Source organism: Sitophilus oryzae, unplaced genomic scaffold (assembly GCF_002938485.1).
Source record: "Sitophilus oryzae breed Bouriz unplaced genomic scaffold, Soryzae_2.0 scaffold_360_pilon_pilon, whole genome shotgun sequence".
NCBI classification, from domain to species: Eukaryota; Metazoa; Arthropoda; class Insecta; order Coleoptera; family Curculionidae; genus Sitophilus; species Sitophilus oryzae.
The window spans coordinates 772985-880479 of NW_022146930.1; the positions used below are offsets into that span (position 1 = coordinate 772985).

At 32.8% G+C, this 107495-nt stretch overlaps 1 protein-coding gene and 1 long non-coding RNA gene across 3 annotated transcripts; both read right to left on the minus strand.

Annotated features, from left to right (window-relative positions):
• Window positions 1-1710: 1710 nt before the first annotated feature.
• On the minus strand, window positions 1711-106596 carry LOC115885086 (Ig-like and fibronectin type-III domain-containing protein 1; the record flags this gene model as incomplete). Of its 2 annotated transcripts, none has more annotated exon segments than XM_030903870.1 (23): window positions 1711-3178; window positions 6275-6437; window positions 6514-6821; window positions 9116-9318; window positions 9377-9552; window positions 12722-12927; window positions 12982-13206; window positions 13279-13525; window positions 15901-16093; window positions 20444-20712; window positions 20799-20974; window positions 21033-21212; window positions 21434-21578; window positions 24015-24152; window positions 24241-24457; window positions 24525-24747; window positions 24807-25014; window positions 25179-25372; window positions 25432-25659; window positions 27288-27452; window positions 27515-27661; window positions 37247-37453; window positions 106502-106596. In XM_030903870.1, coding segments are annotated over 23 exon segments (4302 nt in total). In that variant the 3' UTR covers window positions 1711-3140.
• On the minus strand, window positions 31605-32540 carry LOC115885087. The gene is made up of 3 exons (XR_004050679.1): window positions 32256-32540; window positions 32101-32201; window positions 31605-32004 (listed from the first exon to the last, which is right to left on the minus strand). It is a non-coding gene; the product is annotated as an uncharacterized LOC115885087 (long non-coding RNA).
• Window positions 106597-107495: the final 899 nt, after the last annotated feature.

Consider the following 107495-nt stretch of genomic DNA (forward strand, 5'->3'; position numbering starts at 1 on the left):
AAGACAATAAATCGATAAATCAATATACCACTAAACCAAAGAATAAAGTAAAGTAATAAGTGAATAAGTGGACAAGTGAACAAGTGAATAAGTAGATCGATAAATCGATAAAACAAATCAATAAGTCGATAAATCGATATACCAATAAACCAAAGAATAAAGTAAATAAGTGAACAAGTGAATAAGTAAATCGATATATCAATATACCAATAAACCATAGAATAAAGTAAATAAGTGAACAAGTAAACAATAATAAGTAAATCGATAAATCAATATACCAATAAACCAAAGAATAAAGTAAATAAGTTAACAAGTGAATAAGTAAATCGATAGATCGATAAATCAATAAATCATAAATAAATAAAAATAATAGTAATAAATGAATAAGTGAACAAGTGAACAAGTGAATAAGTAGATCGATAAATCGATAAATCCATAAATCGATGAATCAATAAGACAATAAATCGATAAATCAATATACCAATAAACAAAAGAATAAAGTAAATAAGAGAACAAGTGAATAAGTAAATCGATAAATCCATAGATCGAAAAATCCATAAATCGATAAAACAATAAATCAATAAGTCGATAAATCTATATACCTTTAACCAAAGAATAAAGTTAATAAGTGAACAAGTGAATAAGTAAATCGATAAATCAATATACCATTAAACCAAAGAATAAAGTAAATAAGTGAACAAGTGAACAATAATAAGTAAATCGATAAATCAATATACCAATAAACCAAAGAATAATGTAAATAAGTGAACAAGTGAATAAATAAATCGATAAATCAATAAATCCATAAATGGATAAATCGATAAAACAATAAGTCAATAAGTCGATAAGTCGATATACCAATAAACCAAAGAATAAAGTGAACAAGTGAATAAGTAAATTGATAAATCAATAAATCAATAAATCGATAAATCAATAAGACAATAAATCGATAAATCAATATACCAATAAACCAAAGAATAAAGTAAATAAGTGAACAAGTGAATAAGTAAATCGATAAATCGATAAATCAATAAATCGATAAGAAAATAAATCGATAAATCAATATACCAATAAACCAAGGAATAAAGTAAATAAGTGAATAAGTAAATCGATAAATCAATAAATCGATAAATCCATAAATCGATAAAACAATAAATCGATAAATCGATATACCAATAAACCAAAAATAAAGTTAATAAGTGAACAAGTGAATAAGTAAATCGATAAATCAATATACCATTAAACCAAACAATATAGTAAATAAGTGAACAAGTGAACAATAATAAGTAAATCGTTAAATCAATATACCAATAAACCAAAGAATAAAGTAAATAAGTGAACAAGTGAATAAATAAATCGATAAATCAATAAATCGATAAATCAATAAATCAATAAATCGATAAATCAATAAATCGATAAGACAATAAATCGATAAATCAATATACCAATAAACCAAAGAATAAAGTAAATAAGTGAACAAGTGAATAAGTAAATCGATAAATCGATAAATCAATAATCGATAAATCAATAAATCAATAAATCGATAAATCAATAAATCGATAAATCAATAATCGATAAAACAATAAATCGATAAGTCGATAAATCGATATACCAATAAACCAAAGAATAAAGTAAATAAGTGAATAAGTGAACAAGTAAGTGAATAAGTGAACAAATCGATAAATCAATAAGGTAAAAATAAAACACGTGTTGTTGTCTCGAATATAATTTATTTAATTCTATATATTTTCTACTCCATTTATTTCTCGATATATCTTACAACTTCTGTTCGTTTAAAAAGTTATATACAAAGAGGTTACGTCTAACAGTAAGAAGGTTCCTTAATAATAACGAAATTTGACATAAAGGCACATTAAATATGTCGTACTGTACACCAATACGACGCATGTCTATGTTTAATTCTGTTTTATTTGTTCGATACAAGTTTTTTATTATTAATTTCAATATTAGTCCAATGTTGATATTTTACTGATGATAGCTCTTTATTTTTATTTCGCTAAATCTTTTACCTCAACACTCAGTCAATGATTTTTTCTAATAGTCTAACATTTGAGTACTACCTTTACAAATACTTAAAAATAGCTCTATGAGTACTTTATACAAAAATTTCCTTTATTTTAGTTCATATTCTAGGCCTTGAATTCAATTCAATTCTAATGCCTTTTACTTAATTATAACAAATAAAAAAGTCATCACTGTATGTAGAAACAAATCACAAAAAAACGTACGATCGAAAAAAAAACGGTGTCTAGTTAGCTTGGAAATGACGACCGACGACATTAAATTCCATATAATTTTACATACAAAATGACATCGATCTTCATTTCCAAGCCAACTCCGACGCCGTTTTTTTTTGTATTAGATTTACATTCATGAAACTTGTTTCTTACACACTATGATGTATTTGATACTGTTATATTTTCTCTATATTAAATCACATTTAAGAAATTAAAACAATTCCATTAAAACTAATTGTACAGGGTGTCCCAACATCGAGAACACCATGTACAGGGTGATCAAGAAATATGGACAATTATGGGAAAATAGTTAAAAAAAGTTTTTTTTTATAAAAAATAGTTTCATTTTCATTGTTTTAATTTTTTTTCTGTATATGAAATATGACATACTTAAATTTTGACCCTTTTTTTCCCAAGAATTAAAAATTCTGAAAAACTTAAAAATAATATTTTCCCCCCATATGTGTCCCAATTTCTTAAACACCCTGTATTAAATTAAGCTAAGTTGACTTATTATCGGGTAAATATAATAATAATTGAGGTATTGCCAACAAATAAAATAACATAACATAATATATGTACAATACCCTGGTACTAACCATTATTAATATTTTTTTATACAGAAATAAAAATATCATTTTTCATTCTGTTTTCACATATTTATCTTTTCACCTTTTTTTTTGTTCATTCTTTGTTCCTTTTTCTTGTTTTTTTTGTAGTCCTTTAGATCTTTTACTAAAGTTTATATAAGGGGTGTAAAAAAAGTGATGTGTACAGGGGGCACTACACTCTAGGTCTAGAACCATTCTAGGGCTATCACAAAAAAAGGCCTGGGCTTCAAAACTTTGATTCCTGACCTGCCTTGGATTTGGCGCCCTCATACTAGGGCTTTAGTCGTTTGAAACCTGCTCCATCTTGACCTAGAACAAAGACCGTAAACAATGGGTAAACAATTACTAGTTTGTCAGGGAATTAAAAAAGCCATATTTCTTACTGATTTAATATACAGGGTGGGCCACTGAAAACTTACAATGGCTATAAATTTTAAACCAAAAAAGATATCAAAAGAAATAAAAAATACCGTTTCTACACGAAAAATTAGGTGGACATTAATGAAAAAAGTTATTTTTTCAGCATAAGTTACAAATTGGGACCCAGCTAAATGAGGCAAATGAGGAATTTTTCAAACCACCCCGACTCACCCCTAGGTACCACCCCCTCACTTCTAATCTCAAGATAGCGATACCCCACTTGTAACACTCCTTTGGAAAGCTAATTGAAATTGCTTAACGATGGTCATACAGACTTCAACTTAATTACTGGTAAGTAGTGATAAGAAATGTAGGTGTGACAATTTGAAAGAAATTTCTTCTTCTTCTTCTTTTAGAAGGCGTATCGCCTGTTTAGTTCCGGTTTCCTCCTCGTCTAAGCAACTCTTGCGAGGTTGACTGCCAACTGTCTTGCCAACGTTTAGGTGGTCGTCCAGTAGGTCTTCTGCCATGGGGTACGTTGTTGCGAATTATTATGGCCATTCTGTCGGGGCCCATTCTATTGACATGCTGGTTCCATTCTCTTCTTCTCTGCCTTATCCATCTGACAACGTCGTTTGTTTGGCACTTTTCTCTTATGTCTACATTTCTCTGTCTGTCCCTCAATGTGTATCCAGTTATCATTCTTAAGGTCTTCATTTCAGTAGTTCGTAGGATTCTCTTTGTTACTGATGTTTCAGCTCTGGTTTCCGCACCATATGTCATCACTGGTCGTATGCAGGTTTTGTATATTCTTGACTTACATTCTGTACTCAAATGTTTGTTTTTCCATATGGGATATTTAAGATGTCCTGATATTGCGGCAGCTTTATTGGCTTGTTTCCTTACTTCTTCTTCCAGGAATCCTGAGCTTGTAATTTTGCATCCGAGGTATTCGAATGACATTATCTGATCAATAGTTTTGTTTTTTATTACCAATTTGCACCGTAGAGGCTCCTTTGTAATGGTCATGCATTTGGTCTTATTTGTGGAAATTTGCATGTTAAGTTTTTCTGCCTGTCTGTTAAAAGCTTGTAGCATTCTTTGGAGGTCGTCCTCTGACTCTGCAATAAGTACTGCGTCATCGGCATAGCATAATATGCATTCCCATTCGATATCCTAATCCAGTATTCTTGACGGTTTTTATTACTTGATCCATGATTGTGTTGAATAACAGAGGGCTGAGACTGTCGCCTTGGCGAATACCAGTTGTAGTTCGAAGATGCTGCGTTAAGGTAAAGTTTGTTCTTATTTGGGTTGTTGTGTTTGTGTTTAAGTCCTTGATAAGTTCTGTGAGTTTTTTCGAGACATTACTGCTTTCCAAGATGGTGATGATGTCTTTTAGTTGGACTCTATCAAAGGCCTTTGTTAAATCTATAAAACATAGATAGAAAGAAATTTAAAATGATAATTTATTTTAACAATTGCTCAAAATGACAGCCGTTTTGTTCCATACAAAAATACAAACGATTTTCAAATTCTTCTTTGACGTGCTTCCGTTTTCCTGTGCCGGAATTCTTGCAACGAACCTGGTTTTGTCTTGTAGACTATGGATTTAGTGTAACCCCAAGAAAACAAGAAAAAGTCTAAAGGAGTGAGATCAGGTGACCTTGGCGGCTACTCAATTGGACCCCTTCTGCCAATCCATTGCCTTGGATAATATCTATCCGACCACCGCCTTGTAGCAATAGAATATAATGTGGAGAGGCTCCATCTTGCTGAAAGTGTATGAGGTCTTCATTAAGAGTTAAATTTCCTTCCAAATCTCTTTGATTTTCAACCTCATTTAATGGCTGGCTCTATCAAATTGTTCAGCATTTCCACATAAGCTTGATTTTCATGCATCCGTTGTCCGACGATACGATGATACGATATTAATATTATTGGTTGAATTTAAAGGCTTCGATTGGTTAACCGTTTCTAACCGGTTTCTAACAGAATCTTCATTTTGTAGGGATGGAATTTGTGCATTTTCAATACTCTTCTGACAGATGTTCGAGGTATACCTGTGATTAATGCCAACTGGCGTGTTGATGCTTCTGGATTGACCAATACCTGACCAATAACTTCCATCTGCATTTCTTCATTCAGTACCCTGGGCCCCGTCCTTTTTTTTTATTTTTGACCGATCCAGTTTCTTGAATCAACTTGAGCTGACTTTAGAATCAAATCTCTAACATAAACGTGACTTACGTTTTTGCCCGGATTTCTCTCATTGAAAGCACGGGCCGTTCTCAAATAGCACATACCTTCAACACCGTAAAGAAAAACTATTTGAATTCTTTCTTCCGCAGTATAAACCATTTTTCTTTCAAATAAGCGAATCAAATAAAGGTTTAAAATACCACCAAATTTGCAAACGATTGAAAATCGAAAGAAGAAAAAAATAGATGATATATTGCAAAATTAGGCTGAACGATTAGTAAAACATCTTTGTGTCGCCTTTTTTATTATCTACCTACATTTTTTATTTTTAGCTTCAAAATGGCAATGGTTTCAAAATGTCATTGATGAGATTAGAATTGAGGGGGTGGCACCTAGGGGTGGGTCGGGGTGGTTTGAAAAATACCTCATTGGCCTCATTTAGCTGGGTACCAATTTGTAACTTTTGCTGAAAAAATCACTTTTTTCATTAATGTCCACCTAATTTTTCGTGTAAGGGGCAGTTTTTCAATTTCACCCTAAAAACTTTATGATAATCGTTTAGCATTTTTCATGGGCTTTCCAAAAAGGCGCCACAAGTGACGCCATTGTTGGCGCCACGGTGTTGCCATTTAAGATTTTCAAGTGAGTAGGGTTGTCGCCTAAGGGGTAGGTCGGGGTGGTTCAAAAAATACGTCATATGTATTCCCCCTCGATATTATAGAAACGGTATTTTTATATCTTTTTTGGTTTAAACATTATAGCCATTTTTTTCATAACTTTGCCCTCCGCCTGCATTGTTACATAAATAACAATTACTTACGATACAATCAAGGATAAACTAACCTAACTTTAGCTCTTCGTACAATGTGGGGTTTACTTCCTGAGTTGCTGGAACATGCAGCTGTTCATTTTTCCATCCTTGACCTCCTGATGTACTGGAAACTGAGATACTACCATTTGCTGAACCGTTTAATGAACTAGTAGTACTTTCCTGACCATTAGAAATCTAAAAAAAATGATACTAGTAGGAAAAGCAAATCATTTTTGAAAGATAATGAAGATTATTGGTGTAAAACTCTTACCTGAACATGGTCCATGTTGACCTCCCTCAAATAACTAGGATTCTCAAAGGCTATTCCCCCTGAACCTTTAACTCCCAACATTTTCTTGGTTCTTATAAACCAGACTGCTGCAGCTACCAGTGCAGCTACAACAACCAGAGCAAGCACCACAGCTACCGCAACACCCACATTGCTGCTTTCTTCACTTTGACTTGCTGCGGGCGTGATGTACAACGACTTCTCACCCATGGTGAATTTGATGGAGGTTCCTAGAGTTGAGGTACCCTTGCTGTTGCCAGCTTTGACCACCGCTTCATAAGTAGTACCATCTAGTAATTAAAGAACGTTTAAAAGCATTCAATGCTGCTAGATATTTTTTTCCAAAGCAGCTGTTAAAATTGCCTTATATCTATCAAAAATAGTAGATAAAATAGTACTTTAACCGCAAGCGTAGATTAAATGATACTTTTTAACAGCGAGGATAGGTTAAAAACTTTATTTCTTCTCGCACGTTTTTTAAGTGCTTCCATTTTTGAAAATTGTTGTATTCCTTTTCATAAGTTATTCGGCATTTAAATGAAAGTAGTATGGATATGGCGTTTGTCGCCTCAGCCTGAATATCTGTAGGTAATTTACTTATTTCGATTTGAGCCATTTCTAGCTCCAATTCAATCAGCAATCGACATGAAAGAGAATTAAAAAATATTGACTCAAAACCATAGACAAACAAATAAAAAGAGACTGGCAAATTAAATGGCAAAGAGTGGGACAACGTTCCCGTAGCGCAACTCAGAACGCAAAATTTCGTTCTATTTACGTTGATCTGCGCATTGTGTCTATTGGGCCCACTATCTCATTCTAATATAACAAGAGAGAAAGAAGCAGCCATATAAAACGTAATTTCTAAATAGAAATTAGAACAATCGCCTTTCGTTTTCGTCATCATGACAACCAAGATGATAACATCATGACAATTCGTCATGTTTGTTAATTTTTCTTTTGGTGATTTACTTCTTTTCTAAACTCTCCATTTTATTGACTTATGAATATGGATAGGGAACAAATTCCTTTGTTCCATATAGGTATTTATATTTTGTTACTTATAATTTTAGGTTATACTATTTGTTATTTTATTTGCTGCAGGAGCCAGTATCATCTATTTTCTATATGTATTGATGCCCCCTTTTTCTGATAGATATGTTAAAGACCCCCGGTAAAATAAAAGTAAGTATATAGTTATATTTATCATCTTATTAAGAAAAAAGTAGAAGTAGTAGTGTAAAAAATATTTCGAACCTCTCTTAACATAACAAATTAATACAATTAATTTTTTTCATTTTTTGGGTAGGTAGTTTATAGCTGGTTTATAGTAACCAGAAACTTTATTAATATACCTATTTTACTTTTGTTTTAGGATTAAAACTGGACTTGAAAATGGTTCAGGATCATGATTCTCGTAAAGTCTTCTTTGCTTGGATATTCACTTTGTTATTGCAATTGGGCAGTTTTTTCGAAAATGAGATTTTTAATGCCCTTTAAAAAAATTGGCCGATCGTTTCCTGCAACAGTTTTCTTCTGCATTTAAAATTGGTAGGTGGGTGGAATAAACACTGCTATTTTTTGTTATTATATTATAAAAAGTTTATTTATTTTTATGTATAAATAAATATATTTATAAAACAGTACAATTTTTGCTTTTTTTTATAATTTCCCTTATAATAGTAGTATTCTTTCGTTCTGAAAGAAACTGCAAATTTTCACTTGAACTGATTTATTCCCTACACCACGTTCTCTTTACGTGGTATAGGGAATAAATCAGTTTAAGTGAAAATTTTCAGTTTCAGAATGAAAGAATACTACTAATAATGGCTAATTTAAATTTTCCGCCAGCCAGAATGTGCGATAATGTCTTACGATACGTTTTACACATAATAAAGAAAGATAGCAATAAAGACGTACGTCCTGCCATGGTCCTGCTAATTGGTTTCAAAATTGTTATTCTGAGTTGCGCTATGGGAACGCGGTCCCACTCTTTACCATGAGATTTGTCGGTCTCTTTTTATTTGTTTGCCTATGCTCAAAACTGACAACTAAAGAGACCGCTTTATTTATTTGTCAAATTACATAGAAACCAACGCCAACCCAGCACAATATTTTTTCTATTCGTAATAAATTCCTTGAAATAATCATTTCTGAATATTTTTTAAAACGTAACTCGCTTTGGAAAAAGATTTTGTTTTATACACGACGATAAAATTGCATTATCGACCCCCAAAATTAATCTTCTCGGTCGACGATAAAATACAATTTTAACATCTTATATAAAAATAGTTATTTTTTATACAAAGTAGCGCAAATGTTTTTTTTTTTTTGAAAAATATTCCAGTAATGACCCATATGTACGTCCCTGATAAATTTATCGCCACTTTTTTAGTATTAGTATATGTAGCACTCATAGTAACTTTTACCACACAATAAACCCTACAGGTCGCAGTGTTTAGTCGCCCTTTGCAGTATCCTAATAAGTAAGCAATATTGACATTTTTGGAAAAGTTACCAACTCAATGTACAACTTCAAAAAACGAAACCAAACAATAATTATGTACAAGACTTAATTTTTTACCTTTTAATTCACTTATCCTTAATTTGGTATCGGGGGTATCTCCCTTTTGACTAGATTTGTTCTTTGAATCTACCGGTCTCCAGAACACTCTGTACATTTCGACAGTATGAGGGTTCTTTAGTGGAGGATCCCATAGGATGTATACAGAGTGAGCATCAATGAATTCCACTCTGATGTTCTGTGGTGGACCTGGTAACTTATCTCTGAAAAAAATAATGTTCGTTAATCTTTGGTTTATTGCAAAATTGATTAATATACTACCTTAATTCATGGAAGCAACTTGTGATGTGTTTTGTATAAGATAGGACGCATACTAGATTGTTCAGAAGCGGTTCTCCTCTACACCAGTCCAGACATTTTCGTGGTACATTTGCTTGTGCACAGCAGTTTCTATGATCGGAACCGTCTGATCCACATTTCATCAGTTTGTCGAAATCCTTTAAACCAAGTTATAAAAAACAATTCATTAGCAGTAAGAAATAATGGGTAAAATCATCAAGAGCACACAAAATCGTTTCAACCTTAAATATGTACAGGGTAAGTCTTAAATAGGTGCACATATTTTCAGGGCTCAAAATAGCCAAACAAGTGTAGCAAAAAAAGGTAATATCCTTGTATATGAATTTTTAAAGTAGCTCAACCTAAGACGTTTATGGATGTAAAGCACCAGATGGCGGGGCGTATTTCAAGTTCTTTTACTAGAGAAAAATATTTTTTGTTACTCTGAATTTTGAAGCGGCCAATAAAAACAGAGAAAATAAAAATCGATAATTTTTGGACTGTGCCAATTGGTTACTAATCGACCAGATACTTTTTATCTATTAGATATGCTATAAAAGCTGGTAATTATACAATTCGACCATTGTAAATACCCGACAAATTCCGCAAGGCCGACGAGGTTGATGTTTTTCACTGATAAGAAAAAAAAATGTTTGTTTAGATAATTTTCGAGATATTTTTTCTTTCTGAATGCACATTTTAAAGTATTTTATATTCTTTGTCCGCTTGATCTATTATACTGGTCGCACGTATCGAAGTTTTATTTCTTGTAGTTTTAAAATATTTTCTTGTTTCTTTGTAGTTGTAATGTAAAATTAGATTAATTTATTAAGTTTGATTATAATGTTTAGTGTAGACTACCAGAAGAAATTTAGTAGTGTTTTTATATTTTATTTTGAAGTTAAGTAGTAGGTGAAGGGGTAATTTGGTTAATTTTTCTTTATGTTTGATTAATTAATAAGTTTGATAATTTGTTTAGTGTAGAATACAAGAAGTAGTTTGTGTAGTGTTCTTGTAAGAGATTATATTCATTTATTTTGTAGTTGAGTAGAAGGTGAAGGTATTTGGGTATTTTTTTCTTTTTGTTTTTCTTCTAATAATTATTGTAGTAGTTCTTTTAAATATTGTGATAGATACATTATAATCTTCCTTCTACTTTTCTGGTAGTTGAATATACGAAAAAAATCTGATCAAATTTATTTTAAATGAAATTAATCTAGTCTTATTAATTAATCAAATTAAACTAGTCAAATAATATTAATTGCAATCAATTATTAAAAAATATTAATTATTTTGGAAAATAACTTTTGAAATGGAGTATTATTGATAAAATTTAGCCAATTTTTTTTACCCAGTAGCGTATTTCAATATGATCTTATCATTTATCACTGTATAATAACTTTGTTGTGGCAGAAAAATATACCAGTTAGTTTCAAAATATTATTTTTTTTTCAAACGTCACAAAAGTATTAATTTTTGCGACGTGATTGACAATATAAAAAAGTCATTTTAACGCCTAGGCATAAAAGTAAAGCACTTTACGCCTAAGCATAAAAGTATGAAAATATATTATTAAAATGACATAAGTCTCAAATTCAACGAGCCGTAACCATAGTTTCTCGATATATAATTACTCATGGTACAAAGAAAACTTGAAAACAAGGTATGGTCGATAGCGTCTCCAATTTCGTTCAGTTTGCGCATATCGCCTGTGACGTCATATGCCATACAACAAAATATCCGTATTGTTCAATTGCCACTAATAAAAAAAGACCTAAAATAGGGAAGAATTAAATAACCCCTAAAGTTATGTAAAATCATCGAGCTGGACATTTGAAAAGTTATGACACATTATACACATTTATTATGTGTCATCTGTTTGAAAATTTGAAATTGGCGCGTGGAGCTTGCCGACCAATATTGCCGTTTATCACCTGTGACGTGGTGACCACCTGCGCAATATCATACCTGTTTTTTTGTATCATGATAATTACTTACAAGGTATGAGTTTTAAATATTTTTATATTATTTGGAACGTTTGAAATTGTTTAAAACATTATTTGTGGCTTTTGAAAAAAATAGCATGTTCTATTCGGAGTAAAAATGACTTTTGTGCTTCAGCTGTATGTCAAACGTACAGTCTCGCCACGAAAAGTGTCATTTTTACTCCTAATAAAACAATATCCTAGAAAGTTTTATGGTTTAACGGGCTTTGTGAGTTAAAACATAATGATATTTTCAGTTTTTATAATTCTTGATCGAAAATAAACGGCTTCAGCGATGGCTATGAAATGAAGATCGCTGTCATTTTATATGTAAATTTATATGGGAAATGTCATCGATCGTCATTTCCCTGCCAACTGGACGCCGGTTTTTTTTTCATATGGTACAAAGTTAAAGCAAACTTGACTCTGACCATGTTTTACGCCAAGAAAGATTTATTTCGTGTAATAAAGATTTAAATGGTGTGTTAAGTACATAATATTTATTTAAATGTCAAATAATATTATTGACACAAGTGCCAATTTTTAATTTTTAATTAAGAAAAAATTTAATCAAGAATGTATAAACGTTTTGTTTTCAAAAAAAATTATCGTAAATTCGTAAAACCTCAATTTAGAATAAAATGATCGAAGAATGAAATAAAATTTTATAGCCCTGGGTCAAATCGAAATAAAGTAAGCATATATAACTTTTTTTAAATATTAATAATTACTAGTAATTAGCATTAATGTACCAACATATTGAAAATTGTTATTTCTTTGTTAAATACGGTTTAGAATCCTTAAAATAACAGCAAAAATAATCGAAAATCAACAATGAAATAATAGTTTTGTTTAAATTTCTTAATCAGCTGAGCCCTATTATAGTTCGCAAAAATCCGAGCTATATTATTACATTACTCTGAGGGAAATACCGCAAATAATCGATATTTTTGACTCCGCCCCTAATCACATGCTTCATTCCTTTAAAGCTTCAAGATTTGTTCACCAGAGGCAGCACATTTTGTCGAGAGGTTGACCAACTTTAAGAATATATAAACAAGGGTAATATCTTCGTTTTATACAGGGTGTTTCAAAAAACATGTGCCATCTCTCATCTGATGTTGATATGAAAAACAAGTCTTCTTTTTACGTGAGGAATCACCCCACGAGAGATGGCATATGTTTTTTGAAATACCCTTAGTTTCCCTATTCATAGTACTCATATTCTTAATCTGAGGTTCCACTCAAGACTGTCTCTAGGTACTACTATTAAATACAGTAGTATAAAAAATGCTTCCTAGAGAATGATAAAGTCTAAGTTAAAATCACTCTTAAAATTTACCTTAATGCATTCAGGTTTATCAATAACTGCATCAATGTCCAGATGGAATGAGCACGCATCCATGCAAGTTGATGTAACGTTTTGTTCCAGACAACACTGAGTAACATTACTGACTGGGGCCATTTTCCTGATTCTCACTGACACTGGTTGAGTCGCGGTACCGAAAGCATTCTCCGCATGACAGTAGTACTCTCCCACATCAACCTCTACAAGAATATATGTATCTAAAGATAATATTTTAGAGGCTTTTGTGATAATACCTGTTATTTGTTTGATGGTGAGGTGCATGTAGTACTTGTCATCTTCGCCTTTAGCATTCACGATGTTGATATCGTACTTTCCGCCTTGTATCACAGGAGTTCTGTCCTCGTGATTCCTCCAGAAGATCATCTTGGGTTCCGGAGTTGCCTCCACCTTGCATTCTAGAGTTACCGAATCGCCTATGGTCGCCATAGTGATTCCACTGGCCTGAATTGTTGGTTTGTCTAGCAAAAAAAACATTTTAATTTAATTAAAAATAACCTATAAGTACTCTACAAAAAATAAAATTTCCTTACGACTAATGGTGATTCTTCTTGAAGCTTGCATTGGTGTACCATATCCATTGTCAGCATAACAAGATATTTGGTCCATGTCCCTTGTAACGTTATGAATCACTGTCACCATATGTCTCGTTGTGTCCTGTCTAACTAACCGTCCAGAAATGTAGAGGGATATTGTTGGCATTGGATTGCCCATTGCTATGCACAAGATGGTCATGCTGCTTCCTTCAATGACCAGGTTGATGGGATGCACAGTTGGAGGCTAAAAATTATAATTTATAATATAGAGAATTTTACTTTATTTTCCATAGGAAAGGTAGTGATTTATGCACCAAATAAATTAATAGAAGAGTAATTGTCATACCACATCATTTTACCTTCTATTATTTTTTCTAGCTATCATTACTTTTGTAATATTAGTTTATATTTTGAGAAAATTACTTAAAATTAACTCTAATCCAAGTCTTGGCACAATATAGTTTCTAATTTCTACAATTTGTATAAAACCAACAACAAATAATAATCAAGTAAAGATTACAAAAAAAAATATTTTTTTTTCTTCAAGTAGTGTTTTTTACTATCATATATACAGAGTTAGTCTTAAATAAGTGCAAATATTTTCGGAGATATTCAAGTTTAAAAATTAAAAAAAAAAACTGAGAGCCACCGGATTTTTTCTGTATTTGCATCCCTTTTAGTTCCATAACCACGGTAATATCCAAAGATATTTAAACTCGGGAGATACAACGATCCATTCATAAAACGCTCTAAACCTTCATCACACATTTGTTTTGCGAAAATCAACGAGTTCGAGAGAGAATGGACAAAGAAGGGAATAGGGTATCGGCTAAGTGGAGGGAGGATAGCGAAATAAATAAAAACCGGCATAATTTTTTATTATAAGATGGCTTTTCACATAAGAATAACGATTAAAAAAATTAATAAGCGTTTTTTATTTTATTTTATTAAATAAAATATCAAATTTTGGGTGTATTAGTAAATGCAGTTTCAATATCTTGTTCCAAACCTTGTCCATCTCCGGTGAATGCGACTCCCTCTATTAGCAATAACAAAATAAAATAGTTATTTTAACCTAGTAACACAATATTTTACCAAAAACTAATATTTGTAGACACATATTTTTGATAAAAACTTTATTATTATATGTATATTTATTATATACATACGAGTATATGAATTTTACAACTTCTAAAATGTGTGTCTAAAGGGATCGCACCGCGATTAAAAAACCGATACAATGACACAAAGTACCAGAGTGGTGCGACCCCAAAAACAAAATAGCAATAAATTAAATTATAAAAATAAACAGAATTAAAAAAAATAACACTAGATAAAAAAAGTGAAAATATAATTTTATCAGGGATGAGCGGAGATAAGCAGAGAGGCATAACGAAACAGTGTAACCGGAACAGCAACCAATGACGGGCATATCAGAAGAACAAGAACCTCACAAATCAGTCGAAGAAATTATAATTTTTTAAACGATTTATTGTTATGAATTGAGTAAATTTTTTTAATTTGTTTTTTATAATCTGTAAAGGATTGAAATTTAAAGTTATTAGAAATATTATTCCACAAATGTGGCGCTATGAAACTGAAAGATTTTTGGAAGTTAGCTGTACGGTGTTGAGGAATTTTAAAATAATGCACTTGCCTAGTCGAATGATCATGGTCAAGGTAGTGAAACAATGAGAACAAATAGAGAGTCTGCTCTGTAGTTAAAATTCGATAAATGAATGTCATTAAATGAAATTATTACAAATCTAAACAAAATTATTTGATATTATAAATCATAAATAAAATAAAATGGCGAGAACAGAGAGCGGGGGGGAAAGAATACGGAGCTTGATCGGCGGCATAGCAACATCGCAACAGGAAAATCTAGGAATTTTCATTCATCCTCGAAATCCGTTGTACTACGCTGGCATATTTCTAAAACTGACGTTGCCAAACTGCTTTTTATTATTAAAAGAAACACGATTATGATATTTTTATTCCATTATAAAATTTAAAATAGTTAAGCTGTTAAGCATTAAATGAAAAAATTGACGTTAGCAAATTAATGTACTTGATATATTATAGAAATGTAACGAAATTATTTATTACTTACTAATTGGTTGTGGTATTTAATCGAATACTAATACCAATATACAGGTAAATCTGGCAAATGTTTTCGGTGTAAGAGAGATGCGAAAATAAGGATAGAATAATGGCCGATGAAGGAAAAAGGTAAACAATTGTATCTCTTGAGTTTAAATATCTTTGGTAATATCAGAGATTAAAAAATTATACCTTGGGAAAATTTGCGGATTCTAAAAGGTTTTCTAAAATATACAAGAAGATTTAAAAGAAAATTCACGATTTTCAACATCGTTTTTATTTGGGAAAAAAACCTCATAGACGTGTTCCTGGGGTCGAAATACCGTATGATCGAAAAAAAATGGCGTCCAGTTGGCTATGAAATGACGATCGATGACATTTCCCATATAATTTTACATATAAAATGACAGCGATCTTCATCTCATAGCCATCGCTGACGCCGTTTTTATTCGATCATACGGTATATTACCCCTAAAAATATTTGCACTTACTTAAGACTCATCCTGTATATCTTACCTCTACGAATGCTGGATACGCAGGATCTGTCCATGCGATCAGAGTTTCTGAGGGCATACTGACACCTTTATCGCTCACAGCTTCTACGTAAATGATATACTGAGTGTTGGGCTTCAAGTTTTGGATCATGTAAGATGTTATAGAGCTGTTCTTGATCTGGTACGTCTCATCAGAGTTTGATTTATAATACAATCTGTAAAATAGTAAATGATAAAAACATTTAAGTATTTTAAGTTCATGTCTAATTTCTGCTGCCAGGGCTAATCTGAACAGGGCTTAGTTTGTTTACGCGGAATCTGAATTGCGGTCTTCAGCCATATCATTCCCATATAACACACAATATCCGCAGGATATTCATAGAATGTCGGAATGTCCCATTATAACATCGTATAAGATCATCTTATAAAGACATCTATAGGATATTCTCCAGACATCCTGAAATCCTGTCCCAAGTAGCATTTTCACGACTTGCGACCACATGTTTACTAAACACTACGTTGGATTAGTTACAAAAAATAGTTAGCTCCCTACCTTGGGTATTAAAATAAATTTAAACGTTTTTATAACGTTGTGCCGACGTTGGACTAGTACTACAGCAAAGTACAAGCTTCTGCGACTTCGAATAAACGTTGTCTTGTAACCTTTTTTGCTTAAGTGATCTTTAGGTGATTCGGACAACGTAGTTACAACGTTGGACAATATAGAGTTTTCCGACGTCAGTTTCAGGACCTATTCCAACGTTATGCAAACGTCGTCTGTTTTACTAATTCCAACGTTGTTTAGATTTCCTTATTCTTACGTTGGTAGGACGCCGAGTCACTACCTTTTTGCAACTGTATTGAACCATAACCTTAAATCTTAAATTTTCACTTCATTGTTCTGTTCAGTCAGACAGTTCAGTACTGTTTTTATTTTTATAAAAAAAACTTAATTAAAATGGGACATAAGAAAGGTACATATATTACCAATAGTTTATCCACTCCCTCGTTTATTTAGATTATAGAGGGCGGCACAAGCTAGACTCTAGGATGACTAAATTAGGCAATCTTGCGACTAGTATACTACCTGTTAAGGCCGAACTGCGACTTTATTAGTCCAGTATGGGACTACTCGAACTACTCCATCTTAATCTCCCAAAACAACAAAGTGAAAGCCGCCATGTTGTTAAATTCGTTCCTAAAATAGCAATTCCTGCTTTTTGAATATATTAACTTGAAATATTTGACCCTAAAAATCACGCGGAAACAATTTTTTCGACTGCGAATAAATTATTCTCATTTTACTAAAAAAAAAATTCAAGAAAATTTTTAAAACTTCTTTAATTTTAACGCCCATTAGTATTTTTCAAAGTAGAAACAATACATTTATCAGTAAAGTTGTTTGCGTTTAACTTTTTTGCCTTGGGTAACGAGTTACAGAGTCGGTTAAAGTGTTTCAATAATTATGATCTTCAAACATCCTCCACACTTAAATACTTTTGTTTAGTATTCCTTCACTGCCATCTGACATATGTCTCTAACTAAATCATAAAAATAATATTTTTACTATAATTATCCCAATTTAGGTTAAAACGCGACTTAGACGCCATATTAACAAAGTTACAGTTTGTACTAAATTAGGCTTCTAGCCAACGTCGGTATCCAACGTCGTTTCGACCCAAAAATTATTCTCCAAACTAGTGCAGAGTAGGGTTGGCACGAGGTTGTACCGACGTTGCACCCCGACGTTTGGTCGCGTGACACAACGTTGTCCCGACGTCCAAATGCCGCTTGGGGTAGATGTCTCAGAATAGAATATCCTATGGATATATCTGTCTTATATCTAATGTACATCCAGCTGAGATATCCAAACATGCTCATGATAATAAAATATCCTAACAACATCGTCTAGATATTTAGGAAAAATAAATAATGTACTACTTGTTATATTACATAAAATGCAATAAACCATACAGATAGATATATATTACGTCAAGGGAACAAAATATCCTGTTGGATAATCTGGATATTTATGAGCTTGGCCACTCCCAGTAATACAGAGAATTTAAAACGCCCGCGCAAAAAATTTCCCACAATCCATCTCGACAGTTGTTTGTTTTTGCATCGTGTATTATTCAGTTCTTTGATTTAGTAAAATTCGAGGTGAATTCGGTCGTTTGTTGATATTGAATGGGCTTAAAAATGACTGAAACTAATAAAACTGGTTGAGTTTGACTTAGTTTTTTCTTATACTCATAGTTCTAGCCTTGTTCTAGCAGAAATTCTATCCTAACCTCAACTAATGTCGAAAAACGACGAACGACTCAGGGTCTCACAATGAAAAATTTGTAACAAAATTATAGGTGAAAATTTGTTGAAAAGCGCTTGTTCTTTATCCCTAAACCCATTTTCGTGTTTGATCTATTCGAACAGAAATCCTATTTTTGTGTTTAAATTGTGAGTTTCTGGAATGTGTGGTGTTAGAAATTATACCTGTATCCCATGGTACAAAGAATACAAGGTATGATCGATAGCGGCTCCAATTTCGTTCAGTTCGCGCATACCACCTGTGACGTCACTAGGAAAATAATAAACAAATAAAAAATAAAGAAAGTTGACAGGAGATCTGCATTTTTTGGGGTTATGGTTAAGAATTGTTTATTTTTAAGACTTTTTAGTTCGTTTAATTTAATAATTACTAAAACCAGCAGTTCCAAAAATATATTTAAAAATAATTATCTATTAACATGGATTTGGACGATAATAATAGGTAAGAATACTAAATTTATTTCTATATTCGGTATAAAATTGTTTATTAGGTTTTTAGTTTGCGATGTTTATGGTAAATAATTTTCATGTTCATTGCCTCTGAATTCACATGAGGACAGAGATGAGGATATCTATGGAAAAGTAACCACAAGAGGAATTGTTACATCATTTAAAAAATGTTGGGAAGTTGAAGTTTCCCATCGAAAAGTAGAAAATGCCAATGCAGATGAATGTATTGTAATTGTGATAGAAGTAATTCCAAGGGTGAAGTCTATTATAATTAGTGACCTGTGCTTCTTTTTATATGTAGATGTTTCAGGTTTTGAGAATAAATCGGTTGAACGAAACCCAAAATTTAGAGGAAGTATTTGCATACCCAGAATATGACCTCAAGGATTATATAGCTCAAATTTCCTTTAATGGTAGGCAATTATTCAATGCAAATTAACTTTTTAAGTGACTGAAATATTAAATAGTTTACAATATGGTATATCACTAAAAATATATTACTTTTAGGTACAATTAGTGCCCGATACATTTCAAAAAGTAGAATATTATTTTATATTAAATGAGGTGTTGTACCAACAATCAATTTATATTAATACCGGAGATTAAAAAATAACAGAATAAATAGTTCTTTTTTTTATACTACAAAAATAAACTATAGAATACAACAGTATTTAAAAAATAAATAAAAAGTTATGTCCCGGCCGAGATTCGAACTCAGGTCTCTCGCTTCCTAGCCCGACTCCTTACGCACTGCTCCACAGTAACTTGCTTAGCGATAATTCAATGACGGTATATAAACAAAAAAACAGGTTTATAACAATATCTTGACGATTTGAACTGGCGCGCGGAGAGTGCTGACCAATAGCGCCAGTTATCACCTGTGACGTAGCGACCAACCTGCGCAATATCATACCTTGTATTCTTTGTACCATGCCTGTATCCTGTGTGCCACTGTGTGCTAACTTTGATGTAAACTGTTGCTGTTAGACATCCTAGACATAAACTGCTAGACTCCATAAAGGGTAGTATAATCTATTATAATACCAAACGATCGAAAAAAAACGGCGTCAGAGGTGGCTTGGAAATGAAGATTGCTGTTATTTTGTATGTAAAATTATATGGGGAATGTCATCGATCGTAATTTTCAAGCCAATTGAACGCCGTTTTTTTTTCGATGGTACAGTATAAATTGAAAGGTCTTAACTCATACAAATAAACTTCTAAATTTTGACGCAAAATTCACTGACATAATATGTAGGTATATTTTATAGCTGTTAATAAAAATATCCAATAAATAACGTCAAAATGTGGCCAAATAAAACTAAATCGGGAACGTTTTTACTATAAACTAAGGATGAAGAAAGTATTGTCAAATAACAGTCCTCATATAATGTCCTAAAAATATTCTATAATGCTTCCAACATCATCCTTGTATTATCCTATAAATATCCCAAATAATCGTAAAAGGCTTGCCTAGGGATGTCTTGAAGATGACTTTTTTTGTCCCATCTGGATATCCCATAAATATCCTCCTCTGGTTTTTGGATATCCCTAAGATATTTACTATATCCTTGGTGGATATCCTCAAGATATTTATAGGATTGTGTTGTGTTATATGGGTTGTCAATGGCCTACCGACTTGGTGAGTGTCTACTAGTAGTAGTGACATGTAAGTAAGCCCATCCAGATTAATCTTAGCAACAAAAAGGAATCGTTAACACCCCTTTTTTGTTTTTTGATGTCATCATATCTATCCCAGATATCCAATAATACGAAAAATAAGGTACCTGTAGTTGATTCTTTCTGAGGGATGACTGAACTCAGGAGGTTGCCACGAGATGGTAACCCATGTGGCGCTGTGACTTGCCACTACCAGAGAGTGTGGAGGGGATACCACGGCGTTAACCCATTCACTTTCATTCCAATTTGACAGTTTCACCAACACAATGGACGAAGGTAGTGAAGTACCATACTCGTTACGTGCTACTACAAACACTTGGTAGGTGCCAAAAGGGTCCAGTTTTGTTAAAGCATAATAGTTTCCACCAGTAGTTTCCTGCTATGAAGAAAATCAGTTGGGAAAACGTATTTTTCAAGTTAAATATTTAAAATTAATTTAATCATCAATGAAATAATACATACTTTGTCTAATTTTAAAAGCGTTTCGTGCATAGAGGTATTGTCGACTTTCTGGTAGTATATGACGTAATCAGTGACGTTAGCACCATCGTCAGGCGGGGACCATTCCAGAACCAAGGTGGTAGAATCAGCTGAGACTGCGTGGAGTGACGTCACCGGTCCTGGAAGCTTTTCTGTGCCTAAAATGGTCGATTTTATATATATAGAATTACCATGTATATGCTAAACGTTTTTTACCTTCTTCAAAACACTGAACAATGTTTCCGATATAAGTCACACAAGTAGCTGCGGTACTTCTGAGAGAACCCACGATTACACCTGAGCATAAAGGAAGACAGGCTGACGGTACTCCTCTTCTGCTACAGCAACCTCCGTGGTTTCTACCTCCAGCTGCACATCGTAAGATTGTATGGAATTCTACAAAATATCAACCAAATATTAGGGTTTTGTATGACTTAAAATGTTATGCATTAATGCTCACTTTTATCTATTATTTGCCGCGATTTTATTCGAAATAAACCAAGAATTAAATTTCACAAGTTTAGAAAAAAGAAAGAACATAGAAAGCAAACAGCTAGTGAAGAAAATATTACAATAATAAAAAAAGTTCATGTAAAGTAGTGTTTAATATAATTTACCTGATCCACACATAGCTAACCGTTTGATGTCGTTCATGTTAGCGTCATAAGTACATAAAGGCAGGCATGCGCTGTTTAGATTGGCTTCTACGCAGCAGGCTGTGACATTGTATACAGAGGCCTCTTCAATCTCTTCTTCTTCAATCTAAAACATTGAATATTCTCTACAGAAAAGGTATAAATTATTCTCTCCATGCGTTAAATCTTAGAAAAATATTGAGTTTAGGTTTTCTTGTATCTATATCAGACAATTGATTTCAATCTTATACCAGATATTTTATGGCGTGACCAATAGAGTAATATTTAAAATGATATATCTCAATTTGTTTAAATGCCACACTCCGTATATTATTTTTCATTTATATGCAGGATAAAAAGGGGGCCATTTTTTGTATTTAAAGTATTCCTATATCTTTAACCGTTTCGCAGATATTTGCAACATTGTATTGTATCTAGTTCAGTAGTACCTGGCTTTTTGAGTAGTACAATATAAGGCAAAAAATCATGAAACAATAAAAACGATATTCGACTTTAATGAGCCAAACTGTATATTTTTTTTATTCAATGTCTTTTTTTGATTTTTTAATTTCATCGTCCGAGAATAGTAGTCTTTGCAAACTAATAATATTAGTTTTTCAATGACTATTTCAAGAAGATTTCTGTAAAAAACTTACCACAAAGTACAGTAATCACAACTTTCACAACTAGTAAATAAAGCAAATTTCAAAAATAAAGTCTTTTATTTCAAATCACTCATACAGTTCTCAACAGCATTACTTATTTTTTTGTTTTGCTTCGTTCATGTTCCTCTTGATCCACTTGTTTGGGTTCCCAGCCCTCACCCAAAACCGATACATTATTTCATGCTTATATTCCTCTCCAGGCTGCAGAACACAGCTGGGGAAGTTCTTAAAATTCACTGCGTTCGGGTAGTTCTGAGTTTGCAGAGCCACACCACTGTGAGCGTTATATTGTACGCGACCTTTACCCCTAATATCATTTGGATTTTTGTAGTACGAAGGTATTTTATTTAAAGAAATCGGTTTTAGAGATAACTTCTCTGGACATTGAGGTTCATTGGCTAAATTCTCATCGGTACCATTACTAGGTTTTGGGATATTCAATTCGGCTTCCTTAACATTTGCAACCTTTAAAATCGCACTCAAGGTTTCTTTGAGATCCAAACAATCATCGTCTGTTTCTTCATCTTCACAAACAATTTCTCTGGCTTTAGAGAGGTACTGCTTCTGCATGGGCGTTATTGTAAAGTCATCTATTATTTTTTCTAACGATTCCGGATCATTTAGTGTTCTAAACTTCAATATTAGTTCTCTTATTTCTTCGAAATTTTGTTTTTCGTCGATTTCCAAAAGACCCATTATTTTTTCGTGGATTTTCTCGTACAGTAGCATAGAATTATCTACAATCTCTGTAGGATACTCGTCGTCGTCTTCGCAATCTTCAAAATCCTCCATCGAGCTTAAGTTACCATTTCCAAATTCGTTAGCACTGGAAAATTGGACTCCGGGCTGGTTGCTGTATACTTCCAACATTCTTCCGCTAGGAGGATGGAACAACCTCCCAACAAAGCAATCGTTCTGGTACATTCCTCTGTTAACGCACAAATTCTGATGGTACCCATCTTTAGGCACAACCCCCATTACCTTTCCCAATAATTTTGGAACTTGAAAATCGTATGGAGTATGGATAACATTAAGAATAGCACCTGTTGAAAACCCTTCTATTTGGGGAGTGAAGCAGTTACAGTTCAACATCAAAAGGTGACGGTATATTTCGTCAGGCCCTGTATGATGCCCTGCTAGGTTGAAGTAAACCAAATTTGAGATATCCACTATGGTTGGAAGGGTTGTTTGTGCATTGATCGATAATTTAAACTCGTTTTTTGCTGATAGTTCGAAAGTAGCACGCACCAAAAGATCACCAGGGAAGCCTTCGTGTAAGTGAGGACTTACATGGCTCATGATCACTTTTTTACCATTAACATAAGTGTCCCAAACGGTTTTATCAAAGCCTTTTAAACCTCCATTAATGCAATGTGGTCCATCATTAGGTTTCAAAGTTACACGTTTATGATTTACAATAAAAGTCGAGTTTTTAATAGAATTTGAGACTCTTCCTAGTACACTTCCCAAAGGATGTTTGTCGTAGAAAATATAACCAGCCAAATCATCAAAACCCAAAACTATGTCTTCTATATCGCCTTTTCTATCTGGCACTTTCATTGAAATAATTCTAGCACCATAATTGATGACCTGGATCTGGATTTTGTTCTTGTTCTTCCAGGTAAACCGTTTTATCGAGTGAATGATGCCGTCTTCATCGGTATAGTTTCCAAAATGGTCTTCAACTAAACTCACGTTTTCTTCTTCGAAATGTTCGTCTATTGTAGCACGACGTACCGGTGGTATATTCTGGCCATTTTTCAGACTATTCTTGAGTTTCGATTGGTTGGTATCAGAGGTCTCACTCTTGATCGAGCTCATTTTTAATTTAGATATACATCATTGATGATTTTAAGGGTTTTTAAACAAACAGGTGACAGACAGTTAGTGACACTTACCTTACTGCCAGTGCGGAAAATCAACCTGGGACTCGGGTTACCGATCCCGTGCACGTTCACAGCTTCTAGGTAGACTTCGTAATCAGTAACACTGTCCAGGTTTTCTAAAACGTAAGGGCTTCGTGCTTTTGTTATAACCTAAAAGAAATAGTTATAGATATGTTTAATAATCTCTAACTTGAATCTTAGAGAAGATATTTTATATTTACTAATCTAAAGTACCTACATGATATTCTGACTCTTCCTCTTCATCTCCTGTGTTCACTTTTCTAATGTGAATATTATAACTCCTTACTGTATCACCAAGAGTCTTAGGTGATGACCAATGAAGCAAGGCATACTCGCTGGCTACGTTGGTGATATGCACTTGAGTAGGTGCACTGGGTAGTACTCCATAGCCTTGTAGAAGACAGTTGTTGTACTCTCCCATATATCGGAGACACCTATTAGAATATTTAGTTCAAAAAAAAGCAGAAAGCTGATTAATTATTTCAAGTAAAATTTGCTTACTTGAAGTGGTTGAAGTCGATACTGGAAACACTTCCATTGCACAGTTGTTGGCAGATATCTGGAAGACCTTTAGCTTTGCAACAAGGGGTATGATCAATGCCGTTAGTAAGACAACTAAAGGTATCTTGAGCCCATGGAGCGCAAATCATCAAATCCGTTATCTCAACTTTATCTGCCTCAAGTGGATCGCACAGTTTATCTAGACAAGTTTTGTGTCCAATTCCTTAAAAAAAAGATTAATTAAAAAATAAAAGCAAAGAAAAGGATTGTTCTTAAGCTTACCTTTGTTAATACAGCAACTTCGGATGTCAGGTAGTGGAGGAACCTTTCCATTAATAGTTTCCATAACTTTTCCTGGAGCTAAAGTCAATGTTCTTACGAAATAACTTGGTAAAGAAGAGCCAATGATGTTATGAGCTGTTACTGACACTTCGTACATTGTGTAAGGTTGCAGTTCTTGAACAATTGTAGAATTTTCATGACTAGGTATCTAAAATATGATTTGTTATGATTGAAAAGCTTCTTTACTCACGGAAATGTTGTGATCTAGTAAAACCGAAATAAAAAAAATCATATTACATCAAAAAAATCATGTTTTGTAATCAATGAAGATGATAAAAAAATGAAAACAGAAAATCAAAAATAAAAAGAGACCTTAATAAGAATGGATTGGTTGTTCATTAAAGGTTCTTCTTCGGATGTTTCGTCGAAAGTCCTCAAAGCTGTGACGTTTACTGTGTATTCTGTTATAGTCTCGGCATTGGCATGAGGTAACGTCCATTCAATCCTAAGAGACTGTTCTGTCATTGGTTCAACCTCGACGTTTTGAGGGGGACCAGGTAATATTTCTGTAAAATAGAAAAATTAGTCTCAAAATAGAGATTTTAAATAAATAATTATATTTTACCTATTCCTTCCATGATACAAGCCAAGGTTTGTTCGGTATAAGCAGAGCATGAAAAATGTGTTTTGATATTCTCAGTGATAGCAGTGTATTCGCCTCTGCAAACATCTTGACATATGTCAGGTACTCTCTCGTGAATGCAACATGGTACGTGGTTTCTTCCATCAGCCATACACCTGACAATTGACGGAAAGTCGTGCTCACAGTTTTCGGGATCTTGACCTGTGCTACCTATGATTAAAAAACAATAAAAGTACAACCAGTACTGCAAAGTGTATCATTGCTGTCGAGACTAACACATTTGTCAGTTTTACTGAGGAAACCACAATTTTAGATAAACATGGAGTAATTCCTATTCTGAATTTTGTTCTTGTTTACCTTAAGAGATCCCACAAACGCTCAGTTCTATATCTTAGGCTGTCTGTGCAGGAAGATCGAAAAAAAGATCGGTGAAAAGAAAGAAACTCAGAAATTCGCAAGCTTGAACAATCTGCCTGTGCAAAAAAGCTGAGCGTGTGTGGGGGCCTTAACATATGAAGAGTCCAGGGAAAAAAAATTCCAATTTCTTAATTTTAGAATTTACAATATTATAGTAGGTCTAACAAAATGTATAAACTGTGCAGGGCGATAAGTTGTTAAATCCTATGATATACAGGGTGTTTCAAAACAAATGCAAAAAACTTCAGGGGCTGATTCCTTGTTCAAAATAAAGGGTAGTTTGCTTCATAAACGTTGGGTCAAAAGTCAATCATTAGGGAGATATCGCGGTACAAAGATGGCGGAAAAATAATGTTTTTATTTTTTATCTTGAAAACGAAAAGAAATAGACTAATGAAATTTTTTGGAAGCATTACTGTTATGAAAACACACTTTCTGGTATTTTTTTCACTTTTTTAAAATGAGTGGAAGGGGTTGAAATAAACTACCCTTATCATTCTTTTTAACGAAATTTAAAGAAAAATCTTATCAAATACATGCAAAAAAAAATTTGGATAGTTTAGTTTGTTTAGACACTTTTTTATCTCTTGTGTTTTTTTGGTAAAACTCACCGATTTGAAATAAAAAAATAAAATGTAAAGCATTACAATCATGTCAGGACAAAAAACATTTTTGGATAAAGAATCTAGTAGGCTGCTGTCAAACAGTTTTATTTCGTAATAATATCGTTACATTTTCTTCTGAACGATAACCTCTTAAAAATTATTTACCAAACAATTTTTAATTCTGTTTTTTAATGCATGAAAGTACAAAATAATAAAAAAAGTACATATTAAAAAATAAAAATGTTTTTTGTCCTGACATGGGGTAATGCTTTACATTTTATTTTTTTAATTTCAAATCGGTGAGTTTCATCAAAAAAACACAAGAGATAAAAAAGTTTCTAAACAAACTAAACTATCCAAATTAATTTTTTTGCATGTGTTTGATAAGATTTTTCTTTAAATTTCGTTAACAAGTATAATAGGGGTAGTTATGTATGTATTTCAACCCCTTCCACTCATTTTAAAAAAGTGAGAAAATTACCAGAAAGTGTGTTTTCATAACAGTAATGCTTCCATAAAATTTCATTAGTCCATCTCTTTTCGTTTTCAAGATGAAAAATTAAAACATTATTTTTCCGCCATCTTTGTACCGCGATATCTCCCTAATGATTGACTTTTGACCCAACGTTTATGAAGCAAACTACCCTTTATTTTGAACAAGGAATCAGCCCCTGAAGTTTTTCGCATTTGTTTTGAAACAATCTGTATATGCCTAGTAAAAATATGAAATATACTGAAAGAACTTAAACAACTCTAAACCCTTCAAATTTATCAGAGCACATAGAATTGCATAAAAATATCGACTCAAATATATACCTTCTAAAATGCTTTGTATGTTACAAAATCCAAGACACCCCGTTGAAACGTTTTGAGCAATACAGCAGTCGGTGTAATTGTGATTCTTCATGAAGCCCGATGTGGGTTTGGGATCTTCGTAGATGATGACATCGGTAGGGTTCGCAGTAATCGCCCTGGACAGTACTGAAAAGTAAAGAAATATTTAGTTTTTTAAGAACTATAAAGTTAAGTGTACCACAACATACCACTGAGTTTATGGAAGCTTCTGACAATGGGATTGCTGTTTACTTCGCAAACGTAAATACCAGAATCCGTTGCTTTGACGTTTTTGACTACCAAAACCCAGACATCTCCACCGGTTGGTACTTCAGTACTACCATCATCATTAGTACCTGCAAATTGAAACAGGTATAAAACAATACTATAATTTGACTACCATATTGGCTTATAACAAGGTTTATTATGAGCTTTCTAAAAATATAATATACGCTATGCTTATTTTCTTAAACAAAATAAAAAATGCATTGTTTAACTTTTTAATAAATATAATATAATAATAATAATAGCTCCCGTATGTAGCGTTTGACGCCTTGGGAGTAGCAAGGTACAGCTTGCCATGCTAGAGCCGTTCGCTATACAAGGAAGGTAATGTGGCTAGCACTACGCTTCAACCGCCTATTATTACCTCAGGATTGTGAATCCCAAGTACTCATTTAAGGCTGAGTCGACCTAGGTACCCAAACTAATTTTATTTTGATCAAAATAGTCGGCTGCTGAAATGCCCGGTGTAGGATTCGAACCCACAACCTTGAAATTGGTAGACGAGAGCCTGTACCTCTACGCCACCGGGCACTTTAATTAAACAACGTTAAAGTAAAAGTGAAAGAAATAGATGCAGGAAAAACAATAAATACCCCCTACCTCCTACTATACAGGGTTGTTCGCCACATACGACACGGAGTATTGTGGCTAAACGATGATATTTTTACAAATTGTAAGTTTGGGGTTCGTTGAAGGACTATTAGAGCTACAATTTAAAAATATTTTTACAAGATACAGAGTGTCCCAAATAAATAAAAAATATCAAAGTTGTATTTTTTTAAATGGAACACCCTGTATATTATTGCATTTTTAGTTTCTACGATTAAAATAAAGGTAAATTTGATTAAGGTTTATTACACTTAAACCTTACCGATTTTGAAATATTTTCAATTTTGCGAAATTGCAGTATAAATTTTAAGGCTTCATTTCTCCGAGGATATCAAAGTTTTTAATACTAAATATTTACTGAAGTTTATTTATGGATCAGTTATTGTGCTGCAATAATAAAAATTATACTACCTTATACAGAGTGTCTAAAAATTTATTTTCAATAATTACTAGCTTTAAATGGCAATAACTTATTTAATTTAAATATAACACCCTGTATATTTTATGAGAATCAGATGCACAATTTAATTGTCTATCAAATTGTATTATACCACTTCTTACCTATTCCTTCAAGTTTTCGTAGAAAATGCATTTTCTTATAATTTAGACCTCATTTACAATATACCCATGGAATATTGACATTTTAGGTGTTTTTAAAACAACAAATGTACAAAATGCACAGGCTAGTAATATTATCGTTTTTAGTAAAACGATAATATTACTAACCCATTATATGCAAAAAAGAAAACTATTTAAATCTTTATAAAAGAGTATACCATTAATTAAATATACCACCAGTATTTCCGCCCAAATACTAATTAACTACATACTTAATTGTGTTCGTTAATAAATTATTCTAAATAAATGTGGATTTGAATCAGAAATCAATATAATAATAAGTTATGAAAATGAAAGTCTCTGTTGTTATAAATAGGCATTTGTCGAACACTGTCTAATACACATACATAATTCAGCTTTTTAGTATTTGAAGCAATTATTATTAATCAACGCAAACAGTCAATTAATGTAGTTTGAATACTGGAATCATATTAATTGGTCCTCTTTAACAAATATTTAAACAGTTTTTTTTAATGAAATAAACGAACTATATCGACAATATTAGTATCTGTACTCTTTAAAAATTTGGTACATCTTTAAAAATAATCTAAAATGTCAGTATTCGATGGGTATATTGATAAATGGGTTCTAAATTACAAGAAAATGCATTTTCTACAGAAACTTGAAGAGATAGGTAAAAAATGGTATAATACAATTTGATAGACAATTAAATTGTGCATCTGATTCTCATAAAATATACAGGGTGTTCCATTTAAATTAAACAAATTATTGCCGTTTAAAGCTAGTGATTATTTAAAATTAATTTTTAGACACTCTGTATAAGGTAGTAAAGTTTTATTATTGCAACACAATAACTGATCAATAAATAAACTTCAGTAAATTTAGTAATAAAACTTTGATACCCTCGGAAAGATGAAGCCTTAAAATTTATACTGCAATTTCACAAAATTGAAAATATTTCAAAAACGGTAAGGTTTAAGTGTAATAAATCTTAATCAAATTTACCTTTATTTTAAGCGTAGAAACTAAAAATGTAATAATATATAGGGTGTTCCATTTAAAAAATACAACTTTGATATTTTTTATTTATTTGGGACACTCTGTATTTTGTAAAAATATTTTTAAATTGTAGCTCTAATAGTCCTTCAACGAATCCAAAACTTACAATTTGTAAAAATCTAGTCGTTTAGCTACAATACTTCGTGTCGTATGTGGTGAACAACCCTGTATATTTTAACAATTTTTATTGTGTAAAACTGCCAAAAACCTTCATATCATCTTCTTTCGGGATAAAAATCCTTCAGCCCTTCAATCGACGAAATTTAACTGTAAAATTCTTCTTATTGAAGAAAATCATTCAATTCTGGCAACACTGCTCTAATATAATATCTCTCTAACTGAACTTTTAAAAGTAGAAAATTAATAATCGTAATCGGCTGGCTCTAATACAGATCCGGATCCAGCCGATTACAACTATTAAACAGGGAATTCAATATAAATTCTTGCGATATTGGAATCCTTCGACGGCATTGGAAGGCTTAACGGTCGCCAACTATATTGATAAAAGTTTTCGGATAAAGCAACCGAGACGACACTTATTATGCCGGCACCGGCTCAAAATTTCATTTAATAATGTCGAAAGATGGAAAATGATGAAAGATGAGGATGGTAGAAGGGAAGGAGGGCAGCAAAACGATTTTATTAAAAAAGAATTAGAAGGAGGAGAAAAATGTATGGAATTTCGGTCGCTTCATCGAAGAATTTTAAAGGGATAAACGAATTAGGTTCAAATCAAGCGTAAAAAATCGTATTTTATGTCTAATTTACTTGTAGGAGTTGGGATTTATTATTAAATTTCTTCTAAGTGCCGAATAAATCTTAGACAAGGAAAGAGAGGGGACGGGTAACACACATATTCTCCAGTGATCTGTTTTTGAGGTCAAAATTCGAGGATACATTAAAATACGCAACCAACCGTCCAATCAGATGAAAGGTGCAATCACGTGATACTCATGTCGTATGACGGTTAAATCTTTGGTTAGAATTTTTGTTGTTGTTTTTACCGAAGAGTTTTTACCTGTTTTTACAGTTTTTACTTTATTTTTCTATTTACATCAGATTTATATTTTGTAATTGCCTATCAGACAATACGTATTTAGAAAAATAATAAGAATTAGGATCGTGTTTTTTTTTAAATCCTGGATATTAATTGGAACCCTTGATAACATTACTGCTTTTGATATAAAAAGTGCATTTTTGATTATTTACTTGGGCTAGGATATTAAAATATCGGTTGGATTGTACGACATAAATAGATGTAGGTATGATTATTTATATATATGTATGTATTTATAAAGCTTACTATCTGATTTGCATTTTCAGTTTTTGATCAGATATTTCATTTTATTTGTGAAATGCCCACAAAAAAGCTTCCAATGATTCAACATCAGTGTGTTTGCTGCATAATGGATCATTCCTGCTGAATTTTTAGATCATTTGAAGACTACACGGAAAAAACCAGATAATATGTTACATTTTCATAGAAATTGACAGCGAGACAATTTTATAGGCAAGTGTTAGCATTATTCGAGGCACCATCAAAGAAAGAAGTAATAATATGCTTAGTCCCAGAGATATTACAGCTTGGTTATTTTGCCCTACAGGAGAAAAACCAGAGTAGTTCACTCGTAATTGCATTTTCTCGGCTCCAGTTAAAATGAACAAAGCTGGTTTTTCCTGTGGTCTTCATTTGAAATAACGTAAATAAATGTTTATACATATGTATGTGATGATTAAATTGGTGTTAAGGAAATAAAAATGTCTTTCGATATTAATATATATTTTTCGATATTAATATATACCTAGGTATAGGTATATGTATATTTATTTTGAAATAAATTACACTTTTAACAGTTTAATGGAGTTTTTAAAGCCAGTTATAATATTTATATTTTAAAAACTTGAAATCATAATGTGGATGTAATCACGCATTAAACCACAGACTAACTTATATAAGTCAAAAAGTAGATTTTAGTGTTAACTTTATATAACTTGTAAGTAAAATAATATATAAAACAAATATGAAAAAACCAACAATTCTAATGTATATATTAAAATACAGTACAATAATAGGTATCTGATATCCTCACTTAACGTAGAATAATATTCTACCCAACTCAATACTATGTCCAACATGAGTTTCAAATATATCGGGCCCTAATCGTTCCTGAAAATAGTATTTTTTTACATTGTTATACCATATTCTAAACTATTTAATATTTCAGTCACTTAAAAAGTTAATTTGTATTGAATAATTGCCTACCATTAAAGCAAATTTGGACTAGTATTCTTAATGGGCATATTCTGTGTATGGATATAGGTACTTCCTCCAGATTTTGGGTTCAACCAATTTATTCTTAAAACCTGAAACATCTACATATAAAAAATAGACAGGTTACTAATTATAATAAAATTTACCCTTAGAATTATACTTCTTTAACAAATAATTTCCATTGGTATACTTTTCCATGACAAGTAATCAACTTCCTAACATTTTTTAATTGATGTAATACTTCCTCACGATGCGAAAAGAAAATCTTTTCTTTAGCACACAAAGGACAAACGATATGTTGGCTTACTTTCAGATTAGTTACTTTTCCATAGATATCCTCATGTCAATTCAAAGACGATGAACATGAAAATGATCATCACATGAAACATCACAAACTAAAAACCTAATAAACAAGTTTATATCGAATATAGAAATAATTTAGTGTTCTTACCTACTGTCGTCCAAATCCACGTTAATAGATAATTAATTTTTTGGATTTTTATCTTTTATTTTTAAATATATCTTTCGAACTACTGGTTTTAGTAATTATTAAATTAAACGAACTAAAAAGTCAAAAATAATAAACAATTAATTCTCTTGTCAATTGTCAATTTTCTCCAGGTACCGAACATCATCGATAACGCACGATCTACAACGATTACTCCTTTGATCTGATTGGACGGTTCAATGACGGTTGGTTGCGTATTTTAATGTATTCTCAAAATTCGATCGGCTGCCATACTTTGGTGACAAGATTTCGAGGTGACACTGAGCGAATTTTTATGTTTTTTGTGACTACTGTTTTGTTCTAAATTTATAAACTGTATTGTTTAGTATGGTGAGATGTTCAGCGTATGGCTGCAAAGGCCGAAGCGAGAAAAAAGTGGCTGGAATTACATTTCACAGGTAAAAATCGATACATAACTTTTGTTATGTATTCATAAAATGTACATTTTTTTCATTATAGCAGTAAAAATATGTAAAATGCTTTTAATATGTCTTGTATAATATCCAAACCAAACTATTTTTAATAATTCCAAGTAGTATTTTCAATATTCTGTATTATAATTGATGTTCGAAACTATAAATAATGCTACTCAGACTGGATTTCTCCAGTGGCGTAGGGAATTATAATCAGAGAAATACAATTTCTGCAAATAAACATTTTTTTTATATATTTTATTAAAAAATGTATAAAGTATTGTTATCAAATATGTAAAATAATTGTAAACTATAAAAAAATAAAAATTCTAGTGATAAAAAATCTCTATGTACTATAGTTGTTATATAAAACTTAAATTTACCTGCCAAGATTTGTCGGGGGTGGACAAACTTGTGATGGACTACTTGTTACTATATTCTTTTAAATAGCCTTTCAAAAAATTTGCTAGTTTAGGTGTATAATAATTTTCAGTGAGTAATTAATAAAAATTTAAAAATAAATAAATAAAATAACACATAGCTTCTAGAATTGTTTATTTTTTTGTGGAAAATTAGAATATTCTTATGATTGAAGGTAACAAATATTAAAAATTACATTATTCATTGAATCCGTAAGCAAGTGTAAAGGGGTTTGGCTAGATTCATTATTATACCGTATCGTCTAGGTACAAGCTAATTTCTGATGCTACGCCATTGGAGAATTTCGCTTGGTGATAAGTGGCCTCACTTTCAGCTGCCGTGTTACCTGTGCCCCCTCTTTCCTTGTCTAAGGTATAAATATTCTTTTCGTAGAATAACATACTACGCCACTGTATTCTACATAAAAAGTTCTACAATAAACAGTATTCACCTTCTCGATACCTTTAACAATAACAGAGATACAGGGGGTGTCCCAAATTGCAAAATTTTCAAAAAGACCCTGTAGCTCAGAAAACAAGAGGGCTATGAAAATTTGGTTTACGGCATCTTCCGTTTTACAAAAAAGTGGGACAGGTTTGTACGAACCGCACCCTTCTATCTTCACGAATAACGGAGATACCCTATGATTTCAACCAAAATGGGACCCTGTATTGTTCAACCCTGTAATGTTAACCAATTACATGGCTATGAAAATTTGGTTTACGGCATCTTCCGTTTTACAAAAAAGTGGGACAGGTTTGTACAAACCGCACCCTTCTATCTTCACGAATAATGGAGATACCGTATGTTTTCAACCAAAATGGGACCCTGTAATGTTTCAACCATAATGGGACCCTGTATTTGTTTAATAAAATACAATAAAATAGAAAATAAGGCATGCACGTATAACGCATCTTTTCCTGTTTATATTATTTTGAAATAAAATTATGGAAATGAGAAAGGAAATACGGCGCACGGTAGAGAAAATTGAAGAAAATGCCGCAAATATATTCTAACACACTGCAACCTCGTCATATCGTTATCTTTCCAATGACATTTGTCGATTTAAATCACAAAAGCCGAGTTGACAGAAGAAATTGCAGTGAGACTGCAATTTCTTTCGTCTGACGCATAAATTTCATACACAGACGATGTACGACGGTTTTATTTTGTACGTCTATTGAATACTTTAGTATATTTCTATTTTTATTTGCTCGATCCAAATCAGTTTTTCGAAATATATATTAGTAATATTTTATGTCCTAAGTTAACTAAAGTAACTAAGCAAAACAAAACACTCCCAAGTAGCATTTTCACGACTTGCGACCACATGTTTACTAAACACAACGTTGGATTAGTTACAAAAAATAGTTAGCTCCCTACCTTGGGTATTAAAATAAATTTAAACGTTTTTATAACGTTGTGCCGACGTTGGACTAGTACTACAGCAAAGTAGAAGCTTCTGCGACGTCGAATAAACGTTGTCTTGTAACCTTTTTTGCTTAAGTGATCTTTAGGTGATTCGGACAACGTAGTTAAAACGTTGGACAATATAGAGTTTTCCGACGTCAGTTTCAGGACCTATTCCAACGTTATGCAAACGTCGTCTGTTTTACTAATTCCAACGTTGTTTAGATTTCCTTATTCTTACGTTGGTAGGACGTCGAGTCACTACCTTTTGCAACTGTATTGAACCATAACCTTAAATTTTAAATTTTCACTTCATTGTTCTGTTCGGTCAGACAGTTCAGTGCTGTTTTTGTTTTTATAAAAAAAACTTAATTAAAATGGGACATAAGAAAGGTACATATAAAACTAAATTTAAATATACATCGACATATTATATTACCGATAGTTTATCCACTCCCTCGTTTATTTATATTATAGAGGACGGCACAAGCTAGACTCTAGGATGACTAAATTAGGCAATCTTGCGACTAGTATACTACCTGTTAAGGCCGAACTGCGACTTTATTAGTCCAGTATGCGACTACTCGAACTACTCCATCTTAATCTCCAAAACAACAAAGTGAAAGCCGCCATGTTGTTAAATAAGAAAATGTTTCGTTCCTAAAATAGCAATTCCTGCTTTTTGAATACATTAACTTGAAATATTTGACCCTAAAAACACGCGAAACAATTTTTTCGACTGCGAATAAATTATTCTCATTTTACTAAAAAAAAAATTCAAGAAAATTCTTAAAACTTCTTTAATTTTAAGGCCCATTAATATTTTTCAAAGTAGAAACAATACATTTATCAATAAAGTTGTTTGCGTTTAACTTTTTTGCCTTGGGTAACGAGTTACAGAGTCGGTTAAAGTGTTTCAATAATTATGACCTTCAAACATCCTCCACACTTAAATACTTTTGTTTTGTTTTCCTTCACTGCCATCTGACATATGTCTCTAACTAAATCATAAAAGTAATATTTTTACTATAATTATCCCAATTTAGGATAAAACGCGACTTAGACGCCATATTGTTTTGTATTTCTGTGAATTAGGATTTTAAACAACGTTGCAGTTTGTACTAAATTAGGCTGCTAGCCAACGTCGGTATCCAACGTCGTTTCGACCCAAAAATTATTCTCCAAACTAGTGCAGAATAGGGTTGGCACGAGGTTGTGCCGACGTTGCGCCCCGACGTTTGGTTGCGTGACACGACGTCCAAATGCTGCTTGGGCTAAATCACCACAATGCACCAAAACACTTTTACTTTTGTCATTTGTCATACATTTGTCATGTAATTGAACAAGTCTCAAATTACAGGCAATTAGATGCATATGAAAGCATCAGAACTAATAAATGTAAAGATAGTATGAGAGAAAACGATCCAATTCCTTCAAGTTCTTTGTTCCTACTACTTTAGTGACGGAAATCTAACTGTTACGTTTGGTGGGCTCTGACTCGGTTGGCTAGATCTTGCCACGTCCACTCGGTGCCCACTGAGAGAGTATAAACGCTCAAATTGTAGATTGTAGGTTAGTTTAATCATCTGCTGATGATGCTAATATGGTTAGCAAACTTAACTTATCAACCTCTAGAATAGTCTATTATGCCCTTTTTAGTCGCATCTTCGTTATGCCCTTCCATTCTAGGGCACTTGCTGCGCGACAAAATTTTATCGTATTTTCAAACTTCAAAAGAGAGCAGTTCGATATTTATTGGGACTGAACAGTAGAACTCACTGACAGAATTTCTTTAAAAATTTCAAAATACTGACCCTTCCTTCGTTATTTTATATTTGAATCAGTTTGCTTAATCCGCAAACACATATCTGCTATTCCCGACTATATTACAATTCTCCAATTGTAAAATTTTTATTGATACGTTTTTTTGTGTGTTCTGCGATGTTCATGTATGTTCTATTTGTAATTTTAATGACGTATTTTTTTTTATTGTATGATGCTTTTTTATTGTATGATCTTTTATTATTTGTATATTTTTAGTGCTTTTGTTTGTTCTTTAAATGCTTTGTCGATGAAGCTATTTTGGCTTTTTGTACAATAAAGCGTTATTTATTATTAGTATTAATAAATAAATGTTCTTACTCTTATCGAAAGATTTTTTGAAAAATGTCATACTATGCGACAGATCCGCAAAGATTTGTCCAGCTCAACACAATTTTTATACATATTTCGCTTTCAAGTGAAAGAATAATAAAAAAAATGATTTAATTTTTATTTTTTTTATAGTATTATACATTATATCCTGTATAATACTTTACTTTTAGCAAAACTCATAAATACGGGTAGTATATCAATTTTTAGAATTATAAATTGAATAATTTCTTACTTGAATCATGTAAAACGCTAAATCTCTTGTCAGCTGTCACCCTGTTATCAGAAGCTGTCAAAACCCTCGTGCTATGTCGTTCACCATCTTCCTTCTTCCACATAACAGTGTTGGTTCCAATATCTCTCACCACGCAGGTGATGAGCGCATCTTCCCCTTCGAAAGCGCGCACAGGATTGGTCAGACTGTCTCTCATAGATGGCAACCCTGTAAATAAAAGTATTGATATCAATTTTGATTCTGAAGTGTCTTATTTTGGAGTTACAATATAAATAATATGACAGAACTTAAATTAACAGCGACATTATTGCAATTTTTGGTAAAGATTGACTTTAGAAAAAATCGAGATAAATAAAAGAATAATTTTCACAAGGAAGTAATTATTTATTATATGTTACGTGTGGCTAATATAATTAATGTATAATTTTTTGTTATTAAATAATTATATTATAACTTATCTATTTTTATTAGAAATATTGCTATGACAGTAGATATCTGTCAATTTTAATTCATAGATGAAATGATTCATAGAAGAAATGACAGAATATATAAATGTCATTTTTTAAATGTCATCCGTCGAACTTTAAGAAATACATTCTTATAACAGTTTTTTTCATATGCAATTGTTTAAATATTTTTTATCTAATTTTTTCTTGGTTGTGAAAAGAGAGCGCAATGTTGTAAAATCCACTTCAATGTGTGTGTCTGCGTCTCTTTACAAAAATTGTGACGACTATATCGAGATGTTTAATGTTATGTCTGTTGGATTATCAATATTGGATTATTTTCTTCACTAAGAATAAAAATGGATAAAATTATAAAAAGAAAACAATAAAGATCAAGCTAAAAACTGAAACAATGCGCCGAAATTTACTTTCAAGTAATAAATTTTGATAAACACCCTACCAGGTCGAAACGTCAATTAATGTAATTTATAAAAAAAACGTTTTTCTCTTTTTTCCATAACAACTTTTAAAATTGCCTTATATCTATCAAAAATAGTAGATAAAATAGTACTTCAAACGCAAGGGTAGATTAAAAATGATACTTTAACAGCGAGGATAGGTTAAAAACTTTATTTCTTCTCGCTCGTTTTTTAATTGCTTCCATTTTTGAAAATGTTTGTATCCCTTTTCATAAGTTATTCGGGATTTAAATGGAAGTAGTTTGGATATGGCGTTGGTCGCCTCAGCCTGAATATCTGTTGGTAATTTACTTATTTCGTTTTGAGCCATTTATGGCTCCAATTCAATCAGCAATCGACACGAAAGAGAATTAAAAAATATTGGCTCAAACTGACAACTAAAGAGGCAGCTTTATTTATATTTGTCAAATTACATAGAAACCCAGGCCAACTCAGTACAATATTTTTTCTACTCGTAATAAATTCCTTGAAATAATAATTTCTGAATATTTTTTAAAACGTAATTCGCTATGGAAAAAAATATTATTTTATACACGACAATAAAATTGCATTATCATCTTCCGAAATTATTATTCCGAAATCTTTTCTTTGCATAAAAAATAACTATAATTTACCTGAAATATATATCGAGAGGTCGAAGAAAAGAATAAAATAAACATTGTTAAAATATAGACATAGCCCTTATTTGCACTTCCACCATGTATAGACTTAAAAGCCAATAAATGTTTCAAACAATGCTTTCACTCGACTTTTATTGCTTCTTCTGCACAAATAACAAGAGGGTCTGCAAGTTCCCAAAAGTAAACAGGGAAAGAACAACAAAACACGGAAAAATACGGAGGAAGGTTTTTACGGAGCCATTTGTTGGCAATAGTAGGGAATTTAGTTGGATCGGTTTTAGTTTTGTTTAAGTTGGCCAACAGATTCAATTTGCTGGTGTATTTTGTGGCCCAAGTTAGATTAGTGTAGGATGTGGGTATTGTCTTAACTTTTGATATGGTTGATGGTACCTGTAGAATTATAGATCTCTTTCGCTATTTAGAGTCACATTAGTCAGAGACATTTTTTTTATTAATTAAGGATAGTAAATAAAAAGTCAATCAATGGCAGCGATTTAGTAGCGAAATGGAGGCGGATATGTACGGAGCACAAACACGTATTTGGAAGATGTTGAGGGGTTTGAAACGAGAAACAAATGAAACAATACAACTAAGAACAATTGCAGAAGATACGTGGGAAAAATATTTCAGAGACTTATACGCAGAAACAGATGAACCAATGGAAGCACAGGAGACAAGCCAAAGAGATAATACAGAAGATCATGCGCAAATCACTTACAAGCAAGTAGAAGAGACAATAAGAAAACTTAAAAATAGAAAATCTCCTAATCAAGATAAAATACTAAACGAGCTAATAAAAAACGCAGGCACGGCTATCATAGACGAATACACAAAACTGTTTAACATTATATTACAACATAAGAAAATACCAGAAGAATGGAAACAAAGTATAACAATACCCATTTTTAAAAAGGGAGATAAAACAGACCCAGCAAACTATAGAGGAATAACATTACTGAGCACCTCGCTAAAACTTCTGACTAAGATCATTGCGGACAAAATCTCCTCAATAGTGCCAATAAGCGAGGAACAACAAGGATTCCGAAGAAACCGATCAACTACCGATACACTATTCATATTCAGGCAACTAGTTGAAAAATCCTTAGAATATAACTCTCCAGCCTATCTATGTTTTATAGATTTAACAAAGGCCTTTGATAGAGTCCAACTAAAAGACATCATCACCATCTTGGAAAGCAGTAATGTCTCGAAAGAACTCACAGAACTTATCAAGGACTTAAACACAAACACAACAACCCAAATAAGAACAAACTTTACCTTAACGCAGCATCTTCGAACTACAACTGGTATTCGCCAAGGCGACAGCCTCAGCCCTCTGTTATTCAACACAATCATGGATCAAGTAATAAAAACCGTCAAGAATACTGGATTAGGATATCGAATGGGAATGCATAAAGTAAACATATTATGCTATGCCGATGATGCAGGCAGAACAACTTAACATGCAAATTTCCACAAATAAGACCAAATGCATGACCATTACAAAGGAGCCTCTACGGTGCAAATTGGTAATAAAAAACAAAACTATTGATCAGATAATGTCATTCGAGTACCTCGGATGCAAAATTACAAGCTCAGGATTCCTGGAAGAAGAAGTAAGAAAACAAGCCAATAAAGCTGCCGCAATATCAGGACATCTTAAATATCCCATATGGAAAAACAAACATTTGAGTACAGAATGTAAGTCAAGAGTATACAAAACCTGCATACGACCAGTGATGACATATGGTGTGGAAACCAGAGCTGAAACATCAGTAACAAAGAGAATCCTACGAACTACTGAAATGAAGATCTTAAGAATGATAACTGGATACACATTGAGGGACAGACAGAGAAATGTAGACATAAGAGAAAAGTGCCAAACAAACGACGTTGTCAGATGGATAAGGCAGAGAAGAAGAGAATGGAACCAGCATGTCAATAGAATGGGCCCCGACAGAATGGCCATAATAATTCGCAACAACGTACCCCATGGCAGAAGACCTACTGGACGACCACCTAAACGTTGGCAAGACAGTTGGCAGTCAACCTCGCAAGAGTTGCTTAGACGAGGAGGAAACCGAAACTAAACAGGCGATACGCCTTCTAAAAGAAGAAGAAGAAGAAGAAGAAGAAATAAAAAGTCCTCTCTGTCTACTGATTATATGTGATACATTGCTTTAATTTTTGCTAATTCTTTTTGTAAATCACTTTTTTTTTATCCTAAAATATTCAAAATTATTCCCAATTTATCCAATTTTCGCTTTTAACATTTTATTTTACCCATTTTCTCTACTGCGGGTCAAAATTTCATTTTGTCCTTCGTTCCTGCTATGTTTTACATGTATTAAACCCCAAGTGCCGCGGCTCGTGACGCCAACAAGGTAAGGTATACTACGTATAGAAAATATAATGGGTTAAGGTGTGATAGATATAGTTTATATTGGCCATTAACCGCGTCATTTATAAAAGGATTTGTAAGGTAGGCAACTTTATATACACTTGTGTTTGGTAGTTTACTGACAAACGATATAAAAAGTGGTGGTTTTTGTCTTTGTCTAGAAATCATCGTGTTATAATTGTAATTTGTAATATTGTTTATTAGTTGAGAATCAATATAGTTCATTAAGAAATATCGAGTGCATTATTTCTATATAAGTATATTACAGGATTTCAGTCACATCGCTGGAAAAATTTCGCGGTTCGAACAGTTTCGGTGTTTATAAAAACTCAAATTATAAAACAACCTAGGTTTTTGTATTGTTTATCGCGTATAATGTTTGGTTAGTCAATATAAATCAATATTAAAATTTTTAATATCGAAAAAAAAAAAGTTTTAGTTGCTGTAGCTTTGGGTTTGAGATGCAGCGCGAAATTTGTGTAGGTAATAATTCATAACTTTCTGGTCCTGGAAAAATGATGAAATCTTGTTGACTGATTCAGGAATAGATATTTTTCAAATAGACAACATATGGTGTTTAGTTTGTAAAATCGTGGGGTTAAAAGAAAACAATTAAAAACATTATTCCGTATCACTATCTGGGGTAGCTAAGAACCTTGTCTAATTCAAACAATAATAATTTGTTAATATAACAAATTATTTTTTCGGACACATAAGTTATGTTTTTTAGATTGCTAGCGTACTTTAAAACTTATTTAAGTTAAATAATTTCACAAACGCTTGCCTACAAGTTTTTTGATTGTTTTAAACAAAATAATGTCTTACTTTAATAAAACATTGTGTTGAAACACAAACGGTATAAAATAAATTTGAGTCAAATAAAAAAGTTTTCTGTCAGGTCTACATAAAAAAGACATTAGTACTAAACAACACTTGTTTTAAAAGTAATTAGGTCCTATTTCGTTAAACTACACTATTAAAATTAATAGACATAAACAAACGATTTATGTGTTTTTAATAATTAGTAAGTTGTATAATCTAATTCAAATAAAGTTTAATTTGAGCGAGAAAATATTGTGTTAGAAGAAAAAAAATTATCTTGTGCATAATGTATCTTGTAAATTTGACTACTGCTTTATCTGAATCCAAAAAAATACACATATAATTCAATAAATTACTCATCAGATAATAAATCTTATCTAATTACGCCAAGTTATTTTTTTTCTGTGTTTTATCATAATTTGTATTTATTTTTAGATTTATTTTCCTTCAACTAAACGTACAAGTATCTTGTAAGAAACCAATTAAATTTGGTCGCGTCTGAAAAAAAATCGACGCAATATTTTTGCTGCCACTGCTAAGATTAGACCATGATACCAGGAAATTGACAATAATGGGCCCAATTTGCAAAGGATTGCGACCATAATTGGAAATAGAAATTTTTCTAGCATTTTTCTATTTACACCTGCTTTGTATATCTTCGATATCTTCGTTTTTTATAGTGAGATTTATCCATATTAACGCGTCGAAGTAAAAATATAAATTTAATCAATATTTTCTCTTACCACACTGTATATACCTAAATGAGGGATAACTGAATATCCATTCAGAATCTTAAGATATAATATAATACCGTTCGCATCGCCGAAACCAATCTAGCCGGCTTTCAAGACAAGTTTAGATAATCCAACTTGTCTGCAACTAAATTCTAAAGGATAACTTCAAACTTCGGTGGTATTTGTTACGTTAGAATGCCAATGTGGATTGATATTGACACAAAGCCACAAAGAAAAATATTCTGTGGTTACCAATCAATATTAAGAAAACAGAACATAAAATAAATATTACATATTTAGAAATATTTATATAATTTTATATGGCGATTTATCCAAAATTAATCGGTAATACTTTCTTTAGTTATATTTTTATGTAAGAAATATTCTCGAATTTTTTAATTCAAAAATATAAGAAAGGTAGAAGAGATATGGATGTCACATATAAATCCCAATTAACAAATGAGTCTCATACATCAAAGAATTATGAAAATTATTTAAAAATGGTGGGAATTTTACTGATAGAAAAAAAAACAAAAAGTAAGTTTCTATGAACATATGCTCTAAAATACTTCTCAAAGATGTTAGAGCCCTCGAAAGGGTAAATAAAAATAATATACCTACTTTGTTTATTTTTAAGAACATTAGCAAACCGTTTTTCCTGAAATTTGGTACTATTACACACATTTTAATGCCAAATGAATGGCGATTGTGTAAAATTCCGTAACAGCCCTGAAAGGCTTTCAACTAGGGTAGATAATACTACTGGTGGTATTTCTTTTATCCTTATAGATACAGTAATTTCAACATCTAGACCCTTAAATGTTCGAATTAAAGAACATAAAGATTATTTAAAAAAGGGAGATTTTCACAAATCTAAGATTTGTCAGCATTCATGGGACACAGGGCAGAGAATAAATTTTAATAACGCCAAAATTGTAAAGAAAGAAGCGATACCCTCTAAAAGAAAAATAAAAGAGGCTTTCTTAAAACAATCTAATAAAAATAAATGTATTGCTCATGCATCTGTAGATGTTACTAATGTATGGCAATCGCTTTTTTGATTTTAAAGAACATAACATAAATAAACATAACATACGTAAAAATTAAAAATAATCATACAGAAAGCTTGGGGCTTTTTGGTTTTATTTAAAATTTTATTAAGTAATTGTTATCAGGTAGTAATTGTTAATTTTGAAGTTTAACTTGGATATATAATGTCACTTTAACAGAACGTCAACGGTTTTTGTAGACATATCTGTTTAAAAAACTAAAGTGTTCTCGAATAGTTGAATTTAAATATTTTAAATGTTTTTTTCTTTATTCTTTGCATTTTTTTTGCTTCCGACGACGGAAAGAGATAAACTTTCCGAAACGTTAAGCATTTTTTTATTCGTTAGGCAAATTTGTATATGTTTAAACCTAACTTCGGACAAGTAGTTTCCGTTTGGGATTAACGCAGAAGTGTTTACATAAAATAGCTATTTTATTTTGTAGGTTTTCTTGCAGTGGTGAAATTTTGGCAGGATTTTTTGGAGAGATGAATCCGCCACATACTGTTTGACCAGCGGATCTAAAGCTACGGAAGGAATGCGAGAAAAAAAAATCGATATTGCCACGTTTATCTATAAAATTGCAAAATTGCCAGAGATGAACTATAAATTTCATATATTTTTAGTATATATAATGTATTCAGCATATATTCTGACGTATATTACTAAGGAATTTTAAAGTAGTTCATATTGTTCGATATGTTTTATTTAATAACTTATTTCTTTCATTCAGTATAATCTGCTTATTATAGAAGGTGAAGATTTTTCAAGGATGTCATTGGCAAACCGGCATCGCCGCGCATGGCTGCCTATTCATCGAACATGATTGGCGAGAGTACGTCGCAGGATTTGTTACCACGCGGTTGCCATGGCTTTTACGCCTTTCCTATTCGCTATCTTTATCCCCAACTTCACGGTCTCTTCTGAAAAGAGTAGAAATATTGAATACTATTGAAATATCCAGTGGCGGTGTCATTCTTTTGATCATTATTACTTTCTTTCATTATTTTATACCGGTTATCCTAAACTTAATTCCTATATTTTTCGTATATTTAATAGTTAAGTTGTGTTTTATTGTTTTGTTATCTTGTTATAATGTTTTGCGTTCGTAGTTTTTAATTATTAATATTAAGTTTGATCGTATATTTGTGTTTTAAAATGAATAAATTTGTTAAGGGTAAGACGCTAACATAGCCAGACAAGAGAAATAATAGCTAATTTAAGTAGAATAATAATAATAATATATGTAATTATTAGAATATTAAAATTAAATATTGGCTAAAATGAAAAGCACGCATTTTACCTAAACTAAAATAAATATAAAAAAAACGTGGATGAAATCTCATTTGGTTTATTTCCTTGTGTTCATAATAGGGTTTGCGAGGAAGAAGCTACAGAAAGTTCGCTTAAGTTGCCGCTTAAACGTAACTTAACTTGAGCGGATATATTATACCGGAGTTAGCGCATCGGCGATAAAAAAATTCACACAGAAGATAAAAAAAAGCTGGATACTAACCCCGATAAAATGATATCCAGCCCTAGAAAGAAACGACGACGTGAGACTGCTGTTGCAAAGCTCGACGACTTTGATTTCCAAGTAGTCACGTATTTGATAAATAGATTTTATCTCGAATTCAAAGTCGTCCCCACAATTAGAAAGCTTTTGCAAAAATTGCAGGAAGAATCAAATTTTCCTTTGGCAGGGAAACGCTTAGGGGGTTATTAAAACCAAATGGATTTTTTTGGCGTAAATGTCAAAATAACAGATAAATATTAATGGAGCGGCCCATTATATTGCAGAAAGAGATATAAATATATACGCGAATTTCAAAAATATCGCCATGTATTATCTATTTGGATGAAGCATGGGTAGACAATGACCTAACCTTTAAAAAGTGCTGGCGGAGTGATACCATATCTGGTGTAATAGGCAATATTGGATTTGCTGGTGAGTAAAATTATATTTTGTTTGCGCTTCCAAAATTAACTATTTTCAAGATTTTTTTGGCTGGAAATAGTTATATCTAAAATTATGTATATGTATTATAGAAAAAAATATAGTTAGTACAGATATATAAATAAATATACCTCAAGACTCAGTCTTGATTATCTGCTGATGATGCTAACATGGTTAGCGAAACGTGCGTCCAGTGTAAAAGTAAAAGTGTTTTGGTGTATTGTGCTGATTTAGTGTTTTATTTTGCTGTGTAAGACCAAAGGTTCCAAACCGCAGCTGTAATTATTTCTTCTATTATACTAACAACACATAATAATAAAATGATTCAAAATATTTAAGGGAGCTTTAATAAAAGCTTTTAGTGTTTATCCGCTAACTCAACACTAACGATTTCAACAGCATAAAGTTCTTTGAAAAAAATTATTAATCTGAATATTATATTTATGATACACATTATTTTCATAAAACACCGTACGCCCATGCCTATTTTATGAATGAAATTGGGCGTGTTTTGTTTACAACTGCGTTCCCCTGCCGATACCCCGTAGCTTCAGATCTGTTGGTCACTCTATAGGTATAGACATTTTTTTTTCGAATTATGAATGTTTTTAATTTAAATTATCCCATCACTAATATTTTAAAACAATTTATACTAAAAGGAAATATAGAAAAAAAACAGAAATATTTTTTTTTATTTTTTACTAATCTGTTCAAAACTAGAAAATAAAAAAAGAACAACTTTTGAATTATACTCGGTATATTTAAAGCGTTGTACACAAACCGCAAAAGTAGCTGATACAATTTTCATCTCCAGGATAAATATTTCAATGGGAGAAGAGAAATAAGCGAGGAAAACTTGGATAAAAATGATATCCAGAAATGTTTTTCCTCCGGATGCAAATATGCAAAACGATAAAGCCGAAAAGCGTCTGGATGCGTCCCGAAAATACGCCGTAAATTATTCTGGAAGAGGGAATATGGATTCTGGAGTGACGTAATTCCCGGGATTTCATAGCGAGCGGATGGAAAAATGTTCAGACAATGCACTTTGAAGAAAGCAAACGCAAAAATTGCGGGTTTACGCTCACTGCTTCTCTGTTGGTGAAAAAAAAAAATAGAGAAATGTTTTTGTGTGTCGAGAAACAAGAGCAAAAATCTCGCAGCAGTCTCTTTGTAATCCAGTTTGTCTTCTGTCATAAATTTAGTAGTAAAACGCATTGTATTGGTTTACTAAAAGATTTTCCTCTAAATCTTGTCGGATACTGGTATCAAAATTTTTGAATTAAAAAAACCGGCTTTATTTTTATTTTTTGAATATTATTCATATTTATTTCAACTACTTCGAAAGTAGTTCACCCCCTATAACTATTTTATTTTTTCAGATAAAAAAACGAGATTTGTTATGTTAATATAAATATGACATAAATTATAAAAGTTAGTAAGTTAATAAAAAAATAAAAGTTTCGCGAATTTTACCATTTCACTCATTACAGTTGAAGGTTGGAGCACTATACACAAGTTTATAATTGACATTCTTAAAAATTCCTTTTAGACCACGGAATAACTGTCTATCAAACGGTATTGAAAAAAATCTTGACGATCTTTCTCCACTTGAAAAGTCGAATTTTCAGAAATCATTAACCTATACCTACGTTTTCTAATTATTTGAAGTGGAGGCTAAGAATCAGTTTGAGTATTTTCCAAGAGTATGGTTTAGGTATGTGGATGATATTTTTGCTGTTTTTGACACACATTCAGACACCATAGATAATTTTATTTCTAAGTTAAATAATCGTTTTCCTTCCATTAAATTTACACATGAAATTGAGAACAACGACAGATTACCATTTCTAGATGTATTAGTTATTAGAAATACTAATAATTGCCTGGAATTTGATATCCATAGGAAAAATACCTCTACACGCAGATAAATTAGAACATTCCTAATGAATCATATCATAGTATTGAACATAAAATGGCTAGTTTAAATTTCTTAATTCATAGATTACTTAGTTTTCCACTTTCCAACGAAAGATATGAAATAGAAAGAAATTACATTAGGAATGTAGCTGAGTGTAATGGATATTCTCCTTCACTAGTTGATAAAATAATTAGAAAACGTAGGTATAGGTTAATGATTTCTGAAAATTCGACTTTTCAAGTGGAGAAAGATACGTCAAAATATTTTTCAATACCGTTTGATAGACAGTTATCCCGTGATCTAAAAGGAATTTTTAAGAATGCCAATTATAAACTTGTGTATAGTGCTAATAATAAATTACAACAATTATTAGGTAATCCAAAGGATAAAACACCTCTACTGGAAAGGTCGGGTATTTATGAAATTTCTTGTAAAGATTGTAATCAGAAATATGTTGGGCAAACTAGAAAATCAATATTAACTAGAATTAAAGAACATTTAGCTCAGATAAGATATGGTAGACCTGATAAATCTTGCGTTGCCGAACATATTGTTGATAAAGGACATTGTATAGATCTTGATAACTTAAAATTACTTAAACAAGTCTCAAATTACAGGCAATTAGATGCATATGAAAGCATCAGAATTAATAAATGTAAAGATAGTGTGAACAGAGACAACGGTCCAATTCCTTCAAGTTCTTTGTTCCTACTACTCTAGTGGCGGAAATCTAACTGTTACGCTCGGTGGGTTCTGACTCGGTTGGCTAGATCTTGCCACGCCCACTCTGTGCCCACTGAGCGAGTATATAAACGATCCAATTGTAGATTGTGTTTTAGTTTATAATCATCTGCTGATGATGCTAACATGGTTAGCGAAACGCGCGTCCAGTGTAAAAGTAAAAGTGTTTTGGTGTATTATGGTGATTTAGTGTTTTATTTTGCTATTTCACTCAAATAACTATCTACTCAACGTGTTTATTTTTTGTCAATAATGACATGTATTGACTATTTCCATTCTAAATATCTTAAGAACGGTTACTTGTAGGGATTTTTCTCAAGAGACATTTTTTACGTAAAATGTCACGGAAATGTATATTTTTTCACTCAGTACTTTTATACAGGTACGGACAAGAAGTTATTACTCTTCAAAACAGTTAAAATACATGTAGGTGGCGCCCCCTACAAATAGGAGTTATATTGACATCAAAATCAAGTTTCTCATGTCAAAAAACTCCCGGACACAAATTTTCATCTAAACATCTACGTTAGTTCAGAAATTATTTGGAAAAAATCGAAATAAAAAAAATTCTTACACCCTGTATCTCCGAAACTAAGCTTTTTAGGACATACATTTATACGAACTATTTTACTTCTTTTTATCTGCAGGACCACCCTGTATAAAAGCAAATCACAATTCAATTATCAAACAGTGATATATAAAACATTTTAATTAAACAAGAATAGAGTAATACTCGACCGAATATACATTATAAACACGACCTCAATTCGAGCGTAATCTCGTTTTAATGGGTCTTCTATAAAATATGATTAAATCAGGCCTTTTGTCCGGAGTTGAATCGCAATCAACCTGTTTAGTTGGCAGTAAACTATGTAAATTCCCTGTAATTTACCTGAGGTCTCAACTAAATTACATTTCCTTGGCAACAATTTTGGAGAAGGTTCGAATGCCCTTATATCCGTATGAAAGGGCCGAGAAGATGCCCATAGACAGAGGGTTAATTGAATTTAGAAGTATTTTGGTTTAAAATTAGTGTCTGAATTGTGGATAATTTTTCTTTAAATGTGATGGACGATGAGTCACTATTGTAACTAGAATAATTTCGAAATTCTATTGACTTTACTTAGTTTAAGAGAGTGACATTTTAAACGGACTTTTAAGTCAGACAGCCGGAAATATCTAAAGAAGAGAAAGAAATCTGTATCTCTGAAACGAATCATTTTAGGAGATATACAGGGTGGCGCCTCTCATACACCGCGGAGGCTCCAAGGAGAACGACAGTTTGTATTGAAATGAAATTTTGTGAGCATCTGTAGGTTAATTCAGAACACTTTTTAAAATATAGAGAGTTCTACAGGGTGAAAAAAGTTACATATCAAAGTTGTGTTTTTTGTAATGGAACACCCTATACCGGGTGTTGCATCGTCGAGTGGGACATAGGAAATCCCATGTAAATTTTAATGGGGTCAATTATTGACTTCCCTAATTATTATAGAGAATAATTCTATTTAGGTTTATTGAAGAGCACTAAAACCCACATTCAAAAGAATAACTTTAGATATTTTTGATTAACTCGTTTATGAGTTATCGCCGATTTCTTTTTAAATATTTCTCCTTTCTTATGGCCCTATATTTACTTATGAGCACCAGTCAAGGTAAAAGATAACTGTCAAATGAAGTTGTCATATTTAATAGTACCTAAATTAATAAGTTATTGAATATTGTAATAATATTATAATTAACCTTGTAATTGATTACTTTATTTTACTTTAATTCATATTAATTTGTATTTATAAAAACATCTTTAAGATTTCCGATGTAGGAATGAGTTTTCAATAATAATAAAGCACTAAATAGGTAAATTTCTAAAAAAAAATAATTAAAAAATTAAATTTTTAATTGTAGATAAATTAAATAAAAGTAAACTGTTATAAATTTTAATGAAGTCCATAAACTAATGTCGATTTTGAAAATAGCTAGTAAGTGTCACTAGAAAATTGCCATGGCGACACCAGCCATCTTGATTACAATTTTATTGAAAAATCGCTTTTTATTCAAAATCTGAGCCAAATAGGTATGGGAAACCCTAAAACTGTTTGAAAGAGCATTTAAATCTGCTTCGATTTATTTAAAAAAATACAGGGTGTTTGTGATAAACGAAGTTTTTATGTAAAATAAATATTTAAAATAGACCAGCAATTTTTGATACCCCTGTATACATTTAAGGAAGCAATATTTTTTTTTTAGTAAAGTTTATTTCCCTGGCTTCAAAGTCAGCACTAGAATTAACTCTGAAAATTAATGTACAGGATGTTGACAAACTTTTTCATTATAGCATAAATATTTATCTTTAAATATCTCAAAAACCAAAGCATTTAAAAATAATAAATCCTTATAATTAATGCCTTATTTTATGCACAAGAATCCAAAAATGAAATAAAATACCGGGTGTTCCATAAGAAAAAATATAACTTTGGTATAGATCTTAGTTCTGACACACCCTGTACATTTGAAAATAATTTTAAATTATGCACATTGCCTGTCTACATATACCCGTAAAAAATTCTGTTTCTACATCTTTCCGTTTTCGTATAATCAACCGAGGCGAATGAGGTGCGCCACCCTGTATAATTTTAATCTAATGCTCATGATACTAACATGGTTAGCGGAACGCGGGTTCAGTGCAAAAATAAAGTGTTTTGTTGTATTGTGGTAAACTAGTGTTTTTATTTTACTGTTGTAACACCAAATAACCCCCCCAACTGTAATAATAAAATACCCATTCTATTTATACTAATTCTGTTCTATTTTACTTCTAGTCATCTTATTTTCAATACAGAAAGGACACAGCACCCTCTACCGGGCTAATAACAAACATATTTACCGAGAAACATTAATCACAATGTCCGGTAGGCTTTGGACCTGGCAGGGAGTGATCAAGACAAACGGTCTTGGGCGCTGCGGTCCGCACCGATATTATTATGACAGATGTTTCGGTTTTACGGTGCGGACACGTCCTCTACCGGACACCGAAGAAAGCTACAGGCGTTAAGGGGGACAGACATTTATATATCTTAAGATTTTTTTGGTCTATAATACGTAATCTTAAGATATAATAAATGTCTTGTCATCATTTTTGTATTAAAATGGTCTAAATAACTTGAAAGGGTCTAAACCTTTGATTTAAAATTTTAAGGATGGAGTAGGTATAATGCTATTTGTATATTCAGGCGTTAGCATCTTTTTAAGCATCAACGTTTTTTGTATCTTTGGGAATTATATTCTCTGAACTTCAAATTTTAAAATACTAAGGGCTGGCAAAGGTTAGTCTTGGGTCGAGATTTCCGTATGTAAGAAGAGTACAATGCGTTTATAATGTACTGAACAAAGAGAGGACAGTAAACACGTTGCCAAACGTATGAAATAAACCGAGAAACTGTGCACATCGCTAAGAGACGTGGAAGGGGATATAGCAGATTTGTCGCAGTTGACCGGTCGACCCAATCAATACCTCTGTCAGTACTTAAAGTTCTAGAGAAAGGTGTACGTCATGCATTCAGCTTCACGATTTAATTACGTTTCGTGATACTTAATTTGTTTATTTATTAACGAGTCGTTGTAATTTTCCCTATAGCTTGAATTTTTTTAAGTGCAAGCTAGAAACACTTGCATTTTTGGTAAAAATAAGTGGAATTGAGTGGGTGTTCGATAGTGGTCGCGCTATTAGAACTCTGAATTCACAAATCGATATCTCGAAATCTATTAGAAATAATAGATTGTAGTTTTTTCAGAACTTTGTTAATATTTCTGCTGTATTTTCTTTGTAAACAGTATGTGAAAATCTTTATCAATAAAAAATTACACGATTGCTGAAAATTGCTATGCTCTAAAAGTAAATTGATGGATTGTTTACAATTTTTGAATGGAAAAAACATCCTTATCGAATTTTTCTTATGTAAACATATTGTAAAATATCCGATCTTGAAAATAAAAAAAAGTTTCAATATCTAAAGGGGTTCTTGAGTTATGGCCTATTATGTGTTAAAAAGTTGAGTTCTTAAATTATCGCGATTACTGACGTTTTCTCGTTATAAAAAAATGACACCCTAACGATATCCTTATAATTCCATTTGAGATGCTCAGAAACATGTCCAATGATTTTATCTAGTTATCTCTTGAAAAAAAAGTCTTTTAAAAATTAGCGGTTTGCGATCGTGATTTTACTTTACTTGATAGGGAAAGGCGTATCGGCAACGCCGCAACAGCACACCGTCGCGCGTCGCGTCGTTCGGTCGCATTTCTCTCACTCCGACATAATAAGATCCCTATGCGATTTACTTCCACACATGTAAATGCCGACCCAAAATTAACAGTGGCCAGCAAGGTATAAGAAAGGTGGTTATCACATGTAAATCCCAATTAACAAATGACTCTCATATACCAAAGAATTATGAACATTATTGAAATATAACTAAACAGTAATCAAGAAGAATGAAATCATTGGGCAAACCTACAGTAAGATTAGCCATGAAACATGGCTAAAATACGACTACCCGTAGATACTTAGTGTTTCTGTATTCCGGCTTTATCAATACGGGAGGAATCAGCAACGATGAACTAGCGATCCTGAAAAAAGAGAAAGGGAAGCAAACGAGGCACTAGGCACCATTTGCAACCTGGTTAAGCAGTAGCTCACAATTTGCAAGCGTTAGTACCAAAAAAACGCTGCGGAGGTACTTCAACATACCTCGCAGCTATCACCTTGGGCCAGAGAAAACAATAAACAAACGATGTTATCGTGGGGACTATATTAAAAAGAAGAATGAACTTGAAATTGAATAAATGGGCAAACCTAATGGGCTGATTACTGGGCTAATCTTATTGCGGCTAACTTTACTGTGGCTCGACTACAAAGAGAGTATCTAAATATGTGAGAAATGGTTGAATAAGCTGAAAATGATGACGATGATTTAAATATAATTATTAATTCAGATTTTCCTTATTTGTCGAAAAATTCGATCTTTAAAAAACAATGCCAGAATATTCTAAATAAACAGTTCATTAAATTACACCTTATATTATTCTAATTTTATCACAGCGAAGCACTTTCCGAAATTAATTATTCCTCCATTCTACCTTTTCGAAATGCCCGCTTCGCCGTGATTATTTTATCAACTAGACAGGTTCAAAAGTTGAATTAAATAAATAGAAAATAATTCTCTGTCCCTCCGGACCTCTAGCATCCGTAATAAATGAAATGCTCTTCGAACTTTATATCGGCCATAATAATTTACGAGACGCGAGTAGCAAAAGTTTGGAACGCACTTGGGATAATTACTAATTAAAAATTAAATTGTTTAGCAGTGTTTTAAGCGTAACAGAAAGCATAAAAAATTGGCAAATCGAAGCAGTTTAACATAAATATCTGCGTATACTTATGGTGGTATATTTAAACAACCAAAATTGGAATAAAAAATAGACAAAACTTTTTTTTTAAATTTTCAAAAAAATTCGAATTTTCAAAATTTCCTTTTCGCGAAAAAAATCTCATAGGCTATATTGAACTATACCAGCAGTTAAACTACTTGCACTTATATCTGGGACACCCTGTATAAAACCCTGGTTGCTTTTTCAAAATGCCAACAACTTCAACTACTTCAAATAATAAAGGCATTTTGAAAAAGCATTTAAAAGATAAAAAAACGCTGCTAAGATTATCAAAATTGGAACTATCAAAATATGATCTAATAACAATTTGACGTTTATACCAGGGGGGTGACAGTAAACCGGAAAATTGGAAACAGTTGTGGCGCGGTTCTGCCCAGGCAGAAAGCATGGCCTTCTAGACTGTCCTAGACAAAAATCTGAATATTTCTATATGATTTCTGTCAATTTCTGCTACGGAACATTTTTATGCACGTCGGCGTCCTGTTCTTTTGTCTGTGTGTCAGCGTCAGCTCCCGAGGCCTCTGGCAAGGTCGGGCGCCATTTTAATTTTTGCCGTTTAGATTTGATTGGAAGTTTGTTTCTGATATTTCGGCTGAAATTTATAAGTACAAAGATGTTTTTTGATATAAAGTTCCTTGTTAACACTTTAATAAAGTATATATGATATTAATTACATGAAAGAAAATGATGAAATCGACGTTTCTGCGTGTAGCAGGTATAGGCCATATTATAGGTAAAAATAGGTAATATATTAACTGTTTTTATATTTTTTTAGCTTTAAACCCAAGGATCTTGGGATATTCTTTGCCAAGGATTTTTCCGTATCTCTACTTTAAAGACTGATCGGTGATTTTGAGCAATTGAAAGCAAGTTACACAAGGTAAATTATGATTATTGAACTATTATTAGCCTACATTAATTTTCTACAAGATGAACAGAAATGCATAGTTACATGTCACATAGGTACCTATTATGTATTTTCATAGCAATAATGCTATAAATCTATGTATGTAGATTATTTTTAAAATACAAATGAGGTATTAGATGTATATGTATCATATTTTTTATTCATTTTATTTTCATTCAAGTCCTGTTTGATTTAATTCACAAAAGTCTTATGTCGGTACCTATATTTATGTTTTTTACATATTTTTTTTGATTCCAGGTTTTATGTGGGTTCCGGTTGCCTTTTTCCTGCTTCCAGTTATTTAGTTTTATGCCCGTGAAGCTGTGAAAACATTTATTTATCTTTTCGAAAACATTTATTTATCTTTTTTTCAAAACCTACCATGACTTGACTGAATCATCGTTGCTTGTTCACTATTATTAAAATCTTAATTATTAGATATTAATACATCTGGTATTATGGTATTCTGGTATTTCGTCGATTTTGAAATAAACTAACTGTTTCTATCTTATTTTTTTGTTAGAATGGGTCTAATCAAGAGAGTTACTGATACTGTATTGTAAAAATAATGTAATTGAGGGTTTATTTTTTGGTATTTATTATAATTTTGCTAATATCTTCGGTTTGAAAGAAGATATCAAGATGCGGTTTTCGCTGACTTTTTAAGTTTTTACTACTCTTTACTATCAGCTAAAATAACACATACTATCGTATTTAATTTTTTTGAAAAAACGCGCTATGTTTGTTAAATTGTAAGAAAGCGCCGCCTACCGTCTATGTTCAAAACCTTATTATTATTATTTTTATGGTATAATATAGAGTAAGAAACGCTCTTTTAAACGAGCCCTCGTTTGTTGGATTCTGTACTCACATAGATTCAACAACAACACGGTCAAAATAATGACTGACATTAGGATAGTTAATTGTCAAATAATAAACGACAATCTTGCTGAAAACGGCGCAATGTGACCAACATAGCGATAACAAAATTCGGTTTACCCTTTGAATAAGAAGACTAAGGAAGGAGCATAATGCTATCCATGTATTCATGATGGGGGGCGGAAAAAGCGCCATAAAAGCACTCTAGGGTGGGGATCCTTGACAGTTCTGTTTGACGATTCATTTGACACATTTGAATTTGATTTGAAATTTTGTGGATTTGTCAGTCTTTACGGAGCTTATTTTATGTTATTTATTATTTATTCCACTACTAATAGTTGTATAAAGGTAGTAAATCTAGATGGAAATTGTGGCAGCACTTAAATTAACAGTGACACTATCGCGATTTATCGAAAAAGACTCAAAAAAATTACTCAAATAGTTGGTTGTGTAGCGTGCGTTAAATCTCGGCAAAAATTGAATGAAATAATGGAACAACTTTTCGCTAGTAAGTGACTATATAATATACATACGTGTAGTAAACCGATCATTTATGAAATTCACTTAAATTAACTAAATTATATATTTTTCTTGCATTTTAGCTTTTATTTATTACTTGTCAAAGATTAGATGTCAAAGAATTTAGATACGTTAATTTGACTTACCTGCTTCAGTAGCGTATCGAATGTTTGTGTTAATAAATACTTATTATAACTTATCTATTTTTATTAGAATTATATATTTTTATAACAATTTTAATAACTACCAACATTTATTCACAACGTAAAATAAAACAACAAATTATTGAGTCTACCCCACGTCTACCCTACATCATAGATTTACATTTTTTAAATAAAATTGGAACGACACTGATAAACCGGAATTTAAGTCGGCCACATTTGAGGCCCATCGCGGTGTACATAAGATTTTTGATATGCTCTTTTCTGAGTCTTCTTATTCAAAGGGTTTACTATATAAGAAAATGATCAATATTTAACTAAACATTTTATAATACTTTTTCACATCTGTTTTGTTTTATTGTTTCCCAAAACCGTTGCCATTCGAAACAGTTTTAGGCCATTTTATTTTATTTTATGGCTTCATTGTTTCGCGCATTCCACAACGCCCATAAGCATAAATCGCCCTCTCATCCGTTTTATTTATTTAGGGCGACTGCGAAGATGGAAATATAAAATCAAGCCGAGGGGTACTTGTTGCAAACTGCGCCAACCCTAATGCTATTCAAATATGAGTTCAGTTTTAAAGCTCCGGACTTTTCAGATGAATTTTTGTTGCAAATGGGCCCTGCCTGACCTGAATAAATATTAGCCGGAGGTATGGATTGCCAACTTTGTTATGTCTTCAATGTATGCTAACTTTTGATTGTATTATTTTTCTACAGAAATAACTATAAATAATTACCCTATTTTTTTGTATTTATAAGTTATAAATTAATCAGTAAGAAGATTAAAGCTTCATTCAGAATAAATTAATCAGTAAGAAGATTAAAGCTTCATTCAGAACCTCGCAATTAGTGAAATAAATTAGTTGTTTCAATTACACCTTTTTTTAATACTTTTTAATTTACGATCATTCGAATGATCAACAATGTTTAAAAAACACAATTAAAGTTAATAGACTATCCTAGCAACAGCTTGCGTTAGTCAGTTGTATCCATAGAGAATGCCTAATATGTATCCGTGGCTAACGTCATATTCAAGGCCTGACTGTTTTGACAGTTCTACCCAGGGGGGTGACAGTGAAATAGGAAAATTGGAAACAGTCATTAGTGTCAATCCTGTCATTCTCCTCACGACAAGTATGTCCGCCTAGACAAGGACAGCATCGTTTTTGTCTAGCTATTATCTAACTTCACAGTTTAGAATTGACAGATTTCAGTTTCAGAGACAACTTCAGATTTGTTCTAGAACAAATTCGAAAATATTCGACGCCATTTTAATTCATTCCGTTTAGTTTCGTTTTGGAAGTTCAATTTAATATTTCAGCTGAAATTTATAAATATAAAGGTAATAAAGTATATAAAATATATATTACATGAAGAATCCTGGAGAAAATGATGTTTCTGCAGTAGTAGGTATGTCGGTAGTCTCATGTATATGAAAAATAAGTAGTAAATAAACACTGTTTTTACATTTTTTAGATGCAAGAAAATGGTGTTATAATCTCTTTGATCGGCGATTTTTTTGAAAATGGAAACAATTTACAGCAAGGTAAGATCATTTTTAACTATAGCCAACATTAGTTATCTCCAATATGTGCGATTTATTGTCAATAATGCAATAAATCGGACTGATAATCTGATTATGTTATCTGACTAAAAGTCTTTTTTTGCATCTTTTTGATTTATAAGCCAGGTTCTTTGGGAATAATGGACGCTTTTTTTAAACAGTATATTTATATTTTATACCTATTGATATTTTTACATTGTTAATTTTAGTATAAAAAATTGTTTTTCTGTTTTCAGGTTTTTGTATAAGGCTCCCGTTTTCATGTTCCTGTGACCGTTTTCTGTCCTTGAAGTTTGCGAATGCGTGTGTTTATTTACAAATTACTGTAAGTCATGCTTATACCTTAACTAATTTACGTTAAAAGTGCATATAATTAACTAATTGGTATTGAAACAATACAATCCTCTATATTTTTATATTTATTTAGTCACGTTGTTCCATATTTCAAATAAATATATTTGAATAAAAATATTGTTTTGTTTTATTTATGAAAAGTAAAAGTACAAAATACATTTGAACTGCCAAGGAGGGCCCGCCATTGAATAACCATCATGTCAACCTGTCAATTGAAAATTAAGACCATCATGGCTTATCATGTCAACCTGTCAATTGGAACAGTTAGTTCTCCAGAGACAACGAAGGACTTTCCTAGGTGGCGTATCAGTTGTTCCATAGATTTAACACAATATGTATCCGTGGCACTTCTTTCAAGTTTATTGTTTTGATCTACCGAAGTGGTCGAGATTAGTAGTCGTAACAAACCAATTGTTTTCATTAGTTTCGCAACAAATCTGTGTTTTTTACGCGTTTCTATGCTAATAAAATTATACTAAATAATTTTGAGTGAATAGTGAACTATCTAGATCCGATTCATAACATCGTACCCGCGAAAAAAAACCATACTTTCGGTAAAAATTATAGTAACACCGGCGATGCCGGCTGTGTGTCCGGACTAGGAAAAAGTTGGGGAATTTATATAAAAACATAATTAATAGCATTTGTGTTAGTGTATAGTGTTAAACCAACGTAAGTGACGTGTATTTTTAGGTAAAACAGTTGTCGTTTCTTTATTTTTACTTTGTGAAATAAAAAATGCCGCGACATTGTTCTGTGTCTGTGCCTTGTAGCAGCAATTATAATAAGTCCTCAGGATCTGTCTACATTCTCTTTCCCAACAATATTAACTGTAACTAAGTCACGTCCAAAACCTACAGAAGATGCTGTGCCTACAATTTTTCCAAATCAACCCTCTTATATGACTGTGCATGTTCCCATAAAGAGAAAACATCCCGATGAAAGAAAACAAGATTTGGAAATTCAGGATGAAATAAATATTGAAAATTATTATTATTATTATTATTATGAAATGGCAATATATTTTAAAGAAATTTAATGAATTGTACTTTATTTCAGTATTTTATATAAAAAAATCAAAATAAAAACACTAAATCACCACAATACACCAAAACACTTTTACGTTTACACTGGACGCGCGTTTCGCTAACCATGTTAGCATCATCAGCAGATGATTATAAACTGAGTTAAATAAACTTAGTTTATAATCATCTGCTGATGATGCTAACATGGTTAGCGAAACGCGCGTCCAGTGTAAAAGTAAAAGTGTTTTGGTGTATTGTGGTGATTTAGTGTTTTTATTTTGCTGTTTAACACCAAAGGTTCCAACCCTCAACTGTAATATAAAAAAATATCTTTATCTTTTTATTTACGATTTATGGAAATGGTTACTTGAACATCAAACTACAAATTACTTAATTGTAACAGTTAATTCTACCTGATATCTTATTCGATATAAAATGACACTCTGAATAGAATGAACAGTACTTTCCATAAAATCAATAAAATGAAAAACGAAATAATATACATGTACTGATTTTTTTCGAAAATCGACAACTATGAAACTATGATCCCTTCCCGAACACAAATGGTACATTGTGAGACAGGAAACTGTAGAGAGAAACAAGCCCTATAACATAGCGTCCAATTGCTGCCAAAAGTCACTAACTTACTTTTTATTACTTCCGAGAAAAATACGTCTAAAGATGAATTGCATTGCATAAAGTTGTTATAGTTAGTAACTATTCAGTATTAAAATAAAACATAAATAGCCAGAAATCGTAGTTAATGACTTTTGTAATCGATTCTCCGCTTCAAAACATAGTAAGTGATTGAATTTGGTTGTTCGGAAAAATGTTAGTTAGTGACTTTTGCCAGCAATAGGACGATAGGATACAACATTTTAATGAACAGTGCTTTCCATAAAATCAATAAAATGAAAAATATACGAAATAATATACATGTACTGATTTTTTTCGAAAATCGACAACTATGAAACTATGAACCCTTCCCGGACACAAACGGTACATTGTGAGACAGGAAATTGTAGAGAGAAACAAGCCCTATAATATAGGATACAACATTTTAATGAACAGTGCTTTCCATAAAATCAATAAAATGAAAAATATAGGAAATAATAATATACAGGTACTGATTTCTTTCGAAAATCGACAACTATGAAACTATGATCCCTTCCCCGACACAAACGGTACATTGTGAGACAGGAAATTGTAGAGAGAAACAAGCCCTATAACATACGATACAATATTTTAATGAACAGTGTCATTTTTTATCGAATAAAGTAAAAATATACCGAGGGTGCTTTTTAAAAATCAAAGTTGTAGTTATTTCCGGTGAAACAGGAAGTGACCAAAAACAATTGAATACCTCAATGAATCCCAATTTATGTCACATACTAATATTACCAAATCTCGTTTTTTTTTCATCTGAAAAAATAAGTGCTTTTAAGACACACCCGGTATAAACAAACATATCACTATTACCAAATAATTTTATTCAATTGGAACAAAATAAAACGCAACAAATATTCTATAAAATACGAAGCAGAAAATCACTGAACAAACGTATAAATTTTGTTTTCACGTCGTCGCACGATGTTATTTAATAAGTACATAATTTATGGTAAATAAATAGAAACAAATTCCAAACTAGGACGAACAGAACCGTAATAATTTAAACTTTTAATAAATTTCGTTTTTAATATGGCTAGAAAGCTGCGGATTTCATATATGGCACAAGTTTGATATACAGCAGTTTTATTAGCGACTGAAACATACATAGAGTTTTTAATTTAGAAATGTAGGTACCCGTTGCAATGCTGGTAATTTTTAACTTTTATACTTTTAGGGACATGAGTTTAGTGATTTATATTTAATAATTTGTTCAATGTGTTTTAGTTTGAAACAATAATTAAAAATATATAACTACAAATTTTGTCGAAAATTCGAACTTAATAATATGGCAACATAGAGAGTAGATTAAAATTACAAGAAAGAAACCCAGAAATGATCCAGTGGTTCTTAAAATTTATATATTTAACTTTAATACCGTGCTGGCAACTGTTACTTTTGGGTCGGCATTTACGTGTGTGGAAGTAAATCGCATAGGGATCTTATTATGTCGGAGTGAGAGAAATGCGACCGACTTAGAGATGGGCAAAGAAGTAACCGGTTTTTTGAATAACCGGTATTTTCCTCTAAAATAACCGGTTATTTAAAGGTAGTTTTTTCCCCCAATTAACCTAATAACCTTGCATTACGTTCAATAACCTATAGCCAGTTATTTTTTAAAAATCGTACTTGTTTAAAACAACTAACAATTAAATATTAGCTGTTTTGAATCGTAAATTTCGAAGACGAGACGCGCGACGGTGTGCTGTTGCGGCGTTGCCGATACGCCTTTCCCTATCAAGTAAAGTAAAATCACGATCGCAAAACGCTTATTTTTAAAAGTCTTTTTTTTCAAGAGACAACTAGATAAAATCATTAGGTTTGTAATGTTTCTGAGTATCTGAAATGGAATTATAAGGATATCGTTAGGGTGCCATTTTTTTTATAACGAGAAAACGTCAGTAATCGCGATAATTTAAAAACTTAACTTTTTAACACATAACAGGCCATAACTCAAAAATCACTTTAGATATTGAAACTTTTTTTTATATTCAAGATCGGGTATTTTACAATATGTTTACATAAGAAAAATTCGATAAGGTTGTTTTTTTCCATTCAAAAATTGTAAACAATCCATCCATTTACTTTTAGAACATAGCAATTTTCAGCAATCGTGTAATTTTTTTATTGATAAAGATTTTCACATACTGTCTACAAAGAAAATACAGCAGAAATATTAAAATAACTTGGTTGTAGATTGTAGAACTTGTGGGTTGTATGGTTTATTTGAACGTTAAGTATTACTAGTTTTAATATCATATCCATGTCTACTGAAAAAAGTACAATCTATTATTTCTAATAGATTTCGAGATATCGATTTTTGAATTCAGAGTTCTAATAGCGCGACCGCTATCGAACACCCACTCAATTCCACTTATTTTTACCAAAAATGCAAGTGTTTCTAGCTTGCACTTAAAAAAAATTAAGCTATAGGGAAAATTACGGCTCGTTAATAAATAAAAAAAATCAAGTATCACGAGACGTAATTAAATGGTGAAGCTGAACGCATGACGTACACCTTTCCCTAGAACTTTAGGTACTGACAGAGGTATTGATTGGGTCGACCGGTCAACTGCGACAAATCTGCTATATCCCCTTCCACGTCTCTTAGCGATGTGCACAGTTTCTCGGTTTATTTCATACGTTTGGCAACGTGTTTACTGTCCTTTCTTTGTTCAGGACATTATAAAGGCATTGTACTCTTCTTACATAGGGAAATCTCGACCCAAGACTAACCTTTGCCAGCCCGTAGTATAACTCGGTTTAGTTAAGACTAATTTGAAGAAAAAATACCGGGTGCGTCTCAAAAGTGGTTCACCTCTATAATTTTTTCTAGATTGAAATTTAAAATACGATTTTTTTCAGCAAAAATGTCAAAAGTTGACATATATGTCATTCTATTCAGAGTGTCATTATCTGTTGAATAAAGTAAAAATATACCGAGGGTGCTATTTAAAAAACAAAAGTTGTAGTCATTTCTGGTGAAACAAAAAACGATTGAATACGTCAATCAATCCTAATATATGTCAGATACTAACATACCAAATCTCCTTTTTTTATCTGAAAAAATAAAAAGGTTATTTGGGTGAGCTACTTTTTAAACGCACCCGGCATATTTCTTTTATGGAGGTCTACCAGCCCCGAAAATATTTGCACTTATTTTTGACTCACACTGTATAAAATAAAATGAAATTATCATAACTGTTTCGTTAAAAAAATAAATATTTTCTTTTAAATTGTTTAATTCAAATTAAAATACAGGGTATTCCGAAAATTGTTAATCGGGAACAATAAAATAATACATTTGGGAATGTTTTTGTGCGAAAGGTTCAACTGAAACTGTTTTATCACGAACTATCCTAGAAAAATTGATGATTAAAAAAATTCAATATTTCCAAATTTATAATTTCAGTCCAATAACTATCTAGTCAACATCTTTATTTTATAATATTTTATAACTCTATGATGGTGTGTATTGATTGTATGAATTAATTTCGGGAGACGATAATACAATTTTATCGTCGTGTATAAAACAATATTTTGTTTCTATAGCGAGTTACGTTTTAAAATATATTCAGAAATTATTATTTCAAGGAATTTATTACGAAAAAGGAATTAAGAAAAAGGAACAAGGAATTATTATTAGAAAAAAATATTGTGCTGGGTTGGCGTTGGTTCCTATGTAATTTGACAAATAAATGAATAAAGCTGTCCTTTAGTTGTCAGTTTTGAGTCAATATTTTTTAATTCACTTTCGTGTCGATTGCTGATTGAATTAGAGCCAGAAATGGCTCAAAACGAAATAAGTAAATTACCAATAGATATTCAGGCTGAGGCGACAAACGCCGTATCCAAACTACTTCATAATATAAAAATTTTCAAAAATTGAAGTAATTAAAAAAGAAACGTGCGAGATGAAATAAAGTATTTAACCTATCTTCGCTGTTAAAGTATCATTTAATTTACCTTTGCGGTTAAAGCACTATTTTATCTACTATTTTTGATAGATATAAGGCAAATTTAACAGTTGCTATGGAAAAAATAAAATTTTTACACCCTGTATCTCCGAAACGAAGCATTTTAACTCGCTAATAATAAAATTACAGGAAAAAAAACTCCACTGCATTTTTACTATACATTAAAATACCTCAACTGTCAATTTAACAGTCTATCCTCCCCAAAAAAACAAAACCAAGTCATCCTCATCCAATTCCCGTCAACAAAATCGACTTGTACAAGCCGTAAAATCCCGACAATGTTTACTACCCCCTAAACTACCCTCAATAGACGCGCCAACGACCGAACATCCCCAACTTTTCGTCTTTCAGTCGCATTCGCCCCCTCCAAGCCTAAAATAGGGGGCGGAGGGACATTGTGGCCCGTCGTCAGTTCCAATAAAAGGGACCGAAATGACAGAGGCTCTCGTTATTGAGTTGGTGAGGGGGAGGGGACGGAGTGCAGTTTGTAGCTATCTAAACAGTTGTATCTTTTGATAATGGAGTTGTGCAGACGGGGAAATTGGTTTGTAATGGAAAATAAGGAGTTGTTTTGGAGTGTTTGCTGGGAACGAGCGGTTATTGAAGGAATCGAGTGTTTTTGAGATAAAAATGCGCTTGTAGAATGATGTAAAATAGTTTGTTATAGACGGATATTTTTTTTAACAATATAGAAATACTTAGGTAGTAGCACAGAATATCTAGCTACGCAACAGAAAAATACTCGGAATGAAAGAGCTAAAATTGCACAAATAAAATACTAGATGGCGCTACAATATCATAATCAGAATACAATTGGAAATTTTCAATTTTCGGTTTTAGATCGACGGCCTTGAAGCTCAGCTAAATATGCACAGTTGCCAGATTCAACAAGACTTTAATTGGCATCCCATTCTTTTACTGGTGTATAATAATTTCTTTCTATTCTTCGTTTCTTGTCAGATACACTTACATGAATTATTCGTTTGGCTTTTAAAATAGTTTTAAGTTTAAGTATATTATTACAAAACATATGCTCACAAAATACATTTTAATTATGTTAACTAAGAAAATAACTTTAATTACCTTTAAAATTAATAATATACAGGGCGATTGATAGTGATATTTATTAATGCTGAAACGTTAGTAATGAAATATACGTTTAATAATAATGGAAATAATTTATTAAAATGCAGTATAAAAAATATTAATTGACTAAAAAAATACTATAATAACAAATTTCTTCTGTTGCCACGTTATTTATATAGACCTAGGTAGATTTTAAAAAGTGACACGCACACAATTTACAATTAGTAATATATTAGTTCGGCATAAAAGTTGCTCTAACGACATCGTACAATAAATTAAAACTCGTAAAATAAATTAAAATTATTAATTAAACAAATCTTTACAAAGAAACGCAAGTATACCAAATTTTGGCACAATCGAACTCCAGGAAATGATATCATAATATTGTTCTATATTATGGTACCACTCGATATGCTTCATAATATTGCAATGTCACTGAAGATCCGTAGTATACCAAATTTAAGCACAATCGAACGCCAGGAAATTGTACCATATTATGGTACTATAGAAGGTACCACTTTATATTCATTATAGTACCATCATATTACAGTGTCACCGAACATACGTATCATACAAAGTTTAAGCCCAATCGAACGCCAGGAAATGGTATCGTAATATGGTACTACATTATGGTACCCCTTGTTATGCTTCATTGTACCGTAATATTGCAATGTCATCCAAAATACGCAAGTATAATCAAATATGAGCCCAGTCGAACGGCAGGAAGTGGTATCATAATATGGTATTATAGAAGGTACCACTTTATATGCATCAAAGTACCATTATATTACAATGTCAACACTGCATAAAATTCTTTTAAATTTTGTTTGTAGAAAACTGTTTTCTTTTAAAAAAATTTATCGCCCTCTATTATGTAGTAGCGAAACTACCGCATCAAAATATCTGATTTAGAGACAGGCTTTAAAAGCCTGTCTCCTTTTGATACCTACGATTTTATACGTGTAACGAGGCTTCTGTTACGTAGCTAGATATTATGTGGTAGTAGTCTATGAGGTTTCTAAGTTAAAAAATAAAATGAATGTTTCCGAAAAAGTACCAAAATAAGTGTCCGGCATTTAACGTTTTATGTAAAACTGGCTAGGTATTTTTATATCAATGACGAAGGAAATTAAAAATAAAGGATTATACTATATCCCTATTGTAGCACATTTTTAGACAACTTCTTTATTTTTAAGATTTTGATGGTCAAACATCAACAAAATATTCCTCATGTTTGGACTAAATTTTCTCGAAAATAAAGAAATAATTTAAAATTCCGTTACAATATGGGAATAGATTGAAGTTTTGTGATTACAGTGATATATAATTTATATGGTTTTGTAACAAATTGCTCGCTATTTTACGACAAATGCTGAAGCTCTGCAAACCTTAATCAAAGTACGTGTGTTTGTAATTTTGGGTGTGGCTTAACACGACAGGATCGGGCTAAGCCGTAGGCAGATTTCTAAAATATAATATATATTTCCTTCTGCCGGACACCCGCTTTACCCGACCCCTGAGAGCGACTCGAAAGTACTCGAAAGCGTAATAGACTCTTAACTTTATAAGATATATTTATATATCCCCATCACTAAAAACAACAGAAAACACCTGAGAGTGGCGAGAGTGGCGAGACGACAACCATTCATAAATTTTGATAGGGTAAGCAGGGCAAATGGAGTTCACTTGAGACACACGAGAAACACGGTGTATTTTTTAACAAATTGCTTTTATATCAAAACTAAGAAAATTAACACATTGAATGGTAGTTGTTAACTAATAAGTAATCGATATTTTAACACGAAACGTATACTAAGGGCTGGCAAAGGTTAGTCTTGGGTCGAGATTTCCGTATGTAAGAAGAGTACAATGCGTTTATAATGTACTGAACAAAGAGAGGACAGTAAAAACGTTGCCAAACGTATGAAATAAACCGAGAAACGGTGCACATCGCTAAGAGAAGTGGAAGGGGATATAGCAAATTTGTCGCAGTTGACCGGTCGACCCAATCAATACCCAATACCTCTGTCAGTACTTAAAATTGTAGGGAAAGGTGTACGTTATGCGTTCAGCATCACGATTTAATTACGTCTCGTGATACTTAATTTGTTTATTTATTAACGAGTCGATGTAATTTTCCCTATAGCTTGAATTTTTTAAGTGCAAGCTAGAAACACTGGCATTTTTGGTAAAAATAAGTGGAATTGAGTGGGTGTTCGATAGTGGTCGCGCTATTATAACTCTGAATTCAAAAATCGATATCTCAAAAATCTATTATCAAATCTATTAGAAATAATAGATTGTAGTTTTTTCAAGAACTTTGTTAATATTTCTGCTGTATTTTCTTTGTAGACTGTGAAAATTTTATTTATAGTATTATGTATTTTCTTTGTAGACTGTATGTGAGAATCTTCATCAATAAAAAAATTACACGATTGCTGAAAATTACTATGCTCTAAAAGTAAATGGATGGATTGTTTACAATTTTTGAATGGAAAAAACAACCTTATCGAATTTTTCTTATGTAAACATATTGTAAAATATCCGATCTTAAAAATAAAAAAAAACATTCAATATCTAAAGTGGTTCTTGAGTTATGGCCTGTTGTGTGTTAAAAAGTTGAGTTTTTAAATTTGACGTTTTCTCGTTATAAAAAATTGACACCCTAACGATATCCTTATAATTCCATTTGAGATGCTCAGAAACATGTCTAATGATTTTATCTAGTTATCTCTTGAAAAAAAAGTCTTTTAAAAATAAGCGGTTTGCGATCGTGATTTTACTTTACTTGATAGGGAAAGGCGTATCGGCAACGCTGCAACAGCACACCGTCGCGCGTCGCGTCGGTCGGTCGCATTTCTCTCACTCCGACTTAATAAGATCCCTATGCGATTTACTTCCACACATGTAAATGCCGACCCAAAAGTAACAGTTGCCAGCACGGTATTCATTTTACTTGTTAGTGATAAACTTTATAAAAAAAGGTTTGAGTGTCATTGCCCTTGACTTTGGTTAATGCCGCTCAGGTTAAGGGGCAATGATGCTCAAACCTACTTTCATATTTAATAAGTGCAAGGGTTTGGGGCTCTTCATCTTCGCTTTCCGAAGAACTTTTTGTAAAAAAATTCTTTTGTAAGAACAGTTCTACTTTTGTTTTGTTTATAATCTTATTCTTCTTTTCTTTTACTGCTACTAACCTAACCTAACGCGCGTTGGGAGTAAAAATTCAAGGCCGTGACACTCGAGAAAGTAAATTTTCATGCATATTTTCATCCATAGGTTTGTAGCTTCTGAATAACGGTGTAGGTAAAGTATCTAGCCCATATGCCAGCTCAGAATTAGAAATTACAGGTAGTAACTCGCATTTTCATTGGAGGGCACTGTCATATTTATTTCAAACCAATAAATCAACGAGAATATTCGTATAATTTAATAAAATTACCGTAAATCACTATAAATAATGAATTGTTTGTAACTGAACTGTAATATCCGTATTATTAATCCGGTAAATGATGGAGATAAACAATTGTTATTGATTAAATTTTTATTCGAATAATGAATTGAATAATGACAAGTGACATCTACCTAAAAAGACAGTGATTTGAACATGAACATGACAACATGAATACTGAACAAAACATTTAAACAATAACAGACCACACAAAACAAATTGTTGGTTAGTAACAGTTAGTATAGTAGTCAGAGATATACAGGGTTGTTCACCATATACGACACGGAGTATTGTAGCTAAACGACTAGATTTTTACAAATTGTAAGTTTTGGGTTTGTTGAAGGACTATTAGAGCTACACTTTAAAAATATTTTTACAAGATACAGAGTGTCCCAAATAAATAAAAAATATCAAAGTTGTATTTTTTTAAATGGAACGCCCTATATATTATTACATTTTTAGTTTCTACGATTAAAATAAAGGTTAATTTGATTAAGGTTTATCACACTTAAACCTTACCGTTTTTGAAATATTTTCAATTTTATGAAATGGCAGTAAAAATTTTAAGGCTTCAATTCTCCAAGGGCATCAAAAGTTGTTAATACTAAATATTTACTGAAGATTATTTATTGATCAAATATTGTGTTGCAATAATAAAACCTTTACTACCTTATACAGAGTGTCCAAAAATTTATATTAAATAATTACTAGCTTTACACGGCAATAACTTGTTTAATTTAAATGGAACACCCTATATATTTTACGTAAATCATATGCACAATTTAATTGTCTATCAAATTGTATTATACCATTTTTACCTATCTCTTCAGGTTTTCGTAGAAAATGAATTTTCTTATAATTTAGAACTCATTTATCACTATACCCATGGAATATTGACATTTCAGATTTTTTAAAGTAACATATATATGTACAAAATGTACAGGTGGTAAATACTGCAAGCCCAATGGTATACAAAAAAAACTATTTAAATCTTTGTAAAAGGGTATGCCAATTAAATATACCACCATTATTTCCGACCAAAAATTAGTTAATTACATACTTTTAAATTGTTTTAATTAATAAAGTATTCTAAATAAATGTGGATTTGGCTCAGAAATCAATATAATAATAAGTTATGAAAATAAACGTCTCTGTTTTTATAAATAAACATTCGTCAAAAAATGAAATAAAATTTTTAAGATGTTACTTTTTACCACACTGTCTAATATACACACAAAATTCAGTTTTTTAGTATCTGGAGCAATTATTATTAAACAACGTAAACAGTCAATTAATGTAATTTGAATATTGGGATCATATTAATTGGTCCCTTATAACAAAAAATATTTAAACAGTTTTATTTTTTAATGAAATAAGTGGACTGTTTCGACAATATTAGTATCTGTACTCATTGAAAATTTGGTACATCTTTAAAAATAATCTAAAATGTCAATATTCCATGGGTATAGTGATAAATGAGGTCTAAATTATAAGAAAATGCATTTTCTACGAAAACTTGAAGAGATGGGTAAAAAACGGTATAATACAATTTGATAGACAATTACATTGTGCATCTGATTCACGTAAAATATATAGGGTATTCCATTTAAATTAAACGTTATGGTGTGTGCAAAAAGTTATTGCCGTTTAAATCTAGTAATTATTTAATATACATTTTTGGACACTCTGTATAAGGTAAAATTTTTATTATTGCAACACAATATCTGATTAATAAATAATCTTCAGTAAATATTTAGTATTAAAAACGTTGATACCTTTGGAGAAATGAAGCCTTAAAATTTTTACTGTAATTTCATAAAATTGAAAATATTTCAAAAACGGTAAGGATTAAGTGTGATAAACCTTAATCAAATTTACCTTTATTTTAATCGGTGAATCTAAAAATAGAATAATATACAGAGTGTTCCATTTAAAAAAATACAACTATAATATTTTTTACTTATTTTGGACACTCTGTATCTTGTAAAAATATTTTTAAATTGTAGCTCTAATAGTCCTTCAACGAACCCAAAACTTAAAATTTGTAAAAATCTAATCGTTTAGCTACAATACCCCGTGTCGTATGTGGTGAACAACCCTGTAGATGTAGCAGCATTTATCCAAGAATGGTTATTTTGAACACCGATTAGAATTTGATATGCGATTGGAAAATGCTGTCAGTTATTCTACAATATCCCTTCGAGGCCAATCCACTTCAGCGTATTGTTTCCCGGAAATTTCCGATTTAAATACAAACGGTGTTCGAAAAAGAACGACCTAGCACTCAGACGCGATGGATATTTTCTCTTTCCCAGTTCTAATACCTTCATCCAGCTCGAAGAATGCGCTTCTACCTCTGTATACAAACAGTTTTATGTTATTCTTACAATGCAGACGTGCTAATTTAGTTAAAGTAGCCTTTCTTTATAGCACAAAGAGAAAATAGTATTTAGAGGAACCATTCGATACCTTTTAGTTTTCGTTCTATTATTTTTGTGTCATTTAAATTAGTGTTTTTAGATTAGGTCTTAAATTTTATAAACAATGCGTTTGTTTTAACTGGATTCTGTTAGAAAAATAAACTAATCTAACTAGGATTTAACATATTTCTAAAACTTCATAAAATTTCGAAAAAGAAGCAAAAGAAAAGAAGCAACGATTATCACAAAGTAACATATATACAGGGTGGCGCCTCTCATACGTCGCGGAGGCTCCAAGGCGCACGACAGTTTGTATTGAAATGAAATTTTGTGAGCATATGTAGGTTAATTCAGAGCACTTTTTAAAAATATAGAAAGTTCTACAGGGTGTCCCAAAAAAAGTCACATATCAAAGTTGTCTTTTTGTCATGGAACACCCTATATATTAATTGATTTTCGGATTCTGGGAGAAAAATAAAGGTGAGTTTTATAAGAGAAGTATATGACTAAAACGTAAGGTTTTTGACATATATGTATTTAACATTTTCTAGAAATAAAGAACAATTTTTAAATTACAATAAAAGCTACCTAAATGGAAATTTACCCGGTATTAGCTAATATGTAGTTAAATTAACCATATCAAATTAAAACTTTATCCAAAAAGTTATACAGGTGAGACAAAATTAATATTGAACATTGATCACCTTCAAAAGTATGTTACTCTTTTATTTTAAATGGAACCCCCAGTATATTATTCCAATATTCAATGGAGAATTCATGTCTCTTCAAAATACTATTAAGGTGCCTACCCCTCAAATAAAGATTTTCCTAGTTATTTTCATTTACATGATTTGATCTGAGTAGATCTTTATTATTTGATAAAATCTAGGTGGCTGGTGATATGTCTGACATTACTTCAACATAGCTGTCTAAATGGTCCAATTTTAAGAAATGGTTATCATTTTGTGTCAGTTAAAACAAAAAATGCAAACGAAAAAAGCCGAAATGGTAAACTTATCCTATATTAGAGAGAATTGATATTATTCTATTAGTTGTTGAATGCAGTGTGCATTCACCAATTAATAAAATAGTTAAATGCTCCTGATTTTATCTATTCTATTTTTTTATGGTGATATGTTAAAGACATTGTTTACAAAACTCGTCCTACTATTGCCAACAACATGAGAGCAATTATTGTAGCTGCTTTCTCACATATACCCTTGAAAATGAAAAGATCCTACTGAAAAGACAATCATTTTATGCAGTTAACAAGAAAGGAAGCATTTTGAGCATTTGATTTCAACTAGCTAATTTTTGTCACATAATTATAGGTTATAATCCTGTAACAATTAAAATATGTTTTAAACGTTACAATCTTTAATTTTTTTTAAATTTGTTTTTCATGAGTATTTTTTATCAACTAGAGTAAATGTTTTATGAACATCTTGTAGAATTATCATTATGTACCTTTAAAAATTTTTGTTATAGCCAAAATAGCCCCAATTATGCTCCACTAGCAAAACCTGTAATTAAAACTATGCTCGCTGCCGTAGTTGAACTCATCTAAAAAGTGTTTTCAACTGGAATAATAAATTATAATACAAGTTATAGACCTATTTTTAGAATTTTTACAAATTATACTTCCTAACACTTTTTTTTACCTCATTAAAAGTCGGTCTCCGGATAAATACGAGTAAAACGCAAATAATGACAAACTTAGTGCTGACACAGAACATCAGAATAGGTGACGCCGACATAAAAGAAACACATATATACAAATATCTCGGGCACGAAATACAAATCGGAAAGAACAACCAAACACACGAGATACAGCGCAGAATAGGTTTGGGTTGGGCTGATTTTGGCAAACTGCAGGAGACCTTTAAAAGTGATATACCCATATGCTTGAAGAGGAAAGTTTATGAACAATGCGTCTTGCCGGTAATTACATATGGAGCGGAAACTCTAACATTAACGAAGAAGTCAGCAGAAAATTTAAGAGTAGCCCAGAGAGCCATGGAGAGAGCCATGCTTGGAATAACTAAAAGAGACAAAATTCCTAATAACACTATCAGACAAAAACCAAAATTAAAGACATAGTGGAACACGTAACTCGAATGAAATGGAGATTGGCAGGTCATGTGGCGAGAACATCTAAAGACAGGTGGACTAGAAGATTGTTAGAATGGCGACCTCGAGCAGATAAACGTAGCAGAGGCAGACCACCGACACGCTGGACCGATGATGTAAAGAGGATTGCTGGAAATTGGATGATGACGGCCCAAAATCGAGAGACATGGAGAAATATGGAGGAGGCCTACGTTCAGCAGTGGACAACGATGGCAACATGATGATGATGATGATGAACACTTTTAGAATAATTAAATAATACGTTTTTTTCGTATACTCGCTATCTAAACCTGTGTATAATGGGTATATAAGGGCACAAACAAAGTGAGGCATCTCGATGCGATGCTCGCCAAGATGCTGGCCGTGCTGCTCGCCAGGATACTTACCGCGATGCATCCTACGCGCACTGTTTTAAAACGGCGAATAGGTGCGCGTAGGCATACTGAAACATTTACCATAGCCGTTTTATTAAGCACCAGTTTATGTAATAATAGTTATTAATTTAATTAAATTAATTTTTAAACAAAGTTTTTAAATTATTTAAAAATTAAATTAAAATTTAAAAAAATATTCGCGATCCACTCACACTTTTTTGAGCCGCCCTTTAGAAGTTCAAATATTTTCCTCAAATACATCCTAATACATACTTTACGTCTGGACTACAAAATTCATAAGTTTTTTATTATTAGAACTGCAGATGTCCGACGCACTATTGCCGGACCCTGTAGAATCAAGGTTACTACATTGTTGGTGATAAATTAAATATTAGTATTGTGAATGTGAACATTTTATTCCACCCGACTCTAGTTCGACATATGCTCAACGAATTGTGATCCTAAACCGACCAATCAAATGTAAAGTTTCAGGCATCCGCGTCCGCTTCTCGCAAAAAACAAAAATTTTGTTTCCTAGGAAGCCTCGCGCTGAACATCTAGGTGCGTGGCGAGGTGCGAGGCTCCAGTATGTTTTGATGCATAAATTTGTACATGTTTGATTCAGCATCGCCGGATGGTGAGGTGAATGGCGCGCATCGCATCGAGATGAAATGCCCCGCACTATGTTTGTACGATAGTCGCGATGCATCCTACGCGCACTTACTCGCCGTTTTAAAACAGTGCGCGTAGGATGCATCGCGGCTAGCATCCTGGCGAGCAGCGCGGCCAGCATCTTGGCGAGCATCGCATCGAGATGCCTCACTATGTTTGTGCCCTAAGGTAATGTGACTAGCACTACGCTTCAACCGCCTATTATTACCTCAGGATTGTGAATCCTAAGTACTCATTTAAGGCGGAGTCGACCTCAGATAAAACTCAAATAAAAATTAAATTGTACTTAACGAATTGTTAATAAATATAAATAAAACTTTACGAAAATCCTCATATAAAAGATAAAATTGCATCACTCCTTGGAAAAATTCCATTTCCAAGTCATAATCGTGCAATATTAAAACAGTTTGTGGTCTAGGGGTTCACACAGGCAGCATCCTGTGTGTGAAATATAGTCTTATTAATTCTTTATATTATCCCCTGCCTCGCACGGCAGCTTATCTCTTTTTTATAGTGTGTTAGATAGAGTGTTGTACACTTTTTTCGGTGTTGCTCTTCGTTTGGGATATTTTCGTTTATATTTTATTAGGTGAGTGGACTGAGACCGGAAAAATATATTGCCAGCGTAGGAAATTCAGATGTTTTCGTGATATATGGCGGCGTCTTTATCATTTTTCACTTGATGCGATAAAATAGCGACATTATGGTCTTATATGTATATCTCCTATACGTACAGGGTTAAGGATCTATTACGCTGTACTTTCGGGTCGCCCTCGGGGTCGGGTAAAGCGGATTTGTGGCCGAAGGAAATATATATTATATTTCAGAAATCTGAATATTTAATTATTTATTTGAATCTTCCAATTAGCTCGATTTTCCTTATTCAATGTTAGTTAGCGCTGATCAATATTGTTGCAATGAATATAATCAGATTAAATAATTTAAGAAACCAGAGTCGGACTTGAAATTATTTTAAATAATAATTAAATAGTTTTATTGCTGTTAAGGTATCCAAAACAAAAAAAAAGTATAAAGTATGGCATATCGTCGGTGTTTAAAAAAAATAAGTTGGCCTCAATATCTCACAAATTATGGGATAATTTGAAAATCCAAAAATACTGTCAGATAGCCCTAATAAAGTGGCTATGAGAATGTGTAATTAGTTTTTTGATTTTCTAAAAAATATCGACAGGAAAAAATAAAATTGATTTTCAAAAAAATCAGTTTTTTCCAAAAAACTCAGCAATCCTTGAAATTTTTAAAACTTTTTTGATGGCATCTTGGTGAACATCCCAATACGCAACTTTGCCCCAATTTAACCATGTTCGTATCGATTACGGTTACCGAGATATCAATGCTCGTACCTCGAATTTGGAGCACTATGTATAATCCTTTTAACTTATAACTTTATAACCCTTCTGCTTTAAACTATTGTGGATAAATTTAAGTAAACTGTTATAAATCTAAATAATAATGTCCAAGAACTAATGTCGATTTTGAAAATAGTTACTGTCACTAGAAAATACCAGCCATCTTGATTGCCATTTTATTGAAAAATCGTTTTTTATTCAAAATCTGAGATAGATAGGCATAGGACACCCTAATATAGTTTGAAAGAGCATTTGAATCTGCTTTGATTTATTTAAAAAAATACAGGGTGTGGCATTTGAAATAAGTTTTTATGTAAAATAAATCCTTAAAATAGATCAGCAATTTTTGGTACCTCTGTATAAATTTAAGAAAGCAATAACATTTTTCAGTAAAGTTTATTTCTTTACCTTTAAACTCAGCACAAGAATTAATTCTGAAATGTAATGTACAGGGTGGGTCAAATTGGACGCTTTTAAAGGGAAACACCCTTTTCTATAGGAGATAGGCAAAAACTAATATCGGTGTCTGAAGCTCAATTTTCATCAAAAATATAATGGTGAAAACCGCACATCGATATCTGTTACTGTTTCGGAGTTACAGGGTGTTTTTCGAAAATATGATTTTTAAAAAATCGCTGTAACTTTTTTGCTATGGAAAATTTTGTATTTTTATGAAAACACTTCCAAAGCAACTTTTTACGTAGAATTTAATGGTTTAAGTATAATTTTTGTTAAATTAATAATTTTATAATTATCAACAGAAAATTCGATTTTTTATATGGGACACTCTGTATATTTTTTATTTACTGAAAACAACTTAAAATTTCCTTTCCAAAAATATAGCACACTTGATATTTTTTTCCAAATCCCCTGCTAAATACAGAGTTTTAAAAGTTTTCCACTTTGAACTAGTAGGCTTTGGACAGTTCAGCCATAATACAGAAAACAAATGGTATTGACAGTTGTCAAATTGTGATTTTAGCATAAACATACTGAGTTTTAGTTTAATCTATTAAATAAATTTAAAACGAAATTTGCAAATTACGAAAAATGGGATATGATAGTTTGTTATATACAAGCCGGTGAGAATGCAGAGGCAGCAAGCAATTTGTATTACGACCGATATCCAGAGAGAATGCAACCTTTTAAGAACATTTTCGGTAGATTGCGGTACAACCTAATTAATAATGGTCAGTTTAGGAAAAACAGGGCAAAACAGTATGAATCAAACAGGGATAGGGAGTTAGAAGAAATCGTGGTTTAGGAGCCCTTGAAAATAATCCCAAAACGTCAACACGAAAGTTAAAGACACTAACAGGACTGACAAGAAGTAATGTTAGACGAACTTTAAAAAAACACAGATTTAAAGCATACAGGACCAGAAAAGTGCCTCATGTTAGAGCCGGAGATTTTGAACGCCGCATAAATTTGCCAGTGGTTTCTAGAAAAATGTAACCAAATAGTCGATTTTCCATTAAAATGTGTTTGGACAGACGAAGTATATATATGCAGTGCCGGTATTTTTAATAGGTATAACTGCTATACTTGGGCACAACAAAACCCTAATGCAGTAGTGGAGCGGAGAAATCAAGGAAGATTTGGATTTAGTGTGTGGGCTGGTGTTTTTAGGGGTAGGATCATTGGCCCATTGATTTATGATGGCACTCTGACCTCTCAGAGATATTTGCAATTTTTAAGGCAACAAATAGAACCCTTTATTGATGATCTTCCCCTAATGGAACTCAGGGACATATTTTTTCAACAAGACGGGGTACCGCCTCACAACGCTGAAATTATCAGCAATTTTTTAGCAGCCAATTTCGGGAATAATTGGATAGCTAACCAAGGTCCCAACCGCTGGCCGGCGAAATCGCCGGACTTAACACCCATGGATTTTTATCTTTGGGGAAAATTAAAGGATATTATTTTTAAATCACCCGTATACTCCCGACAAGAATTAGAACTAGCGGTTATGCGAGGGTTTGCATCTCTCACTCCTACTGAGTTAATGAATTCCGCCAGAAATGTTCAGAAACGGTGCCGTCTGTGCATAAGAGAAGACGGTCGACATTTCGAAAACCTCTTGTAGGAAAATTAATTATTATTATTCTGGTTTGTTATTTATTATTATTGTTCTTAGTTTAAATGTGTTTTTGTTGTTAAATATAGTTTAATTTGTTATAAAATTGACTACATTTTATTGTATGTATTTGTTTTTTTTAACTACTGATTACAGCTACCGGTAGGCATTTGTTTTTGCATTATATGGTAGCGCCGTCCAAAAGCCTACTTATTCGAAGTGGGAGAACTTTTAAAATTCTCTGTTTCGAAGAGAACTCGAGCAAAATATTAAGTATGTTATATTTTTAGAAAGGTAATTTTAAGTTCTTTTCAATAAGGTAAAAATATACAGGGTGTCTCATATAAAAAATGATTTTTTGTTGATAACTCTTGAATTATTAATTAAAAAAATGATACTTAAACCATTAAATTCTACGTAAAAAGGTGCTTTGGAAATGTTTTCATAAAAAATAAAAATTTTCAATAGCAAAAAAGTTACAGCGATTTTTAAAAAATGCATATTTTCGAAAAACACCCTGTAACTCCGGAACGATAACAGATATCGATGTGCGGTTTTCACCATCATGTTTTTGATGAAAATTGAGCTCCAGACACCGATATTAGTTTTCATCTATCTCCTATAGAAAAGGGTGTTTCCATTTAAAAGCGTCGAATTTGACCCACCCTGTACAGGGTGTTCATAATCAATTCTATTGTAGCATGCATATTTAAATATCCTTAAATATCTCAAATACCATAGATTTTAAACATATTTAACCCTTATAATAAATGGCTTTTTTTGGGCCCAGGAATCCAAAAATGAAATAAAATACCGGGTGTTCCATAAGAAAAAATATAACTTTGGTACGGATCTTAGTTCTGAAACACCCTGTATATTTCAAAATAATTTTAAATTGTGCACATTCTCTCCCCACATATACCTATAAAATATTGTGTTTCTATATCTTTCCGTTTTCATATAATCAATGAAGGTGCGCCACCCTGTTTGCTTCATATTTCTCATAGAAAGGAAACATTTATGAAAGTGTAAGAATGGGCTTTATATGTCTCTCTCTCTATCCCTTGATGACTGTATTGGACGTATATGGTACAATTCCGCCTACTATTCGACTAATAAAATTACGTGCTGAAATAGCAATCGGCGGCACGTGGTAGCGATGCAAATAACAATGGCGCACCTGCACCGAGTGTTGCCTAACCTGTGCGAGAGCACAATACGAGACACGTGCATTGCCGTAACTTTATTAAACCTCTATTAATTAGGTGAAACGGTCGGAATTAGTGCGTTTTAGGCCGGCTTCACCCGGTCGTTAGTTGCCCTAAACCGTATTTTACGCGTATTATTACGACAATAAGTGTACGGTATAGTATGAAAGGATTGTAAGGTTATATCGATAAGTTTTCTAAATCGATACAAATGGAGTATTTAATGGGAGGTAGATATCGATTTGTATTTCGAGAAAAAATCACTTGGAGCAACAAGGACGTCACGGCACTTCATAGGGTTATATCAAATGACTTAATCACCATAAATCTTGGTGCGATTCGAACCTCCTGAGTCTCAACATTTCTAAAACTAAAACTTTGTCGTATAAAAACTCGCTGCAGCCTTCTGCACTTAACAACACCATTGATGTCATAAAATCTGTAAAATTCTTAGGGCTTGTTGTAGACAATTCTCTAAAATCGGACATGCTTATCGATGCTTTGTCGAAAAAATTAAGCGCTGCCTGTTTTGCATTAAGATCTGTTTCTAAGGAGCTTAACTTGTCAGTGGCTAGAACTGTTTATTATTCACTTTTTGAGTCGCACCTCAGATATTCCCTTCCATTCTGGGGTACGTGTTGTGCGACTCAATTTGACCGCATTTTCAAGCTCTAGAAAAGAGCTGTTCGATATTCACTGGGATTAACATCAGAACTCTTGACATCAGAACTCAGAACGGATTTTTTTAAAAATTAAAAATATTAACTCTTCCTTCCTTATTTATATCTGAATCCGTTTGCCTAATACGTAAGCATGTATCAGCTTCTCAAGAAAGGTCATCTCACACTTATCCACTCAGGAACGCGGAGCAAGATCTTTATCTACCTATCTCACGCTCAGAGTTAGTTATAAGTTCAATATTATACAACTCGAAAAAAATGCACAATCACTTGCCATTTGAAATCAAATCCATAACATCATTTTCTTTATTTCACAAAGCATTGAAATCTTATTTACTAGACAAGGCTTTCTACGCCGTAAATGACTTATATTTTGATAATCGAATTTGATCTCGGTCCAATCTTTGCTATTACTATATTTACTATAAACTTACTAAATATTTTTAAATCTTATTTTTATTTTTTTATTCTTTGACATTGTAAACATTTATAAATATTTATTTTAAACAATAAGACTGACAATGTAATTTGTATACTTGTTTTCTTTTGTTTGTTTGTTTGTTTACTTTACCTTTGTCTACAAATTATAAAAAATTTTGACAATAAAGGCATTTACTTATTTATTTATAATATGTCGACATTTTTTAGTAACTTATAGTAACTTTTACCCTCAAAATTTCATTCAAAACGCTAATAGTACTTGGAAGAAAATTACAATAATTCGAAAAAATATTAAGACCTTAACACCCAGTAGCTACGAAACAAAACAGAATCAGAGTTATATTGATATGAAAAATAAACCTTAAGCTTTAAGTATCATATGTATTATATCGATAGATTTTCTCATCTCTACTCATGGCATAAAACGTACGAACGTAAAGTTGAGGTAAAATCCCCAATAATAACCTTACCAAAAAGGTACTTAATCAAAATTTAGTATAATTAAAGCAGGAAATAAACTGCTATCGGTATGATTGTTTATTCTATGGTTCCGACGATTATCGTGAATACAGATGAATTAAATTATTGTTCGAGTAGATTTCGAGTATTATTGCTTAGGCATTTAAAATCGAGTATTACAATAGGCACACAGGTTTATTAGTATTTTAAATTTAATGTTGTACGGAGCCATCAAGAATGGTTGAAATAGTTAGCGATATTGTGTTAGAGGATTTTAGAATTAGTGATTGGTACTATACATAAATATAATGCTAAAACAAATTATCAAAAAAGTCTTTTTTAGTAAATTATGTCAATTCCGCAAGTAATTCATTAAGAACCGCCACAGCCAGAAATAAACATTGAAGGAGAGGAAATCTACGTGGATACCAACAAAATAAAAACCGCTATATGTCTTAAAAAGAGGAAGAGCATTTGGTCCAGAGGGAGTATATGCGGAACTCGTTAAATCTGGAAGCGAAAAATTGTTTAGAATGTTAACAAACATAGTTAACCAATGCTTAAATGGTCATCCAGTACCTGAACAGTGAAAAAAAGTATATATCTACTCTATATATAAAAAGGGCTCAAGGAAGGATGAGTCGGCTCTATGGAAGGATACTGAGGAACTTAATTGAAGAGGAATACTCCAGCTAAAGAAGAAGATCAGGATGGTTTCAGAGGCGGAAGATCATTTACAGATAATATCTTTGCATTGAAACAAGATCATCCAGAAAAAATCTGCAATAAACCGGGAAGTTCATATAACATTCATCGATCTACAAAAAGCATATGATACAGTGCCAATAATAAAATTATGGGAAGTATTGCACGAATCAAGAATTAACGCAGCTCTGATAAAAGCTGTACAAAATCTTTACCATAGAGGAAAATCACAAATAAAAACGATCAACGGTCTCTCAGAGGAAATTGCTATCACTAAAGGGCTACGACAGGGTTGCTTTACTATCCCCTTCACGATCCCCAACACTATTTAAAATTTATATTGCCAAGGAGTAACATCTATGGAAAAGAAAGTGTAACGGAATGGGTATAGAACTAAAATGACATATGCTTATACAGCTTGCAATTTGCAGACGACCAGGCCATAATTGCAAACGACAAAGATGCGGAAAATAATTGAAGAATATACTAAATGGGATCTCACAGTAATTACAGAAAAAACAAAATACCTTCCAGTTGGAGCCAATACAGAAAATGTTATTTTGGACAATTAAATGGAAATTAGGGCATGTGAAGATTACAGGTACCTGGGTTCGATATTTACAGGAGATGGAACGGACGATAGAGAAATAAACAACAAAGTAATACAGGCACGAAGAGTTATCAGATGCATAAATGGCATTCTATGGAGCACTGAAATTACAAAAAACAGGAAATATAATATATACGAGACACTAGTTAAAAGCATATTACTCTATGGATGTGAAATATGGCGACTCACTGAAAGGAATAAAAGGAAATTAGAGACAACAGAAATGGACGCGATTAGAAGAGCAATGAGAATTTCACGGAGGGATAAGATCAGAAATGAAGACATTAGACAACAGATGGAAATAGAGGGAACAATAGTAAATGATATAGAACAAAAACAATTAATATGGTACGTCCACGTTCATAGAATGCACAATGAAAGAATTCCAAAACAAGTCATTCATTGGATACCACCTGGTAAACGAAAGAGAGGACGTCCCAAGAAAACATGGATGGAAGGAATAAGAAGGTCGATGAGTGAGAAAAATCTGACCGAAGATCAATGGGAAAATCGCACAGAGTGGATTCTGACTCGAATTTATATATATGTCAATTCACTGACGTCATTTTTTATCTTTTCTGTATCCTCTTGAAAATGTACAAACTTTGACTTTGTTATTTCTGAAATCGACATATATTTCAATGTAAAAAATTACTATTTTTAAACACAACCGTACTGTTCAACATGTTTAACAAGCAGACATATTTCTATAAATATGTAGGTGTATTTCAGTTGATTTCAAAAAATTCCGACCGTGGCGCTGTATACGGCAGAAATCGGAAATATTCGCTATGTTTATTTATGTATTTCACGCCGACGCGGCGCCGTCCCGGTTACAGTACATGTTGATCGCATTAAAATAATATTGAAATCGTGGCTTTGTCATAATATTTAAGTATTTTAGTTTTTTGCTAGTGCAGTTATTGAGACTATAACTCAGGTAGGTTGTGTGATGTAACGCTCTTTCGGGCAGGAATTTTAATAAAATTGCCGAAAAAATATTAACGCGTAAAGGAGAGCGTAATTAGGGCGTTGTTAGGTGCAATAACATTCAATAACTCAACTTTCCCGTATATTCAACTCTCCCGAAACAACATTTTATAGCTTCATAGTTTCTCACACCGATTGGATCAAAAGCAAGAATGAATAATTCAAGCAGTTCAACGAAACAACTGAGTAAACAAAGTGCTCGTTAAATAATCAAAAAATTAAATAGACATATATTATGAGAGGATAAAATATAATTTGGCAATATTGGTATACTTTTTTTAATCAATTATTTATTAAATGTTTTATGAACATCTTCTAAAATTATAATTATGTAGCTCACCCCACCTCCAAAACCGGTGACTAAAACTATGATCGCTACCGTAGTTGAACATATCTAAAAAGTTTTTTAGCTGGAATAATAAATTATAATACAAGTTAGATCTGCTGAAGATATCAAAATACTTACTTTTTACACACCTAATACCTACAACCTAACCTACACCAAAGATTTTCCATTTTTTTGCTTCAAGACACCCACTTATTAGCTGAAAACGGGACTCCTACTGCCCTTTATCAACCTGTCCCCGGGCCACAGGTAATTCTCCACCTACAGCAGAGGTCTCTCTAATTGGTGCCGATTAATTGTGCGAGACTTTAATTAAATCGGGAAGTATATCGCGCGGGTGCCTCGAGACGTTTCTCGTGGCTGTGAAGCCCCGGGAAACGGATAAAGCGAAGAAGTAGGGGGGAGGTAGCTAAATGATGGCCCGTGTCGTTTTCGGGGTAACCTCGTGAAAGCGGAGTCAGTTGGATAATGGATGTTGCGCCTTAGCGCTGGCGCCGTTATTAATAGTTTGTCGTGGATTTTGATCGGAATTATGCAAACGAGCGAGGGGAGTTGTGAAATGTATGTGTGTGTGTCTTTTGTTATTCAGTAGCGTCTTTGTTTTAAGAAATATCAGGGCCGTACGAAGACTACAGCGTTATTATCATCGCCAGAAGCTTCAAAATTTCGGTCGTTTTATGCCCTGCACTGGCCCATATGTCTTTTATTTTATTTATTTGGATAATAGTAATTTATTATAAGTGTTTTATAGTAAGGCGAGGGAAGTAACTAAGTTTGTCCACGACCACTGAATAATAAATCAATATTCTACTTCCTAGCTGAAGGAATATGGTGCCCATATTTGTAATCAGATCCCGATTTACTAAAGGTGGTAGAAAAAAGTACTAATATACAGGTATGTCGTAAAACACATCTAAAAATAAACTTCCCAACTATTTGAAAATAGAATAGTTCGAGATGACTGCGACTCTCGATGCATAGCAACTGATGATATTGACGTTGTTATTATCTTTTAGTTAATTTTGACGTTTGAAATTGCCAAATTTTAAGTAGGTAGTGACATTTTACCCTAAAACATGAATACAATAATTAATAGTAAGATTAAAATTAAAAATACAAATTCAAACACTCCTCATAATTATTATAATGGCCGTGGACAAAGTATAGTATTCAACTCGCAATTTATAGCTATTATTCACTCGGGTGACTTGATAAACGTCACCCTGCGTGAATAATGGCTAGCATAAATTGCTCGTTCAATAATATACCAGTAAAAATCTCAACTTTTAGTTCAAATTAAAAATGTCAATTATTTTAATTTTTGTATATAGAGTTTTTACTTTTTTTATATTGTCTGCTTGTATTTTTTATTATTTGTTCGTTCCCCTGTATATTTTCGTATTTCCTTTTCTAGAAGCTTTTTTTGTTTAATATTTAAGATGAGTTCTGTTTTTCCACTGCGTTGTAAGCCTGACAAAATATTACATTTTGAAAACGTCTCAGATTTTCCAGAAAGTACGACTTTTTCACGGCTATCCAGCTAATGGGGCTCGCATGACACTTTATCCAGCACCTAAATGGCACTCCAAACGTGCCTTTACTCTCAAAGGGGGCTACACTTCCTTTTTTCTCTTAGCCTCATTTCCACATGAGGGACAAAGTGACATTTAGATCTTGATAAATTTATTCGACGGTGTTTTTCAAGCTTTTCACCCACCAGATTTTTTTTCCGTGAAAAATCATGTCTAAGTTTATTTTGTTGCTACTGAGTGGGGCGACTTTAGTGAGGGAAAGAATAATATGTGAATATACATTAAATGAAAAATCTCTAAAATATTGTCGAAATAATTTCAAAGAAAAACAAAAAAATATCGCGTGGAATCCGTCATTCAATTTTGTCCAAAATATGGATTGGAGGTCCAAACAAGGCTCGTCAATGCCATTCATAGATACAAAACCTTTCTGCGGCACTCCAAAAGCACACACAAAATTGGCTTTACAATGGTGAAGAAAAAAACCCTTGACTAATAAATTTTAAAAAACAAAAAAAAATGACAATCCTGTTCTAACAAATTATAACACCAGCAATGTTTCAAGGAACAGAAGAATGTCAGTTTTAAATCGAATTATAATTATGTTTTCTTATACAGGGTGTCCTAATATTCCGTGGACACAGAACTACTACATATTTTTGGAGTCAAAATAAGTTAATTGGGCACAATTTACCTAATGTTGCCGCCTTAGTGGTTTTACCACTAAATCTGGTGGTTTGAACCCCCTTGTTAGTGGCAAAATTTGACATCTAGTGGCTGGTGGTTTTTTTGGTGGTTATTTATGTTAAATTCCAAGCCCGGCGCCATTATTAAGGTTGCCTACCCCTCAGATAAAGATTTTCCTAGATATTTAAATTTTTATGATTTTGCGTCAGTAGATCTTTATTATTTGGAAAATCTAGGGGTGGCTGTGATATACATTTTGTTAATTTAACAAAAATTAAAGATTGTAAAGTAAATACTCAACGGTAATAAAAAGATACACGTTTAAAATATATTTTAATTATTACAGAATTAAAACAAGATATAAACCTATAATTATGTGATAAAAATTAGCTAGATGAAATCGAATACTCAAAATACTTCCTTTCCTGTTAACTGTATAAAATGATAAAATGATAAAATGAAGCCTTTTCAAAAGGATCTTTTCATTTTAAAAGGCATATATTGCAGATACTAAGTTTGTATTTTTGGCAAATTTCTGAGAATTTTTTTTGCTTCAACTGACACAAAATAAATTAGTTGTTAAAGTTGGACTATTTAGACAGCTATGTTAAAGTAACGTCAGATACATGACAGCCACCTAGATTTTATCAAATAATAAAGATATACTCAGATCAAATCATGTAAATGAAAATATCTAGGAAAATCTTTGTTTGAAGGATAGGCAACCTTAATAGTATTTTGAAGAGAAATAAATTCTCTATTGAATATCGGAATAATATACTGGGTGTTCCATTTAAAATAAAAGAGTAACATGCTTTTAAAGGTGACCCATGTTCAATATTAATTTTGTCTCACCCTGTAGAACTTTTTGGACAAAGTTTTAATTTGATTTAAAGTACAATAGTTAATTTAACTACATATTAGGCTATACCGGGTAAATTCCAATTTAGGTAGGTTTTATTGTAATTTACAAATTGTTCGTTATTTCTAGAAAATGTTAAATATATGTCAAAAATCTTACATTTTAGTCATATGCTCTTATAAAACTCACCTTTATTTTTTTCATAGAATCCGAAAATCAATTAATATATAGGGTGTTCCATTACAAAAAACACCACTGTAGAACCCTCTATATTTTTAAAAAGTGCTCTGTATTAACCTACATATGCTCACAAAATTTCATTTCAGTACAAACTGTAGTTCTCCTTGGAGCCTCCGCGGCGTATGAGAGGCGCCACCCTGTACATAAATTATCTTCTTCCTGTATACACTTTAGTGTCTAAAGCATCTCGTTGACATATCCCAGACAAACTCCGTCAAACCCCCTGATCTCTCCCCAGCCTAATCGAATATTAATGGCTTCCGGCCTGCTAGCGGCATATCCTAAATAATACATTAATTCGGATCGGCCGCGGCAAGATTCCTGCAGCGTATATCGGGCCACTCTGCGTCCTGTTCCAGACAACCGACAACGAATATTAACAATTCAGCTCTCGATCTGCATCGGCGTCTGTCTGCTGCTGCCTGTGGCCGACCGGTGGCAGTTACCGGCTCCAATCCGAAGCCTGCCGAACTCCGAGAAGTTTCCCGCTGGGAGATTGGAAGTTAGAGATTGGGAGAAGAAGGAATAACTGATCGAGAAGTACGGAATAAACTACCGTTTCGAACTGTTAACAAGTTAAGAAAACAAGCCGCCGTTTGTTTTGTTTTACAAGGTGTTCGGGGCTATCATAAATAGACACAGAGTTTCAGTCAGATATACAGGGTGCTTCTCTCAACATGTGCCATCTCTCGTTGAGAGATTCCTCGCGTAAAAATAAGGTTTAGGGGAGAGTTGCCTGTATTGAACCACTTTTGGAAATATTGTAATATTTTCACTAATTAAATGAAATCACTGTATTAAAATTCAGAAATATAATTGTTATCGGGTTATTGGTATTAAATAAATCTTAAATAATCTAATATATATGGGAGCTATTATTATTATTATTATTATAATGCTAAAAAAAGTTTAAAAAATTATCTACAGAGTACTACACGTATGCGGAAGAAGGAATACGGAAGTATGGAGATTTATAAAAACAACAACAACTGAAAAACAGGAGTCAGCCCCTATAGAAATAATAACCAACAAAAAATGGGTGAAATATTATTCCAAATTGTTGTCAGAGAACAGACCTGAGTATCAAGAACCGCCACAGCTAGAAATAAACATTGAAAGAGAGGAAATCTACGTGGATACCAACAAATAAAGACCGCTATAATGTCTTTAAAGAATGGAAGAGCATGTGGCCCAGAGGGAGTATATGCGGAACTCATAAAATCTTGGAGCGAAAAACTGTTTAGAATGTTAACAAACATAGTTAACCAGTGCTTAAATGGTCATCCAGTACCTGAACAGTGAAAAAAAGCATATATCTCAAGGGCTCAAGGAAGGATCTCAATAACTACAGGGGAATTTCGGTCACCAGCACTATGAGTCGCCTCTATGGAAGGATACTGAGGAACTTAATTGAAGAGGAATACTCCAGCTACGAAGAAGAAGAGCAGAATGGTTTCAGAAGCGGAAGATCATGTACAGATAATATCTTTGCATTGAAACAGATCATCGAGAAGAAATTTGCAATGAACCAGGAAGTTCATATAACATTCATCGATCTACAAAAAGCATATGATATCGTGCCAATAATAAAATTATGGGAAGTATTGCACGAATCAAGAATTAACGCAGCTCTGATAAAAGCTGTACAAAATCTTTACCATGGAGGAAAATCACAAATAAAAACGGTCAACGGTCTCTCAGAGGAAATTTCTATCACTAAAGGGCTCCGACAGGGTTGCTGTATATCCCCAACACTATTTAAAATTTATATTGCCAAGGCCTTACATCTATGGAAAAGAAAATGTAACGGAATGGGTATAGAACTAAATGACATATGCCTATACACCTTGCAATTTGCAGACGACCACGCCATAACTGCAAGCGACAAAGATGACATGGAATATATGGTGCGGAAAATAATTGAAGAATATGCTAAATGGGGTCTCACAGTAAATACAGAAAAAACAAAATACCTTCCAATTGGAGCTAATACAGAAAATCTTATTTTAGAAAATAATATGGAAATTAGGGCATGTGAAGATTACAGGTACCTGGAATCGATATTTACAGGAAATGGAACGGACGATAGAGAAATAAACAACAGAGTACTACAGGCACGAAGAGTTATCAGATGCATAAATGGTATTGGTATGGAGCACTGAAATTACAAAAAACAGAAAATATAATATATACGAGACACTAGTTAAAAGCATATTACTCTATGGATGTGAAACATGGCGACTCACTGAAAGGAACAAAAGGAAATTAGAGACAACAGAAATGGACGCGATTAGAAGAGCAATGAGAATTTCACGGAGGGATAAGATCAGAAATGAAGACATTAGACAACAGATGGGAATAGAGGGAACAATAGTAAATGATATAGAACAAAAACAATTAATATGGTACGGCCACGTTCAGAGAATGCACAATGAAAGAATTCCAAAACAAGTCATTCATTGGATACCACCTGGTAAACGAAAGAGAGGACGTCCCAAGAAAACATGGATGGAAGGAATAAGAATCTGACCGAAGATCAATGGGAAAACCACACAGGGTGGAAGTTAGGCATCGGGCAACGTCGTAGGACGTTCTGACCCGAATTTATATATATCTACAAAAGTTCAATTTAGGAGTTTCATAAATTGAACCATGTATTCCTTCATTTAAACCGAGTGTAAAAATATCACATTAAAAGAAAACAAAGTTTAACAAATAAGTTTTAATATTGAGCTTGAACGGTAATTTTTTTGTACAAATTACGTATATCGTAAGACAACTTTTTATTGTTACCCCTAAATAAGTATCCAAAAATTTTTTTTTCGTGTTTTTCGGCCCACCCTAATAAACAACCCTTATACAGGGTCGCTTTTATCTATGGAAACGGTCGATTATTAGGTAAAATACAGGAGGTACCGCAAAAAGTTAAATACCAAAGTTATAGGATTTTTAAATATCTATTAGTGAGTAATAAATTTAAGTATACAGGGTCTTTCATAAAGTCGTGGAACATCAAGTTTGGTTTCAAGTTTGATTTTTTCACAAGTTTTCACAAGTTCCATTTTTTTAAATAGAACCCCTGTATATTATTACATATTTCAATTCTTCCTTCAATTCTAAGCAAAAAATCGAAATACACACAATGTACCTTAAAGCAACCGTTTCCGAGTTATTGACTTTGAAAATACCACTTAAATAATTCGATTTAATTAATTTCTATGTGTTTGGTTTGATTTAATGATGCCATTCTGCCGAAACTGTGATACTGTTGTAATGGTTTTTTTTTATTCCTATTAGCTACTAGTAAATTTAAGTATACAGGGTCGATCATAAAGTTGTGTCACATCAAACTTTATTTTTTTTAAATGAAACCCCTGTATATTAATGCATATTTCAATTCTTAAGTATCACAGTTTCGGTAAAATGGCATCGTTAAATGAAGCTGAACATATCGAAAATAATTAAATCAAATTGTTTAAGTGATATTTTCAAAAGTCAATAACTCGAAAACGGTTGGTATGAGGTACATTGTGTGTATTTCGATTTTGCTTAGAATCGAAGGAAGAACCAAAATATGCAATAATACACGGGGGTTCCATATACAAAATGAAACTTTGATGTGCCAGGACTTATGACCTACCCTGTATACTTAAATTTATTACCCGCTAATAGATATTTATAAACCCTATAACATTTATATTTAACTTTTCGCGGTACCTTCTATATTTTACCTAATAAAGCGACCCTGTATAACAGATTTCAAAAACAAAAAATGAGAATCGTATTCTAAGAAATTATGACAACAGCAGTTTTTAGTAAACAGATAAATATTTGTTTTAAACCAAATTAAACAATGCTAATTTACATTTCCATGTATATTCAGGCATTACAAAATCTCTTAAAACAACATAAACAATTTAAATTAATACATCAGAATCTCATCAAATATGCAGTATTTAATTCTGAACCAATGTACCGCTGGAAAAAACAAAATTTGACTTCATAGAGAGAGTAACAGAGAGAGACTGACCATTATTTAATTTGAAAATCAAATTGGAATTAAATTTAAATGGCCCAATTATAGAATTTTGCAAATGAAGAGGATCTGGACCAAGTTATTGGCTTGTGCGATCAGTCTCGCCTAGTAGCGAGAGCACAAAATTAATTATTAACAAAGTATTTAATTTTATCATAATAATTAATCGAAAAGCACTGATTGACGCGTCGAGTTTATAATATTCATACAAAATTATTTTAAATTTGCATAGGGATTATTTTAGTGAATCAATGGGATTTTCATTTTAAATATAGTTTATTTAAATTCTGAATTTATTAGTTAGAAATATAGGCTTGGCGCATTCTCCGCCGGTGCTGCCACCATCGGAGAATATCGTAAACAACTAATACTTACAAATATACGGGTTTAAATAGGGAGAATACGAAAAATTTATTATTTAATTATTCAAAACGTGCTAGGAAGTATATTTTGGGAAAATTCTAAAAATAAAGAAGTAAATATTTTGGTACATTCAGAAGATCTAACTTGTATTATAATTCATTATTCCAGTTAAAAAAACCTTTCAGATGTGTTAACTACTGTAGCGAGCATAGTTTCAATCACCGGTTTTGCTAGTGGGGCATAATTGGGGCTATGACGACATTCTCTAAAGGTACATAATTATAATATTAGAAAATGTTCATAAAACAATTAATCACTAGTTGATTAAAAAAAGTATACAATTAATATTGCAAATTATATTTTATCCTCTCATAGTATATGTCTATTTAATTTTTTGATTATGTAACAAGCACTTTGTTTACTCACATGTTTCGTCTAACTGCTTGAATCCGTTTTTGCTATTGAACAAATCGGTATGAGAAACTATGAAGCTATAAAATGTTGTTTCGGGAGAGTTGAATATACGGGAAAGTTGAGTTATTGAATGTTATTGCACTCAACAACGCCTTAATTATGATTTCCTTTGCACGTTAACATTTTCTCAGCAATTTTATTAACATTAGAAATTGTCATAACATAACGACGCCTAGTTCGAAATCTTTTTCACTTAATTTTTACTACCCGAAACAGCGTTACATCACATAAACCTAGCACCTGAGTGTTTTATAGTCTCAAAACTGTACTAGCAAGAAACTAAAATACTTAAATATTATGAGAAAACCACGATTTTTTTTAATACGATCAACATGACGGGGGCGTGAACTATAAACTGATAATTTCTGATTTTTGCCGTTGAAGCGCTGCGGTCGGAATTTGTTGAAATCAACTAAAATGCACCAAGCCTGTAATTGATCGGGTCTTTTCCAATTTTTAACTTAAAAAAAGACTAAAAAGTCTAAATAACTTAGCTACAAATTGCTTCAAACTTCATCCAAATCGGCCCACTAGATCAAAATATATTGAACTTTCAAACACAAGAAAATTGTAAAATCTCCCTGTATATTAACTTTACCTCGGAACCGATCGTTATGCAAACACTGGTAGTTATTGAGGAATTAATTTGTTATCAGATCTAGGTTTGCGCGGTGCGAGACGTGGCAGCTATGCGGCGTGTACGTGGCAACCGCGCGGAATGCCAATTAGGTCTAATGGGAACGCGAGAGCTTCAGATTGAATCCGGCCCGAAAAGAAGAAGAAATAAGCTAGATTTGAATCTTGGCGAAATTGGAGAGTTTTTGGAGAGTGGGGAGTGATTGGAACTGATTGGAATTAAAAATTGACATTTTTATGGCGAATGGAATATATATTTATCTAGAACAGTGTTTTTCAATCTTTTTGATTTCGCGACCCCTTTACAGGTTGAAATTTCTATGTCATAGAAAGCCAAAAAATAATTTAATTAAATGACTACATACGTTAGGTAATTATTTTTTCCATTTTGGTACATTTATTATAGTATTTGTGCGCTTTGAAGCAGATACCAGTATCAGGAAAGAAATTTTATTTTGCTAAGCACTTCCTGCAAACATTACTGGCCAGGGTTTATACGATATATTTTTATAGAAAGTACTTGCGACTACGATATTGATTGGAAAAAATGTATCGCTATTTGTAGCGATGACTAGCAAAAAGAGAAATTTAAAAAACCCACTTTTTTAAATTCAACATAGCGCGGTTTTCTCATCTATAGTGGCGTTAGGAACCTAAAAAATACTGTTTTTTGCAATTATACGATTCAGAAAACCTGCAAATCCTGTATACCCTGTATAGAAAAATTTCTGTTTCAGGTTAACTCCAGTTTTAAGATGGAGAAAAGTATATCATATATTTATAACTAAACGTTGCTTTCTTTTTTAGAATCTCTGTGCCCTTTGAAGGAATCAAATAAAGACAGATCAATTCCAGGACATTACAAAAACCATTCGTCACTAGACAAAATTCACCAGGATACCCTTATATCTATTATTTTATTTTTATTTTGGACATTCAATACAATTGTATTTACCTACTTATCACCAAAAGATTAATTCCGAAATAAATTTATTTTCCTAATAAATTTGATATTTATTTCATTTAAATTGTTAGTACTGATCCTATTCGATTAAAATCAACTCAAGCTTAAAACAAAGTGACATATTAATAAATCATTAAACATTGCATTTGAAAATATAAATAGAAAAGCTTGAAATTAAAGGAATGTATTTGAAAAACAAAAGGAAAACACTAATAAACAAATATATATTTCTTTAAATCAAATAGGCAGCATTTTTATTCTAAATCTGATATACCACTAACAATGACAATGATCACGTATGTTTTGTATACATGAGTATATGCATAAAATCAATAGATATCTTATTAATTCAATTATAACCATTAATGAGGCCAAAACATGTTTGATTTTATTTGATTCATTAGCATTATTTTTGATTTTACAACGTTTTTTCTCTCAGGTATTACAAAAGCCCAGGTAATAGATCAAAACCAAACCAACCCACTTGTGATCAAGACATATTTAGGAAATTAGCAGGTATAACTTGGGCCAGCAATAGACTACAAAGAAAGTATCTAAATATGTGAGGGAGGCTACACCATAATTGGGAATGGTTGAATAAGCTGAAGATGATCATGATGATGATGATACTATTTTCTATTGTTTTAAGTAAGTTCTATGCAAAACTTGCGAAAAAAAAAATGCCGGTTCTAGTTTATTTATTAAGTAGAAACTTAATAGTCCTATAAATTGACGCATTCTGGGTAAATTTATAGGGCTATATAGACCTACGTATATGGCTGTAATCTGTTAAGTCACGTAGGAAAACACGAATCAGGCATACCAATCGAACAGTAACGCGTACGTAAGCGATACAGTGCAGCCAACCGCAATAAAGGCGCATTCTAGTCGACATTTCACCGAAAACAATCTATAACATTTGGGATATTTCGATACATAACTGATAGGAATGCCTAGAATTACGGAATATATTGGAGGAGTGTTATTTGTTACGTGTCTCTCTTGTTTTGCTGTAGCGTTTCCATATTTCTGATTTGACTCCTGTAAATACCATATCATTTTCTGTAATATTATATTTATACTAGCGTGTACCAGCGACTTCGTTCGCGTCGAATTAATCATTTGTAGTGGTGATGATAAAACAAAGCAAGAATTTCCATTAACATATAAACTGGATAAAAATTTTCTCATATTTATATATAACTTGAGTAAAAACAATATGGCGATATTATGATGGGTAGTTTCGTCTCGTTGGAATTTGACTTTCGAAAAATCCGTTTGCCAAAAATAAGCTTTTTACATCAAGCAGTTTAAGCAGAATCGTAGTTAAGAAATTAGCCAACTTTTTGGAACACCCTGTCTATCTATCTATTCAGCCTCTTCGGTCCATCGTTGGACATAGGCCTCCCCCAATCTCCTCCACTCTTCCCTCTCTGTCGCCATGCTCATCCATCTTGTGCCTGCATGTTTCCTCAGATCGTCCGCCCATCTCATCTGGGGTCTTCCTCTACTTCTTCTATTCTCCCAAGGCCTCCAGTTTACGATGCATTTGTTCCATAGATCATCCTCCCGTCTGACACTGTGACCGGCAAACTTCCATTTCAATTTTGCTACTTCACTTCTAACATTCCTTACTTTAGTTTTTCCTCTGATCCACTCATTCCTTTTTCTATCTGCCAGCCTTATATGTAGCATTTGTCTTTCCATAGATCTTTGAGATTTGGTTACCTTGTCCATATTTGATTTTGTCAGTGTCCAGGTCTGGGATCCGTAAGTAAGTACAGGAAGTACACATTGATTATATACTTTGGTTTTGAGGTACTGTGGATATCTTTTGTTTTTCAATATGTAACCCAATTTTCCAAATGCGCCCAGGCCAGTCTTACTCGTCTCTTTATTTCAGCTGTTTGGTTTTCTTTTTTCAGTTTAATCATTTGTCCCAGATATATATAGGTACTCTTCAACTTGTTCTATTTTTTCTTGGTTTATTCTGGTTGTTATGTTTTCATCTGTGTTTGTTATGATTTTAGTTTTAGTGTAGTTCATATTTAGGCCTATTCTTCTAGCTGCTGTATTCAGTTCTTCCCGCATTTCTACCAGTTCTTCTTTCTTTTCTGCTATTAAGGCGATATCATCCGCATATCTTAGGTGATTCAAGTATTGTCCGCATATTTTGATACCTTTTTCTTCCCAGTCTAAATTTTTGAAAACGTCTTCTAATGCCTGGTTAAAGAGTTTAGGGGATATTGTATCACCCTGTCTGACACCGCTTCCTATGCGAATTGACTTTGTTCCTTCGTGGATTTTAATTGTTGTTGTTGCTTCCCTATATATGTTGGCTATTAAGTCTGCGTATCTGTAGTCTATCGTGCTATTTATTAAGGAAGTTTTTACTGCCCAGTGCTCAATACTATCAAAAGCCTTTTCAAAATCTACAAATGCAATATATAGTGGGATATTGTATTCATTGGCTCGTTCTATTAGTATTTTCGTAGTTAATAAGTGGTCAACTGTACTGTATCCTTTTCTGAAGCCTGCTTGTTCTTTTGCTTGGTATCCGTCAAATTTTGTTGTTAGTCTATCGGTTAATATTTTCGTGAAGAGCTTATAAATTACGTTGAGGAGTGTTATAGGACGATAGTTTTTTAGATCAGGAAGGAACACCCTGTCTGATTTTAAAAAAAATCAAAATATGTAAAAAAAACAAATAAATTATGCTTGTCCAAGCGTTTCCCCGAAAGACTAGCCGTTTTTTAAATAACAAAAAAAATAAGGTATGAAAAGGACACAAAATAGTACCTAACTACTTTAAGAAATTTGCATAAGAAAAGCATCTTAACAACCAACATTAAAAATATTTATTTTATTATAACCTAATAACGTATGATATACATTTTCTAACAAAAACAGGAGTTCTAAATGCCTCTAAATAATAAATATGACCTTTTTAATTGGCATTTATAATTAATATACAAAATTATAACGTTACTTAAACTTCTTAATGGCTTTTTAAAAGCTTTATATGCATTTTTAATATAGCTATAAATATATTTTTAAAGCTCATTCATTTTCAGTTCTATTTTTATTACATAGCTGTATTTTTATATGATATTTATATAATATATATTGGAATATACAAAATAATTTGAGTATACGTTACAATAAAATTATCCGTTTGAACGGAAATTAAAGCACTAATAATTAATTAACTTAAAAAAGATAAAGAATAATAAAAATACAGAGGAAAAACAACATTTTCATTACCCTTTACAAATTTTTTGTTTGTCATTATCATTTTAGGAGTAAAGCCTTCGTAAAATTGTAGCAGCTTTCTAAAATTGGATTTAAATTTTTATCAGGTTTCGGTTTTAATGAAAGGTCGGGCAAAATGTTCTTTTTCTGCTGTAGAGCGAGAAAAAAAACGCTGTACGATTAGCTTCAGCATTTTTTAGAAAAAAAAAGAATATTTAAGCGCGTTATGAAGATAAATTATGTTTCGGTTCTTTTGTGTGTAAATTTATAGTAAAAAATGTGATATTAAGCTTAGTAGTAGTTGGATTGCTGCATAGAATTAATCTTTCGAATATATCTAAAATTTATCATGATGTGACTTAATAGAATTTGACTTAATTTATTAATTTAGCGTGTTCTACTATAAACGAGAGACTTTTAAAAATTTTGTAGCAATTTACAATTTTTACTTTTTCAAATTTCACACTCTCAGATAGTTGTCTATTTTGCTTGTTTCGTCCTCCTCTTGATAACCTTTGATTTTTCTCGGTCATAAGTTCTAAGGAACTTTTTCGAGTGTCTTAGACCGTTGGAGGACACCCATTCCAAGTTACGGATGGAGTCTTCCAGATTCTTCAGTTCCACTTTCAGTTGGTTCCCGTTTGGAAAACAGAACGGTTCTGGTCCAGTTAGTGGAGTGTTCGCTCCTTTTCTAGCTAGATCATTTGCTTTTTCATTGCCTTCTATCCCTTGGTGAGCAGGCACCCAGAGTAGGAGGACTTTATTTTCTTTGCCTAATTTGTTGAGCTTCTCTAGGCATTCTTTGACCAACTTCGAATTGATGGTTACTGAGTTGATCGCGTTAAGTGCTGCTTGACTATCGGATAGGATGGCAATTTCCTGTTTTCGATAGTTCCTATCCAAGATAAATTGTACGCATCTTTCGATAGCGCAAATTTCTGCCTGAAGGATACTGGGGTAGGTGCCCATTGGTTCGGAGTATTCAGTTTTCGGCCCAAATACTCCTATCCCTGTCCCTGCTTTGGTTTTGGAAGCATCAGTATACCACGTGATGGTATGGTCTTTTATATGCTGAGTAAGCGTTTCTTTCTTCCAATCCTTTTTATTACTCAATACTACAGTGAGGTGTTTCTCAAAGTTGTAAATTCTTGGTATGTCATCCACTGGGAGTTGGAGAAGTGGAATTTTCTTTTTGAGGGTGTTCCAAGCCCCTGACCTGAAAATTCTCCCAGTACTGTTTCCGTCAATGACCATTCTAATCATTGTCGCATTGGCATAACTACCGACGACAATATGCAGTGGTGTTAGGTCTAGAATGACCTCCATTGCTGCTGTTGGACATGTTCTCATGGCACCTGTGATGCAGATACATGCCAGTCTCTGTACTTTGCACAGGTTTTGCCTTGCTGTACGTTGCTCTAGTTTTGTATACCAAGGAACTGCTCCATAAGTAATCATGGGTCTTACTATCATGGTATACATCCAGCGCAAAATGTTAGGGGCGCAGCCTCACCTATTTCCCGCCAGTCTTCTGCATATCATGAGAGCCTTTGTGGCTTTGCTGGTAATGTTCTTAATATGCCTGTTCCAGAGAAGTTTACTATACAGGGTTATTCCCAGATATTTCACTTCCTGTGATGACAGTATTTCCTTTCCATCTAGATGGATTCTTTTCAAGTTTTTCAAACTTCGCTTTCTGGTGAATGGCACTACTGCAGTTTTATCTGAGTTAATACTCAGCCCGACAGTCCTGCACCATCTCTCAGCGATGCGGAGTCCTCTTTGGATAATATCACACAGGGTTCCTTCATGTTTCCTCCGTGCATTGATGACTATGTCATCTGCCTACCCTATGCAGTGTATTCCCGCTAGAGTTAATTCTTCCAGTAGTTCATCCACTACCAAGCTCCACAGTAGGGGGGAGGTCACTCCACCTTGTGGAGTTCCTTGCATTGTTTTAACAACTACAGTTTTGGTACCTATCTCAGCCTCTGCTGTTCGTGTTGAGAGCATTTCCCAAAACCAGCGAATTATCGTACTGTTCGCCCCTCTTGTTTCAAGAGATCGCTTGACCACCTTGTGAGGTATATTGTCAAACGCCCCTGCAATGTCCAAGAACGCACAAAGTGCTGTTTCTTTGCTATCCAGGCTTGCCTGTATTAGCTCAGTTAACTGGTACAGAGCAGTTTCTGTGGATCTGCCCGCTCTATATGCATGCTGACTATCGTGCAGTGGTTTAACCTGTATATTTTACTTTGTTTTTTTACATACGCGTATATTTTATTTTGTTTTTTTACATATTTTAAGATTTTTAAAAATGTATACAGGCTGTTTCGAAAAATCTGGTTATTGATTAATCACGATCCTGCTTAAAGCGCTTGACGTAAAAAGCTGATTTTTGGAAAACAGATTGACTTTAGGGTGTAGAGGTTCGATAAGAAGGAATTTTTCGAAATTCCAGTTCCAAGAGGGTGAAACCACCCCTCAAATATTCAATATTTTTTATTTAAAAACGGTCAAGTTTCCGAAAAAACGCTTAAACACGTATATTTTATTTTGTATATTTACATATTTTAAGATTTTTAAAAAATGTATACACGATGGTTATATTAATCACGATCCTGCTTAAAGCGCTTGACGTAAAAAGCTGATTTTTGGAAAATGGATTGACTTTAGGGTGTAGAGGTTCGGTAAGAAGGGATTTTTCGAAATTCGAATTCCAAAGAAGGTGAAACCACCCCTCAAATATTACAATATTTTTTATTTAAAAAACGGTCAAGTTTCCGAAAAAACGCTTAAACACGTATATTTTATTTTTGTATATTTACATTTTAAGATTTTTAAAAAATGTATACACGATGTTTCATTATATTAATCACGATCCTGCTTAAAGCGCTTGACGTAAAAAGCTGATTTTTTGGAAAATGGATTGACTTTGGGGGTGTAGAGGTTCGGTAAGAAGGGATTTTCGAAATTCCAGTTCCAAGAGGGTGAAACCACCCCTCAAATATTACAATATTTTTTATTTAAAAAACGGTCAAGTTTTCGAAAAAACGCTTAAACACGTATATTTTATTTTGTATATTTACATATTGTTGAATTTTTTTAAAAAATCAATACAGGTGTTCGAAAAAGTGGGTCCACTATTTAAACTCACGATAAAATACTTAACGAAATTTATTTTCTCACTTTATACACAATTACTAACTTATAACACACAACAACTAACTATTCCTTCACCAAATTGTCCGATTTTCAATTTCACGCGGTATATTCAAATTTCAAAAAACTGTCTCAGTTGTCGATGGCTCTGGCTTATATACTCTATTGACTGCTTCTCGAAATTTCCCCAATTCTCCGGAAAGCGTACTTTCTTCATACCAGACAATTCTATTGTCTGATTCCTACTTCTCGACTTGACTAAAAGATGGCGCCTGGAAAAAGTCTTTTAATTTCTGGCGGATACGTTGCGGTTGTGCAGGCAACCAGTAATACATTTTTTAATTTCTGGCGGATAGGCCATTTTTTCTTGACATTGCCCCCTTCTCAAATTTGATCGTCCCGATCAAGGTTTCCTGTCTGGTATCTCTTCAATCGATCCAGATGAACTACTTTCATCTTACTTCTAGGGCTGCGTTGAATCCGGTACACTACATCATTTATCCTCTTGATGACTGTATAAGGACCTTCCCATGCTGGAGTTAACTTTGGGGACCTTCCTTTCTTGCGCTGTGGATTATACAACCATACTCTATCGTCCTGTTGAAATCCCGTAGAATTAGCTCTGAGGTCGTAACGAGCTTTCATCCGGTCACTGGCTAGCGTAATCTTACTTCTCACGGCCTTATGAATTCCCAATAATCTTTCCTTCCTAACGACTCTTTCGAACGACCGTCCAACGTTATCTTGTTCCATTTTTCCTCCAGATCGAGTACTTGGTCCTTGTCTAGCTGCGCAAATCTTACAACGTTGACACCATTTCTTAACATCTTCACAATAATCCACCCAGTAAAAACGGTCTCTCAGCTTGCTCAGGGTCTTGTTTACCCCAAGATGGGCTCCAGTTTTACACCATGAATTTCTTCCAATACCTGGATAACTTTCTTCCTTGGTATCAGTAACTGAGTTGTTACTGTCCTGCCATCCGCACTTTCCCACGTGCGCTTTAACAATCCATTCTCAATCACCAGTGAATTCCACTGGAGCCCAGAGAGCTTTGAAAACGAGCCTGCTGTCCGCAATATCCTGCCACGGTGGTCTCGCCGTTACCTTCCTTGCCGAGCCGTAGTATTGCTCCGATGTCTGGATCTTCCATTTGATCTTTCCTCAATTGTAACGTCGTCCATTGTTCGTCAGTTCTCAGTTTAAAATTCTTTACTCTGATAGTGCTTTCGCGATGTTGCATTTTTCTTGTCCAAGGTAGCTCGTCGTCGATCTAGGTCGTTGTCGATAATTTGTACCCGTCCTACACGGCACCCAGCGGTTTTCTCTAGTTTCCCGAACACAGTCTTCTTGGTATCACCAGGTATCATCACAATTTTCGATGATCTTTCTTCCATATTTCCTGGTCTCTTCTCTTTAGATACAGAAAATTCCTCATTTCCGATTTTCAGGATGTTTCTATGGTGATCAAACGAAAAACCATGTTGACTGATCACATCCATACCCATGATAAAATCATCTTCAATGTCAGCCACCAAAACGCTATGCCGAAACTTCAAATTTCCTAACTTCAGTTCGACGATAGCCTCTCCCCGTACAACGGCCATTTCCCCCGTAACTGTACGTAAACACACTCTTCTTCTCAGAGGCATCAGCTTCAATCCTTGCACTGAGTTAGCCCGCACCAACGATACCATAGCGCCAGTGTCCACTGTCATTCAGATTCCCTTTCCATTGGCTTTTCCCGTCGATCACCAAACTGTCAGCGGTTCTTCCTAGACTTCTAATGGAAAAAATCCTGGGGGCTCTGTTCTCCCCAGTCAATACTTGCCCCTTAGTATTGACTGATTTTAGTTTTCCTGGTGCCTACGTTCTCTGGATGGTGAACGGATAGCATTTGAACGCGGCAATCCCGTGTTTAATGTGGCCATTCCTGCCACAACTAAAGCACCTTATGTCCTGGAATCTTCTCTGGTTCTCTGTCTGCGTGTTGTTGACTCCCTTGTTTATTAGTAGCTCACATAGTTTGTCGACTTTCTTACATCTCTTCCAAACCTCTGTGAGTGCTTTGGGGCTGTTCCTCGACCGTTACCGATCTTATCTTCGGTCTAGGGATGGCGCTAAAAAGCAGCTTCGATTTCCAGCGCCCTGACCAGTGCTTCGCTGCTGGTAGAAAATCAGGATATTTGCAGCGCCCTCTGTAATTCGTTGTCCCTCAGTCCGCTGATAAAGCACTGAGCAGCGAGTTCCTCCCTAAATCCTTCCGGTGCTTCTGGATATGCCAGGTGTACCAGCCGACGTAAGTCTGCTTCAAATTCCTGCAGACTCTCTCCGGACCTCTGCAGGCGTGTCTTGATCTGGGCCTGGTAAAGTTGGCGTCGATGTTGGTCGCCATATCTTCTGTCCAGTGCAGCGACCAAGTTTGGTATTCCTGCTGTTGGGCTGCAGGAATAGTTTGCAACAGTTCCAGAGCAGCAGCCACGCAGCGCGATGACAAGTGCCGCTGCTTTCTCCTGGTCGGTCCATCCGTTGGCAGCGGCGGCTGCTTCAAACTGACGGTGGTACATTGTCCATGTCGTTTGTCCATCGTAGGTCGGGCCTTAAGGTTCGCTGTTCTTGAACGCCAGGTGTCTTTACTTGTACCTTGGTCTTCTGTAGGTCCATCTCCAACCTTTCTATCTTCTGCTGAAGGCGCTCCTCCAGATCTTCTACGGCTTCTTGGAAGTGGTTCTGCTGTTCCTGGCAACGTACTTCCAACATTGCTTGTTGCTGTTCCCCCAAGCTTTTCTGAAGCCGAATTTCTTGATTTTCTAAAGTTTTCTTAAGACGGTCCTGATCTTCTTGTCTTTCTTTCTGGCGGCGCGTTTCTATATCTTCTAAAATTTCCCTCCATTCATTCTTCTGACGAATTTCTAAATTGCTTAAAATTTTCTCAAGCCGGTCCTGTTCTTCTTCTTTGTCTTGTTGTCGTTGAATTTTCAAATCTTGGAAAATTTTTTCGCCGGTCCTGTTCTTCTTCTTGACGTCGTAGTTTTTCCTCTTCCTTTTCTCTTTCTAATCGGGCTCGCTCTTCCTCTCGTTCTTTACGGAGTCTTTCTTGTTCTTCTGCCTTCTCTCTTCTCATATTCTCCATAAAATCGCCCAATAACTTGCTTACTTCCTCCATTTTCTTCGCTTGTTCTCTTGTACCAACCATAAAAATACTCTAATTGGGTCTAAAAATCTTCCAATCCACCTTAATTTCTTCTTAAAATCCTCTTGAATCGCACTTCCGACACCAATTGTTACGGATTCCGTGGGTCCACTATTTAAACTCACGATAAAATATTTAACGAATTTATTTTCTCACTTTATACACAATTACTAACTTATAACACACAACAACTAACCATTCCTTCACCAAATTGTCCGATTTTCAATTTCCACGCGGTATATTCAAATTTCAAAAACTCTCTCAGTTGTCGATGGCTCCGCTTATATACTCTATTGACTGTTTCTCGAAATTTCCCCAATTCTCTGAAAGCGTACTTCTTCATACCAGACAATTCTATTGTCTGATTCCTTACTTCTCGACTTTGACTAAAAGATGGCGCCTGAAAAAGTCTTTTTAATTTCTGGCGGATACGTTGCGGTTGTGCAGGCAACCAGTAATACATTTTAATTTCTGGCGGATAGGCCATTTTTCTTGACAATATTTTAAGATTTTTAAAAAATGTATACACGATGGTTATATTAATCACGATCCTGCTTAAAGCGCTTGACGTAAAAGCTGATTTTTGGAAAACAGATTGACTTTAGGGTGTAGAGGTTCGATAAGAAGGAATTTTCTGAAATTCCAGTTCCAAGAGGGTGAAACCACCCCTCAAATATTACAATATTTTTTATTTAAAAACGGTCAAGTTTCCGAAAAAACGCTTAAACACGTATATTTTATTTTGTTTATTTACATATTTTAAGATTTTTTAAAAATGTATACACGATGATTATTGATTAATCACGATCCTGCTTAAAGCGCTTTTGACGTAAAAAGCTGATTTTTGGAAAATGAATTGACTTTAGGGTGTAGAGGTTCGGTAAGAAGGGATTTTTCGAAACTCGAATTCTAAGGGGGTGAAACTATCCCTCAAATATTAAAATATTTTTTATTTAAAAACCGGTGAGTTTTTGCGGAAAACTTTTAAACACGTATATTTGATTTTTTTGTTTTACATATTTTAAGATTTTTTATAAATTTATACAGGGTGTTTCATAAAATATGACCACTGAGTAATCACGATTCTGCTTAAACTGCTTGACGTTTAAAGCTGATTTTTGGCTAACGCATTGACTGTGGGGTATAGAGGTTGGAGAAGGAGGGATTTCTCGAATCTCAAATTCCAAGAGGGTGAAAACGCCCCTCAAATATTACAATATTTGTTATTTAAAAAACGGTTAGTCTTTCGGGAAAACGCTTGGACAAGCATAATTTATTTGTTTTTTACATATTTTGAATTTTTTAAAAAAATCATACAGGTGTTCGAAAAAAGTTGGGTAATTTCTTACCACGATTCTGCTTAAACTGCTTGACGTAAAAAGCTTGTTTTTGGTAAACGGATTTTTCGAAAGTCAAATTCCAACGAGATGAAACTACCCCTCAATTACCAAGTTATATATAATAATATCGCCATATTGTTTTTTCTCATGCTGACATAAATGTGGGAAAATCTTATCCAGTTTGTATGTTCATGGAAATTCTTGCTTTGCTTTATCATCACCATTACAAATGATTAATTCGACGCGAACGAAGTCGCTGGTACACGCTAGTATAATATATATTTCCTTCGGCTAGACACCCGTCTAACCCTGAGAGCGACCCGAACAGTACAGCTTAATAGACTCTTAAGGTATCATGAAATAGTTTCATTCCAAAAAAATAGTAAAAAAAGTTATCGAATATACAATAAAATACATATAAACTTAATATCATCAGCATAATGATGCTAACATGAAAACAGAAAACACAGAAAATGGACAAACAAAAAAAGCCTAAAGACCGCACTGTTTTTTGAGAAAAACATTGCTTGACAACCTCTACCGATTAGAAAACGTTCCATTTAATACAAAAAGAAAAAAATCAAAGTTAATGGATTAAAGAAACCTGAACAACCAAGGATACGTCACAGATCAAGCCATTAAGGGTCATCTTATTAAAAGGTTGCCCGTCAATCCTAAAAACCTTTCCATAAATTTTATTTATTTCCGTTTTTTCTTCGCCCTTCAACGTTTCTTACCGATCCGAAAGTCGACTTTCTCTCCCGGCTTTTATTTGCTCTGCAGATTGATTGGCAAATATTTGTTGTCGATAAAAATCGCTCGTCAAGACGGAAAAGCTCGATTTCGCCCAGTTATGTACGAAAAAGGGATAAAACGAAGAAGACGAAAAAAGAAGAGGAATTGGAACCCGCTTTGGGAAGTGTAGAAAGCGAAAAACATCAGGTAAAAGGGTGTAATTTAATAATATGGAAATCTCCTCGATGTTAAGGGCATTTTTGAAGAATTGTATTTTTTGGTGTGAGATATATTTATCTATTTCCCAAAATTTAAGTGGAGATGCAGTCAATAATCACTATACAGGCTAAAAAAACTACTTTTAAATAATTAAAAATAAAACTACTTTTTCAAATTTATCGAGCTTTCGAGAATTTTATTCCCATCATCAGGACAGTTTGACTGAGTCAATTAGCAAAAAAAAACATCCTCTGCACAAAAAGGCCTTAAAACTAGCATAATATGACATTGGAATACAAGGACATTTCCTTTATAAAATATTAAAATACATATCCAACGACATTGCTTTCCTTTAAACAAAAAACAAAAAAAAAATTACTAAACTAATTTCTACATTGTTGTTTCGAGCTCGATTAAACAGTGACTCTAGACTAGATTTAAGGCCTTTTTGTGCAGAGGATGTTTTTTTGCTAATTGACTCAGTCAAACTGTCCTGATGATGGGAATAAAATTCTCGAAAGCTGAAAAATTTGAAAAAGTAGCTTTATTAGCCTGTGTGGTGATTATTGACTGCATCCTCGCTTAAATTTTGATTTTCTTAACTTAGTCAATCACGACTAACCTGTTATTTTTTATCTATTTCAATAATAGTAAAATATAGGGTGTTGCATAGCCAAATTTTCGGGGCTATCAAGTAGAATGTAGAATATTTAGGAGGCGAGTTAATCACCGCGACATTACAGATCTATTGTGTTCTCCTTTCTTGAGTTATAACGAGCTATATCTCATCATACAGTCTCAGGGTTTTAACAAAAGCCAGTATCTGAGACGGTTCTACAGAGGCCATCTCTCCATCTTCGACAACAGCCGTACCAAAGTTCATGGCACGAACGGTCGTCATCTCGGTGCACTCAGTGATAAGGTGTTCTGGTGTTTCCCCATTTTCCCCACAGAATCTGCATTCGCCGTTGTTTCTCAGCCCATTCATTCGGAGTATTTAGTTTTCGACCGAAATACTCCTATCCCTGTCGCTGCTTTGGTTTTGGAAGCATCAGTATATCACGTTATGGTATGGTCTTTTACATGCTAAGCAAACGTTTATTCCTTCCAATCCCTTTTATTCCTCAATACTACAGTGAGGTGTTTCTCAAAGTTATACATTCTTGGTACATCATATACTGGGAGTTGGAGAAGTGGGATTTCCTTTTTGAGGGTGTTCCAAGCCCCTGACCTGAAATTTTTTTCCCAGTATTGTTTCGTCAATGACCATTCTAAGCATTGTTGTACTGGCATAACTACCTACGGCAATGTGCAGTGGTGTTAGCTCTAGGATGACCTTCATTACTGCTGTTGGCTATCAAGTATCAATTATTTTATTAACTTTTTAAGCAGTGGTCAATCATAACAAAATAAATTATGTTAAACATTTACTTTATGTGTGTTTCTAACAGGACTATCTGTCTCCTCAACGAACACCTCAATAGATTGATCTAAGAAACAAGAGCGAATGCAGATTCTGTAGGGAAAATGGGGAAACACCTTATCACTGAGTGCGCCGAGACAACAACCGTTCATGTCATAAATTTGGTACAGCTGATTCCTCTGTAGAGTCGTCGCAGATACTGGCTTTTGTCAAAGCGCTGAGACTGTATGATGAGTTATAACTCGTTATACCTCAAAATAGGGGAATACACAATAGATATGTAAGGTCGGGGTGATTAACCATCCCCCTTTCAAAACATTCTACATTCTAGTGCTATTTAATGATAATATGTTAGACTTCCATATACAACAAAAGTACCAGACGATAAAAACTTATACAACAAAAATAAAAACTTTAATTTAAAATATGTTATTACTTACCCCATACTACGCCTATGAAAAGGCTAAGAAACCAAGGAATTAACATGACGATATGTCAGGATATGTTGAATTTTGTCTTCCTTCAAGGAAAGAAACTGAAAACAAAAAAAAACAATTAAGAAAAATTAAAAAACTAAAAAACTCTTACAACTACATTTATAGTTTCGAAAAAATATATTTAGAAAGGTTTATACTGATATTTTGTACTTCAGATATATCTATACTAGCTTCTCTAGCACTAAAAGTAAGGGATAATATTATTACATAAATAATTTCTTAGGATGACGTCCATCCATGTAGCTTTATTTAAATTGTTATTTTCTCTTCTATGCATGCAAACAAGTTAGAATCATATTACAAAAGGTTTCCAACAAAAATCCCTTTTCAGCAGGGATCTTGCAAAATAAATTGCCCCATAAACATGGAAATGCAGAGGAGGATGAAGACAGGACAGTAAAATAAATAATTCTATTAATTTGGAATTTAAAACGACTTAAAATTTCAACTTTATTTTGTTACATATTCATTCAAAGTATAGTATAAATTGGAAATAGACACTTATAGTCCTTCCTTTTATTCCGAAGTGATTTATATTATTTTTATTAACAAAAATAACTGGGGGGTAGATCCTACTCCTCCTTTCTACTAGTCAAGGAGGCAATGAAATTTTTTGTACTTATTTTCTCAGCGGTTGAATATATAATAGTTTGTTCGGATGGTTACATTAAATGTTCTATAATAGGAAAGGAAATCAATTTTGTGTGGCAGAACTGGTAATGTGTCTGGTAGGCAGTGAACAAGAGTGGCAGAATGCAGTGGGATTTATGAAATATATCATAATGACAAACATTTCTGAACGTGAGACATAGTGTCTAAGAACGCCACTGTAATGAAGTAATGCTAGTGAAGTTGGGTTTTTTAGTCGGTAAGAATCCGACACTATCCGGTAAAATATTTATTTGCGGAATGTCTTAAGTAAAATTTTAATAAAGAA